Here is a 144,179-nt window from a genome sequence, read left to right on the forward strand (position 1 = left end):
TCGACCATTCTATAATATCTTATGAATTTATTAACGAAAATCAAATGTGTTTATTAAAAAATTGTTTTGGAGATTGTTTTTTGTAAAACTTTTTTTTGATAAAAAAATTATGTTTTTTTGTTGATAGAAAAAAAATTCGAGATTTTTCGACTATAAATATTTTTTAATGAATTTTCTATGGAAAAATGGAATTTTAATATTTAAAATTTTTGGTAATAAATTTTTGAAAATTTTAATTTTTTTCTAAACTAAAGGCTACATTTTTTATAATCAGACAAAATTTGCAAGATTTATAGGAGTCAAAATCTATTTTTTTATGGTTGAATTTCAAAAATACATGGTTCATCAAAAATATTTATTATGATTATAATGAAAATAATTTTTATCATGATCCGGATGATTTTGATAGACATTGATAAAAATTTTCAGGATTTTTTAAATTTTAAAAATAATTTTCAAATTATTTTTTAGCAAATATGAGGTTTATTAACTAAAAAATCTTTTATTTGTAAAATAATTGTTGTAAAAATATAGAATATTGGATCATTTATGCTTAACCCCTAGAAAGAATTAAATATTTTTTACCTATTTGATTTGTTTTATATTTTGTTTGTTTTTCCCCTAATCTTAATTCGGGTTGATACATATCAAAAAGGGGAAATTATAAGTTCCCTGGGATAGTTATGATATAATCAACCGAGTTAAGTTAGACTTTGTTTATTTGTTGTCTTGTGTCTAAGTGTGCAGGGACTTAGGAATACAAGAAGTCGAGTGAAAAACGCAACGAACGAGAAAGATGACACGGACAGTGAGTCGACGGGGTCAGTGCACCCAAGGGACGAGGAGATATGGAAGAGTATACCAGTGGAACGAGAAGGACACACACGATGCATCCGAGGGACGAGAAGCCGGGGAGGAAACTTACTTGAGGAGAAGAATGAAGTTAAGTTCAAGTAAGCTCTACTTCAGTCGACTCGAGAATCACTCAAGCGAGCAGGAGCTTGAAAATGGTCTAACTCGAAGGTTGACCTGAAGACCTGAGGCACCTCAATTGATTGGAGACAACTGGGATGCTCATTTGTTGAAGCTGTTGAGAAAGGAACTCGAGGCGCTTTAGTTCGATTGATGCGTCTCGGATGAATAATATCCGAGACGCCTTAGCTGTCTGAAGGTGCCTTGGATGAACTGTAGTCGATGCAACTCTAGCCGATCTGAGGCGCCTATAGTGAACAGTACCATTAGGTTGTCGTTGAGTTTTGGATAATATTTTATCTACTTTGAGGCACCTTGGATGACTTTAGATGTTCCTCCAAGCCATGTTAGCAAATAATAACTTTTTCCAAAACTCTATGAATAACACCCTAGAGTTAGGAGTTCAAGAACACACAATGTATTCATTTTCTATATTTCTTTTCTGAACTCTAAAATGCTATAAGGGGTTTCTCCACCTCCGACTTAGTCAAAAAAGGAGCTTTTGTTTAGTGTATTATTTTCACCTTGGATTAACAACCACATAGGTTGTAACCAAGTAAAAATTTGAGTCACTTATTTTTTTATGTTATTATTTTTTATTATCTAATTGTGTGTGCTTGTTAAAGATAAAAGCAAGAGAATTATGACTTTGCTTTGCATTCTATTCACCCCTCTCTAGTCAACCCACGACGATCCAACATCAGCCTCCATTTTATATGTACCTCTCCTGAATATTGGTAGTTTACGGCAAGCCAATTCATAATGTCACCCCCTTCCTATAGAATTTCTTCTCCACAACCATCATTCATACTCTCAGACAAATCAAGGAAGCTAAAATAGAAGTATCCAGAACCAATAAAGAATCAATAACACCATCAAAAATTCTAAAGTTAGGCAATGAAGCGAGTTTTGGTGTGTGTGACACCAACGAGCAAAGTAGTCGATGGATGAAGAGATACACCTTGCAAAGACATGGATCAATATTAATATCGATCCAATCATCGGTAATGATCAAAATGAGCAAACTTTTTGGAAATGAATCACAGATTTCTATAACAAGTATCAACCTGATGGATTTGTGAAGCGACCTTGGGTGAAGTTAAAATCACATTTATATAAGCTTCATCCAATGATGAATGAATTTACAACCATATATAACAACTTTTATACATATCATGAAAGCATGTGAAGCGATGAGGTGTGTTCATAAGAGCACATAAAATGTGGCAAAAAAAATCATGACAACAAGTCTTTCAACTATGAACATATTTGGCGAGTTCTCAGATATTGTAAAAAATATATACGCTCCACAAAAGTTGGTCATCATGCTAACAAATGGTCCAAGACCTCATAATCAAGGGGGCACACATCTTTATCCAATTTGAATGTCTCTATCGACGTGGATGATTGTAAAGTTCATACTAATTCGAATGACAAATCCAAAACTAGAGATATTGATGACATGAAATTTGATAATATGTGATACAAATTGAAAAAATTATAAAGAGAGTGAATTGAGATATAAAAGTATGAGATGATAATGAAAGAGTATGAAATCTTTATGAAGAATACTAGTGGAATAATAGAGGATCAACTTAATTTACATTCTAAATTTTGTAAAAGAATTAAAAAGAAAAAAAAAATGATAATCTCGAGGTGACCGGCTCGGTCCCACAGGAATTTCCCACCGGCCACCAGGGTAAATCGGGAAGCACGCGTGGCAGCCAACCCAGATGTTCAGCATCCTTTGATTGCGCTCCCCATTTGGAGGGAAATTTCTGCAAATACATCGTAGCTGGGGATTGAACTGTGGGTGTCTGTGTGACAATCTGGATGTCCTACCACGGTATCATGCCCCGAGGACGTAAAAGAATTAAACAGGGATAGGGTATATAGTGGATGTTTTTTTTAATGATCTTTATAAAATTTATTTATTTTTATTTCCTTTATTGAATTCAATTTTATCTATATTAATATTATTTGCATTAATTTGTTATATATAAAAAAATTAAATAATATATATTAAATATACATCTGCCTATATATTTTAAAAATATATAAATTATTGAGTGCGGGACATATAACAAGTTGTAGGAAGGTAATTATTACAGTTGAGAGAAAAATGAGTTTTTACTTTTTAGATGTGGTACATAAAAAAATATTTAAAAGCCCCACTTTTGTGAGTTCTTAATCCGAGATGCTCTTAATTTTTTATTTTAAAAGATGATTATGTCCGCTTTAAAATAAAAAAAAATCAAATAAAAAAATATTTAAGATTTGCATTTTTGCATTTTTTTTTTTAACTCTTGCATATGTTGATAAGACTCTTTGGGATATAAGGATAGATTATAGTATTAATTATAAAAAAATTCAAATAAAAAAAATATTTAAGATTTACCCCTAAAATTCTTAGGATAACATATATATATATATATATATATATAAAAGGATTTGTTATCCTGCGCGACGCCACGGTGCGCGACTGTGGGCGCCGCGCAGGATAACAACTGTTTTTATTTTTTTTTTTAATTTATGAATTAAAAAAAAAATAAAAAAAAATATTTTTTTAAGAGTTTATTTCTAGGGTTCAAGTTTTGGTTATAGTGTTAAAGCTATTTTTTTTTTTAGATTTTACCTCTGAGGTTTAGGCTTCCCAATTAGGTTATAGTGTTTGGTTTTAAAAAAAAATTAAAATAAAATTAATTTAAGCATTTATTGAGTATTGTAATAGGTTAAGGGGATATATTAAGGTATTAGAAATTTATATAAGGAAATGTGAAATTTTTTAATTTAAAAACTAATAGAAAAAATAAAAAAACGTCGATTGATACGCTGCGCGCGCACAGTCGCGCACTGTGCAGGCGCGCAGCGTATCAATCCTATATATATATATATATATATATGTCCCCAGGGCGTAGCACAGATGGGGAGTGCATGGTTCTGTGGCTGAAAGGTCCAGGAGTCGATCCCCGGGGTGTCATTGCCTGGGGTTAACGTCTCCGCCATGCACTTTTCACCTGTGTACCTGTATTTACCTCCCTCCATATCCGTGGGACCGGCTCTAGGGGGCCGCTGATGTGGCGGTTCCACATTATATATATATATATATATATATATATATATATATATATATATATATATATATATATATATAGTATTGATATTGTGCGCGACTGTGCGCGTCGCGCACAATATCAGTGTTTTTTTTTTTAATTTTTTTTTAGTTTTTTTGAATTTAAAAAATTCAACATTTCCTTATTTAAAAAATTTCTTTACGATTTTATTTATAGGGTTCAGGCTTTGGGTATAGTGTTAAAACTATTTTTTTTTTTTAGATTTTACCTATAGGGTTTAGGCTTTCTAATTAGGTTATAGTGTTTGGTTTAAAAAAAAATTAAAATAAAATTAATTTAAATATTTATTGAGTATTGTAATGTGTTTAGGGGATATATCTATATATTAAATTTTAAATAAGGAAATGTTGAATTTTTTAAATTCAAAAAAACTAAAAAAAAATTTAAAAAAAATAAAAAACACTGATATTGTGCGCGACGCGCACAGTCGCGCACTGTGCGCGTCGCGCACAATATCAATACTCTCTCTCTATATATATATATATATATATATATATATATACTAATCGATACTTTGTGCGCGACTATAAGTAAAATCCGACCTGGGCTATCTGGTGATGTAGCTGCTACAACGTTGTAGCAGCTACTACACAATAGTTGCTACACGTTGTAGCAACTTCTGTATAGTAACTGCTATAATGTGTAGCAGTGTTATTGCGCAGCTACTATGTTGTAACAGTTATTGTACCGTTGTAGCAGCTACTGTACCGTTGTAGCAGCTACTGCACCATTGTAGCAGATTCTGCACCGTTGTAGAAGTTACTATACCGTTGTAGCAGCTTCTATACCGTTGTAGCAACTTCTGCACCGTTGTAGCAGCTACTGCTCTGTTGTAGTAGCTACTGCACCGTTGTAGCAGCTCTGCACCGTTGTAGCAACTTCTGAACCGTTATAACAGCTTCTGCACCGTTGTAGCAGTTATTGCATAGTAACTGCTACAATTACTGCATAACAGCTGCTACAACGTTGTATCATCACTACTAAAATAATTTTTTTCATGTAATAATAGGAGAGAAGATAAAATATCATTTTAATTTAAAAAGAAAGAGAGAAAAGTTGTTACATGCAGATGAGAGAGAGATTAAAAAAATTATATTTTGAAAATCTTAGATTCTTGGAAATATATACAATAATCTGTTGTTCTTTTGAGGTATTTTAATATCCCCTTCACCGCTTTCCAGTGTCTCGATCCTAGGTTTAATTGGAAACGCCTAACCAAGCCAATAACATAACTTATGTCAGGACGAGTACACAACATAGTGTACATTAAACTACTAATAACACTAACATATGATTTTTTCTTTATTTCGGCTATTTCTTCAGGAATCTTGGGATACAATATTGTAATCCGACATATTGAAGTGTTGTAACATCTTAGTGATATAAGCCTCGTGAGACAAACCCAAAAGTCTTTTTGATCAATCTTTCATGATCTTCGCTCCTAAGATGTACTCAGCTTCTTTTCAAAAATAATACCATCTATTTAGGTATATCCTTTTACAACTAGTTGAACTTTGTATCGATTAATTGATTCATCCGTTTTCCTCTTGATTTTGAGATTTCATTTATTCCCAATAGCCCTTCGGCCCAGAGGAAGATCGACTAAATCTCAAACTTAATTTTTTTCTCATTGACTCCATTTTTCCATCCATTGCAACTTTCTATTTTTTTCTCTAACTGAGCTTCTTAATGCTTCCTCAATCATTCGAGGTTCATCGTGGTCAACTGAGAGTGTTATTAATATCTCATTCTCAATATCAAACCATTTTTAAGATTTAATCTTATGAACACTTCTTCATACATTGGGTTGTTGAGAAGTCAACTTATGACTTGGTAAATTACTACCACTAGGTTGACTAGATTCAGGCATCTCTCGTGATACCTGATTTGTTGATAAAGGAACATTATCCTTCTCTTCTATCACAAATATAGAAATTGTTTTATCAACTTCACCTCTTATTGGGAACTAAATTTCAAGAAAAGTAGCATCTCTTGACTTCATTTCATAGATGATTTCATCTTGTTGCTCACCAATGAAGATATAACCTTTAGAACTCTCAAAATATCTTATAAAGATATACTTCTTACCTCTGAGTCCTAATTTTCCATATTTGTGAGTCTTATCATGAATGTAGGCAATTGACTCCTAAGGTCTCAGATTACTCAAATCTAGTTTTCTATATGTCCAACGTTCATATAGAGTAAATGGAATAGATTTAGAAGACACTCGGTTAAGTATATAGGTTGCAGCTAATAATAAATTTCCCCAATAGGCAATTGACAAATTAGCTTGAGCCATCATAGACCTAACCATATCTAGAAGAGTTCAATTTCTTTTTTCAGCAACCCCATTTTGCTGTGGAGTTCTAGGGATAATTAGTTGTCTAATGACCTCTTTCTCATTACATATTGTCTTGAATTGATCAGACAAATACCCGCCTCCACGGTCAGTGTACAAATTATGTTTAATTATCATTTTCGTTCATATAACAAATGAAGCAATTCAATGTTTCAGATTCGTGAGAAATCAAATACACATGACCAAAATGTATAAAATCATCAATAAATGTAATAAAATAAGAACTTCAATTTCTAGCCTTATATTCATTGGACCACAAATATTTGAATAAATTAATTGCAATGGTGATTCAGCTCTAATAGTCGTATCAAATGGTTTTCTAGCTGCTTTCCCATTAAGACAATGCTCACATATAGACAAGTTACTTTAGCATGAGTATCGAGCATACCCTCTTTAGTTAATCTATTCATTCATTCTTATCCTATATATCATAATCTAGCATGCTAAACTTTAGTTACTTCAGAATCATTAGTAAGAGCAATGTTTGAAAAATAATCATTATTGTCGTAATCAATATCTAGTTCTATACCAAGAACCATGAAACCATTCGATACATAATCATACCCAATTAACATAGAGTTAATTCGAAGTTCCATACAATGACTATAAAAGTCTACACAATAACCCAAATCAAGGAGATTAGTAATGGAAATCAGATTCCATCGAATCTCAGGAGCATACAGGATATTATGTAGAAATAAGGTATGCCCACTACGAAGGTTGAGTTTGCAAGTGCCAATTCCTTTGGCTTCGATTCTTGTATTGTTTCCCACATATATCCATTTGTTGCCATCAGGTACGCGATAGTACTCCACGTATATAGCTCGATCACAATCTATATGATTCGTTATTCCTAAATCTATAATCCACAAATGATAAGAATCAATTAACAATACTGAACTTGCAACATAATGTTCATGGAAAGAAGATAAAAAATGGATCTATCTTTTTTGGCTCAGTAAAATTTTGAGCAAAATGGATCTTCTTGCCATAGTTATAACAAGTCATCTTACTCTTAGATTTTTGTTCATATTTATTTCCTTTCTTCTTAATTTGGTCTTGCCCAACAACAACACCTGTTTATTTTCCTTTTCCCTTTCCTCTCTTGAACTATCTTTTCTTATTCTTGGAACCAGAACCTTCAACTATAAAAGTTTGACAGTAATCATTGCGAATTTTATTCTCTCTGCCTCAAGTTCAATATGGCGTGAAACATTAGTAAAAGTCTTGAAACTTTTACTATGTCAGATTCTGTTTCATTGTTTCCCAAGAACCATGAAGGGAACGGATTATTCCTTGAACATATTTTTTATCAGTCAACTTATGACCAACAGTCTTTAGCTCTCGAATCATATTACCATTTCCCTCAAATATTGGGTCAAGTAATATTCGAGCGCTTTTTGTAGCTGTCAAACTTAATTGTCAACTGACAAAACTTACTTAGATTTATTCCACTGTACTTCTCTTTAAGGGCAACCCAGATTGCATGAGCAGATGGTAATGACTCATACTTAAATATCAAGTCATCTACCATTGAACTAATCAATATTCCCTTAGCAGTGGGCATTAAAGTCACATTCATGCTATGCTGTAGAACCGCCAGCAGGTTCTTCTATGAACTTATTTACAGCCTCTAGAATTTTTTTTCTTAAAAACATATTGTATCTTGAGGTGCTTGATTTTATAGTTATACTCATATACTCTTCTTTGTTATTGAGTTTAGCCATGAGACTCTTATTTTCCATGATTTATAAATAAACATATTATTTAGTTATTCAATGTAATTCATATGTATGCAATTAGCAATTGACTCAATGTAATTTGAGTTGACTTACAGAATCAAGTAATAACTATGTTTCTACTCATCATTTGTGTTAGTACCCCAAGGTAGTTTTGATATGATCAACCAAGTCAGGTTAGGTCTTGTTGTATTTAACCCCTGTGCCTAAGTGTGTAGAAACTTAGAAGTACAGGAAATCGAGCAAAAGACACAGCTAGCGAGAAGGATGACATGGAAGAGAGCCGACAGGATCGTTACATCTGAGGGATGAGGTGCTGTGAAAGAGTATGTGGATGGACGAGAAGGAGGCATGCTGCGTTTCCGAGGGACGAGAAACCGAAGCGAAAGATTGCTCGAAGGTCGAAAGTTGGGTTCAGGTGAGTCTTATTCCGGCTGGCCGAGATTACCCGAGTGAGCGGATCTAGAGTGGAAGATCCAGACCAATGTGAGCGGGACTAGAGCGGAAGACCCGGACCAAAAAGTCAACTAAAAGTTGTCTTTTTTGTCCGAGCGCTAGAAGCCCTTCTGGTCGCTCGGAACTAAAAATTATCTAAAACGTGACATGGAGCACCCTGTTGCGATGGGGATAAAAGTTTATCCCCTTCCAGGCGCCTGGACCCTTCCAGGCGCCTGGACCCTTCCAGGCGCCCAGACGAGGGCTATAAATATAGCCCTGGTCTCAGAAGCTTAGATAGAACACTTGTAAATAATTTTTTTTATTTAGCTTTCTAGTTTTGAGATCTAACTGCTATAAGAGACTTCTCCGCCTAGAGGAGAATTTTATTGAGCTTTACATCTTCTTTGGATTAACAACCTCCCCGGTTGTAATAAAAAAATTTCTTTGCGCCTCATCTTTTTTAGTCTTTAAATTATTTTATGCAAGTGTTGATATTTATTAAGCTATGAAGTTCGAGGAAGGTTCTTTTTCCTTGCAGGGCTATTCATCTTCCCTCTAGCCGGTCACTAAGGGTCCTACAAGTGGTATCAGAGCCAGAACACCTCAAAAGGACTAACCGCGGAATGAAGTACTAAGACAATGGTCGGACCGAGCATTTGCTCGTCGAAGTTCGAGGGAGAATTTGCTTTATGGAAAGAACGCATGAAGGTATTTTTTAAAACTGATTTTGAAATTCTTTTGATAAGTAAATATGATTTTATAGCTTCCAAAGTCTAATAAGGAAATGAAAAGGAAGAACACCAATGGAGCAAGAAAGAGCAAACAGACTTCGTAACGAATAGACGAGTCGAGTTCCACCTACTCAGCGTACTTCTACCTCGGGAAGTAAATTGGATTGGAAATTACGAATAAGCAAAGGAACTTTGGGAGAAGTTCCTAGAACTACACGAAGGGACTTCCGAAGCAAAGCTCACAAGACGAGATATGCTCCGGAACCAACTAACGAACCTCTGGAAGGAAGAAATCGAAACAGTCGCACATTTGCACTTGAGGATCAAAGAACTCATCACTGGACTCACGAATCTTGGAAAAAGGTAACGAACCGAGATTTATTAAGGCACGCTTTAAATGCATTTCCTAGGACACTTGAGTGGATCTCTACAGTCGACTCATTTTATATATCTAAAGACCTAGAAGTTAGTTCATTAGAAAATATTTTTTCCACCTTTGAACTTTACGAATCTAGATATATAGAGATGAAAGGGAGCCTAGTCAGAACACTATCGTGAAGGCAAGAACGGACAATCCAAACTCAGAAGCGTCAATAGACGAAGATGAAGCGGTGCTATTAGTAAGAAAATTTAATAAATTTCTTAAATCTTATAAATTTAAATCGCAGACGAGAAAGTATTATTGGAACAAAAGGAAGGTCTGATGTTACAACTGTAATGAAAAAGAGCACATCAAGGATAACTACCCAAAATTGAAGTACAAGGACAAGAAGAAGAAGAAGAAGTCAGCTCGTCCCAAGCATAATCTAAAGGCGACGTGAGATGACATGTCATCCGAATTCGAAATTGAAGCATACGCTAGACTATCCCTAATGGTAGACCATCAAAAAGAAGATGAAAGCAGCTCAGAGATGAGCATCGATGAAAAGGGAGGATCATCAGATGGAAGCTACGATGAAGGGAGAGCGTCAGAATATGAGGTAAGTCAGGTACGTGCCTTATCTCCTGAAAAGTCATTTCAATTTATTAATATTCTTTCCAAGGATTTATTAAAATTAGAAAATGAAAATATAGACTTGAAAAGACAATTAGTCAATGCATGCCCCTTAGATTTGTTTGATAATTTAAAAATAGAAAATGACAAATTGAAAATAGAAATAGAATATTTGAAAAATCATGCATGTTCAAATAATCAAAATATTAGGAGATATAATAATTTAAACTGATATTTTAAAAACCATAAGGGCCAAATTAGGAAAATATTACAAAAATACATTCCTAAGAAATTTTTTATTAATCCTGTAGGAAGGAACCTATTTTGGGTTTTAAAATCATATTTAGATTAATTACTTTCTTAGTGCTTTCAAAAAGAAAGTTAAATGTTTAAATTCTTTAAGAGATTTTATCTAAAAGTGATTGATGCTCCAATAACCAAGAAGACCTAGTGCCTTGCCACAGTCTGGAAGTCAATTACTGAATTGGATGTTTAATTGACTTACTGGGAAGCATTCAACTAATGCTTTAAAATTTTGCTAGAAAAATTTATTTAAAGGTCTAATCATTAAAATTTGTTTAAGTTAATCTAAATAATCTCTTGAAATGTTTTTTTTAGAAATTTTTATGAGCTAGTGATCAAAATGCAATTTTTTTTAAAATGTTGCCAAAAATTTAACTTTCTGCGAAATTTTTTCTATTCAACCCTTGCTAAAGTTTTTATTCTTAAAGGAGTTTTTTTTTTTAAATCAAAGTGTTTGAAACTTAACTTTTCATATTTTTTCCTTAGACTTTTTTAGACCTTCCAAGTAATATGTTTAATGTACCTCACTTTTAATGTGATTAAAAGGGGAGTAGAAAAGATTAAGTCTAAGGGAAGGTAGTACAATTTTAATCTTTTTTATTTTTATACTTAATTTCTGTACTTGTAATTTTTTTTTGCAAAAATTATAACTATTTATTTATGGTTTATCTTAACTTAACTTGGGTTTGATCACATCAAAAAGGGAGAGATTATTAGTACCCTAAGATAATTTTGATGTGATCAACCAAGTCAGGTTAGGTCCTGTTGATATTTAACCCCTTTGTCTAAGTGTGCAGGAACTTCGTAGCATAGAAAGTCGAGCGAAAGACGCAGCTAGCGAGAAGGACGACACGGAAGAGAGCCGACGGATTCGGTGGTCTGAGGGACGAGGTGCTGCGAAAGAGTATGCAGGCAGACAAGAAGGAGGCGGGTAGCGTTTCAGAGGGACGAGAAGCCAGAGCGGAAGATTGCTCGAAGGCCGGAAGTTGGGTTCGGATGAGCTCTATTATGGATGACTGAGATCACCTGAGCGAGTGAATCCGGAGCGGAAGATCTGGACTAATGTGAGCGGGACCAGAGAAGAAGACCCGAGCCAAAAAGTCAAATAGAAGTTGACTTTCTAGTTCGAGCGCTCGGAACCAAAAAATTATTCTGAACGTGACGTGGCGTGTCCTGTTGCGACGGGGATAAAAGTTTATCCCCTTCTAGGCGCCCCGACCAGGGCTATAAATATAGTCCTGGTCCCAGAAGCTTAGATAGAACACTTGCAAACGATTTCTTTTATTTAGGTTTCTAGTTGTGAGATTTAATTGTTGTAGGAGGCTTCTTCGCCCAGAGGAGAATTTTAGTGAGCTTTACATCTTTCTTGGATTAACAACCTCTCCGATTGTAACCAAGTAATTCTCTGTGCCTTGTCTTTTTTAGTCTTTTAATTATTTTATGCAAGTGTTGATATTTATTAAGCTATAAAGTTTGAGGAAGATTCTTTTTCCTTGCAGGGCTATCCCCCCCCCCTCTCCCCTCCTCTAGTCAGTCGTCAAAGGTCTTATAATTTGTATGATCCAATCTAATCAATATTGATTAATTCCATCACATACATCACATCAAATAAACTAATCATTAAATGAACTAATCATGAAATGAATATATCATTAAATGAAAAATATTCTGTTAAGACTATTAACACATAACCTTCTTTTTCCAAGTTTATTAACATATGACATAACTTTTCATAAAGTAGTATTGTTCATACATAACAACAGTTTCTACTACATGATTTTATTAAACTTAATGAGCTAATATTGTTCATATATAACGATAGTAACAACAACAACATTTTAATAAGCTAGATAAGCTAACACCACTGCCACTAGGACAAATACTAGTATAGCGATTAACACTATCTCTTTCATCTTAGACTCAATATAATTAGGACAATCTCAGGTAAACCAACTTCAAGATTCTCTATTGAATCTACATTCGGATCCTCTTATGGATCCTCCTCAGATTCTTCGGGATTCTCTTGATCCACATGGTAAAGTAATTCCACATATAACTGTGCATATGAGTTTCGCCCTTCGAAGAGCCCCCATAAATGGTGTGGTATTTCATTGAGGTGTATCGGTAACGATTGGACCAAAACCTAGACCTATAATTATCTAGGATTGGAAACTCTTCTTGCTCGAGCTTCCAGAATTGTCGATCGAGTCATCCAATATGTCCTTTGAGTCCGTAAATCGGGTCATACTCAATCTCTTCAATCTCCTCTCTCAGCTCATTGCATCGCATGTGGCGACGGGTCATTGTGTATATCATCCTCGACATCTAGAATTGAAAATAACAATGTCAGTACAAAACCGCTAAACCAGTAACAAAATTGGTTCATTTCAATTCACACATATGCATAGAACTAATACACAGAATAACTAAGCAAATAAGAAAAATAAATTTTCTTTATTTGAGGACCTCCAGTTGACTAACACACTGGACTAGTCAATTGGGTAATTAGATCCTAAGTCTCTTGTCCTCATTAGAACTAATCAAATTGAGATGTTTAGTTGTTATTATCTAACCTAAGCTTATTTAAATCTAAACCAGACTTATTTATCAAATCATTATTTATTTGATCAATCCTAGCTCATTGGACAATTTGACCCAATTTTAATCAAATCTAACCTATTAGAACAAATCTAGTCCACTTGATCAAATATAGAAAGGTCCAGTCCAATTAGATTCAATTCGATCTGATTGAATCAAACTGATCTGGTTAAACCAACCAATGGTTTGAACCAGATCGAGATCTAAAAGGGCTAATCTGATCTAGTTAAACTAATCAATGATTTAAACCAGACCTCGGTCTAACTAGACCAAATTTGTCTGGTTAAACTAACCAATGATTTGAATCAGACCGGAGTCTCAATAACCCAATTATTCAAGTTTATGCCTAATTAATTAAAATATTAAAAAATAAAATTCATTTTCCAATTTAATTGAATCATGAATTAATTAAATCATTTTTCTAATTAATTGCAATATGCATTAATTGAAAATTACACTAATGCTACTGGCGCTGCATTAATTTCAGCGTGCATGAGTTTCAAAAGTTGTTTTCATGCATTAATAAACCTTTGTTTAGTGCATTAATAATAAATTGAATGGTTGTCAAAAAAAAAAAAAAAAAAAAAAAAAAAAAAAAAAAAAAAAACTTTGTCAAAACATATCCACGAAACTTAATGCTTGGTACAAAACCTAATATTTAAGTTTTTGTTCGCTATCACCCACACCACTTTTCTCTTCTCCGTCGCCAGCACCCACGCCGCCATCACCTCCGACCCTTCGCCTATCAGTTATAATCGAAGGGCTGACCTCCTAATCGTCCACCGGTCTGAAATGGAGACAAACTCCTTGATTATCATCTGCTTCACTCGTGGTTTGAAGATGGCCGTAGATTGCGATTGTGCCCAGCACGAGCCCGGTGATGGCAGAATCCGATAGAGCAAACTCTATCGACGATTCCCCCGGGAATGAACAGGTGCATACCATTCGAACAAATCTACTGGCATATCTTGCATAGATCCTTTTATACTAACATGATCTACAAGCATAAGAGATCTTATGCTTTCACGACAACATGATCATATAGCTAGCAAAAAGATCTATCATGCATTCAACATTTGCTGTGATACTATTGTTGGTTCTAAAGCATGAAAAATACAGAAATACAAAATCTGTAAACCTCACAATAATCTCCCGTAGTAGATCTTGATCTTCGTTGTTCGTACAAAACGAAAATCTCACAGTGATGCTCGGAGAAGAAGATCGAAGAAGATATCGAAGAATAATTTGTTGTCGGAAGAACTATCACGAACGAATCGGAATGTTGTTCAAGATTCCATGAGTCAAATCCCTCTCTACTGGATGCTCTCCTTATTGATTACTTGCTCATCACCTCCTTCGCTTTCGATTCCTTAGATGCCTCATATATAAAGGCGAGGAAGATAAAGAGTCGCTCATAAAGGAGGAAGATGAAGGGAAAGAGACACTCTTTCATCTTCGTAACTCCTAGGATGCATTTTGTTTAAGTTATCATGTATAACCTTAGTTATGTGATTATTAGGTAATCATATAAACAAGGTTATGGGGAATAAAACATAATTAAATGTTGTTTGATTCAAGGTAGATAATGCAACAAAAACATGTTTGTTTGAAGGTTTTAATGAATAACCTAGTTTAATATTTTACTAGATTACCCTTAGTTACAAAACCAACTATACATAATAATAATATTATTATTATTATTATTATTATTATTATTATTATTATTTAAACTCTATTATATTTTACTATATTTTCATGTTTTTTTTTATTTTTATATATATTTTATTTTTTTTTATTTTGTTTTTTTAATTTTTTTAAAAATTTTTTAGGGTTTTTTTTTACATTTTCCTATTTTTAATTTTTTTTAATGTTTTTTTATTATTTTTTACTTTTTAAATTTTTTTTACGTTTTTTCTATTTTTTAAATTTTTTAATGTTTTTTTCTATTTTTTAAATTTTTTACAGTTTTTTTACCATTTTTATTTTTTAATGATTTTTTATTTTTTTAAATTTTTTACGTTTTTTTTAATTTAATTTAATTTTTTATATTTTCCATTTTTTCCTTTACATTTTACTTTTTTTGGCACATTTTTCTCTTATACGAGGATATTTTGGATAAAAGAAATTCGATAACCCCGGAATCAAGAAAAATCTCAGTTTTCTAAGGTTTTCCGATTCTTGGTTGCATGTCCCTTTTACTTACGTGTCGGGCATGGAACATTACTCGGGAATCATCGATTACCTAAACCAAATACGGTTTTTGTTGATAACCTTAGATGGGTAACCAAGGTTATTAAGAATAACCTCCAACTAAACGCACCCCTACAGTGATATAGCTGTAGAAATCCATATTACAACCAAGAGCGATATATCAAAATGTTCTCCTCGCTTTCGTCTCGTGACAAAGTCAAATCTACCAAGAATGACAAACATCAAATGGCTCACCAGTAGTTGCCCCAGCGAAACAACTCCGATGCCTAAATCTTCTTGGTGTTTCGATGAAAAGATATAAAGTAATAAGAGAGGTTGAGTTAGAAAGAGCTCCCTTCTCAAAGTATATACCTCGTTTTTTATATGCATGAGGTACCCCGAGAGATCATGAGAAGTGGAGAAGAAAATATAGGAGAGTGGAGATCATGCCCCATGTCTACTTGTGTCAGATTAAACTCAGTTAATAGAACTCAGACTAAGGGATTCGGTCCTGCCGACTCGGCAACTTCATAGCTTAGCAAATCGACTCGATAAGTTAAAAAATCGGCAAACCGAGAGATCGGCTCGATAAATTAGACTGCTGGGGAAGTCGGGATGTCGACGACTCAACTGGTCAAGTCGGCATGGTAGGTCAGACTTGGAACGCCATGTGGAGTTTATGTCAACCAAATTCTGAAGCAGATCACTCAGACTCCCTATTGACGAGTCAAAAATTCACCATATGGATGTTTACTTACCTCAGCATCATTATCATTTAAAATAAATGCGTGGCAGAATTAATTATATATTTACATTTAGAAGAGAAATTAATGTAAGAGTCGAAGGATATAGTTTGGTCATCAAGTGTTCATTGCCTACGTGCGGAATCACGGATTCATTGGAGCATATGACCACATAGAAAACTGCTGCGGTGTCTTGACTGGTTTAATCTCCTGAAACCGGTCGATGGTTTTGACTCATCCATAAACCGGACTGGACGCGGTTTTGAAAGCCTAACCAGAAGGCTTGTCGGTGTCTAGAAGCAATCCGCTAGATGCTTTTTTGACCGGGCCCTGCAAATTGACCGCAAACCGTGCGTGAACCAGAAGAATTAATTAGTGATGCTGATTTAATGATTGTTTTCTTATTCTATAATTTTATTTATTTATTTTTTAAATTATAAATATCTTCAGTTCGTTGCAATAAATTAATGCATTTTATCTTAAGTAAAAGTTTATAAATGTTATAAATTAATTATTAAATTATAAATAAGGCTGAAGGTGAACAAATCTCTCGAAAAATAAGAATCAATCAATTAAATAAATTTAAAAATATAAAAAAAATTTAGCAATCACGCAACGTCAAATCAAACTCAAATCGCACAACGTAGCTTAGTTAATTTTAAACTTAGTTTAGTTAATTTAGTTAAACTTTGACTCTATTTATTTTCTTTATAAATTTTAAATTACTTTGATTTGGCAAAAAGTCTAAATCATGAAACGGTCACTATATGAGAAGATATTTCGCTTGATTTTAAGATATTTCGCTTGATTTTATTCGGAATCAATTTTTACTTAATTTCCAAGGGCATAGAGGTATATTACATTGAAATACCGCACACGAGAGAGAGATCGAGTTGTGTCGATGCGTCTCCCTCTAAGTGCAATCTTTTCACCACGTTCACACAAAATTCTACTTGATTCCATTCGTGCATCATTAATGACATAATCGATCGACTAATATTATCCACAAGTTCACATGATTCACATACCCATTTTATACAATTTGCACTTTCCAATTGAACGATGACTTGGAATTCGAAAAAAAAAATACTACACTAGACAATCATCAAGTCAAACATGTCTTCAGCTCCACAAACAAATTTATATGTATTTTTTGGTCAGCCATGCATGCATGCAACTAATCAATATCCTTGCCTATAAATAATCCTACCTCGTGATCAGTTGGTTTCATTGAGCAAAATTTTTAACACCTTAATTCTTCGATCATCGATCGATCGGTGGAGTTGCATTGATTCCATAAAGCGAGCTAGAGAATATATATATATATAAAGTCTAATTAAGGCTAGCTGATCATCTATGGGTTCTTCGATTGAAGCTCTGGCCATGGCTGGCGTTGATTATTTGGAGAGTGGCATAGATTTGGATGACCAGGAGTCCAACAGTATTCCTCCTCCCCATCTGTTGGCTGTGGATCGAGAGAGTTGCAGAGAGATGGATGATGATGATGATGACAATGGCGACAAAGATGATAACGGGGAGGAAGATGATGAGGAGAAGAGGATGAAAGTATCGTTGGTATTGTGGGCAAAAATGGTGGGGTTCTGGGTTCGTAAAAGTTGTTAATAACTTGGACTTTTTCAGTTTGTTTGGCTAATTAATTAGATCTAGCTAGTCGAGTTAGTTAGAGGATTTGTGTGTGTGTATATATATATATATATATATATATATATATATATATAATGGATTTTATATGTACGTGTATGAAATTTTTCTTTGACAAAAAATATAATAAAAATTATTTCTTTACATAGTACTTAAGTTATCACAAATCTTTGTTTAATTATCTTGAGATCAATATCCATCATGGGGGACCTCTCCTTCCCATTCTTCTTCCTCTATGTCTTCTTACTTTGTCTCCATTTTACCTATCCAATGATATTTTTAGTGCTAATGGCGATCATGTCTAAGCTTTTGTAATAAAAAGTAATTATGGTTATTATATGCATCCCTCACAGTTCGTTCCCATATTATATTAAGGGAGATAAATTATGAGATCAATTTATAATTGACCATCAAATGACTATAGAATATGAAAAGTCTTTTAAAAAAAATTTAATTATTTTTAATTGTATGTGTTGTCTCCGAATTCCCCTTTGTTTTAGAACTAACCGATCTAATCTATCGGCTACGTCACCATCATCAACCTCACCACCTCCTACAATTTGTTCAGCCCCTCTTGCTCTCCTCACCTTCTTCCAATTTAGCCTTAATGCTTTACTTTGTCCAAGTTCATCCGTTTCTCCATCTTCTATTGCAAGCTCACATCTAGTGATTTCTTCTCCAAAAATATCTATTTGAAGTTCAATAATCATGAAATCATTGCAATATTCAATTTTTTTTCCAACATAAATTTTCACATGGTACCTTATAAGTTCTAATCTTTTAGAGTTTTCTTTATATTTTTAGTCGAAATGGTGTAGCATATATTACAAGTGGATCTTCTTCTTCTTTTCAACTTAAACGCCGTCGTCTTCATCATCATGCTCGATCTCACAACCTTATCTGTCACTAAGACCATCGATACAATTTGTTGATAATTAAAAAGGTATTATATATTATGAGAATCTATGTATCATCTTTAATGAAAAATAGACATCTTAAATGAAAAAAAAAATTGATCGAATTGTACTCGTAACTACTCTTTTTTACCTTTCGTACCATTCTCGCGGCCATGATATGTTGAGTTCTGTATCTTAATTTAAATTATTTTTCTTTGTTTTTGTTGTTGTTCTAGTAATGCATGTGTATGCATTTAGTCTCATATTGCTAAGCTAAGAAGGTTGAAAGACCTTATATATGGAGCCCTTCCATGCTTACTTAACAAAGTTAAGGAGATCCATATATATGCGCGAGCCAAGTTCAAATCAGATGATTTCGAAAGTTCGAATTAGAAATCCATAAACCAGGTGGCATGTCTACGAAAGATTTTATGAAATTTTTTCATCGATAATTAGTCATTAAAATATTATATTATAAAATAATGGATGCGGTAAAAGGGGGTGATAACTGAATATATTTTGGACAATAATTGAATATTATGATAATTTTGGGAAATGGGATAAAAACGCCAAAAGAGCGTCCTTTTCGGGCCGCACAATCTCCGCCTCCTCTCCGATCTTGCGCTAACCGGTCCGCAATCGGCGCAAGCGTCCGGGAATTCGGGGTTGGTTTGCCTTGCCGCCGTCGCTTCGTCCCTTGCATGGAACCCACCGCCTCAGAGGCTCCGCCGGCAAACCTGCCGGCAACAGCCTCCGGTCTGAGCCAAGAAAGATGATGTCGGTATCGGGGCTTGATTTCCTCTTCAACGTTTCTGCCGCTGGCAGCGGGCCGTTCTCTGGCCTTCACAAGGTTTCGAGGGACGCGTGGGAGGCTGGGCAGAAGCTGCTCAAGGAACTAAAAGCGGCGCCTTTTGCATAGCCTATGACCGCGAAGACGGAGAACCGGACGCAGAGAAGTGTCCGCACTCGATCATAATCTCTGGTGAGGAGTTCCTTCAACGGGGGAAGGTGATGTTGCTCCCCTGCGGCCTGACGTAGGGTTCTCACATTACCCTTGTTCGGAAGCCGTACCAAGCCCATGTTGAATTTTAATTCAAATTATTTCTTATTTTTTTTATAATGCATAGATGTATATATTTAGTTCCACATTACTAAATAAAAAAATATTAGAAGGTCTTATATATGGAGCTCTTCTATGTTTGCTTAGTAAAGTTAAGGGGACCTACATGCATATGCGGGTCGAGCCCAAATCAGGTGGTTTCGGGGGGTTCGAGTCGGAAATCCATAAACCGGACGCGACGCACGCGATCATCGCGAGTAGGATGGTGCAAATCTCAATCCATAAATCGGGCGCGACGCATGCGATCATCGCGCGTAGGGGGGTGCAAATTCCTAGCTCGTGGGCCTCGCGCTTGCAGGCGGCCTGATTTGTTTTTGCCAGTCTCTGGTTTGGTCTGGTTATTGGTTGAGGTTGGCCGGAGAGCCTCTGCATCGTGGGCGGCAATAAATTCTCTAAAGACAATGACAGTCGGCACGCCGACGCTTCAACCGGAGCAATTCTAATTTAGAAAAGTATATTGTGCCAAAATTCCTAAACTTCAAAATGGTTGAAAGCAAATCTCTGATTGAGCAGACACAAGAATTCCAAGTTCAAATTCATGGTCTTGCTGAATGAGATATGTCATTACCTGAAAAATTTCAGGTCTTGTCTATCATCGAAAAATTACCTCCGAGTTTGGAAGATTTTGACATAACTCTTAAACATAGGAGAGGTAAAATCTCTCTAGAAGATTTGATGATTGCCTTAAATATCGAAGAAGAACATCGGAAGCAACATAAAGATGATAAAAAAATGCATATGGATTTTATTCCAAAGGCAAACGTAGTAGTCTCATCTGACAAAAACAAATTCAAAAATCAGAAAATGAAGAATAAGATGAAACCCAAACCAAAGATTCAAAAGAAAAATGGAACCAACCTGTGCTGGGCATGTGGACAAGTTGGACATTATGCCAAATTATGTCCTAAGAAGAAAAACTAGAGCAATATGTCCAACACCAAGGCACAAGCAAATGTTGTGACTGCTAGTGACGGCACCAACAATAGGTTTGTTACCTTCAAACCCGAACTAAACTTGATCTATCAACCCAATGAATGGTTAGTTGATACAGGTGCTAATGTGCATTGTTGTGCTGATCGCTCTGCCTTCCTTACTTATCAGGTAATTGAAGGCACTTTTGTGACCATGGGGAACCATTCTGCAGCCAGGGTGTTTGGGATAGGACAAGTTGACCTGAGGTTCACCTCTGGAAAAGTCCTGTCATTGCATGAGGTGCATCATGTTCCAGTGGTCCGTCGGAATTTGATTAGCGGGTCAAAATTAGTCCACGATAGTTATGAGTTGAACTTTAAATGCAATAAAGTTGTAATATTACATTTAGGAACCTTTATTGGAAAAGGTTACCTTAATGAAGGTTTATTTAAACTCAATGTAGAAAATGCTACCTTAAATAAATCTACTGATATTGGTTGTTCATATAACATTGAGTCTTATGATATATGACATGACATATTAGGACATGTCAATTTTAATACCGTAAAAAGGATGATGAATTTAGACATGATTCCTAAGCATGCTATAAATGATAAGAAAAAAATATGAAGTTTGTGTGCAATATAAACAACCCCGTAAACCCTTCAAATCAGTTGATAGAAATTCTGATATTTTAGAATTGATTCATACTGACTGTTGTGAGTTTAACGGTGTAATAACGAGAGACCATAAACGGTATTTCATTACCTTCATTGATGATCACTCTCGTTATTGTTATGTTTATTTGCTGAAAACTAAGGATGAAGCTTTAGATAAATTTATGATTTTTAAATCTGAAGCTAAGAATCAAACAAATAAATCTATTAAGAGGTTAAGGTCTGATAGGGGTGGAGAGTTTACCTCGAACCTGTTTAAAAAATTTTGTCAAGATGCAGGTATAATTCACGAGGTAACTGCTCCATATAGTCCTCAATCCAACGGTATAGCAGAACGAAAAAATCAAACCCTTGAAGACATGATTAATTCCATGTTAGGCAGTTCTGGGTTACCCAACTTCATGTGGGGGGAGACTCTATACACTGCATGCCATGTGTTAAATAGAGTCCCCATGAGGTCAAGGGATAAAAGCCCATATGAGCTTTGGAAAGGTCGGAGGACATGTTTGAAATACCTTAAAGTGTGGGGGTGCCTTGCAAAGGTACTAGTACCTGAACACAGAAGGAAAAAACTTGGTCCAAAGATCGTAGATGGTATCTTCTTGGGTTATGCCCAAAATAGTATTGCATATAGATTTCTGATTATTAAATCTGAAATTTCTGGAATATATGCAAATACTATTGTAGAACTTCGTGATGCTACATTTTTGAGGATATATTTCCTATGAAGATGAGAACACCTCAGTCTATATCTGGTATTACTACTAGAGATATGTCTGCTTCCGTAGAGGCCCCATTATCCGTAGAAAGTACACCTTCCTCAAGTCACTCTAGACTAGATGAATCTAGTGAGCATACAGAACTGAGAAAGAGCAAGAGGCAATGTGTATCTACGGATTTAGGCGAGGATTTTATCACCTATAATATAGAAGGTGACCCTGTGACATATAGAGATGCTATGACTTCTCCTGAAGCTAAGCACTGGAAAGAGGTCATTAAAAGTGAAATGGACTCTATTATCTCTAATGGCACTTGGGAGTTGGTAGATTTACCTCCTGGGTGTACCACTATAGGATGTAAATGGGTGTTTAAGAGAAAACTAAAACCTGATGGGTCAGTAGATAAATTCAAAGCCCGCCTAGTTGCTAAGGGATTCAAACAGAAAGAAGGGATTGACTATTTTGACACTTATTCTCCTGTTACCAGAATTACTACAATCCGAGTGTTAATAGCATTGACATCCATATATCATCTTGAGGTCCATCAAATGGATGTTAAAACGGCATTCCTTAATGAAGATCTTGAAGAAGAGATATATATGGATCAGCCTGAGGGACATGTAGTCTCTGGAAATGAGAATAAAGTCTGTAGGTTAGTCAAATCTCTTTATGGTTTGAAGCAAGCCCCAAAGCAGTGGCACGAAAAATTTGATAGAGCTATGCTATCGTTTGGCTTTGAAATGAATGACTCTGATAAATGTGTGTATGTTAAAATGAAAGGTGATAATGGTATTATCTTATGTTTATATGTAGATAATATTCTACTTTTTGGTTCTAACCTTTCTATTATTAATAAGACTAAGGTTCTCTTAAGTGGTAAGTTCGATATGAAGGATATGAGTTATGCTGACATGATTTTAGGGCTGAAGTTGACTCGTTCAACTGAAGGAATAGCAATTTCTCAGTCACTCTATGTTGAGAGAGTATTAGAGAAATATGACTATAGCCAAGTTAAATCTGTCGTCACACCCTATGATCCTTCAAAAACTCTCCACAAGAATAAGAGTGGTGTGACAGTGTCTCAATTAAGATACTCACAAATAATAGGTAGTCTAATGTATTTAGTAAATTGTTCTAGACCTGATATTTCTTTTGCTATAACGAAATTGAGCAGGTTTACCAGCTGTCCAGACAGAACACATTGGGATACATTAGAAAGAGTACTCAGATACCTAAAAGGCACTATATCCTTGGGCTTGTGGTATGGGAGATTCCCTGCAGTCCTGGAGGGATATAGTGATGCTAGTTGGATAGCTGACACTGCTGAGTGTAAAGACGTTACTGGTTATGTCTTTACACTTGGAGGCGGTGCAGTTGTTTGGAGGTTTGTTAAACAGACGATTATAACCCGTTCTACATCTGAGGCAGAATTGTGTACTTTGGATACCACAATAACTGAAGCTGATTGATTTAAGGGTCTTCTTTCTGAAATTCCCTTGATGATGAAGTCAATACCTTCTATTTCAGTACACTGTGATAATTAAATAGCAATAGCTCAAATTAGAAGCTCCAAGTATAACCAGAAACAGAAGAGACATGTACGAATAAGATTAAAGTCTATTCGTGAGTTAGTATCTCTTGGAGTGGTGTCATTGGACTTTGTAAGTTCAAAAGATAATATTGCTGATCCAGTCACTAAAGGACTTGATTCTGAGAAAATCAAGAGATCCAGTAAGGGAATGAGACTGAGGCCTATCCTAGTTTCATCTATAGCGGCAACCTAACCTATCTGATTGGAGATCCCAAGAAGTAGGTTCAATGTGGTATAAACAAGCTATAAGGGTGAACCGTAAGCATCAAATTGATTGAGATGTAATCTCATAGTCTCTTCCCTGGATAGATGCTTGACTGCTAGTAAGGATGAGCTTAAGACCTCTTAATGAGTTCAAGGTCTTAATGACAGGATGCTCGCAGTACATCCTTGGAGAACTCACCTATGTAAGTGTAATTGTGGGGCCGCAGTGTGGGGGGTCTAGGCAACTCTCCTTAGCACTTATGAAACAAGATTCGGTGGCATGGCCGTAATGCACCAACCCAGAAGGATTCAACCGTCGCCCATGATGAGTTGTTATCAATTGATTTTCACATATAAAAGGTTTAAGATTAAGATTGAGTTCTCTTCAAACCTATATGAATAAGATTGGTGTACTTAGGTGAAAATTCAAACCGGAAGGTATTTTCACTAAAAGCTCATTGCAACCAAGCCTTAGAACATATCTGTGTTTTCGACCAAAATAATTTGAATTAGTGGGGGATTGTTGAGTTTTAATTCAAACTATTTCTTTTTTTTTTGTAATGCATAGATGTATGCATTTAGTCCCACATTGCTAAGCAAAGAAAGGTTGGAAGGCCTTATATATGGATCACTTCCATGCTTGCTTAGCAAAGTTAAGGGGATCTACACACATGCGCGGGCCGAGCCCAAATCAGGTGGTTTCGGGGGGTTCGAGCCGGAAATCCATAAACCGGGCGCGACGCACGCGATCATCGCGCGCAGGGGGGGGGGTGCAAATCCCCAGCTCGTGGGCCTCGCGCTTGCAGGCGGCCTGGTTTGTTTTTGCCCGTCTCTGATTTGGTCTGGTTCTTGGTTCTGTCCCCGAGCGTGAGGAAGCACACTTGGGTTTGGTCCTCGCGTGAGGAAGCGACGCACCTGCCCGGTTCGCTGGCAAAGCAATGCTTCAGCGTGAATAAATGCTGTGCTTCTGTTCATCGTTCCGCACACCAAGAAAAAACAAAGCAGTCTGCTTTCTCCTTCTCTATCTGTTTGTGTTTTCTCCTCCTCACTGAGAGTTTAGTTTTTCCCTGTTCTGAGGCTTGGTGTTCCGCGATCTGAGGTTGAATCCGAGTGCGATGTTCGTCTTGAAGTGCACCTATGGACGACGCGAGTTGTTGTCGGATATTGGGAGAATTTTGCCGGAGAGCCTCTACACCGTGGACGGCAATAAATTCTCTAAAAACAGTCGGCACGCCGACGCTTCAACCGGAGATACCAATTTCTTAACCTTACTCATCTATTTACCTGTTTATTGCATGTTTACTATTTTGGTGCAATTACTGTGTTAGTACTCTCCTATAAACAACAGCCCATGCCGAATGCGACCCCTGAAATTACGATCTTGAATGAAGGAGAGAAGTTGCTTGCACAAAAAAGATATCTATGGACTGGCCATATCCATTTGTGGAAGACAAGTTGTTCGTTCTTACTCTTAGTGCTAGGCTAGAAGGTTATCATGTCAATGTTGATGGTAGACATGTCACCTCTTTTCCCTATGGCACTGTTGTTTCAGTTGCAAGTGCCCTACTTGATGTTGTGATGGGAAGTTAATCTTGGTGTTGATGTTCTTTGTAGGCTTATGTTCTTGAGGATGCAACTGGTCTGTCAGTGAATGGGGATATTCATGTGCATAACATTTTTGCTGGTTCATCTCCAACATCAATCCTAGCTTAGATCCACAGAAGAACCTAGAAGTGTCCACAGAATGGCAAGCGCCACCATTTCCTGATGGACCAGTTGAATTATTCATTGGCATCCTTTATGCAGGTAAAATCACTTTGCAGAGCGGATGGCTGTTAGGAAATCTTGGATGCGTGCAGTGAAGAAGTCTTCTAATATGGTGGCTCGCTTTTTTGTTGCTCTGATAAAACTTGTAGCTACTGTGTCTTTCATTGTCCATTTCTTTCTTTTCAGATTTTGTTGACTTACAGAACCTTGGTCAAACATCCTGGAAGAAAGAGGCTGAGTTCTTTGGTGACATTGTAATTATGTCTTTTCTCGATCGTTATGATCTTGTCGTTCTCAAGACTGTTGCCATACGCGAATATGGGGTTTGTATTGACTATATTCTGTCATATTCTGGATTTGTTGCTCCACATCCTAGATGATTATAATTCCAATGTTTTTTTGGGTGTTCTCTCCTCTTCCTTTATGCTATAGCTTCGAACTTGTCTCTGCTCACTATATAATGAAATGTGATGATGATATCTTTGTTAGAATTCATTGGCATCCTTTCTGCAGTCAATTCTTGGCAGTGCGGATGGCTGTCAGGAAATCTTGATAGACTAGCAATACATCAATGAACAATCTAAAGGATGTATTTCTTCCCAAGTATCTAACTATCATTAGTTCCAAAGCATAAGAAAATGAAGCAACAACTCTTTAAACGATTGACATGATTTCATCGCAAAAGTTAGTGCTTCTTACTTGTCGCCGTAGTATCCCGCGAGCACAGCGGACGTCTTCCACAGGATTGAGCCGACAAGCACGTTCCTTCTCAAATGGGGAAGAAGAAGCAGAGGAAGAGCTAGGTTCAGCATGCCCTAAGGAACTCTATCTCTTCCCTTTTATACTTGGCCCAACCTATGGGGACTATCCACCATAAAATTCCATCCATCATTAACAGTCCATCAATGTTAATGAATCGGGTTATTAGATCTACACATTAAATCCACATCCATTTAATCCAAACTCTCTTTATATGCATGAAGCATTAGATCACTTAATTGGGTTTAGTTACTTTATTGGCAATTGGTTATGTATGTATTAATTAAGTGTGAGCCCAACTTTATGGAGATTAAGTCCATCCATGTGGACACAATTGGATCTAGTCCACCTATGTGGACTTAATCCTACAATCTTCCACTTGGGCTATATTTAATTCCTTATACACCACACAACCCCTAAGTTGAGCTCAACATACCAAATTTTATGGGTTAAATACCCTAAACAATCTGGTCCATTAAATCAATTAGTACAAGATTAAAGAAGTCATAACCACTATAACTGTAACAAGACCCAACAGTAATCACAGTACTAATATCATTAACGACATAGATCAAATGTGGATGTGTAGTACAAGAATGACATGAAATGTGATCTACAAGTGCCCGTTCTCAATAAGTACTCTTTATGACCCAAACGGATCCAAATCATATTTACCAAAACCTGATGCTAAACTGCAATGGTAAATCATGATTCGACTTTATAACTCCAAGCGGAGTTCATATCATATTTACAACAACCAAATGCAAAAACTGCAATAGTAAATATGACATTCACAAAATCATATACACATATAAGAAAAATTGTAGTATATACAATGAGCAAAGAATATGTGTTCATGAACATAGAGGAACACACAAAATACAGATTCCTACGCAATGGGTACTTCATCAAAAGGAAGAACCCCCATATCTAGTACATGCTGATGAAACACCTTGGATGGCAAACCCTTGGTGAGTGGATCCGCTAACATGGAATCTGTCCTTATATGCTCTATCATTATTTGACCACTCTGAACTCTTTCTTTAACCACCAAAACTTTATGTCAATGTATTTAGACTTCGACGAACTGCGGTTGTTCTTGGAATATAATTCTGTAGCTTTGTTATCACAGTTGATCCTTAATGGCCTGTCAATGCCCTAAGTGATCTGTAACCTTGTGATAAGGTTCCGCATCCATATCCCGTGGTTGGAAGCTGTAGGTGCAGCGGGGACCGACAAGAGGGGGTGAATTGCCTGCAAATAAAACTTACCCTCCTCAAAGCTTTTCAACTCTAAAATAAAGCAACACTAAATAGAAAGAGAACTGAAGACAGAATTTTAACCTGGTTACAACCAAGAGGGTTGTTAATCCAGGGCGATGGAAAGCGCAGTAAGAAACTCCTTCTTTGAAGGCGGAGAAGCCTTTTACACTTTGACAGCACAATAGTTGCTAAGAGAATGAGATTACAAGAGTTGAGTTTCGCTCGTGATCGTTGTTCTTTAAAGCTGCCCGAGACCCTCCTTTATATAGGGGTTCTAGAGCTTATCGGATGACCTGATCTTCGGGATCAGGTTTTGAATCGAGAGGGATCGGTCGACCGATCCCCAGGTTCGGTCGACCGAACCTGCTGTACCTGCCCAGCTTTCCGTCCAGGTGCAGTCTCTGTGGATCGAGCTCGACTCAGTCTCTGGATAAACTTGGGTTCGGTCGACCGATCATGAGGTTCGGTCGACCGATCACTTCACCGCTGGCAGATGTGTTGCTGATGTGTCACTAACGGCTGGCTTCGGTTAATGAAGGGTTCGGTCGACCGATCAATAGGTTCGGTCAACCGAATCGTTGACAAGTCAACTTCCAATTGACTTGCTCTGGTTCGGCTCCTTGGGTGATTACGACCTACCGGAATAGGGCTCACCCGAACCCAATTCCCTGCCTTCTCCTCGAGCAATCTTCCGTCTGGCTTCTCGTCCCTCAAACGCCGCGCACGTTCTTCTCGCTCCATCGGAGTACTCTTCCGCAGCTCTCTCGTCCTTCGGACGCACCGAGCCCGTCGACTCCCTTCCCGTGCCGCCCTTCTCGCTAGTTGCGTCTTCCGCTCGACTTCCTGCGCTCCTAAGTTCTTGCACACTTAGACACAGGGTTCAGACAAAACGCAGGACCTAACCAACTTGGTTGATCACATCAAAACTACCACGGGGTCTAACAATCTCCCCCTTTTTGATGTGCATCAACCCAAGTTCAAGTTAGGGTTAAAAATATACAAACATAATTTTAAGAAATTACTAAACTGACAAGTATAGCATAAATTTGCAATGAATAACATTGCAACATTGTTTAGAGAAAAAACAGATTAAAATTTTAATTTTCCTAACTCCCCCTAAACTTGTACTTTTCGCTCCCCCTTTGATCACAGCAAAAACGGGGAAGCAAGTTTTTAAGATAGAAAAAAAATTTCTAAGAAAAAAAATTTCTTAGAATTTTCAAAAGGAATTTCTAAGTAAAAATCTATTTTCTAAGTTAAAAATTTCCAAAAATCCAAAACTAAGAAAAGCCACAAAAAATGTTTGTACACTTTCAAAGCATTTTAATTCTTATTTTAATGCTTTTTCAGAAAGTTAATTAAACATTTTTGTTTCGATATTTCAGCTTCCAGGTCGTGGCGAGGCACTAGGTCTTCTTGGTTATTGGAGCAACAACCACTTCCTTAGACAAAGCATTCATAAAGAAAATGTTTAATTTTCTCTCTGTAAGTTTTTTTTTTTAAAAAAAAAATTCAAACCAGTAAAGATTTTGGAACCCAATAAAGGTTTCTACCTACAGGGTTGGTCAAAAACTTAGGGGGTACATAGTTTCTTGATATTTTCCTAAGTTGACCCTGATGCTTTCTTACGTACCAATTTAATTTTCCATATAACATTAATTTTGAATGTGGAAAAACATTTTTAAAACATGCATCAGTTTTCAATTTTTTAATTTCTAATTTTAAAACTTCATTTTCTGATTTCAAATATTCATTTTCCTTTTCTACTTTATCTAATTCTTTAGAAAGAGCTTTAATAAAACGAAAGGACTGTTTAGGGTTTAGGGCACGTACCTTACTTACCTCGTCCTGCGATGCTCCCCCTTCATCATAGCTTTCTTCTTCTTCTGATGTTCCTCCTCCTTCATCTATGCTCATTTCTGAGTTAGACATTTCTTCTAGCTGATGGTTGGCCATCAGTGCTAGTCCCGAGAATTCTTCGACTTCGGATTCGGAGGACGATGAATCATCCCACGTGGCCTTTAGGTTGTGTTTGGGTCGAGTTGGCTTTTTACTCTTTTCTTTACTTTTGCTCTTCAGTTTTGGGTAGTCATCTTTTATATGTCCTTCTTCGTTGCAATTGTAGCAACGCACCACCCTTTTCTTTTGCTGGAACTTTTTCGACTGCGATCTAAATTTATTAGATTTAAAAAATTTATTAAAGCGTCTTACCAGTAATGCCGCTTCGGATTCGTCGATCGAGGCTTCGGAGTCAAAACCGTTTATTCTTGCCTTTAAGGCAATGTTCTGACTAGACTTCTCTACTCCATTTGGCTCTGCAACTCGAGATTCGTGAAGTTCAAAAGTAGAAAACAAATGTTCTAGAGTACTTACCTCGAAGTCCTTAGAGATGTAGTACGCATCTACTAAGGAGGCCCACTCGGGAGTTCTCGGGAAGGCGTTGAGCACGTACCGGATCGAGTCCCGGTTCGTTACTTCTTCTCCAAGGTTGGTTAGTTGCGTGATCAGCTCTTGGATCCTTGCTTGGAGTTGCGCTACCTTTTCGCCTTGGTTCATCCGGAGGTTCGTCAACTGGGTCCGGAGGATGTCGCGCCTTGCTAGCTTCGCTTCGGAAGTACCTTCGTGAAGCTCCAGGAATTTTTCCCAGAGATCTTTCGCGGAGTCGTAGCTTCCGATCTGATTTACCTCTTGAGGTGGCAGAACGCTGAGCAGGTGGAAGTCAGCCTTTCCGTTGGCGACAAAGTCGGCTTGTTCCTTCTTGCTCCACGTGTTTTCTTCTTTATCTTTCGGCGCTGCATATCCATATTTCATTATTAAAAGTATATCAAATTCAGTTTTAAAGAATACCTCCATTTTTCGCTTCCATGTAGCGAAATCTCCGTCGAACTTTGGGGGATGAATGTTCGCGCCGGCCATTGTTATGATCTTTGTGTTTCAGATGGCGGTTAGTCCTTCTGAGACTGTTGGGCTCTGATACCACTTATAGGTGTAGCGGGGACCGACAAGAGGGGGTGAATTGCCTGCAAATAAAACTTACCCTCCTAAAAGCTTTTCAACTCTAAAATAAAGAAATACTAAATAGAAAGAGAACTGAAGACAGAATTTTAACCTGGTTACAACCAAGAGGGTTGTTAATCCAGGGCGATGGAAAGCGCAGTAAGAAACTCCTTCTTTGAAGGCGGAGAAGCCTTTTACACTTTGACAGCACAGTAGTTGCTAAGAGAATGAGATTACAAGAGTTGAGTTTCGCTCGTGATCGTTGTTCTTTAAAGCTGCCCGAGACCCTCCTTTATATAGGGGTTCTAGAGCTTATCGGATGACCTGATCTTCGGGATTAGGTTTTGAATCGAGAGGGATCGGTCGACCGATCCCCAGGTTCGGTCGACCGAACCTGTTGTACCTGCCCAGCTTTCCGTCCAGGTACAGTCTCTGTTGATCGAGCTCAGGTTCGGTCGACCGATCCTTGTGTTCGGTCGACCGATCCTTGTGTTCGGTCGACCGATCGGCCAACGGTCTTCCTCTGCGCTGGCCCGATGAAAACGCTCGACTCAGTCTCTGGATAATCTGACAAGTCAACTTCCAATTGACTTGCTCCGGTTCGGCTCCTTGGGTGATTGCGGCCTACCGGAATAGGGCTCACCCGAACCCAATTCCCGGCCTTCTCCTCGAGCAGTCTTCCGTCCGGCTTCTCGTCCCTCGAATGCCGCGCACGTTCTTCTCGCTCCACCGGAGTACTCTTCCGCAGCTCTCTCGTCCTTCGGACGCACCGAGCCCGTCGGCTCCCTTCCCGTGCCGCCCTTCTCACTAGCTGCGTCTTCCGCTCGACTTCCTGTGCTCCTAAGTTCCTGCACACTCAGACACAGGGTTCAGACAAAACGCAGGACCTAACCAACTTGGTTGATCACATCAAAACTACCATGGGGTCCAACAGAAGTTTCATAGCAGGCTATGAACTCTACCTCCATAGTGGAAGTAGCTATTAGTGTCTGTTTGACGCTTTTCCATGATATAGGCCCTGCCGCCAATATGAAGATATAATATGTAGTGGACCTCTTGTTATTCAAGCATTTAGCAAAATCGGAGTCTGAATATCCAATGATCTCCAGATGATTCGATCTCCGATAAGTGAGCATGTAATCCTTCGTTCTCTGCAGATACCGCATAACCCTCTTTACGACTTTCCAATGCAGGTTACTCAAATATCTACCCAACATCCCTACAATGTACACAAGATCCGGACGCGTACATATCTGAGTATACATCAAACTCCCTGCTGCTGATGCACAGGGGAATTGCTGCATTTCCTTGATCTCAAGTTCATTACGTGGACATCGTTGCAAGCTAAGTTTATCACCCTTTGCCATCGGAGTATCGCCGGGAGCACAACTCTACATACCATATCGAATGAGCACCTTTTCTATATAGGTCTTTGTGATAGTCCAAGTGTGTACCTTGAACTATCACGAATAATATGTATGCCTAAGACAAAAGATGCTTCACCAAGATCCCTCATTTCAAATTTACCGGATAGAAATGACTTGGTTTCTAGCAACAGACTCATATCATTACTTACAAGCAATATATCATCCACGTAAAGAACAAGTATTATAAACTTGCTCGCACTAGACTTGATATACAAACATTGATCAACTGGATTCTCCTTGAAACCATATGAAGAAACCACTTGATCAAACTTCTGATACCATTGACGAGATGCCTGCTTCAAACTATAAATGGACTTCCTTAGTTTACATACTAAGTGCTTTGAGTCATCCGACTCAAAATTCTTCGGTTGCACTATGTATAGTCTCTTAAATGTTTCCATTAAGAAATGCAGTCTTAACGTCCATTTAGTGTAGCTCTAGATTATAATGAACTACAAGTGTCATGATTACCCTAAGGGAGTATTTCGTCGAAATCGACAAAAAAGTCTCCTTGTAATCGATGTCCACCTTTTGAGTTAATCCCTTGGCGACTTAGCGTGCCTTATCCTTTTCGACATTGCCACGTGAATCCTGTTTGGTTTTAAATATCCATTTACAACCAACGGGTTTCACACCTTCAGGCAATTCTACAAGTTCCTAAACGTCGTTGTCTGCCATGGACTTTATCTCTTCCTTCATGTCATTGATCCATTTTTCCGGATGAGAGCATTGTTTGATTTCTTGGAATGATATGGGATCATCTTCCAACCCAATGTCAAATTCATGCTCTTGGAGATAAACATAATTACGAAACATCGTGGATCTCCTCTCTCTAATGGATCTTCTTGGTGGCACTTGATCTTGAGGTGGTTGGGAGACATTCTCAACCATAGGAGGAAATTCCTCTATTTGAGATAATGTATCTTTCAAATGAATTGGAGGTGACATAGGAATATCATGGCCAGCTACCCCTTTCGGTTGTGCAACTTCAACTATATGGAATGGTAACCATTTCACTATCAGTTGCATTAGTAGTCACCATATTAGGATCACTAATGTTCTCCTCAAATGATATTTCTCTAGCTTTATTACTCCTACCATCCTCAATGAATTTGGCATTACCTATCTCGAAAAAGGATCTACTCAAGGGGTTGTAGAACTTGAAACCTCTTGAGTTTTCAGAATATCCTACAAAATGACAACTAACAGTTCTTGAGTCTAATTTTCTTTCGTTAGGCCTATAGGGCTTAGCTTCAGTTGAACAACCTCAGACATGTAGATGCCTAAGACTAGGTGCTCTACCTATCCACAACTCTTATGGGGTTTTTGTTACCGGCTTACTAGGAACTCTGTTGAGTAGGTAAACCTCAGTCTTAAGTGCTACACCCCACAAGGACTTCGGTAGAGAGAAAAATGCAATCATACTTCTCATCATGTCCTTGAGAGTTCGGTTTCGTCGCTCTGCTACACCATTCTGCTGAGGTATCCCAGGCATAATGTATTGCACTACGATACCGCACTCAGCAAGGTAATTCGCAAAAGGCCCAGGACGTTGTTCACTTGATCCGTCAGACCTACCATAGTATTCACCGCCACGGTCTGATCTTACTGCCTTAATCTTCTTACCAAGTTGATTTTCAACTTCGGCTTTGAAGGTTTTGAACATGTCTAGGGATTGTGACTTCTCATGAATAAGATATAAATATCCATATCGAGAATAATCATCTATAAAACTTATAAATTATGATTGACCATTTCAAGAAGCCTTAGGGAATGATCCACATATATCCGTATGTGTAAGCTTTAAAACTCCATTACTCCGTATTGAGCCCTTATTACTTTTATTAGTTGTTTTCCCCTTGATACACTCTATGCAGATTTCAAAATCTGACATATCAAGCGAATTGAAAATTCCTAGTGACATTAACCTTTCTACATATTGTTTAGAGATATGCCCTAAACGCCTATGTCATAACATGGATGAATTCTCATTTGTCACACAACGCTTCACACCTATACTATACATCACAAGATTATCCGTATGAGTTTCAGTGTCTAATCTATATAGCTTGTCAATCAAGGAACTAGTACCACACAAAATAGAATTTCGAAAAATACCAAATTTTCCATTTCCAAATAAACAAGTGTATCCGGATTTGTCCAAACATGAAATAGAAATTAAGTTCCGTTTAAAAGACGACACTACAAATGTATTTTCCAAATTCAAAAGTACATTGTTCCCCAACCAAACTCTAAAGTCACATATTGTCTCAACTTTTGCCTTCTTGCCCGTTCCGATATAGATGAATCTTTCAGCATCAATTGACATTTGACTCGTGAGACAACCCTGCATAGTTACACTTATGTGAGTAGTTGCACCAGTATCTATCCACCAAGTGTCATTAGGTACTATAGCTAGGTTGACTTCTGAACTAACAAAGTTGAGAAGTATACCTTTCTTGACACACCAGTTGGCGTATCTAGGGCAATCCTTCTTCAGATGTCCTTTCTTTTTACAAAAGAAACAAGTTGGGTTGGGATCTTATTGCTTTTGCACCTTATGCCCTAAAGCCCCAGTCACTGCAAGTTGTTTACCCTTACCCTTACCATTACCCTTCTTCCTTTTCTTGTTCGAATACTGAGATGAAGATGCATAGTGAGCACTTTGAGATGTGTCACCCCTTAATCTCTCTTCTTCTTGTACACACTAAGCTATGAGCTCATTTAGTGTCCATTTCTCCTTTTGAGTATTATAGCTAATCTTAAGTGAACTGTGTAGGCAGAGAGATTAAGATGAGGTTCACACGGACACTTTCAGACATATCTAACTTTAGTGTCTTAAGCCTTGTAATCAAGTTAGATATCGTCATGATGTACTCTCTAATGTTACCCTTCCTTATGTACCGCATGGACACTAACTTCGTGAGAAGTGTTGGTGCAATCGACCTAGGTTTTGATGTGTGTGTCAAAGAGTTTAAGTTAGGCTTTCATATGTATTTGAAAAGTCTAGCTTTTGTAAACATTTATTTGTTGAAATAAAAGAATCACATTGGTCAATATCTGCATTTATTTGTTAAATGTAATTGTTCAATTAATTTATATAGTAGATAATATGGAGGGTGGTGTCACACTCAAAAGATCATGTTGTCGGTTCTCTATAAATTATAAATAGTTGCTCGCGACTAAGATAGAAAGGAACAAACTATCAGAATAGTCGTAGTGTAATTAAGTATTAGTTCATCTGGACTAATAAATTACACTGATACACTTTAAGTGTATTGAGTATGACCATTTAGGTATGTTCTTTTTATACTGACTTAGTAAAAGAACTAAACCTTAGTTATTATGGAAGTGTGTGCTCTTAATCCTAATATAATAACAAGCACATATATTTAATATTTATTTCTTTGACTTATCAAAGGGTGAGGTTTAGCTCGATAAATCAATATGCCCGATAAGTTGGGAAATGATATTACTTATAGTGTGTGGTGTTGATTATAGAAGGAATCTGTGTCCTAGTTATCTAGGTTGAGAATGTCCCCAAGAGAAGCTCATAAGGATTGTCATGCTAAACCCTGCAGGTGGACCTAGTCTGACATGACAATGAAGTTGAGTGGTAGTACTTTTGGAGCTAGATATTAATTAAGTGAGTTGTCAGTAACTTACTTAATTAGTGGACATTCGTAATCTTAAACACAGGGAGACTAACACACTCATGATAAGAAGGAGCCCATAATGTAATTTGGGATTGGTGCGGTAGTGCAGTAATAACTCTCTAGTGGAATGAGTTATTATCGATGAACTTGAGTTGTGTGTTCAGGGCGAGCACGGGATACTCAAGCTCATCGGAAGGTCGAAACCAATTTCTCCTCCAGGTCCCTGTCGTAGTCTCATTATAGCCTCAAGTCCATCCAAATGTAAGGCTCTTCTTGGTGTCCAAGAAGGGGGCCGGACCATTGCTTGGTGACCAAGCAATGGCCGGCCACATCCTCTTATAGGGGCCGGCCCTATTGCTTGGTGATCAAGCTTGTAGGGGCCGGCCAAGATTAATTCAAATAAGAGGGGTGTTTTTGAATTTTTAAAATCTTCTCTTTGTAGAAAACTATAAGTTTTAAAAGAGAGATTTTAATTTTTAAAACTTTCCTTATTTGAATTAGGCCACATGTTTTAATAGAGAGTTTTAAAAGTTTTAAAACTTTCCTTTTTAACCATCCTCATGGTTTAAGAAAAAAAGGGAGATAAGTTTTAAAATTAAAATTTTCTATCATCATGTTAAAAAAGGAAATTTTATAAGAGTGTTTTTAAATTTAAAACATGGTTTTAATTTTTAGAATCTTTCCTTTTTTAACTCCTACTTTAGGAAAGAGAGCTTGTAAAATTTTATAAGAGTTTTTTCTCTTGTAAAATTTTATAAAAAATTATTATTCCTTTCCTAAATATGGTGGCCGGCCACCTTACTTGGTGCCCAAGCAAGGGGCCGTCCAAACTTAATCCTAAACCATATAGGATTGATCACAACCATTGATTGGTGATTGATTCAATCAAGAGGAAAGAAAAGGAAAAAATAAAAAGGGAAAAGGAAAAACTCTTGGATGATTTTATTTTTTGTAAAAGGTTTTTCCTTATTTGCCTTGGGCAAGTAATATAAAAGAAGGGGTGAGGGGGGTTCATGAGAAACAATTCTTATTCTCTTGCTTGGAGAACTCTTGGTGGCCGACCCTCTCCTTTCTCCCTTTCCCTTTGCTCTCTTCTCCTTGGTGGTGGTGGTGGCCGAATTCTAGAAGAAGAGGAAGGACTCTTTTGGGTGGTGTTCATCTTAGAGGATCGTCGCCCACACGACGTCCAAGGTGAGGCGAGGAATACGGCAGAAGATCTCGAGGTCATTAGCTTACAAAGAGAAGGTATAACTAGTAGTTTTCTTCCGCATCATACTAGTTATTTTCTTTGTAAGAATTCTAAATACAAGAGACAATTAGATCTAGTTTATCGAATTTATTTTTCAAGTTTGTGTTTTCTTCTTTTTTGAATTTGTGATTCGATTATTCTTTTTGGTTAACCTAGAGTTATTTAAGGAAATAATATTAGCTTTCCTTAAAAGGCATTGCCTAGGCGGTGGTGGTTGCTCCCATATCCAAGAAGGTCATGTGCCTCGCCATGTAGTCCTGGAAGCCAATTTTGGAAATTCATATTTATGGAATTAATAACTTAGGTAGATTTGAATCAATAGTGTTAAGTTCCGCTTGCGATTCAAATCTAAACCATTAAGAACAGATAAGTTAAATTTGGAATCAATGATGTTAATTTCCGTCTGCGATTCCTAATTTAACTTCTAAAGAACACAATAGGTTATTTAAGGAAAGGTTCGACACTTGTATAAAATTTTTTGTACAGTTGAACCGGTACATTTTCCTAGGATTAACCAACAATTGGTATCAAAGCTAGGGTTTGCCTCTGTGTATTTTTAGAATTCAAATAGGTTATGCACATGTCATACATAATTTAGGCAGGAAAATAGTAGGATGTGCTAACTCTTTGGTTGCAGGCTCCAACTATTATGGCTTATTGATATTGTGTGTGATTGGACCCTTGGACATGTCAAGGGCATTATTTGTGTGCATGATTGTATGTATAAAATACAGCAGGAGCTGTATTATTTTTAGAATTTTATTTTTTCGATCTAGAATACATGTACATTCCCTCGTGGAATATAGGATCGATGTATGTAAAATTCTATTTTTATTGCGGATCGGATTCTTGCGAGGTGTGGTACTTTTGGAGCACCAGAGGCGCAGCGGAATAAGAAGCAAGATGGATGCGATAACTCGACCCGATGGTTGTGGCTAAAGATGACAGCAGCTAGGGTTGGAGCATACTGAAGACAGTGATGGAAAAAACCATAATAGTTGGAAAATTAATTTCCAAATTTATTGCTTTTATTTACTGTGATGTTTATATGCATGTGATGTATGCTAGGATAGTTTAAAATTCCTCATTTTAAATAACTAAGTGGGAGAGGGATTTATTTTAATAAATTCCACAGTCTCCATTACTGGTTTGTAAGTGATGCAAGCAAACTTGCGCGTTGGCTCTGAGTGCCTTCCTCCATATCGGATGAGTTTGTTTGCGGATCACTAGATCAAACTTCCATTTTGGATGACTATAGGAAATTAATTAAGAGCGTGTGATCTTCCCCATCGGAAGGGCACAATCTTATTAATGGACTTAGTGTCAAGTAATGGTATACACTTAGGCATATCTAATAGTATCCTCCCCATCGGAGTCACTGCTATTATTTGTGTGACCGAAGGAAACCAACTATTAATTTTATTGTCAAAAAGTTAGGTTGACAAGATAATAAAATTAATGGGTTACACCCTCCTTTTACAAATGATGAATTTGTATACGTCCATACTATCGTGACATACAAAATTCACGGTGTTTTGAGGTGTTGGTTAATTTAAAATAGTATTGTTTGATGAATCAATATTATTCTAAATTTAGAGTCCTGACCAAAGTTATTTTTGTGATTCTTAGGATGACTTTCAACCCACTGGCCATTATACTGAAAGAGAACAAACTTTCTGGTCCCAACTATATTGATTGGAAAAGATTGGAAAAGAAACCTGGACATTGTCCTTACTGCAGAAAGCTATAAGTTTGTACTGACTGAGGCTTGCCCTGATACACCTGACGATGACTCTACCCCAGAGGAGATTGAGTATCATAAGAAATGGGTAAAAGCTGATGAGATGGCGCGGTGTTACATTTTGGCATCTATGTCAAATGTATTGCAACATCAACATCAAGATTTATCAACAGCTTATGATATAATGAACAATCTCAAAGAACTCTTTGGGCACCAGAGTCGGACTGCTAGGTAAGAGGCAATGAGAAAGCTAATGACAGCCACCATGTCTGAGGGGACACCCGTAAGGGATCATATCCTCAAAATGACGGCTTATCTGAATGAAATACAAGTCCTTGGAGGAGAAATCGATGGGGAAACCTAGGTCGATATAATTCTCCAAACGCTACCCAGAAGTTTTGAGCAGTTCCGCCTGAACTATAACATGAACAAAAGAGAGTATACGTTGGCGGAACTTCTGACAGAACTACAGGCAGCAGAAGGTATATTTCGTCAAAGTTCTCAGATTCACTATGCTGAAAATGGTTCTACTTCTAAGCCGAAAGGCAAGAAGAAGAAGAAACAGGTCTTTTCAGCGAAGAGAGTGAATAAACCTCAAGGACAAAAAGCTGGAATGAAGAAGCTGAAAGGCAAGTGCTTCAATTGCAAGCAGACAGGGGATTGGAAGGTGGACTGTCCTCGTAGGAATTAGAACAATAAAGGTATATCTCAAACTCTAGTTGTTGAAACATGTTTAGCGGTGTTATCTACCAGCACCTGGTGTGTAGATACGGGAGCCACTGATCATGTTTATAATTCCTTGCAGGGGTTCCAGGAAACCCGACGACTAACTGAAGGAGAGATTATCGTCTACATGGGCAATGCTACTAAGGTGGCGGCTGTTGCAGTGGGAGACATCTACTTATCTTTTAATAGGAATAGAACTTTGGTTTTACGAAATTGTCTTTATGTACCCAGTTTTAGAAAGAATTTAATTTCAGTTTCTAAACTGTATTTGGATGGATATTCAGTTTCTTTTAGTAACAATGTGGTTATAAAAAGAAATAAGGTGATTATCTGTTCTGGTGCATTGGTTGACAATTTATATACTTTAAATCCAATTTCTCCCACAAAGTAAAATATGGAAATTAATAACACATCTTTTAACTCTAAAAAGAACCTTCAGAAATGAACCAAACGTATCTTTGGCATCTAAGGCTTGGTCATATTAACTTATGTAGGATTTAAAGGCTTATAGCCGATGGACTCTTAGGTCCATTAGAGTTGGAAAACTTTCCAACATGTGAATCCTACTTGGAGGGTAAAATGACCAAGAGACCTTTTAAGGCCAAGGGGTATAGAACCAAAGAAGCGTTAGAACTGGTTCATTCTGATTTGTGTGGTCCTATGTCTATCCAAGCTAGAGGTGGTTTTGAATATTTTGTCTCTTTTATAGAAGATTATTCAAGATATGGATACATTTACCTGATGCGCCGCAAGTCTGAGTGCTTTGATAAGTTCAAAGAGTACAAGGCTGATGTGGAAAAACGTCTAGGTAAAAGTATCAAGACACTACGGTCTGATCATGGTGGCGAATACCTCTTAGGAGAGTTTAGGAATTACTTATCAGAGGCTGGTATTCAATCCCAGTTGTCCACACCTGGTACACCCCAACAGAATGGTGTGGCAGAACGAAGGAATATAACTCTTATGGAGATGGTTAGATCGATGATGAGTTATTCAGAATTACCAAATTCATTTTGGGGATACGCTCTGGAAACGGCAGCACACATTCTGAACTTAGTACCTTCTAAATCAGTATCTTCTACTCCCACAGAATTGTGGAATGGGCGAAGGCCTAGTCTAAGACATATTCATATTTGGGGTAGTCCAGCACATGTGTTGAAACCAGATGCTGATAAGTTAGAATCTCGTACAGAAGTTCGAGTGTTTGTAGGTTATCCCAAAGGAACGAAGGGTGGTTTATTTTATAGTCCTAAAAATCAGAAGGTCATTGTTAGCACCAATGCCCAGTTTTTAGAAGAAGACTATATAATGGATCACAAGCCCAATAGCAAAGTTGTTCTAGAAGAACTTAGAGAGGACGCGTCTACTTCAGTACCAACAGTACAAAATGAAGTACCACAAGAGACTGCAACACGTGTCACACATGATACACAACCAAAGACGGTGCCTCGTCGTAGTGGGAGGGTTGTAAGGCAGCCTGAGAGATTCATGTTTTTGGGAGAGTCTTCGGACTTGATCCCAGGTAAACATGAACCTGATCCCCGGACATATGACGAAGCACTCCAAGATATAGATGCAGTATCTTGGCAAAAGGTAATGAATTTCGAAATAGAATCTATGTATTCTAATAAGGTCTGGGAGCTTGTAGAACCACTTGATGGTGTAAAAGCCATTGGATGCAAGTGGATCTACAAAAGAAAAAGAGGGATAGATGAGAAGGTAGAAACCTTCAAAGCAAGTCTTGTTGCGAAAGGGTATACTCAGAAAAAGGGAATCGATTATGAGGAGACTTTTTCACCGGTAGTCATGCTTAAGTCTATCCGAATACTCTTATCCATTGCCGCTCATATGGATTATGAGATTTAGCAAATGGATGTCAAGACAGCTTTCCTTAACGGAAGTCTTGAAGAAAACATCCATCTGAAGCAACTAGAAGGGTTCATTGAAAAGGGCAAAGAGCATCTAGTGTGTAAGCTCAATCGGTTCATTTATGAACTAATCATGCTTAAATATGTATGACATGTGCATAACCTATTTGAATTTAAATCACAGATGTAGTCTGATATTGTTGGTTAATCCTAGGAAAGCGTACTGATTCCACTATACAAAAATTTTTGTACAAGTGTCGAACCTTTCCTTAAATAACCTATTGTGTTCTTTAGAAGTTAAATTAGGAATCGCAGACGGAACTTAACATCATTGATTCCAAATTTAACTTATCTGTTCTTAATGGTTTAGATTTGAATCGCAAGCGGAACTTAAGACTATTGATTCAAATCTACCTAGATTATTAATTCCATAAATATTAATTTCCAAAATTGGCTTCTAGGACTGCATGGCGAGGCATATGACCTTCTTGGATATGGGAGCAATCACCACCGCCTAGGCAAAGCCTTTTAAGGAAAGCTAATATTTATTTCCTTAAATAACTCTAGGTTAACCGAAAAGAACAATCGAATCACAAATTCGAAAAAGAAGAAAACACAAAATCGAAAAATAAATTCAATAAACTAGATCTAATTGCCTCTTGTATTTAGAATTCATACAAAGAAAAATAACTAGTATGATGCGGAAGAAAAATATTAGTTATACCTTCTCTTTGTAAGCTAACGACCTCAAGATCTTCTGCCGTATTCCTCGCCTTGCCTTGGGCGTCGTGTGGGTGGCGATCCTCCAAGATGAACACCACCCAAAAGAATCCTTCCTCTTCCTATAAGATTCGGCCACCACCACCACCAAGGAGAAGAGAGCAAAGGGAAAGGGAGAAAGGAGAGGGCCGGCCACCAAGAGATCACCCAAGCAAAAGAATAAGAGTTGTGTCTCATGAAGCCCCCTCACCCCTTCTTTTATATTACTTGCCCAAGGCAAATAAGGAAAAACCTTTTACAAAAATAAAATCATCCAAGTTTTCCTTTTCCCTTTTTATTTTTCCTTTTCTTTCCTCTTGATTGAATCAATCATCAATCAATGGTTGAGATCAATCCTATTTGGTTTAGGATTAAGCTTGGCCAGCCCCTTGCTTGGGCACCAAGCAAGGTGGTCGGCCACCATGTTTTAGGAAAGAAATAATAATTTTTTATAAAATTTTACAACAGAAAAAACTCTTACAAAATTTAACAAGCTCTCTTTCCTAGAGTTAAAAAAGGAAAGTTTCTAAAAATTAAAACCATGTTTTAAAATTTAAAAACTCTCTTATAAAATTTACTTTTTTAACATGATGATAGAAAATTTTAATTTTAAAACTTATCTCCCTTTTTTTCTTAAACCATGAGAATGGTTAAAAAAGGAAAGTTTTAAAACTTTTAAAACTCTCTATTAAAACATGTGGCCTAGTTCAAAATAAGGAAAGTTTTAAAAAATTAAAATCTCTCTTTTAAAACTTATAGTTTTCTACAAAGAGAAGATTTTAAAAATTCAAAACACCCCTCCTATTTGAATTAATCTTGGTCGGCCCCTACAAGCTTGGTCACCAAGCTATAGGGCCGGCCCCTATAAGAGAATGTGGTCGCCCATTGCTTGGTCACCAAGCAATGATCCGGCCCCCTTCTTGGACACCAAGAAGAACCTTACATTTGGATGGACTTGAGGCTATAATGAGACTACGACAGCGACCTGGAGGAGAAATTGGTTTCTACCTTCCGATGAGCTTGAGTATCCCGTGCTCGTCCTGAACACACAACTCAAGTTCATCTATAATAACTCATTCCACTAGAGAGTTATTACTGCACTACCGCACCAATCCCAAATTACATTATGGGCTCCTTCTTATCATGAGTGTGTTAGTCTCCCTGTGTTTAAGATTACGAATGTCCACTAATTAAGTAAGTTACTGACAACTTAATTAATATCTAGCTCCAAGAGTAGTACCACTCAACTTTATTGTCATGTCGGACTAGGTCCACCTATAGGGTTTTGTTGGGATCTTAGATGGCTAGAGGGGGGTGAATAGCCTCTTTATAAACTTAAGCAAAGAGTTCTACACAGACACTAGTTAGCGCAGCGGAATAAACAAACTAAAACAAAACAAAAACAAACACACAAACACTGATACACAGATTTACGAGGTTCGGGGATAACTTGCCCCTACTCCTCGGCGTGTCCGTAAGGTGGACGACTCCTTGATCTTCGGTAGATCGCACCCCGGAAGAATTCCGGCTAAAGATCCTCCTTCTAGGTGGAGTAACCTTCCCACAAAGTCTCAAGAAATATCTAATTTAAAGCACGAGACTTACAGAAACTCGGTGGCAAAGGAGAATGGAAATGCTTACAACCACGCGAGAATTAGTAGCAGAAAACAGAGATCGCAGTTCACCCGAGAGCTCAAGAACTTCGCACAACAGCACACACTTTTCTTTCAAGCTTTCTTTCGTGTGTTGTTCTTGTTCCCCTCTCGCTGTTTTTACTGCTTCTCAAAACCTGATCTCTGCTGTCACAAATCTGGTCCAAACTGCGCAAATCAGCGCTGCAAATCTGGTCCAAACTGCGCAAATCAGCGCTGCAGCCAATCCCTTTTCCTCCTTCTGATTCTCTGAACTCACACCAATGATATCACAGTCAACACTGGCGTCTTCTGAGCTCGAACCAATCCCCAGGAGTTAAGCAGATCGCAGCCAGATCACAGCAGTATCCGTTGATGCCTGAAATGCACCATGCGCCGCTGAAACCAACAGAAAGACCATTTGTCGCATTCCTCTTACGAACTTAATTTGAAATTAGGCTTGGAATGATACCTGTTAACCTGCAAACTCAAAAGCTAACAGCACAGAGGATTACATCACATAAATGAAAGAGATATATCAAAAGCAGTGAAGGAATCGTTGATACAACGAACAAATCAGAGTGTGTGGATCGGTCACGGGACCGATCACATTTTGGACCGATCGGGCAAAAGCTTGATCGTCGAGATCATCGATCGGTCGTAGTGACCGATCAGATTGAGTGTGGATCGGTCCGCGACCGATCCACCTCTTTCTTTCTTTGCGGTCTCTTCTCGATCGGTCTCACGGCCGATCAGATTGCACTAATGTGCTCGCGGGTGTTCTCGATCGGTCGGTAGACCGATCAGATTGAGTGGATCGGTCCACGGACCGATCCACCTCTTCTTTCTTCTGCGAGCTCTTCTCCTGATCGGCTCCACGGCCGGTCAGGACATTACCAGTGTGCTGCGAGTCGATCGTGCAGGATCGATCGATTTCACCGGTGTGCATGCGAGTGTCATCGTCGGTCATCGGACCGATCCGTGGAACTTACATCGATCGGTCTGCCAACCGATCCAGATTCTTCAGTGTCGATCGGTCTACCGACCGATCCAATGTACCATTGAAAGTCCACTTAACTCTCTCCGGACTTAATCCGGAGAACGAGAGAGCCCTCTCCGACTTCGGTCCAGAACGAGCAGAGCCCCTCTCTCGGCCTAGTCAGGAGAACGAGCTACTGAGCCCTCTCCGACTCTCGGCCCAGGAAGGCAGCTACAGAGCCTCTCGACCTAGTCCGGAGAACGAGCTACCGAGCCCTCCGACTTCGTCCGGTCCGGTGAGCGAGCTCGAGCCCTCTCGACCATTCCGTGCCAAGTCACCATACTTGGACTTTTCCGTGCCAAGCTCCTGCTGACTTTTCACCGGATGTCTTGACCCATCTGATTTCCTCAGCTTTACTCACGGGACTTTCTCTCAACCGATCAACCTCGATCAGTGGTCATTCTTAGTTTAATCACTATCCGATACAAACTTAAATCGGTGTCAACATCAAAACAACAGCGGCTGTATCAACAATCTCCCCTTTTGTTGTTTGACAACACGATTTAAGTTTAGATCATTGTTCAAATTTTCATAATTTTAGGGGAATCAAGATCCTCCCCCTAAGACGGATACAACACTATGTGAGGGTCTTCACATTTGCATTCATCTAAACTTAGTTATCTTCTCCCCCTTTGTCAAACACCGAAAGAACTCCCCCTTTACCCTTACTGTCTGGTTCTTAAATCACTGAGAATTCCCTCTAAGTGTATTATAAGACAGTAATAAGGAAATAAAAGACAAACAAGACATGCAAGTGAACAGCATATTAATAACGGATAGAAAATGAAATATAATAAAGAGCAAGTAAATATAAAACTGAGTACCATAAATACATGAGTAGCATCAGAAGTGCAAACATCCAGGTCAGTCATAAAGACTAACAAATAACATCCAAAATACAGACAGTCAACAAACAAACTGTATCAATCAACATCCTCACACTGAGGAACATCACCATCATCGGCAGGAGGGGTGAAATCCTGAGGCGGCACGCTGGAGGATGGATAGCCTGGGTAAGACTGCGGAGGCGGGTAGCGTGCCATCCATCCGAGTAGCAACTCCTGTGTCACCACCTGATGACTGCGCATATCATCAAAACGCTGGTCAATATGCCCGCGCAGGTCATCATAGCGCTGGTCTATCCGAATACGCAAGCCATCCAGCTCAGCAGATATCATCTCATCATGCCGATCAAAATGGCTCTCCAGCTCGGCGATCTGCCAGCGCAGATCAGGATCGTCCTCTCCATCGTCAGCAGCAGCAGGAGGAGCAGCAACAGGAGCAACCTGTCGTGGAGGTCCCCGTGGTAACTCACCCAAAACTCTCCCATCCTTCCACTAAACACCCCCATTTTGTCCAATGATGCCAGACTTGGAAAATGCCCGTTTCCCAAGTCGGCAATCCTGCCTGACCATTTTGACTACCCTACTCTTAGACACATCAACCTGAAGGGTCTCGAGCCAATCAATAATTATATGCCCATAAGGCATATAAACAGTGGAGCCGCTGGGCCGAGAATATGAAATGATCGAAGAGTAGATGCTGGACATAATGTCAAAGTCGAGACGCCGACGTAACCCATAAAGCATCAAACAATGATAGGGTCGGATCTCAGCAAGAGGTTTGGATGTGATTGGAAGAATACAGTTTGTGACTATCTTAAAAAGAATATAGTCAGGGGCAGATAGTCGTAGGGCAGTAAAAGTGGGAAAGTTAACATCCAACTCATCCAGGTCATCTGGTCTAGGATGACCGAAGAAGTACTCATAGATGGAGTCAGGTGAGACATCAAGTGGAGGACGTAATGATTCTGGTAAATCAGGATAAATTGAAAAAAGATCCCCCGAACACATCCGGCAGCCTAGATACCCAAAAAATTCTCTGATGGAGAAATCGATAGGTCTTTTAGCGACTCGGGTTTTATAAACACCATCACTGTTCTGATGAAGATTGTTATAGAACTCAGAAACTAGGTCAAGGTTGATGTCCCTTTATAAGTAGACTACCGAGTCAAGTTTAAAATAGGCTAGGGTTTCGGACACAGAAGGACAAAATTCATCCATATACTTGCGATCCACAGATCGACATGGAAGCAGCTTGAATGTCCTCTGTTGAAATGCTTGCTCAAAATGGCGGTTTGGGAATCTACTAGAACCAGCTGGTTGGGGTCGAGAGGGAGCAGGAGACTTGGTTTTCTCAGCTGGGGACTTAGAAGAACTCTCACCGGCTGCTTTCTTCCTAAGGGTCAACAATGTGGTAAAATGGGGCAATGAGTGAGCACCGGAGCCACCAGCACAAAAAAAAAAACATATACGGTGAGGAATGAAACCGAAACGCCAAAGGTCTAGAGAGGTAGAGAGTTACCTTGGTGCCATTTAGCTTTAGGCTAGGGCTTCCGAGGGTTAGAGCTTCGTCTAGGGTTCGGCGTGCAACGAGAAGAGAGTGAGGTTAGGGAAGGAGTCGGCTAGGGTTCCGCGTGAAAGAAGATCAGGAAGAGGGTGGGTCGGGAGGTGTTAATGAGGGGATAGTGCACAGTGTGATCTGATCGGACGGCTGTCCGAACAGAGAAATCCTGACCGATCAGGAAACATCCTGATCGGTCGTGGAGACCGATCAGATGTGGATCAGTGGGCTGCGATCTGTGCCGGTGTCTCCTGATCGATCCCTGGATCGATCAGTGAACCTTCTGTGTGAATTTCCTGTCCTGATCGGTCGTGGAGACCGATCAGGTATCGTCAAATTTCCTGATCGGTCGTGGAGACCGATCAGGCATCATCCTGATCGGTCCCTGGACCGATCAGTGTCTGATATAATTTTCAGTAACTGAAAATATGAGCCGTTATCTATCGGGAATTTTGAAAATTTCAGAATTCAAGAATTCAGAATCTCCCAAATTCATAACCTAGAATCAACACCCACAAGTATATTAAAAAAAATGAGCTCTTATGGTCTTAGCTTGTGTAGAGCCCGAAAGTTCTTTAACTCCAAAAACTCAGATATTTGGAATCGTAGAATTCCAATCTCAGAAAACCTTATAAAACCATATAGTGAAACAAGGTATTAATTAAGACTTAAAATTGCTATGATCAGTTTCAAGTTTGTCAAAATATATCCAAGTTAATATTATTTCCTTTAACAACCTATCGTATTGACAATCAAAGTCATGAAATGAATCAAACAACCATATCAATCAACACATCAACCACCAACCATAAATAGATAATTTCTAGGCAAAAGTCCAACCAAGATTCCTTGATTGGAATATATGAGTAAGATCTAGGAGCCAAATACACATGAATTATGTAATGGCCTTCCCCATACTCAATTTATGTCTCTTCAACCCAATTATTCAAGGGATGCATGATACATTTTGAATAATTTGATTGATCCTAGCATCTCACCCCATTTCTAGCAAACAAAAATATTTTGTTAAACCTTATAGTTTGTGTGAGATGTTCCCAAGTTGCCCAAATTATTGTCCCAATTACTCTTGTCATTTTAATAGTCCTTATTGATCATGATGAAATCCTAAGGACCTAAGGAGCCAAACACATTCCCAACTCCCTCCTTAAATGACTAAATTCATTCTCCGGAAGGGGTTTGGTGAAAATATCAGCTAGGTTTGATTTTGACTCAACATATGTGAGTGCAATGTCTCCCCTAGCTACGTGATCTCTTATGAAGTGATGACGCACTTCTATGTGTTTGGTCCTCGAATGATGGACTGGATTTTTAGTTAGGTTGATCGTGCTAATGTTGTCACATAGCACTTGTACACCCTTATAATAAAGTCCATAATCCTCTAGGGTGTGTATCATCCACAACAACTGTGATACACTCTCTCCCATGGCAATATATTCGGCCTCGGTCGTGGAGAGAGCAACACAATGTTGCTTCCGACTCGACCAACTAACTAGAGATGAACCTAAAAATTGGCAACCCCCACTAGTACTTTTCCGATCCAATTTGCATCCAGCATAATCGGAATCGGTATAGCCTATCAAATCAAAAGACTCCGTACGAGGGTACCACAGTCCTACTCTCATTGTGCCTTTGAGATATCTCAGAATTCTCTTAACTGCAATTAAGTGAGATTCCTTGGCACAGACTTGATACCTAGCGCACATGCCCACAGCAAAGAGTATGTCCGGTCGACTAGCTGTGAGATATAGAAGACTACCAATCATGCTTCTATATTGCGTTAGATCAATTGGTTTTCCACTCTCATCATTGTCAAGGCGAGTGTTTGTCGCCATTGGAGTGGACACTTCCTTAGAGTCACTCATATTGAATTTTCTAAGCATCTCTTGAGTGTATTTTGTCTGATGGACATAAATTCCATCTCGAGTTTGTTTGATTTCAAGTCCAAGGAAGAATGTCAATTCTCCTACTAGACTCATCTCAAACTCACTTTCCATGTGAGAAATGAATTCATTCAAATAGCCCTTGTTATTTGAGCCACAAATTATGTCATCGACATATACTTGGGCTACAAATATGTTTTCACCATCTCTTCGTAGAAATAGTGTTGGGTCTATTTGTCCTCTTACAAAACCCTTCTCTAGTAAATATGTTGACAACCTTTCGTACCAAGCTCGTGGTGCTTGTTTAAGCCCATAAAGTGCTTTCTTGAGCTTGTACACGTGGTTTGGAGCTTCGATATTCACAAACCCCGGTGGTTGTTCAACATAGACTTCTTCTTTAATAAAACCATTTAAGAAGGCAGATTTAACATCCATTTGATAGAGTTTGAAACCTCTATGTGCAGCAAAAGCTAGCATCAAACGAATGGACTCTAATCGTGCCACGGGAGCATAAGTCTCATCATAATCGAGACCTTCGACTTGACTATAGCCCTTGGCTACAAGTCTTGCCTTGTTTCTTACAACTTCTCCCTTCTGATTTAACTTGTTTTTGAAGACCCATTTAGTTCCAATAATGGTGGTCTTCTTAGGTCTAGGAACTAAGTCCCACACTTGGCTCCTTTCAAATTGACCTAACTCATCTTGCATAGCTAAGATCCAATCAGGATCGTGCAATACCTCATCAACTATTTTTGGTTCAATCTCTGAAATCAATGCGACTTCATTAGATTCATTTCTAAAGAATGACCTAGTCCTAACCCCTTGTTGGATGTCTCCCATAATTTGATCTTGGGGATGACTAGTGGCTAACCTAGACTGCCTTGGTGTTGGCGGTGCCTCATGAGTGGTCTCACTCGGCACAGGCAAGGACTCAATATCAGGCAAAGGATCAGATTGAGTTCTTTGTTGCCTTTGCTCATCAACATCAGAGTCAACTTCGACTCGTTCTTCATTTTGATCATTCAAACTTAGATTTCTAAGTTCAAATTGAATTTCTCCTATATCCCTTGGTTGATCATTTAAGTTAGGGATCTCTTCAAAAGCTACATCAGAGGACTCTTCAATCAATTTAGTCCTATTGTTGTAGACTCGATAGGCTTTGCTGGTAAGAGAGTACCCGACCAATATCCCTTGATCAGCCTTAGCCGTGAACTTCCCAAGATGATCCTTGGTGTTCAAGATAAACACCTTACAACCAAACACCCTAAGATGTTTAATTGTAGGCGGTTTCCCAAACCAAAGTTCATGGGGAGCCTATGTATCAAGACTCGGTTTTGCACATAGCAAGCGGTATTTACCGCTTTAGCCCATAAGTAGCTCGGTAATGAGTACTCATTGAGCATGCTTCGTGCAGCCTCTTGCAAGACTCGGTTCTTTCTCTCCATAACCCCATTTTGTTGTAGGGTCCTTGGAGTAGAGAACTCATGTCTATATCCTTTTTCTTGACAAAATTCTACAAATCTATGGTTTTGAAATTCTCCACCATGATCACTTCTAATTGTTTTAATTGTTGTCGATTTTTCATTTTCAGTTCTTTACAAAAAGAAACAAAAACATCTATGGTTTGGTCCTTATGTTTCAAAAAGAAGGTCCATGTGTATCTAGTAAAATCATCAACGATTACCAAGCAATATCTACTTCCATTCAATGATATTACACTACTGCAATCAAATAGGTCCATGTGCAATAAATCTAAAGCAGTAGATGTACGTACAGTGCTTTTACCTTTATGAACACCTTTTGTTTGCTTACCCTTTTGACATGCATCACATAGTTTGGTCTTGTGGTACTTGATGCTGGGTAAGTCTCGCACTAATCCTTGGTTGGCCAACTTCCGGATGTTCTTCATGTTTACATGTGCCAACCTTCTATGCCATAGCCAAGACTCTTCTTCTTTCGACATGAAACACTTAATCAAAGCATTAGTAGCACTTTTAAACGATACTTGATAAATATTATCAACCCTTGTGCCTACTAGTACCGTGTCAAGTGTGTCAATGTGTTTAACCAAACATTGACTTGAATGAAATTCAATTGTGTAACCCGTATCACACAATTGACCGACACTTAGGAGATTAAAAGTCATCCCCTTGACTAGAAGGACATTCTTGATATGGAGACATTCGGATATATGAATGTCTCCAACTCCTACAACCTTAAGGCTACCATTGTTACCAAATGACACATTACCTCTATTTTTGTTTTGAATGGTAGAAAACAGTGATCTGTCCCCGGTCATGTGCTTGGAGCATCCACTATCAACAAACCAAGTTGATAGATGCTCCCCCTCGACCAATGCCTACAAGACACGGAAGATAGAGGTTTTAGGTACCCAAATCTTGGGACCTAATGCTTCTACAACGAAAGACCTAGGAACCCATGCCTTGGTCATACCTTTCCTAGTTCCATGAGCCCTAGAAACATGTGATCTACTATGTTGAGTTCTAGACATTAGAGAAATGAAACTCGACTCCTTGGGTTGATACCCTAGCCCGGCCTTGTTGTAGACTGCCCTTTGGGCATTTAGAATCATGTCTAGAGTCTTAGAGCTAGTTGAGAATTTCTCAAACATTTTCTTGAGTTTCTCAACCTCACCCTTTAACGCCTTGTTCTCATCCTCAAGGACTTCTAGATGTAGGTCATCGACCTCATCTTCCCTAAGGGTCCTTAAGGTTTTTACTTCTTCTTTTAACAATTTATTTTCTGTTTTTGACTTTTTAAGCAATGTAGATAAATGAGTGATAGTCTTATAACACTTTTCTATATGAGAAGAGGTTACCTCTTCATCATCCGACGATGATGAAGCCGCGGTTGAGGCGTCGCTCGAATCTTCCTCACTTCCGGAGTCCGAAACTTCCCTTGCCATAAGTGCTAATTGTCGTGTGCTCTTTTCCATCTTCTCTTCTTCCTCCGATGAGCTTGATGAGGACTCATCCCAAGTGGCCTTGAGAGCCTTCTTCTTCTTGGCTCTTTCCTCCTTCTTTTTGGCTCGTTCCTCCTTCTTCTTAAGTTTTGGACACTCACTTCGATAGTGTCCCTTTTTGCTGCACTCATAACACGTAACATTAGTTTTGTCAATATTTTGTTCACTAGGTTTACCTTTTCCTTTGTATCTCCTGCTCCTTCTCATGATTCTTCTTACAAAATTCGCCATCTCACTTGATGATGATCCACTTTCATCATCGGATTCTGAGGAAGAGGTGGATGAGGAAATCTCCTTTTCTTTCTTCTTTTCCTTCTTCCTTCTTCCATCCTTGCTCTTTGGTCCTGCAAACAAAGTAATACCCTTCTCTTTTTGACCTTTGTTAGCAAGCTCATGAAGTTCCATCTCACAGAAAAATTCATCTAATTTAACAATGGAAAGATCCTTGGATACCTTGTAGGCATCTACCATAGATGACCACAAGGCATTCCTAGGAAAAGCTTTTAGAGCATACCTTACGAGATCGCGATTCTCCACTCGTTCGTCCACCGAGTGTAGACCGTTGATGATCTCCTTGAATCTCCCATGAAGCTCACTTACCGTTTCATTGTCCTTCATATTTAGATTTTGGAGTTGATTCAAGAATAGGTCCCTCTTGGCAATCCGAGAATCTCGAGTTCCCTCTTGGAGCTCGATGAGTTTGTTCCATAGGTCTCTTGCACTCGAGAACGGACCTACCTTGACGAGTTGGTCCTTGGCGATTCCACATTGCAAGGTGACCATGGCCTTGGCATCGGCTTGTGCTTTGCGTAGTTGTTCGGTAGACCACCTAGACGAATCAAGTTCCTTACCTTCTTCATCTTTTGGTGGTGTAAAACCCTCCTTGACGGAAAACCACATGGCAATGTCGGTCTTGAGGTAATACTCCATGAGGCCCTTCCAATATTGAAAATCTGCTCCTTCGAAGTAGGGTGGTCGATTTGTGCTGAAGCCTTCCTTCATAGCCATCCTTGTTTGCTCTTTGGGTTGTTAAGCCGAAATGAAGAGCACCAGGCTCTGATACCACTTGTTGGGATCTTAGATGGCTAGAGGGGGTGAATAGCCTCTTTAAAAACTTAAGCAAAGAGTTCTACACAGACACTAGTTAGCGCAGCGGAATAAACAAACTAAAACAAAACAAAAACAAACACACAAACACTGATACACAGATTTACGAGGTTCGGGGATAACTTGCCCCTACTCCTCGGCGTGTCCGTAAGGTGGACGACTCCTTGATCTTCGGTAGATCGCACCCCGGAAGAATTCCGGCTAAAGATCCTCCTTCTAGGTGGAGTAACCTTCCCACAAAGTCTCAAGAAATATCTAATTTAAAGCACGAGACTTACAGAAATTCGGTGGCAAAGGAGAATGGAAATGCTTACAACCATGCGAGAATTAGTAGCAGAACAGTTTCTCACCCGAGAGCTCAAGAACTTCGCACAACACACACTTTTCTTTCAAGCTTTCTTTAGTGTTCTCTTATTCCCTCTCGTTGTTTTACCGCTTCTCAAAACCTGATATCTCTGCGTCACAAATCTGGTCAATGCGTAAATCAGCAACAAATGCGGTCCAAATCAAGAATCGGTAGCTGCGATAATCCCTTTTCCTCCTTCTCGATTCTCGAACTCACACCAATGATATCACAGTCAACACCGGGCGTCTTCGAGCTCGAACCAATCCCGGAGTCAGCGGATCGCGGCGGATCACAGCGATGTCCGTTGATGCACGAAATGCACCATCTTGGCACTGAAACCAACAGAAAGACCATTTGTCGCATTCCTCTTACGAACTTAATTTGAAATTAGGCTTGGAATGATACATGTTAACTGCAAACTCAAAAGCTAACCGGAGGATTACATCACATAAATGAATGAGATATATCAAAAGCGGTGAAGGAATCGTTGATACAACGAACAAATCGAGTGTGGATCGGTCACCGCGACCGATCACGATTACTGGACCGATCGGGCAAAAGCTTGATCGATCGAGACCATCGATCGGTCGTAGTGAGATCAGATTAGTGTGGATCGGTCCGCGGCCGATCCACCTCTTTCTTTCTTTGCGTCTCTCTTCTCGATGGTCTCACGGCCGTCGAGTTGCACCTCGATGTGCATCGAGTGTTCTCTCGATCGGTCGGCAGCCGATCAGTTAGTGGATCGGTCCGGCACCGATCCACCTCTTCTTTCTCCAGCTCTTCTCGATCGGTCTCACGACCGATCGATTGCACCTCGCATGTGCTCGGGTGAAGCGTCGATCGGTCTGCGATCGATCGTCACTCGCACCGTCTATCGAGTCATCCGTCGGTCATCGGACCGATCCGTGGAACTCAGTTTCCTTTGGATCGGTGCACGCCGATCCACCGATTCTTGTGTCCGGATTGGTCTATCGACCGATCCAATGTACCATTGAAAGTCCACTCTCTCTCGACTTAATCCGGAGGCAGCTCACGAGCCTCTCTCGACTTCGTCCGGTCCGGAGAATGAGCTACCAGAGCCCTCTTTGACCTGGTCCGGAGAGCGAGCTACCGAGCCCTCTCCGACCGTCGGTCCAGAGAACGAGCTACCGAGCCCTCTCTGACCTAGTCCAGAGAACGAGCTACCGAGCCCTCTCCGACTTCGTCCGGTCCAGTGAACGAGCTACCGAGCCCTCTCTGACCATTCCGTGCCAAGTCACCATACTTGGACTTTTCCCGTGCCAAGCTCCCTGCTTGGACTTTTCACCAGATGTCTTGACCCATCTGGATTTCCCTTGCCTGGCTTTACTCACCAGGACTTTCCCTCCCAACTGATCAACCTCGATCAGTAGTCATTCTTAGTTTAATCACTATCTGATACAAACTTAAATCAGTGTCAACATCAAAACAACAGCCAGGTCAGACTGTATCAACAGGTTTAACATGACAATCCTTATGAACTCCTCTTGGGGACATTCTCAACCTAGATAACTAGGACACAGATTCCTTCTATAATCAACAATACACACTATAAGTAATATCATTTCCCAACTTATCGGACATATTGATTTATCGAGCTAAACCTCACCCTTTGATAAGTCAAAGAAATAAATATTAAATATATGTGCTTGTTATTATATTAGGATTAAGAGCACACACTTCCATAATAATTAAGGTCTAGTTCTTTTACTAAGTCAGTACAAAAAGAACATACCTAAATGATCCTACTCAATACACTTAAAGTGTATAAATGTAATTTATTAGTCAACATGAACTAATACTTAATTATACTACGACTATTCTGATGGTTTGTTCCTTTCCATCTTAGTCGCGAGCAACTGTTTATAATTTATAGAGAACTAACAACATGATCTTCTGAGTGTGACACCACACTCCATGTTATCTACTATATAAATTAATTGAACAAATACATTTAACAAATAAATACAAATATTGACCAATGTGATTCTTTTATTTCAACAAATAAATGTTTACAAAAGCTAGGCTTTTAGTATACACTCTAACAGTGTATACAAGAAGTGTAACGAAAACGTTGTGGTATTTCTTGTACTATACGTAGATGATATTTTGTTAATTGGCAATAATGTCAAGGTATTATCGGACGTAAGGGTATGGTTGTCCAAACAATTTGATATGAAGGACTTAGGAGAATGTGCACACATTCTTGGGATCAAAGTTATAAGGGATCGCAAAAAAAGAATGTTGTGTCTATCCCAAGCTTTATATATAGATACAATCCTTGCTCGTTTTAGCATGCAAAACTCCAAGAAAGGTTTTTTACCTTTTAGGCATGGAGTAGCCTTATCTAAAGAGATGTCCCCGAAGACATCAAAGGAGATTGAGGACATGAAGGCAGTTCCTTATGCTTTGGCTGTAGGAAACCTTATGTATGCAATGCTGTGTATGAAACCTGATATCTGTTTTACCGTGGGCATGGTTAGCAGATATCAGAGTAATCCTGGACAAGGGCATTGGACTGCGGTAAAGCATATATTAAAGTACCTGAGAAGGACTAGAGATTATATGATAGTTTACCAAGCAAATGATTTGCTCCCTGGGTCACAGATTCGGACTTCCAATGAGATAGGGACAATAGTAAGTTAACATCGCTATGTGTTTACTCTAGGAGGTGGAGCTATTGCATGGAGGTGTTAAGCAATGCGTCTCGGACTCAACCATGGAAGGAGTACGGCTAGGCAGCCAAAGAAGCTGTATGGCTCAGGAACTTTCTAATAGACTTAGATGTGATTCCTGGTTTGCCCAAGATCATCACAATTTATTGTGATAATAGCGGCGCAGTTGCAAACTCGAAGGAACCACGAGCTCATAAGGCAAGTAAACATATAGAGCGCAAGTACCACCTAATACGAGACATCGTCAAACGAGGAGAAGTTGTCGTCGCCAAGATTGCATCAGAAGATAACCTAGCAGATCCTTTCACAAAGGCCCTTCCGGCGAAAGCTTTTGATCGGCATGTGGAGGGGATGGGAATCAGATGTAAGGCAATAGATATGACAGCTTAGTCTTTTAGTATAAGTGGGAGATTGTTAGAGTGTATACTAAAAGACTAGCTTTTGTAAACATTTATTTGTTGAAATAAAAGAATCACATTGGTCAATATCTGCATTTATTTGTTAAATGTAATTATTCAATTAATTTATATAGTAGATAACATGGAGTGTGGTGTTACACTCAGAAGATCATGTTGTCGATTCTCTATAAATTATAAACAGTTGCTCGCGACTAAGATAGAAAGGAACAAACTATTAGAATAGTCGTAGTGTAATTAAGTATTAGTTCATGTTGACTAATAAATTACACTGATACACTTTAAGTGTATTGAGTAGGATCATTTAGGTATGTTCTTTTTGTACTGACTTAGTAAAAGAACTAAACCTTAGTTATTATGGAAGTGTGTGCTCTTAATCCTAATATAATAACAAGCACATATATTTAATATTTATTTCTTTGACTTATCAAAGGGTGAGGTTTAGCTCGATAAATCAATATGCCCGATAAGTTGGGAAATGATATTACTTATAGTGTGTGGTGTTGATTATAGAAGGAATCTGTGTCCTAGTTATCTAGGTTGAGAATGTCCCCAAGAGAAGCTCATAAGGATTGTCATGTTAAACCCTGCAGGTGGACCTAGTCCGACATGACAATGAAGTTGAGTGATACTACTTTTGGAGCTAGCTATTAATTAAGTGAGTTGTCAGTAACTTACTTAATTAGTGGACATTCGTAATCTTAAACACAGGGAGACTAACACACTCATGATAAGAAGGAGCCCATAATGTAATTTGAGATTGGTGCGGTAGTGCGATAATAACTCTCTAGTGGAATGAGTTATTATCGATGAACTTGAGTTGTGTGTTCGGGGCGAGCACGAGATACTCAAGCTCATCGGAAGGCCAAAATCAATTTCTCCTCTAGGTCCCTATCGTAGCCTCAAGTCCATCCAAATGTAAGGCTCTTCTTGGTGTCCAAGAAGGGGGCTGGACCATTGCTTGGTGACCAAGCAATGACCGGCCACATCCTCTTATAGGGGCCGACCCTATTGCTTGGTGATCAAGCTTATAGGGGCCGACCAAGATTAATTCAAATAGGAGGGGTATTTTTGAATTTTTAAAATCTTCTCTTTGTAGAAAACTATAAGTTTTAAAAGAGAGATTTTAATTTTTAAAACTTTCCTTATTTGAATTAGGCCACATGTTTTTATAGAGAGTTTTAAAAGTTTTAAAACTTTCCTTTTTTAACCATCCTCATGGTTTAAGAAAAAAAGGGAGATAAGTTTTAAAATTAAAATTTTCTATCATCATGTTAAAAAAGGAAATTTTATAAGAGTGTTTTTAAATTTAAAACATGGTTTTAATTTTTAGAAACTTTCCTTTTTTAACTCCTACTTTAGGAAAGAGAGCTTGTAAAATTTTATAAGAGTTTTTTCTCTTGTAAAATTTTATAAAAAATTATTATTCCTTTCCTAAATATGGTGGCCGGCCACCTTGCTTGGTGCCCAAGAAAGGGGCCGGCCAAACTTAATCCTAAACCATATAGGATTGATCACAACCATTGATTGGTGATTGATTCAATCAAGAGGAAAGAAAAGGAAAAATAAAAAGGGAAAAGGAAAAACTCTTGGATGATTTTATTTTTTGTAAAAGGTTTTTCCTTATTTGCCTTGGGCAAGTAATATAAAAGAAGGGGTGAGGGAGCTTCATGAGAAACAATTCTTATTCTCTTGCTTGGAGACCTCCTGGTGGTCGACCCTCACCTTTCTCCCTTTCCCTTTGCTCTCTTCTCCTTGGTGGTGGTGGTGGCCGAATTCTAGAAGAAGAGGAAGGACTCTTTTGGGTGGTGTTCATCTTGGAGAATCGTCGCCCACACGACGTCCAAGGCGAGGCGAGGAATACGACAGAAGATCTCGAGGTCATTAGCTTACAAAGAGAAGGTATAACTAGTAGTTTTCTTCCGCATCATACTAGTTATTTTCTTTGTAAGAATTCTAAATACAAGAGGCAATTAGATCTAATTTATCGAATTTATTTTTCGAGTTTGTGTTTTCTTCTTTTTCGAATTTGTGATTCGATTGTTCTTTTGGTTAACCTAGAGTTATTTAAGGAAATAAATATTAGCTTTCCTTAAAAGGCTTTGTCTAGGCGGTGGTGGTTGCTCCCATATCCAAGAAGGCCATGTACCTCGCCATACAGTCCTGAAAGTCAATTTTGGAAATTAATATTTATGGAATTAATAATTTAGGTAAATTTGAATCAATAGTGTTAAGTTCCGCTTGCAATTCAAATCTAAACCATTAAGAACAGATAAGTTAAATTTGGAATTAATGATGTTAAGTTCCGTCTGCGATTTCTAATTTAACTTCTAAAGAACATAATAGGTTATTTAAGGAAAGGTTCGACACTTGTACAAAATTTTTTGTACAGTAGAACTGGTACGTTTTCCTAGGATTAACCAACAGTTTTGATGTGTGTGTCACAAAGTTTAAGTTAGGCTTTCATATGTATTTGATATGTGTTTGAGTCTTGCCGGACTTGGTGGAACACATGAGAACTTGGTGCGGCCAAGTGTGGAAAACTCATCCAAGGGCGCGGATCCTTGAGTCGGTGAAGGATGGTGTGGAAGACATCCGAGGGACCGCCGGACGAGGAGCAATGGGGTGGAGCCGAGGGAAGTGGACTTCAAGGCAGCGTGAAGGATGACACGGAGAGGAGCCGCGGGCTCGGGTGCATCTGAGGGACGAAGGCCGAGGAAGAGGACTTTAAAGGTGACTCCGGAAAGGATGAGAGGAGTGAATGTATTGGGACCAGTCGACTGGTAATGGGACCAGTCGACTGATCCAAATTTACAAAATGCATAGAATGGTTCTGTGCTTGTCGACTGCGAACACCAGTCGACTGGTCATGGGACCAGTCGACTGATATATGGTAGTTGGGCAGAAAAGACTTCTGTAGAGAGCCGTTGGCTGTGTCCAACGGCTACATCAGTCGACTGGTGCATGGATTAGTCGACTAGTGTCGGGGTTTGAGTTGATTTGTGATCAACTCTCTCCTCTTATTTAAGGAATGCTTTGGGGCTTGAAGAAGGTTATTGGTGCTAATTGTAAACCTTCTTAGTCTTGCCCAAAGCTTCCAAGTTCAATTCTCTTCCTCCCAATCTAAACTCCATCTTGTAAAGAGGAAGAGATCATTTTGTGAGAGGTTTGCTCTACCGAGAAAGAGAAGCTTTAGCCGGAGATTGCCGGGGACTGATCCACCGAAAGATCTAGGGCTCGTCCACCTCAAGGACATGTCGTGGAGTAGGAGCATCATCTCCGAACCACGTTACTGTTGGAGTGTATACTGAAAGCCTAAGCTTTGTAAACATTCATTATGAATAAAGAATCACATTTGGTCTAATTATCTACATTTGTTTGTAGTTGTTCATTTAATTTATATTGTAGATAACATAGTATGTGGTGTCACATACAGAAGATGATGTTATATTATAAACAGTAGCTCACAACCAGAATGGAAAGGAACAAACCATTAGAAGGTCGTAGTGTAATTAGGTATTAGTTTATCTTGACTATATAATTACACTAGTACACTCAGAGTGTATTGAGTAGGATCATTTGAGGTCGTTCCTTTTATACTGACTTTATAAAGGAACAAAGACCTCAGTTATTATGGAAGTGTGTGCTCTTAATCCTAATATAATAACAAGCACATATGTTTGATATTTATTTCTTTAATTTATCAATGGGTGAGATTTAGTTCGATGAATCAATAAACCCGATAAATTGGGAAATGGTATCACTCATAGTGTGTGTTGTTGATTATAGAAGGAAACTGTGTCCTAGTGATACTAGGTTGATAATGTCCTCAAGAGGAGCTCATAAAGATTGTCATGTTAAACCCTGCAGGTGGACTTAGTCCGACATGATAATAAGGTTGAGTGGTACTACTCTTGGACTTAGATATTAATTAAATGAGTTGTCAGTAACTCACTTAATTAGTGGACATTCGATATCTTAAACACAGGGAGACTAACACACTCATAATAAGAAGGAGCCCAAAAATGTAATTTGGGATTGGTGCGGTAGTTCAATGATAGTTCTCTAGTGGAATGAATTATCATTGATAAAATTAAGTTGTGTGTTCGAGGCGAACATGGGAATTTTATCGGGAGACCAAAACCAATTCCTCCTCTCGGTCCCTATCGTAGCCTCTTATTTATAGAGTACTATACCCACCTTTCTACCCACCTTTAGGTGGCCGACCAAGCTTAAAGGATGAGCCATTGCTAAGCTTGGGTTTAAGGTGGCCGGCCCTAGCTTGAACCCAAGCTAGTAGGGCCGGCCATAATTAATTAAAAAGAAAATTTAATTTTAATGTTTATTATTATGTGGAAGATTTAATTTAAAAGAGAATTAAAATTAAAATATCTCTCTTGTAAAAATTTACAAAAGATTAAAGAAAGAGATTAGATCTCTTTCCTTATTTGTAGATTGGAGAGATGTTTTATTTTCTCTTTAAAATTATTCACATGTTAATAAAATTAAAATTATAGATATTTCCTTTTATTAACCATGAAGAGATTTTAAAGAGAAATTTTATTTTTTAAAATTTCCGGAAACAAATAAGGAAAGTTTTAATTGTTGATTGAAACTTGTCCAAATTTGCTTCCTATTGTTTTGGCCGGCCATCATTGTTTAATTGGGGAAATATTATTTTATTTTTCTCAATTAAATCATGTCAAGGAAATTAAGGAAAATTTATTGTAATTAAATTTCCTAATTTACCTAGGCCAAGGAATATAAAAGAAGGGGTGAGGGTGCCTTCATGTAAAACAACCTCTATTGTTTTCTCTCCCTTTCTCCTTGGTGTTGTGGCCGGCCATTACCCTCTCCCTCTCTTCCTCTTGTGGTGGCCGAATACTTCATCTCTCTTGGAGTTCTTGTGGTGGCCGGATACTACTTGGAGAAGAAGAAGAAGAAGGAGAAAAAGCTAGCATCTCTTGGAGCTTGGTTAGTATTTTGATTTTCTTCTTTGGTAAAGTTCTTCCTTTGTGGCCGAACCTTGCTTGGAGAAGAAGAAGGTGGTTGGTGGTATCTCATCTTGGTAGATCGTTGTCCACACAACGTCCGAGGTTAGAAGAGGAATACGGTAGAAGATCAAGAGGTTTTTCTACAAGGTATAACTAGTAATTTCTATTTCCGCATCATGCTAGTTATTTATGGAAATAATACCAAATACAAGAGGCTTACGTTCTAGTATTTCGAATATGTTTTTTCGAAGTTGTGTTCTTTTGTTTCTTTCTTTTCCTTGTGATTTGATTGTTCTCTTTGGTTAACCTAAAGTTATTTTAGGAAATTAAATATTAGCTTTCTATTAAAGGTTTTGTCTAGTCGGTGGTGGTTGCTCCCATATCCAAGAAGGCCATGTGCCTCGCCACGTCGATCCTGGGACCTTTTATGGAAATTAATATTTAATGGAATTAATAACTTAAGGAGACTTGGGTCGAGCGTGTTAAGTTCCGCAGGAGATCCAAGTCAAAACCTACAAGAACAAATAGATTAAGTTTTGGCTCAAACGTGTTAAGTTCCGCACGAGATCACAAATTTAATTTAAAAGAACACATGGTAGCTAGGAAAGGTTCAGATCTTTGTACAAAATTTTTATACAGTGGAACCTATAGGCTTTCCGAGTAGCAACCAACAATTGGTATCAGAGCTAGGGTTTTGCCTCTGTGTATTTGGTATTAGTGTAATTATGCACATGTCATACATAATTTAGGCAGGATAATAGTAGGATGTGCTAACTTTGTGGATGCAGGATCCAACTATTATGGCTTTTAGTTATTATGTGTGATTGGACCCTTGGACATGTCAAGGGCAATTTATATGTGTGTGCATGATTGTATTAAAATACTGCAGGAGCTGTATTTAGTTTTATTAGGATTTTATTTTGATCTAGATACATGTACATTCCTTTTATGGAATATAGGATCAAAAATGTAAAATTCTATTTATGTCGCGGATCGAATCTTGCAAAGCGTGGAACCTTCTATGGACCAGAGGCGCAGCGGAACTAGGAGCAAGATGGATGCGACAGCTAGACCCAGTGGCGGTGGCCAAATATGGCAGCAGCTTGGGATGACACACGGAGGACAATTAAAGATAAAAGCCATAATAGTTGAAAATTAGATTTTCTATTTATTGCTTTTATATTGTGCTGTGTGTGCATGTTAGTTTACAAGTTTAGTAGGCTAGCATAGTTAAAATTCCTCATTTATAAATAACTAAGTGGGAGAGGGATTTTTAAGTAAATCCCATGGTCTCCATTACTGGTTTGTAAGTGATGCAAACAAGCTTGCGCGTTGGCTCTGAGTGCCTTCCTCCATAACGGATGAGCTTGTTTGCGGATCACTAGAACAGACTTCCAATTTTGGATGACTATAGGAAGTTAATTAAGAGTGTGTGATCTTCCCCAACGGAAGGGGCATAATCTTATTAATGGACTTAGTGTCAAGTAATGGTGTACACTTAGACACATCTAATAGTATCCTCCCCAACGGAGTCACTGCTATTATTTGTGTGACCAAATAATACCAACTATTAATTTTATTTGTCAAAAAGTTAGGTTGACAAGATAATAAAATTAATGGGTTAAAACCCTCCTTTTACAAATGTTGAATTTGTATACGTCCACACTAACGTGGCATGCAAAATTCACGGTGATTTAAGGTGTTGGTTAATTTAAAATAGTATTGTTTGAGGAATCAATATTATTCTAAATTTAGAGTTCTGACCAAAAGTTATTTGTGATTCTTAGGATGACTTTCAACCCACTGTCCATCATACTTCAACAAAATAGACTTACTGGACCAAATTACATAGATTGGAAAAGAAACCTGGATATTGTTCTTACTGCTGAAAGCTATAAATTTGTACTGACTGAGCATTGCCCTGATGCACCCACTGGTGAATCTACCCAAGAGGAGATTGAATATCATAGGAAATGGGTAAAAGCAGATGAGATGGCGCGGTGTTACATTTTGGCTTCAATGTCAAATGTATTGCAACATCAGCATCAAGATTTACCAACAGCTTATGATATTATGAACAATCTCAAGGAACTCTTTGGTCATCAGGATCGGGCTTCTAGACAAGAAGCTATGCTAAAGATAATGATAGCCACCATGCAACAGGGTACTCCTGTGAGGGATCATATCCTAAAGATGATGGCTTATCTGAATGAGATACAGATCCTTGGAGGAGTAATTGATGGGGAAACCCAGATCGATATGATCCTCAAACCCTACCTAGAAGTTTTGAGCAATTCCGCTGAACTATAATATGAATAAAAGGATTTATTCATTAGGGAAACTACTGACAGAAGCAGAAGGGTTATTTCGTCACAATGCTTAAATTCACTATCAAAATGGTTCTACTTCTAAACGAAGGTAAGAAGAAGAAGAAACAATGGTTCAGCAAAGAAAGTGAATAAATCTCGAATCTGGGTTTAAAGCTGGAATGAAGAAGGAAGGGCAAGTGCTTCATCTGCAAGCGGGCATTAGAAGCGGATGTCCTCGTAAGAACCAAAACAAAGGTATATCTCATACTCTAGTTGTTGAAACATGTTTAGCGGTGTTATCTACCAGCACCTGGTGTAGATACGGGAGCCATGATCATGTCTGCAATTCCTTGCAGGGTTCCAGGAAACCCGACTATCTGAAGGAGAGATTACCATCTACATGGGCAATGCTACTAAGGTGGCAATGTTGCGGTGGGAGGCGTCTACTTATCTTTTAGTAGAAATAGAAATTTGGTTTTAAGAAATTGTCTTTATGTACCCAGTTTTAGAAAGAATTTAATTTCAGTTTCTAAACTGTTTTTAGATGGATATTCAGTTTCTTTCAGTAACGATGTAGTTATTAAAAGAAATAAAGTGATTATCTGTTCTGGTGCATTAGTTGGCAATTTGTATATTTTAAATCCAAATTCTTCCACAAAGCAAAACATGAAAATTTATAATTCATCTTCTAATTCTAATAAGAGAAAAGAACCTTCAGAAATGAACCAAGCATATCTTTGGCATCTAAGGCTTGGTCATATTAACTTAAGTAGGATTCAGAGGCTTATAGCCGATGGACTTTTAAGTTCATTAGAGTTGGAAAATTTTCCAACTTGTGAATCTTGCTTAGAAGGTAAAATGACCAAGAGGCGTTCAAGGCCAAGGGGTATAGAGCCAAAGAAGTGTTAGAGTTGGTTCACTCGATTTGTGTGGTCCTATGTCCGTCCCGGCAAGAGGAGGTTTTGAATATTTTGTCTCTTTCATGGGCGATTATTCAAGATATGGATACATTTACCTAATGCGCCACAAGTCCGAATGCTTTGATAAGTTCAAAGAATACAAGGCGATGTGGAGAAGCGACTAGGTAAAAGTATCAAGACACTCTGATCGGATCGTGGTGGCGAATACCTCTTAGGAGAGTTTAGGAATTACTTATCGGAGGCGGGATTCAAATTGACTGCACTGGAACACCCCAGCAGAATGGTGTAGCGAGCGAAGGAATAGGACTCTTATGGAGATGGTTAGATCAATGATGAGTTATTGAATTACCAAATTCGTTTGGGGATATGCTCTGAAACAGCATATTTTGAACTTAGTACCTTCTAAATCAGTTTCTTCTACTCCCATAGAATTGTGGAATGGGCGAAAACCCGTCTAAAACATATTCGGATATGGGGTAGTCCGGCACATGTCTTGAAAACGGATCTTGATAAGTTAGAATCTCGTATGAAGTTCGCGTGTTTGTAGGATATCCCAAAGGCGAAAGGTGGTTTATTTATAGTCCTAAAGACGGAAGGTCATTGTTAGCACCAATGCCCGATTTTAGAAGAAGACTATATAATGGATCACAAGCCCGATAGTAAAGTTGTTTTAGAAGAACTTAGAGGACATGTCTACTTGAGTACCAACGATACAAGATGAAGTACCACAAGATCCTGCAACACGTGTCACACATGATACACAACCACGACGGTGCCTCGTCGTAGTGGGAGGGTTGTATGTCTCTGAAGATTCATGTTTTGGGAGAGTCTTGGACTTGATCCGGGTAAACATGAACTGATCCCATCATATAATGAAGCACTCCAAGATATAGATGCGGCATCTTGGCAAAAGGCAATGAATTCGAAATAGAGTCCATGTACTCTAATAAGGTCCAGGAGCTTGTAGAACAACCTGATGGTGTAAAAGCGTTGGATGCAAGTGGATCTACAAAAGGAAAAGAGGGACGGGAAGGTAGAAACCTTCAAAGCTAGGCTTGTTGCGAAAGGGTACACTCGGAAAGAAGGAATCGATTATGAAACCTTTTCACCGGTAGCCATGCTTAAGTCTATCCGGATACTCTTATCCATTGTTGCTCATATGGATTATGAGATTTGGCAAATGGATGTCAAGATGACTTTCCTTAATGGAAGTCTTGAAGAGAACATCCATATGAAGCAACGGAAAGGATTTATTAAAAAGGCAAAGAGCATCTAGTATGCAAGCTCAACGGTCCATTTATGGACTAAAGCAAGCTTCAGTCTTGGAACATCCGGTTTAATGAAGTAATCCAATCATATGGATTTATTCAAAGTCCGGATGAGTCTTGTGTATATAAGAAGTGTAACGGAAATGTGGTGGTATTTCTTGTACTATACGTAGATGATATTTTGTTAATTGGCAACAATGTCAAGGTATTATCAGACGTAAGGGTATGGTTGTCCAAACAATTTGATATGAAGGACTTAGGAGAATGTGCACACATTCTTGGGATCAAAGTTATAAGGGATCGCAAGAAAAGAATGTTGTGTCTATCTCAAGCTTCATATATAGATACAATCCTTGCTCGTTTTAGCATGCAAGACTCCAAGAAAGGTTTCTTACCTTTTAGACATGGAGTAGCTCTATCTAAAGAGATGTCTCCAAAGACATCAAAAGAGATAGAGGACATGAAAGCAGTTCCTTATGCTTCGGCTGTAGGAAGCCTAATGTATGCAATGCTATGTACGAGACCTGATATCTATTTTGCCGTAGGCATGGTCAGCAGATATCAGAGTAACCCTGGACAAGGACATTGGACTGCAGTAAAGCATATATTAAAGTACCCGAGAAGGACTAGGGATTATATGCTAGTTTACCAAGCAGATGATTTGCTCCCTGTGGGTTACAGATTCGATTTTCAATCAGATAGGGACAATAGTAAGTCTACATCGGGCTATGTGTTTACTTTAGGAGGTGGAGCCATTTCATAGAGGAGTGTTAAGCGAAGCGTTTGGACTCAACCATGGAAGTCGAGTATGTGATAGAGGCAGCTAAAGAAGCGGTATGGCTCGGGAACTTTCTAATGGACTTAGATGTGATTCTGGTTTGCCCAAGATCATCACAATTTATTGTGATAATAGCGTGCAGATTGCAAACTCGAAGGAACCACGAGCTCATAAGGCAAGTAAACATATAGGCGAAGTACCACCGATACGAGATATCGTGAGCGAGGAGAAGTTGTCATCGCCAAGATTGCATCAGCGGATAACTGGCGAGATCCTTTCACTAAGGCCCTTCCCGAAAACTTTCGATCGGCATGTGGAGGAATGGAATCGGATGTATGGTAGAAGATATGGCGACTTAGTCATTAGTATAAGTGGGAGATTGTTGGAGTGTATCTGAAAGCCTAAGCTTTGTAAACATTCATTATGAATAAAGAATCACATTTGGTCTAATTATCTACATTTGTTTGTAGTTGTTCATTTAATTTATATTGTAGATAACATAGTATGTGGTGTCACATACAGAAGATCATATTATCAGTTTCTTATAAATTATAAACAGTAGCTCACGACCGAGATGGAAAGGAACAAACCATCGGAACGATCGTAGTATAATTAGGTATTAGTTTATCTTAACTATATAATTACACTAGTACACTTAGAGTGTATTGAGCAGGACCATTTGAGGTAGTTCTTTTTATACTGACTGAATAAAAGAACAAGACCTCGGTTATTATGGAAGTGTGTGCTCTTAATCCTAATATAATAGCAAAATCATATATTTAGTATATATTTTTTTGACTTATCAATGGGTGAGATTTAGTTCGATGAATCAATAAACCCGATAAATTGGGAAATGGTATCACTCATAGTGTGTGTTGTTGATTATAGAAGGAAACTGTGTCCTAGTGATACTAGGTTGATAATGTCCTCAAGAGGAGCTCATAAAGATTGTCATGTTAAACCCTGCAGGTGGACTTAGTCCGACATGATAATAAGGTTGAGTGGTACTACTCTTGGACTTAGATATTAATTAAATGAGTTGTCAGTAACTCACTTAATTAGTGGACATTCGATATCTTAAACACAGGGAGACTAACACACTCATAATAAGAAGGAGCCCAAAAATGTAATTTGGGATTGGTGCGGTAGTTCAATGATAGTTCTCTAGTGGAATGAATTATCATTGATAAAATTAAGTTGTGTGTTCGGGGCGAACATGGGATGCTTAATTTTATCAGGAGACCAAAACCAATTCCTCCTCTCGGTCCCTATCATAGCCTCTTATTTATAGAGTACTATACCCACATATACCCACCTTTTATACCCACCTAAAGGGGGCCGACCAAGCTAGCTTGGGAACCAAGCTAGGGTTTAAGGTGGCCGGCCCTAGCTTGAACCCAAGCTAGTAGGGCCGGCCATAATTAATTAAAAAGAAAATTTAATTTTAATGTTTATTATTATGTGGAAGATTTAATTTAAAAGAGAATTAAAATTTAAATATCTCTCTTGTAAAAATTTACAAAAGATTAAAGAAAGAGATTAGATTTCTTTCCTTATTTGTAGATTGGAGAGTTGTTTTATTTTCTCTTTAAAATTATTCACATGTTAATAAAATTAAAATTATAGATATTACCTTTATTAACCATGAAGAGATTTTAAAGAAATTTTATTTTTTAAAATTTCCGGAAACAAATAAGGAAAGTTTTAATTGTTGATTGAAACTTGTCCAATTTGCTTCCTATTGTTTTGGCCGGCCATCATTGTTTAATTGGGGAAATATTATTTTATTTTTCTCAATTAAATCATGTCAAGGAAATTAAGGAAAATTTATTGTAATTAAATTTCCTAATTTACCTAGGCCAAGGAATATAAAAGAAGGGGTGAGGGTGCCTTCATGTAAAACAACCTCTATTGTTTTCTCTCCCTTTCTCCTTGGTGTTGTGGCCGGCCATTACCCTCTCCCTCTCTTCCTCTTGTGGTGGCCGAATACTTCATCTCTCTTGGAGTTCTTGTGGTGGCCGGATACTACTTGGAGAAGAAGAAGAAGAAGGAGAAAAAGCTAGCATCTCTTGGAGCTTGGTTAGTATTTTGATTTTCTTCTTTGGTAAAGTTCTTCCTTTGTGGCCGAACCTTGCTTGGAGAAGAAGAAGGTGGTTGGTGGTATCTCATCTTGGTAGATCGTTGTCCACACAACGTCCGAGGTTAGAAGAGGAATACGGTAGAAGATCAAGAGGTTTTTCTACAAGGTATAACTAGTAATTTCTATTTCCGCATCATGCTAGTTATTTATGGAAATAATACCAAATACAAGAGGCTTACGTTCTAGTATTTGAATATGTTTTTTCAAGTTGTGTTCTTTTGTTTCTTTCTTTTCCTTGTGATTTGATTGTTCTCTTTGGTTAACCTAAAGTTATTTTAGGAAATTAAATATTAGCTTTCTATTAAAGGTTTTGTCTAGTCGGTGGTGGTTGCTCCTATATCCAAGAAGGCCATGTGCCTCGCCACGTCAGTACTGGGAACCTTTTATGGAAATTAATATTTAATGGAATTAATAACTTAAGGAGACTTGGGTCGAACGTGTTAAGTTCCGCAGGAGATCCAAGTCAAAACCTAAAAGAACAAATAGATTAAGTTTTGGATCAAACGTGTTAAGTTCCGCAGGAGATCCAAAATTTAATTTAAAAGAACACATGGTAGCTAGGAAAAGGTTCAGATCTTTGTACAAAATTTTTGTACAGTGGAACCTATAGGCTTTCCGAGTAGCAACCAACAGTTACATCAAGCGTGTTAGCGTTTGTATTCTTATTTGTTTCTAATTGCTTTAGTTTTTGTATTTCCGCTACGCACTAACCTTTTGTAGAGAAGAAATCGATTTAGGGGTGGCCTAGCTATCTAACTCCCCTTCAAGCCGGTCACCGATCCTCCTACAGTTGGTATCAGAGCGAGGTTGCTCTTCAACAAACTAATCGCCAAGAAGAACAACATCATCAAATGGCCGGCTCAAACATTCATCCACCCAAATTCGAATGGGACTTCTCTTGGTGGAAGAAGAGAATGGAGGTATTCTTCGAAACCAATTTTGATATTATGCTAATCATGGAAAATGATTTCGAAGTGCCTAGGGATCAAGACAATAAGATACTTGAGAAAACAAGGTAGAGCAAGAAGCAAAGGGAAGAACATTTAGCGAATTCGAAAGTCATCCATCATCTACTAAGTGTTCTTCCCCAACAAGAAGTAACAAGGGTGGGAACCTACTCAAGCGCTAAGGAGTTATAGGAAAAGCTAGTAGAGCTTCATGAAGGCACATCGGAGGCTAAATTGGCAAGAAGAGATCTTCTCCGAACTTAACTCAACAATGTAAAACTTGAGAAGGGAGATAAGGTATCTACACTTCATGCTAAAATTAAAGAAATTTTAAGTGGACTAACAAGTGTAGGTGAGAAACTCTCCAATCGAGACATTATAATGAAAGCCATCAATGCTTTCCCAAGAACCTCAACATGGAGCTCCATTGTAGATTCATTCTACATTTCAAAGGATCTAGAGAAGAGCTCTCTAGATGAATTCTTCTCAACAATGGAGCTTCACGAAACAAGGGTTGAAGGATTAGAAGGAGAAGCAAATAGATCAAGAGGAGTAGCTCTTGTGGCAAACAAGGGAAAGGGTAGGAAGAAGAAGTCTTCATCCCCACCATCGTCCGACTCCGAAGAATCAAGCGCCTCAATGGATAGTGATCAAGAGACTTATATGGTAAGAAAAATGAGAAGGGCATTTAAAAGGTTTTCTACTAACAAATCTCATGCTAGGAAAAGCTCAAGAAGCAAAAGTAGAACAAGGAGGGTAATTTGCTACAATTGCCAAGGAGAGGGACACATAAGAGATGATTGTCCTCTCTTGAAGAAGAAGGAAGGGAAGAAAAAGAAGGAAAAGAAGACAAAAGAAAAAGGGAAGAAGGTCCAAAACCTAAAAGCAACATGGGATGATCTTTCATCGTCATCGGAGGAAGAAGAGCATCATGTGGTAAATTTTGCTCTAATGGGAATTGATGATGTAGCCTCCACCTCATCCGAACAAGAAGAAGGAAGGAGCTCAAGTGAAGGGGGAGGTCAAACTTCGAATTCGGACTTCTCGGTAAGTGAGGTACATAATCTTCCTCCTTATATTTTAATTAAAATTATTTCAAGCACAAATGATGACTTGTTCATGGCAAAAAGGAAAAATAAGTCTTTGAAACATGATATTAGCATGCTTGAAGAAAAATTAGAATCCATGTGTTCTAAGGACAACAATATGCATGGCTCTTTTAATTCTTCAAATGATTCATGTTTAGAAGAAGAAAATAGGAAATTAAGGGAAAAGATAGAATACCTTACCAATGCCCTTAGAAAATTTGAAATTGGCTCTAAAACTCTAAATATGATCATTGGGAGCCAAAGGGCAAGTTTTAAGAAAAATGGGATAGGATACAATGAACCAAACAATGAAAAGACCTATCATTGTCTACTTGCTAGGGGGCAATCCAAGACAAAGACCATAGATAGAAAATGGATCCTCAAGGAATATTTGGTTAACCCAATTAGAAAGAATTTTTATTGGGTGCCAAAATCAATCCTCAAGGGTTAGAGGACTTTAGGTCAAGTCAACTATGGAAGTTATAATTCCAATTTTTCCTATATGGTTGACTTAAGACCTTAATTAAGGGGGAGCACTTAGCCTTGATAGAGATTCATGATCAAGAGGGCTAAGTAGATATTACCTTTATCTCACAATAACTTGTCTTCTTTTCTAACCATAAATGTGAGATATTAGATGATACAAATAATTCACATATGCTTATGGCATTTTGATGAGTTATGTGATATATCAAATTTTTAGTGATCATAGACCAACTATGGGGAAAGCAAATGTTTAATTAATGGACATCTTGCCCATAGATCATAGTTGGACATTTCAAATATTTTTGAAAACAATTCTATGTTTTATTTACTATGATATAGCTATATTAAAATATATGATTGCAAACTGTGTTTCAATTTAATACAAAACTTGCATGTTTTAGATACTTTTGAGATTTGGTCAAAATTTTAAAAATAGTTTGATTTTTCATGAAAACATATTTTTCCTAGTTAAAGGACATTTCAAGGAATATGTGCTCAAAATTTCATGATTTTTCGAATTTTCTGGAATTTTTTTATGCATTTCTGAAGTTGGCCTCAAAAGGCTGAAATTCGAGTTCAGCATGTATCGGTCGACTGTGACAGGTACCAGTCGACTGGTACCAGCCTTCCAGCACTCTGAGGATTTCTGAAATCAATTTTTGCATCCAAATTTGGTTGAAACTGATACCATAGTATGTGTACGTGTTTGGTACAATATTTTTGATGGTGTCTAAGGGGGAGAAATGGATAGGTTTAAGTTAGAAACCTACTTGTGTGCAAATCTTTGAAAATTAAGGTTGAGAGCATGTGTTAAGGGGGAGCTTGGGTTTAATGCTTCATATTTTACATATTTCTAGTAATTTTCAGAGTTATTATTTGTGCCTAACTTAAACATATTGCCACACATCAAAAGGGGGAGATTGTTGGTGCAATCGACCTAGGTTTTGATGTGTGTGTTAAAGAGTTTAAGTTAGACTTTCATATGTATTTAATATGTGTTTGAGTCATGTAGGACTTGGTGGAACACATGAGAACTTGGTGCAGCCAAGTGTGAAAAACTCATCCAAGGGCTCGGATCCTTGAGTCGGTGAAGGATGGTGTGGAAGACATCCGAGGGACTGCCGGACGAGGAGCAATGGGGTGGAGCCGAGGGAAGTGGACTTCAAGGCAACGTGAAGGATGGCACGGAGAGGAGCCGTTGGCTCGGGTGCATCTGAGGGACGAAGGCCGAGGAAGAGGACTTCAAAGGCGACTCTGGAAAGGATGAGAGAAGTGAATGTACTAGGACCAGTCGACTGGTCATGGGACCAGTTGACTGATCCAAATTCACAGAATGCACAGAATGGTTCTGTGCTTGTCGGCTGCGAACACCAGTCGACTGGTCATGGGACCAGTCGACTGGTATATGGTAGTTGGGCAGAAAAGACTTCTGCAGAGAGCCGTTGGCTGTGTCCAACGACTACATCAATCGACTGGTGCATGGACCAGTCGACTGGTGTCGGGGTTTGAGTTGATTTGTGATCAACTCTCTCCTCTTATTTAAGGAATGCTTTGGGGCTTGAAGAAGGTTATTGGTGCTAATTGTAAACCTTCTTAGTCTTGCCCAAAGCTTCCAAGTTCAATTCTCTTCCTCTCAATCTAAACTCTATCTTGTAAAGAGGAAGAGATCATTTTGTGAGAGGTTTGCTCCACCGAGAAGGAGAAGCTTTAGCCGGAGATTGCCGGGGACTGATCCACCGAAAGATCAAGGGCTTGTCCACCTCAAGGACACGTCGTGGAGTAGGAGCATCATCTCCGAACCACGTTACATCGAGTGTGTTAGCGTTTGTATTCTTATTTGTTTCTAATTGCTTTAGTTTTTGTATTTCCGCTACGCACTAACCTTTTGTAGAGAAGAAATCGATTTGGGGGTGGCCTAGCTATCCAACTCCCCTTCAAGCCGGCCACCGATCCTCCTACAAGAAGTGTAGTAGTCTCGACCTTTTCGTTTGAGGCGAATCGGTCCTCTAATTCCTTAAGGAAGATTTTAGCATCCTCCTTCTCAGTTATCGAACCCCTTAGAGATTCCGGAATTGACATTCTCATGATCATTAGACTCGCTCCCACTTGCCAAAGTTCACCTTTTGATCTGCAGTTGAATCATCAGTCAAAGGTACAGGGCGATCATATCTAAAGGCATAGTCCAGATCCATGTAACCCAATAAAATCGTAATATGTTCTTTCCATGGTCCAAAATTTGTGCCAATAAGCACGGTAATGTTGTTCAGATTAGCAGACATTGAGAACACTACATAAGCAAATGCAAAGAACATAGCTCAATTTAGTAAACATGTATCTAGTGCAATAACAAAAGCAACAAATAAAATATGCATTTGTATGGGCATACATAGAGATATCTAGTGCAACATTACATTAAGTTTTTGGACTAAATTATAACTTGCTATTGGTACTCTCTAAATAACTAATGATCACCTTCATTTGCCACATAACTCGCCTTCCTTTGGATCGATGCATCATGTGCATGATTCTTTATTCATGAGCTTCTTTATTTAGCTTATGTTTTCTAGCCACTTACAATACTTCCAATTGGTCACACAATGCCCATTCCTTTGGGCCGACACATCATGCGCATGATCAAGAAGTTTAACTTCATTTGTGAGCTTCCATAAACATATATCCGGCATAAGAATGATTTTCCTTTGGGCCAATCACCATTAGCATGGACATACATCCCTCTACACCAATACTCCTAGCCTCCTCAATAATTCTCGCTTTGGCGATATTATTGATTCGTCTAGGTAGCAAGAGCGAAAAAGAATCCAAGAAGAAATTGCTAAAAACTGAGCTAAATTCAGTTATCAATTGATTGGTATTAGATATTAATTGATGGGCATCCTTTTAATCGATCAAGAATGGATGTGAATCGATTCACACTGTGCCAATCGATTGATCAATCGATTGAACATACATGAATCGATCCACTAATTGATTCAGAAAACTTTTGTTTGCTTGTTCATCCACCCCAATCGATCAACTGATCCATTGACTAACGCTAATCAATTAGCTGATCAATCCAGAGACCTTCTGTAGATAACCCAGCGAACTCCAATCGATTGGTTGATCGATTGGTGAATTCCAATCGATTAGCTGATCAATCCAGAAGCTTTCTGTTGACTTCTCCCAATTTCGATCAATTCGCCGATCGATTAATAACCCCAATCGATCAGTCGATCAATCCAGGAGCTTTCTATTCGATTCCTTCAACTTTCAATCGATTGATTGATCGATTGGTGACCTCAATCGATCAGCCGATCGATCCAGAAGGATTCAGAGCCGTTCTATTCGCGAACTTTAGCATCCCAATCGATTCAACCTTACACCAATTGATTGGTAAGGACCAATCGATCAAGCGATCAATTCAGGTTACTTCTGTTCGCGAATTCGCAACTCTCAATCGATTGGGAACCTTCCCAATCGATTGATATTAGAAAACGTCCATTTCTAAAACGTGATTTTCTGCCCTAAAAATGCGCCGCCAATCTCGTTCTTCGCGGATAATGCGAAAAACTCGATTCAAGGGTTAAATCCTAATCTATCCATGCTACATTCCACGAATATACATCAATTTCGCTCATCAAATACAGAAATTGATGTATTTGTGCAAAATAAACACTGAAAACCAATCCTTACGCCTTAAAAACTGACAATAAGCAATCCTGAAGCTCTGATACCAATTGATAGACTTGCAATATATCAATGAACAACCTAAAGGATGTATTTCTTCCCAAGGATCTAGCTATCATCAGTTCCAAAGTATAAGACAATGAAGCAACAACTCTTTAAACGACTGACCTGATTCCATCGCAAAGGTTAGTGCTTCTTACTTGTCGTTGTAGTATCCCGCGAGCGCAGCAAACACCTTCTACAGGATTGAGCCGACAAGCACGTTCCTTCTCAAATGGGGGAGAAGAAGCCAGAAGAGGAAGAGCTAGGTTCAGCATGCCCTAATGAACCTTATCTCTTCCCTTTTATACTTGACCCAACCTATGGGGACTATCCACCATAAAAGTCCATCCATCATTAACAACCCATCAATATTAATGAATCGGGTTATTAGATCTACACATTAAATCCACATCCATTTAATCCAAACCTTCTTTATATGCATGAAGCATTAAATCACTAACTTTATTGACAATTAGTTATGTATGTATTAATCAAGTGTGAGCCCAACTTTATAGAGATTAAGTCCATCCATGTGGACTCAATTGGATCTAGTCCACCCATGTGGACTTAATCCTACCCATCTTGGATGCGTGCAGTGAAGAAGTCTTCTAATATGGTGGCTCGCTGATTTGTTGCTCTGGTAAAACTTCTAGCCACTGTGTCTTTCATTGTCCATTTCTTTCTTTTCAGATTTTGTTGACTTACAGAACTTGGTCAAACAGCATGGAAGGAAGGAAGTAAACATCGAGTTGAAGAAAGAGACTGAGTTCTTTGGTGACATTGTAATTATGCCTTTTCTCGATAGTTATGATCTTGTCGTTCTCAAGACTGTTGCCATATGCGAATTTGGGTTTGTATTGACTATATTCTGTCATATTCTGAATTTGTTGCTCCACATCCTAGATGATTATAATTCCAATGTTTTTTAGGTGTTCTCTCCGCTTCCTTTATGCTATAGCTTCGAATTGTCTCTGCTCACTATATAATGAAATGCAATGATGATACCTTTGTTAGAATTGACTCGGTGATGAACAAGTCAAGAAAGTTCCCAGTGAGAAAAGCTTGTATATTGGTAACATAAGCTACCACCACAAGCCTTTACGAGAAGGGAAATGGGCAGTTACATATGAGGTAAATTCAAATTACAGACATGTTGGATGTTTTAATAATCTTTAGCATTTCCCAATCTATTGGATCGGAGAAACTTCATTGTTATACTGATTGTATGAGCATAAATTGGCTGAGCAGATGAGATCCATTGGGTCGTGAAATGTCCTACACCTCTCTTGTATTCACATTCTATTCTTATTTTCTCCACCTATCGCTTCCAAGAATTTGACTTTGCTTTTAACTTCTGTTTAGTGGTTTTGAGTCTTATTGTGAATTTCCAGATCAGATTAACAGGATTAAGAAAGTATTTTCTCCTTTGGTCATTCAAGCATCCACTAATGATAGAATGAATGGTTTAATATATATGGACAACAGGAAGAAAAACACTTATTTTTGATCAATCAAAGATACTATCTAACTAGTTGAAATGTCAATATCAAGTGAACAGACTTTTATGAGTATGATCCTTCCATTGCAGGAATGGCCTGAAGAGGACTATCCACCATATGCTAATGGTCCTGGATACGTTGCTCTTTTTATCATATCTAATTTTGAGAAACATAAACTGAGGGTAAGCATATTATATTTCTTATTAAGGTAACATTTATATTGCTTATGATCCTTCAGTGACCAGGATGGTTACCTTTGTTGCTCTTTTCTCCCTTGAAGATTTTTTTTTTTTGCCTTCCCATTTATACTATTAAAGTAAGCATAACAGATGAAGGACAAATGGTTTTTCAATATGATGCTTGGTTTCTTATTTGGTGCAGTTGAAGTTTTGCCAGTTTGGATGCATCAATGATTACTACACTGCGCATTACCAGTCCCCGAGACAAATGACCTGCTTGTGGGACAAATTGCAAGCAGGAAAGCCTCAATGCTGTAACATGAGATGAGATCGAGATGCATTGATACAAAATAGTTTGTCAGTGGTTTGATTCAACTTCAACAAGCCCACCGGCTGTTTTGATACTGCTTAAGCATTCATTCATTGTTTCTTTTGTTTTTGTGTTGGCAATTAAAGGCTAGTCATATGGTAGAATCAACACTGCATCATCTACATTACAATACCTGATGAAGTTGCTGCGTCTTTAGAAACCGATAAGGTCAAGATCCTATGACTTCTTCCCTCAGTTTTTGTAGTTTAATCTTGGAGTTACCGGATAGAATGCCACGACATAGAATCAACATCTTGTTCTATATGGTTGAACTTGCATCATGTTTTGATTACCTTTGGTAATTGCCACCTTGTACCTATAGTTGCTAATGTAATCCTTAACATCTTGCTGAAGATCCTAATACTGTGAATAACTAACCACTTTGGATTTGTTCGACCGAGAGGCTAGTTTAATTTCTCATAGTCGTAAGTTGTTGATTGTTAACTAAAGTTTTCCGCATATTCGCCTTATGGTTGGCCATAAATTACAATACTTGCTGCAAGTTGGACCAGTGTTGGATGGTCATATGTTAAGAATATTTATCTTCGAATTTTTAGTTCCAACATGTTGTCAAACTTGGTCAATCTAGTTGATGCTTGATGAACCTGCGGACTACGAATCAATATGATTCACTTGTTCTTCTCATGACATCTTTTATGTATTGTATTTAGATTTGAGATGTTTGTATCAAACTCATCTTGTGGTTTCAGAATGTAATAGATATCTATGTGATCAAGTGGTTGTAGATTTCAGATAGCATATCGACAGTTGATTATTTCATAGATATAATCTTTTGATTATGAAGTAATCGATGATGAGGTATTGCCATGAAAATTCCTTGACATTTGTGATGATATTGTGGACATGTTATTATAAATGCTATAATTACTTAACCTCCATGTTAGTTATTTAAATGCTAAAAACACATTATAATGGATATTTTGTTTAATAATGTGGATAAACAGTATTCCTCTCCATCCTTAAAATCAAACTCACGCATAGATAGATCAAAAATTCAAATGCAGAAAAAAATGAAAATTGTTCTGAAACTCAAGGTGCCTGTTGTTCCTTTACTTACTATAATAAATCAGGTATTAATTATGCAATTAAATTAATAACTTTGTGCTGTAATAGTTAGGTATGGGCACGTCAAAAAGGGTGTTTTATTAGCCTCTTCAAGAATCATCATCAATGTTTGTTGGTTCATGCGTATTTGAGATCTGAAGTTTCTTGAGCACGGATTATACTTTGAGCAAGATCAAGGAGGTCAGATCTCTCTACCTGCCTCGTAGGCCCCTAACAAAATCATCAGCCATTACCATTTTTGAAAAGTGATCACCGCCAGGAATTACAATAATCTTCTTCCTTCATCTTGGAACTCATAAACTCTACCTTAAGATAGTTTCTGCAGGAATCAAGGTTTGGTCGCTTGATAAATGCGCCTGCCATCCTTTCGAGGAAGGAGGCGAGGCCTCTTTTACTGACGACGCGACCTGTGCGGCCCCGACAGAATTCTGCGCCACGAACGTGATTCCTGCAAATCCCATTTCTGGTGCACCTCCACGTCAAGGATCCGATGCGGTCCTGCTTCTCGCCTCCAATCACGCCGCGTGCGCGGTTGTCGTGTAGTGAACGCCTGTGGAGTTAGAGTTGTTCTTGAGGTGCACTTGAAGCTTGATTTCTGCAATAAATGAGGCTCTACGTCGTCGCACTTTGTTTGAGCTGGCGAAGATGGGTGGTGGTGTTCGGCTCTGGTTGGCTCTGTGTCTTGTTGTTTTGTGCTTGAGCGATCTTGCGGGAGCTGGAGATGTCGATGGTGATTGATTGATGAGTTTTGAGTTGTTTTTGAAGTGTATTTGTTGTTAAAAATCGTTAAGTTGGGCCGGTTGTGAATGATTTGCAGGGTTGCTTGCCAATGGCAACTTCGAGATCAGTCCGAGGAAGGAGAAGCTCAACAAGACGCTCATCGTCGGGAAGCACTCGCTGCCGAGCTGGACGATTCACGGGCTGGTGGAGTACGTCTCCGGCGGGCCGCAGCCTGGGGGAATGTACTTCGCGGTGGCGCACGGCGTCCACGCCGTCCGCCTCGGCAACGACGCTTCGATTTCGCAGAACGTGACGGTGACGCCCGGCTCTCTGTACGCGCTCACGTTCAGCGCGACGAGGACGTGCGCGCAGGACGAGGTGCTGCGGGTCCGCGTGCCACCGCTCTCCGGCGACCTCCCGATCCAGACGCTGTACAGCAGCACCGGAGCCGATACCTACGCGTGGGGGTTCCGGCCCACGACCGCGGTGGTGCTGGTCATCTTCCACAACACCGGCGTGCAGGAAGACCCGGCGTGCGGCCCGCTGCTGGACGCGGTGGCGATCAAGGAGCTGTTCCCTCCCATGCCGACGAGAGGTTAAAGATCAACTTTTTCTTCTCTTTTTTACTGAATCAAAATGCGCTTTTGATTGTAAACAATGGATCAAATCTTGTTTAATTCGCAGACAATCTCGTCAAGAACGGAGGCTACGAAGAAGGGCCTCACGTCTTCAAGAACTCCACCTCCGGCGTCCTCCTCCCTCCCAAGCAGCAAGACGCCACCTCCCCTCTCCCCGGCTGGATCATCGAATCACTGAAGGCCGTCCGCTTCATCGACGCCGTCCACTACTCCGTCCCTGCCGGCAACTTCGCCGTTGAGCTGGTCGCCGGGAGAGAAAGCGCGATCGCGCAGGTGATCAGGACCGTGGCCGGCCGCTCATACAACCTCAGCTTCGCGGTGGGCGACGCCAAGAACGGGTGCCACGGGTCGATGATGGTGGAGGCCTTCGCCGGCAACGCGACGGCGAAGGTGCTGTTCCAGTCACAGGCGAAGGGCGGGTTTACGACGGCGAACTTAAAGTTCACGGCGAGGGAGAACCGGACAAGGATAACATTCTACAGCTCGTATTACCACACGAGTGTCAGCGATCCGGGGGCACTCTGCGGGCCGGTTCTGGATCTGATCAGAGTTATTCCGGTGAAAGCTTGAGGCTTGGGGATATCTGAAGGATCAAAGTTTAGATTTTGATATGATCGTGTTTGATTCCGGTAGATTTGTTTGTACGATCAAGTTTAAGAGTAGTTGTACTAAGAACGAGTAGTTGGTAGAAATGCAAAGCGTGTGCCTTTTTGCTCAGTCTTCAAAGACAACAAATAGATGATTAAAGGCGGGATATTTAGTATCTGTAGAACCCAATCAACAATTTAACACCCAGAGAAAGCAACAACTGAAAATTTACATACAAAGAAGATATCTTTAAGTTGGAAGCGTAAACCTCAACCATTCTTGTCTCTTTCTTACAAAATATACTTGCTTGTTGATTAATGGAAGGATTCAAAGCTGCTATTGAGCACCCACTGGAAGTTCAAGCCTTGTGCTGCCCTTTCGTCTCCTTTGCATCAGAATCTTTCTCAGCAAACTTGCTCCTGCGTCTTGTTTCTTGGCCACTATCATAAGCTTTCTTTCATCAGGATCCCCTTTGTGTTTGTCAGAAAGATTCTCTGGTGACATATGAACTTCATCGCTCACTGATGGATCGCAGGACTCTGAATGACCCTCTTTGCTCATATGGTCGATTAACTGCAGGCGATGATTGTTGGACTTGGGAGTAGTAGTTGATACATTGCTGAACAAAGGGCCATCTTCTGCTGATGCCAGTGCTTTCAACTGCTTCCCAAGATTTAGGATGGTTTCCTGGCAAGCAGCAAGTTTTTCTGTAGCTGCAATTATATCACATTCCTGCAAGATTGAAGATTTAAACGGCCTTAAGATGTGGGGGGTTGAAGTTAAACTAAGATGTCTGATACGCCATGATCAAGTTTGCATGGTGAATTAACAATTTTACTAGTAAAATTAGGTTGTGATTTTTCGATTTCAACAAGTAATGTAACAGAGCTTACCGTCGGAATTTGCTGCTTATCTTCGGGGCGCATGATATACTTCGGAGTTTCTTCAGATGAAGCTCTGTGTCACACATAAATACTGATATCATAGGAACTTCTAAGATTAAAGGTGAAACACAACATGAAAACTGTAATTTGCACCTTTCTAACTCTAGCTGTAGTTCAAGACAAGTTTCCTCCAGTTCTTCACAGCAGTTGCTTCTCTGTGCAAGTTGGATTTCAAGGGATGTAAACTTTTGAAGAGCTTGATTCAATTCAGCCCTTGCAAGTGTTAACTGAGTCGCAAGGTCTTCATTAATCGATATTTGATTTGCAATCTGTTCTTCAATCTGCTCCTTGGCTTCCTTAAAATTTTCAATTTCTTTCTGTAGATTGGAAATGCTTGCTTCTGATTCCTGGAGTTGAGCTTTCAATGCTTCATTATTGGCGCCGGATGTTTTTAGCATGTCCTCTAAATCTTCCCTTTTAGACTTGATGCTAACAATCTCGGAGTTTAGTCGAACATTTTCATCCTTCAGCTTGGATTCCATATCTTCCATTCTGAACAAGATGTGTAGAGCATTTGATACCGATACAGATTTAAGCACATGTTCACTGCCTAGTTCATCTGCAACCATATGTTTCCTAATAGTCGCTTTCATGTCTGAAACATCTTGAATTGAAAAAGAATGACTTATGATCACGTCCAGTGTTGAGGAAACCTCATCTATCAACTTTTGAAGATCAATCTTATCAGTCAACAGATCCTTGCATGCTGCTATCAAATTCTGCAAAACAGTAGTGAGATCAGAGATTTCCCACAGAAATGTTCGAGCTAAATATTCATTTCCTGATGATAAGCTTTGACCAGTTTTGCTCTCCCTACATTTCTGAATCATCCCTTCAACTAGTTCAACAAGCTTGCAAACTGGTTTCTCCAAGTCAGACCGTGAGTCTGTGGTGATGCCTTCATCGAAGAAATCTGACAAAGTGCATTTGGTTTGCATAACTTTCTCGCTGTAGGATTTCGCGACAATGGAGGAATCCCAATTGCCGAGAGCACTTTGAACATCTTCAAGTATGGAGCAGAAGCTTTTTTGCATGATATGATGCTTTTGTATGATAACCCTCAGAATGTCCTGAAGCCAAATAGGATAGTTCTCGAGTGACAAGTACTTGAACTGTTTCCCCTCATTTGCCTCATTGCAACTCGATACTACTTCCATGAGTGGAACAAGATCCCGGCAATTTGCTTCTGATTCTTTAATGGTGACACATGAATTGCTATCAGCAATGGCACTGAGTGAAGTATCAAAATGTTTATCCACAGTAATGATTGCCAATTTCTCCATCTCAACAAAATCATCCATCAAGCTTAAATCTGATACCGCAACACTTTTGCATGATGGCGCAGTTGGTTTCCCACTCTTGAAGTGCTCAAGCTCAGAGATCAGAGCAGAAGCCCATGACTCTGCGCGACTAAGATTATCTTCGTTTCCGCCTGCTTTTCCTTTAGATAAATCCTCAAGTTGGGTCTCCACTTGAGAGAGCTTGGATGCGGTACGTGCCAACATGATGCGTGATGCTTGAAGTTCATTGGTTTTCTTGGTCAGTGATTCTGTGAGAACCTTGTTTTCGTTTTCGATTGCATGGAGTCTCTTAGCAATGGAAGATCCATCCTTGGTCGATGAATCATAACCCAACACCTCGACTTCGTTTCTCATTTTAGCTAATGCTCCTGGGCCTGGCAAACGCTTGCGAACCATCACCCGCAACCGCTGGCACTCAGCTTCAAGCTTTGCAATCTTCTTGATGCTCTCTAGGTGCTGCCTGTGAGCAGCATCAGTTGATCGCCGATTGAAGTCCCGTTCCTCATTTCGAATCTCAAGCTCCTTCTGAAGAATACAGACCTCGTACTGAAGAGACGCATTGAGTTTCTCTGAAGCATCGAGTCTGGACATCACGTCGGTGAAGTTTTCTTCTAGCTTTGATTTAGCTTCATTCAATTCTGCGAGCGACTGTACTTTGGCCTCGAGAATCCTTTTCAGGTTTCCATTTTCAGCGACCAATTCAGAGAGCTTCTTGTCTGTCTCGACCAGCCTTTGTTCCAGCATGCGAGTCTTCTCCTGCTCTCTCGCTATTCTCAAGGAAGCGTTGTTAACTACGAGCTTCTGCTCTTCCTTAACACCACGCAGCTGTTGCATGCATTCTTGCAATTCTGTATCCCTTGCAACTAATCTTTCTTCTGCAGTTTTCTTCTGAAGCAAAACACCATCCAATTGTTGCTTTAAAGAAAGTGCTTGAGCTTCTGTTTTCTCCCATCCTGACAAGTAGACCGAGCACGGTTTATTCTCATGATACTGTAGTTTCAGTGTCCTGGGGGGAAAAAAAAAATCTGACCTGCAATTGCTTCCTCGGCTACTTTTGCTTGCTTTGCCAAAAGGTCATCTTTAGCAGTCGACTCGATGCGAGCCGATGTTACTTGTTCATTCAAGCTTTCTACAGATTTCTCCAACTCCAGGTTCTTCTCTTTCTGAGAGAAATCATAGACATTTACAGATTGACTCCTAACATAAGAAGGAAACATATGTTTCTATTCATAAGAGCTGAAAATTGTTTGACATGATCTGAAGTATATTTTAAAGAGAACGATCCAAATTTTTACAGTAAAAGAAGATAACAATCTCCTGAGTCTGATCAGTAATTCTTCATGTTAAAGAAAAATTGCAAATCATTACAAAAAAAGACAACAACAATCTATGAGTATGAACATTGCTTCTACCGATCATTAGTTGGGTTAAATGTGTAATAAGCAATCAAAAATAAAATTTTATTACTGATAACCTCAATGTTCTTCTCTGCAGACTTCCTCTTCCACAACCACGTCTTGTTCTCCATGATTCCTACAAATTCCTGAAACATAGATAGAGTTTTAGATCAAAAAAACGAGGCCACTGATAAACAGTGAAATTGAGGTATCCTTTTGTCTCTCCTGCAGTAATATTCCAAACAACTTCATCTAGACTACTTCATATCTAATTTATTTCAAAGTTCAACTCTTCAGAATAAATTTCCGCTTTCCTGAAGAAAAAAAAAGTAACATGCCCGAGCGAACTATCGAATGTACCTCGAGAAAAAGCTCTGTACTGAAGGAAGAAAACCTCAGTTCAAGCCAGAAACTCCATCCTCAGCACAATTTTTTTTTATGAGAGACAAGCGCAAAGACAAAAACGCCAACAGGAAGGAAGGAACAGGTAGAAGAGAGAGGAATTGAGATGATATGTGGCGATGAGATCACTAAATCTGCTCTTTTTATGGCTTCCAATTATTGTTTATGATGGGTTTTGCTTGTAGTATTGGGAGTGGGAGCTGGCGCTTGTACGCGAGCGTTGGTGCTTGGTGGGCGCGAGGAGAAAGAGCCAAAGCACGCGAATAGGAGAGCGTGGAAAGAAAAGAAAGGTGGGCGACGAAAGGAAAAGGTCGAAAAGGCGCGATTGAAAGCTTCCCCTCCGTCGGAAATGATCGCTTTTATGGCTTTCAGTGGAACTCGAGAAGAAGAGTAAAACAGGATCCAAGAACAAGTGTCGGCGGCCGCGGCCGCTGTCGGGTTCTCGATCCGCCGTCTCGGACAAGACACCAGACAGGCAACGAATACCTCTGCGTGCGCAATCAATCGATTCTCTCGCTGTCTTCTGTCCGCACGAGACGGCTGATGGAAATTATACAATAAATTTTCGTTGTTTAAATGTGGGACCGACGGTTTCCTCCAACTGCAGGGCAGGTATGTCTACGTATACGACAAAAAATGGGTGGCTACATTTTTTTTAAGCCGTATATATATATATATATATACGATTCTGACGGTTGCCTGCGGACGCCGTCCGCGACCTCACCGTTTCGATTTTATTTTATTGAATTTTATTTTTAACTTTCGGTTATTTTTACTTAGGGTTTGAAAATTGAGTTATAGTATTAAATATATTAAAAAAATATATATTTAAGGTCTGTATGATGCTAAGGACCTATTGTCAATCCTTTAGTTAAAATTTTATTGACAAAGTTAAAAAAAATTAAAAATAAAAAGTAAAAACTATACCAGTACGGATGGTGTCCGCATGTCACGTCCACAACATAAATATTTCGATATATATCTATAGTCCTAAAGATTTTACCATGTCCACCTCGTGCAAACCTCAAATATTTTTTTAGTTTTAAAATTTTTATGCTTAATATTATAACTCAACTCTTAATTCTAAAAAAAATTTCTTATTAACATAACCAAGCACTTAAAAAAAAATAATTTATTTTTTAAAAAAATACGCTTGGCACGGATGAGTTCGCAATATATCATTAGTGTGTATATATATATAGGGTTTTGTTATCCTAAGGACTTTATATCATATACCCCATGGAAACTTGAAAAAAAAATTATATAATTTTTTTTTACGCTTAATATTATAACTCAACCCTTAAATCCTAAAGGTAAAATCTTATCGGCATAACTGAAAGCTTAAAAAAAATAAAACAAAAAAAAAAGGAAATTGACTTAGTTGTGAATGAGTCGGTAGCAAACTTATCCGTAGGCCGTAGCAAACTTGTCCGCATCAATTGTTGGAGTTAGTCTTTAAAGAAACAGACACCAAATTGAAGCTGGTTTGTAAAAGTCAACACTAGCACGTTGGTGTTGGTCTTTAAAGACTAGCACGTTGGAGCTGGTACAAACCAGCACTACATTGAAGTTAGTTTTTGTTGGTCTTGTACAGTCGGCAAGAGAGAGTGATTTATCTGAAATTATAAAAATACCTTTTTAAAAAAAATTTGACTTAAGTTAGACAAGCACTTAATTAAATTAGAATGAAATAAAAAGAAAGTACGAGACGATCGGGTTTACATAAAGTATAGTGTGGAAATAAAAATACATAAAGTGTTGTCGAGTCTTGTTTTGGATGAAGAAGATCGGGACTTTATTTATAATTCACTGGTCGAAAAATAGTCCTTTCCTGATGTGGCAACTCTTGGTGCCTGGACTCAGTCCAAGTGCCCCTAGTGGTGCATCTCATCTGCTTACAACGGCTATGCAATAGTCCAAGGATGCAACTTTATCTTCGCCCAAGCGCTTGGACCCAGTCTGGGCGCCTGGAATGTTGTGGAAGTGGACATATGATGTCATCCGTAGCAACGACTCGTCGAGGTGCCCTTGCGGTGCAAGGGGTCCGAGCGCCCGGACCCACTCCGGGCACTTAGACTTGGTTCAGGCCCTAAACTAGGTCAACTTAGCGTTAACTTTGTCCGAATTGGACTCCAGTTACTTCGGTGATCCTCTAGCCATCCAGAGCTGAGCTCACCTGAGCCCAACTCCGGCCTTATCCTCGAGCAGCCTTCCACTCTTGCTTCTCGTCCATCGAAAGCGCCATGCACGTCCTTCTCGCTCCACTGGTGTACTCTTCCGCAGCTTCTCGTTCCTCGGATTCACAGAGCCCGTCGACTCAATTCCCGTGTCATCCTTTTTGTTTGCCGTATCTTCCACTCGACTTCTTGTGTTCCTAAGTTCTTGCACACTTAGATACAAACATCAAAACACAATAGGACTTAACTTGACTTGGTTGACCACATCAAAACCAACCCGAGGTACTTATAATTTCTACTAGAAACCAGCTCCAATGTGTGTTGGTGTTAGTGCTAGTCTTTAAAGCACGTTGGAGCGGGTCTTTAAAGACTGACTCCAACATTTGGTGCTAGTGAAAACCAGTATCATGTTGGAGTTGGTTTGTAGAAACTAGCTCTAACGTACTGATGCTGGTCTTTAAAGACTAGCATGTTAGAGCTGGTTTTTAAAGAACAACTCCACCTTGGTGCTGGTTTGTAAAAATCAGCACCACCTTACATGCATGAGAGAGAAGAGAGTTGCATGCAAATGAGAGAGAAATTTAAAAAAAATAATTTTGGTCGCATCAAATCGCACATGTCGAATGTCGCTCACATAAAGGTGTGCAGGGTATCATTCTTGTATAACTCAACCCCTAAACCCAAAGGTAAAATCTGATTGGAATAATTGAGAGCTTAAAATAATAAAAAGTAAAAAAAATCAATTACACTAGGTGCTTACGGGGTGTGTGAGGCGTAGGGCACGCAACAATCAAAACGGGGTCTGCAGCGTGTATATATATATATATATATATATATATATATATATATATATATATATATATATATATATAAAAGAATGATAGCCTACACACCTTTATGTAAGTAGTTATGGACGACATCCAATGTGGCCGATCTGACACGGGCAATTTTTTTTTAATTTCTCTCATTTACATGCAATAACTCTCTTTTCTCTTCTTAAAAAAAATGATTAATCGGGCTGGGTAACGTCAAGCCTGGGTGACCAGCCCGACTCCACTGAAGTATCCCATCAACCATCAGGGTAAATCGGAAAGCACTTCCGGCGGGCTACCCAGAAGCCCAGCATCCCTTAGTTGCAAGTCTCATTTGAAGGAAAAATCCTTGTAAATACGTCATAACTGGGAATCGAATCATGAGTACCTGGAGATAACTGAGAGCCCTTACTATTGCACCATAGCCTAGGGAGCAAAAATGTCCATGGAAGTTTTACACTGGTCACTAGGATAAATTGGGAAGCGCTCGCGGTGAGCAGTCCAGAAGCCAAACAATCTTTGGTTGCGTGCCCCATTTGAAGGAAAAATTATTGTAAATTCACCATAGTTGGGGATTGAGCCGCAGGTACCTGAGTGACAACTTAGATGCCCTACCGATGCACCATAGCTCCGTGGGCAATTGATGTTCTCTCTTCTTTGGTGGTAAAAAAAAAGGTGAATACGCTCGCCCCCAGCGCCCCCGCCAACTCATCCTAAGGCCAACACGAAGGAGGATCTTCTCTCTTCTTTGTGCAAAAAGGCGGTCCCGCCGCCCAGCGGCCCCCTAGGCCTGGCCCCACAGGGATCCTAGGAGGAAGTAAATCAACGGTGAATGCTGGCCCGGGTAAAGCGTGGTGTCTCCGGAATTTAACACAGCCGGCCCAGATTATTCATCCAGTGCGCGTCCGTGGACCTTCGACCCTACAACTCATTGTGCAAGGATGCCACGCCTTAACCGATTGATCCAGCCCGCGGGGGCAGGATCTTCTCTCTTCTTTGATTGCATGTAAGGTGGTGTTGATTTCTAAAAATCAGCACCAAGGTGGTGTCGATGGTGTTGCCACCATCAAACCAACATCATCCACCTTAGTATTAGTTTTTACAAATTAGCACCAAGATGATGCTAGCGATGTTGTCACCACCAAACCAGCACCATGTTGTGTTGGTTTTTACAAACCAGTACTAAAGTGGATGGTGCTGGCACCATCCACCTAGTGCTGGTTTGTAGAAATTAGCATTTGGTTCGTAAACTAGCATCAAGGTGGATAATACTGGTTTGGTGGTGCTAGCACCGCCTTAGTGCTAGTTTTTACAGACCAACATTAAGATGGATGGTGTTGGTTTGGTGATGCTAGCACCACCTTAGTACTGGTTTTTACAAATCAGTACATCTTGGTACTAGTTTATAGAAACAGTACTATCTTACATGCAATCAAAGGAGAGAGAAAAGAATTGTTGCATGTAGATGGGAGAGGGGGAAAAAAATGGATTTTGGTCACATCAGATCACCCACATCAGATGTCGCCTACAGTGGCTCACTTAAAGATGTGTAAAGTATCATCTCTCTCTCTCTCTCTCTCTCTCTCTCTATATATATATATATATATATATATATATATATACACACACACACCCTACACACCTTACCATGCACACCTCGTGCACACCTAATTTTTTTTTTTCAATTTGAAAGTATTTTGTGCTTAATACTATAACTCAACTCCTAACCCTAAAAGCAAAAGCTTATTGGTATAACTAGGAGCTTAAAAAAAATCACTGTTTCGGTAGCTGTATTTATATGCACACACAATGATTTTAGCTTGTACATCCACCATGGGCACCCCTCACTCGGGAGGCCCCTCGGATCAAGTGAGGGGCGTCCATAGTGGGTGTGAAGGCTATCTCCCCTCTCTATATATAAACTTGATAATATCTAAAATTGTCTTCTTGGCTATATATATAAAATATGATACCCTACCTACCTTAGGATGTACATCCCCTGGACATCTATTTTTTTTATGCTTAATACTTTAATCTAACTCCTAAACCTTAAAGACAAAATCCTAAATGATATACCCATAAGAAAAACAATAATCAATAAAATAAAATAAATAAGGCTGAAATGCACGGTCACGGACGATAGTCTGCAACATGTGATTTGCATCGCACGGTGGTCACTCACCGTGGGTGCCCAGGGCATTATATATATATATACACACACACACCTGGGCACCCGCGGTGATCACTCACCGTGGGCGCCTCTCACATCATGTAAATCGGTGTTTTATTTATTTATTTTTTAAATTATCGGTTATGCCAATAAGTTTTTGCGCTTATGATTTAGGGGTTGAGTTATAGTATTAAGCATAAAAAAAATTAAATAAAAAAATTTGGGTGCTCATGGGGTGCATATATATATATATAGCAATTTTATGGTGTGGACTTGTAGACTTACACTGTGTGACTGAGATGCACAAATTTTTGTTAGCTGTTATGCCATTTAGGATTTTACGTTTAAGATTTAGAAGTTGTGTTATAGTATTAAATATAAAAAAATTTTAAATCAAAAAAATATTTTAGTTGTGCAGGAGGTGTGTAACTGAGCAATATATTAAAACTATATATATAAAGGAATTGATATACTCTCCGACAACTTGTACGCATTGTTCATCGACAATTGAATGGTCGGGGTGCTCGGAAGTGATTCAGGCACTTCGACTGAATGCGCTTTAGGCATCGATCAGATCAATTCCAAGTGACCCGACCACTATATATATATGAATATGATACCTTGGACGATGCGTGTGAGCGCCTCTCTACATGGGAGGCGCTTCCAATGCAAAGAGGTGAGGCGCTCACGTGCATTGCCCAAGATATATAAAGAGATATAAAAGGGTGGTAGTGATTTTAAAACTAGATATCAAAGTGTCATAAAATAATGAAACATGAAAGCGTGTGAATTAATTTGGAAGTCGGACATGGTAGGTCTTACATTCTTATCAAGTGAATGATAGCGATATAGCAACCTAGTTAGGGATATCCTTTAATTATGGTCTACTCCTAATGCGAATAGTCCATCTTACCTATAATTAGACATCCAGTGGTTCGAATCAATAAAAGATTTAGAAGATGACGGTCCAATTAAGGAAAGTGAGTCCGTGAGAAATGAATTCTTTTCATTCAATCTCGAATCTTAAATCTTAAATCCTATAAACAATAAATAAATTCTTTATGACAACTCATTTCTAATGAGAATTGTATTTATTTTTTCCATGCATATCCGCTTGTGAATATAAAAAACTACAATGAAAACCACATTTTTGAGTTGAAAAGTCACTAAACAATCAATTGTAGAAGGATTCATTTTGCAAAAGAGTAAGAAAATGATTGAAGTCCTTACAGCTAGTGAAAGGCTACCAACAATGAATGATACTTCTTTTGTCTTTTTCTCCAGGGGGTTCACAATTAAGAAGGTGCACAGATTAGAAAATTAAAAAAAAAACGAGGGCATAAATAAATGTATATTTTCTTCATTAAGAGATTTAACAGATGACTCCTCACCTTGTGTTTGACTCTGAGATGACAATATATATAGTTTTTTTTTCAGACAGAATTGTGATAAAAAGACAGGGGAACATTGGATTCCAGTGGAACATTGGATACTTCTGTAGCTTCTGTTCTTTCACCTTTTCCCAGAACTGTTCAAGTTTTGAATTTGATGACATTGTTTGTAACTTTTTTCTTGTTTTTTTCTTTAGATTTGAGTACATTTCTACCTGTGATAAAAGGTTTATTGTTTTTTTTTTTTATAAAAAGTTAATTCGTTATTTAGTTAAAAAAATTCATTGATGGTATCACAAAAAAAAAAAAAGGAGGGACAAATTTAGAGATGTAATTATGTAAAGTGGGCCTCAAAGATTTTGCCAATCAGGAAGCTCCCATTTTAGGCCCAATTTAGAAGAACGGTTGCGGATCCGACCAAATGTTTTTCGGTGCGGGTTTCGGATGACATTGCAGAGAATCGGACCCGATACTGAGTCATACTTTCTGACTTTCTGCGGTCTCCGCTGTCGCTTCCTCGTCGCTTCCGCTACGAAAAAAAACCGTGTGGAGGCCAAGCGCCCGACCAAATACGCCGCTCTGCAGCCGCCACCTATCGGCCCTGCTTTGACCACTCCGGCGAGATATGGCCTCCTCGTCGTGGTGTCTTTCATCGGGCGCGTCGCTTTCTCGGCCTCCGCAACAGGCGCAGGCGGTGGCTCTGGGCCTGGGCGGACGATGCGGGCGCGCCCTTTTGCCGACAAGGAAAATCCGAGGAAGGATTCACGGTGTTGTCTGCATGTCCCCACAAGAAGAGAGGAAAACCCGTCGCTCGCCTCTCGATTTCCCAATCGTATGCCTGCCGCTCGTTCCTTTGTCCTTTGTTTTGGTTTATTAGAGAGTATGATGGTTCAATTTGATGTTTTAGTTCACTTTTGAGGCTAAATTTGATACCCTTCTTTGAATTCTCACTAATTTATGGGTTTTATTCGGAATAAAATCAGCAAGAGTGGAGAGATTATTATGTGGTTTAGGTTAAGTGAATGGAGTGTTCGTTGTGGAAATGATTTCCATTTTGATTCAAAATATAATTCACTGTGGCACATAGGTGAGAGTCAAAATTTTTTTTGTGGGAATTAAGGTCCAGAGTTGCTATGGAGTTTTGGGATTTCTTTCTACTTTGAAACTAAGAAATGTAGGAAATTTCCATCAGTGAGGAGGTAAATGGCAATAATGTACAAAAATGCAAACATAGTGGCTGAGCCAAACATGAAAATTTGGTAATGCAACATGTTATTATCTAAGTTTTAAGTTTTCAGAGCATAGCATTAGTGCTTAGATTTTTGGAACACTAATGATGGAGTAGGAGGTAGATTGCAAGGAGACAATCATATTTCATTCTTTCCAAATGTAATAATTCCATCCAAGGACAGGTGTATCCATGTATAGAAGACATCCAAGGAGATTCTAGTGGAAATGGATGGATCATTAGGTTAGAGATAAGACCAGCCTACAGAGGCAAAATCACATTTAATTAATCGTGAAATACTTTTCACATACACTTCATAGATGTCCTATCAATCTTCAACAGTAATATTTATGTCAGAAAACAAACTACCTATACACAGTTTTACTTTGTGGATGAGTTATCCAACAGTTTGTATTTAGCTGTGTGGCTAGGTACCAAGGTAAGATGACCGACATACATGAGTGGAGTCACTAACGCAGAGACTGCAACCATGGGACGCCTCCAATGATCTATCCATTGCTCTGTGCCACTTTATATAATCAGAAACCATGTAGAAGAGGACATAATGTGGTTCAATAAGGCTGATAAAGGCAGTGCATGATATTCAGGAATTCTCCTCACATACTATAAGAATCCAATGCATGATCAGTTTGAAACAAGTTTCTTTACCATAACTCTGTTTGGAAGACATTGTAGAGGTTGCAGGCTTCTTATTTTACTTAAAACATCCACTTTAAGAAATTCTGAAGAGAAATGAGAAAGCATCATATATCCTGAATATTGCTACTGATTGTAGAACTGAAATGTGGATAAGTTAGGAAAACAAATTCTGCAAAGAGTTATAGTTTGATTCTATGTGTTGAGTTGAACTTTTTGTTTGGAACAGAATTAATATATTTTAGGCTTCTCCCAACAAACCTATTGCGTCCAAGACAGGCTTATTTTGAGATCATCATAATAACAATGTGTGAAACTTGGAGCTCAGATGCTTCTACAAAGTGGGATAAAGGACGGAGTGGACTGTAAGAAAACAGAATTGCTTGTACAATTTTGTAAGGTGTAAGGATAGATGTGTTCTACCATCTGATTTACAAACGTGTGTTTGGAGAAAACACCAGGAAGCACATCTTGTTTCTTCTTCTTCGTTTTGTGTTCTCTTTTCTTGTTGGGCCATACATCTGTATATTGGCTGGAATTTTTGAGAACCTCCTGCTTTTCTCATGTAACTTGCAAATATGCTTTGGTGTATAGCTCACCCACTTGAAGGTCTATTGATTTCATGGTTAATAGAATTGTCTTGGTTTACTTGGGTGAAAAATAGGAAAGTATGGAAGGGAGCGGAAATAAAGTCATGGAGACAATCTTCATGCGAGTAGACTTGTAGGAAAAGAGATCAGATGATATTAAGCATGCTTCATGCACAGTGCATCGGCCAATGCCCATTTATAAAGGATTAGTTCTTCCAACAGAATGTCTACTTTTAGTAACTACTAATGAGTATATAATATGAAGATGGCAATGAGTCGATGGCATACATTGTGTCATAGTACATGGAATTAGTATGTTGGAGTAATATATGTTTTCCTTTAGCACAGTCAGAAGTAATATATCCATCTGTTTTGATGTAGGAGTGGGAGAGGCCCAAGGCTCCCAGGAGACCAGATATATTTCCACAATTCAGCCCAATGAAGACTCCATTGCCACATCCACTGCCAGAAGACCCTCCTGAAGAGGATGAGGAAGAGGAGGAAGAACAGCAGCAAGAAGGAGAAGAAAATCCAGAAGAGGAGGATGCAGAAAACCCAGATCAGTCTGGAATGCAACATTAGTGATGTTCTTGGGCACTGGTATCCATATTGATGAATGTTTGATTTGTTTCTTTGGGGAGGGAAATTCTAACTGATACAAGACAGTTGGATGCGTCGACTCGACAATGGCTAGGAGAATGCAGTTGTAGTTTTGGCCTCTGGTATTATACAAAATTTAGTAGCTGTTATTCAATCCTATGGTTATTAATAACATGTATTTTCGCATCAACATATTGAGCTGACAATTTATTTATCCTGATACTAGAAATTACAAACACATACAGATTGTGGAATTATGTTGCCTCAACCATTCTTCAAAGCAGAAAACTTTGCAACCAACTGATCATAATCTCACAGTCTTGGGTGGGCTCGACTGCGGTTAGGCCTTGATGGATCCAACTGCAATGATTTCCCTCGAACATGTGTTTGTTTAGCTTCAGCTGTACTAACTGATTCTGATGGCAACAAGAAAGCTCTTTGAGGAGTAACTTTAGCTTTTGCTGGCTTGTTAATGCTAACGGCATCATCCTTGGTATCAGTGATTGGCTCCTTACTATTTCTCCTAACAATAAGGGGCATTGGCTTCTCAATTTGAGAAACTCCAACCTTGTTTGTAGTATCACTGGTTTTTGGGTGACCAAGGTAAGGTGGATTCACATATCTTCCACTCGTATTCTTGTTCAGTTGGTCTTCTACCTTTCCTCTTGTTCTATCAATTGCCTCTGCTTTGGTGTATGGAGTAGCCCTTCCATTCACTCGTTTTGCATTCAAAATTTCCACTGAAACGACACCTTTCTCCACTGCACTACAATCCAGCTCATGTTGATCCTCTGCCATGCTCTGTGCAAGCTCACATTTCTCATCAAATTTTCGACTTCGGTGAGCTTCGATGTTGTCTGGATTAAAGGAGTCCTGGTATGTTTCTGAACAACGTCATTAATCTCCTCATGCTGTGGTAATACAATTTCCTTTGGTCGATCAAATTCATCAGCAATATTTTTCATCAGCTCAAGCTTCTTCTCCCTTGAAAAAGCTTTGTTCCTTGTTTTCTCAGCAAACTGCCAGGAAAGTATGATTCTTAGAGAGAGAGAGAGAGTGTGTGTGTGAAAGACTGGAAACAAAGAAAGAGATGAATACCTCAGAATTCACAGATGACTCCATGCATTTCCATTCTCGTTTTACAAATAGAGACCTCAGATCACGTAATTCTGGCAAACCGTGAAATCTTGCTGCGGCGAAAATTAGTGTCTGATGCTGCTTCCATGGCTTCTTCAGGGCAATCTCTGTTCATCAAAGCAAACAAGAGCTCGTAAATTGAGGCAGATGAAGCAAACAAGGAGATCTTCTTATACTTTGTTTTTTGCAGGGTTGGAAGCTGATCCACAATGCAATCGCAGAACGTTTTGATCATTTCGTCGCAAGCAAGATACGAGGTTCATCTCATGGATGAGCGCGTCCATCTGTTTCAACAACATCTTTGTTCATGGAACAAACCAAGGTGACAAAAGAGAGTAGAAACTCAAGAATTCTACCCTTTCGAAGACGTTGGCTTGCCAGCAGCCAGCGACGAGGCCTGCGACGTCCTTCTTGTCGATGCACACCACCGCCTGCTTCTTCTTCTTCTTGATCTGCTCGATCCTCACCTTTGTGATCCTCACGGCCTGCTTACTGCCATGCATTATCCAATATTGGAGCTCGATATAACTCGATAAGAGAACTTGCTTAAGTCAATTTACTATCACTTCAAGGCGATTTTATGTTACAGTTATCCATAAGCAACTTGATCAACTACGCATTTGATCCTTGTTAAAAAGATAAAAGAGTAGAAATATAAACACAATGTAGGAAGCGTGTGGGCACCAAGTGCTTCTTCATGGCGTGGCAGCTGAGCTGGATGATTTACAAGTTGCTTGCCAGTCCAAGCCTTCGCCATGAAGCAATACAGCTCGACTGTATTGTGAAGAGCCCTATTGACGTCATCACCTCACTACTCGACAAATCAAAAAATCGCCATAACCATCGTCATCACTACTCGACAAATCAAAAAATCGCCATAACCATCGTCATCGCGTGACTGAACTATACACAACCTTTAAACATGTCGAGTCGACTCTTTTGACCATGAAAAGTTGTGAACAAAAAACGTATCTCTAATAGGTAAAATAGAAGATATCTTTGAAAATAAGAATAAGCCAATAAACTTTGGCCAAAAATTGAAAAGAGCATTTAAAAAAAAAAGTAAAAAGCGTTCTATCATGTTTTTTCAGAGAATTATCTTATTCCAATATTAGTGTAGCAATTAAGAATAATTGCTATAAGTTGTGGTAGTACCGGACTTGTTACAACGTTTAATAGCTGCATCATAATTACTATATAATGCATAATGATACTAATGCATAATGAGTATCAGTGATATTGTAGTTAGTTTGATTGGGTATATATATATATATATATATAATATTGATATCTTGCGCGACGTGTACAGTTGCGCAGGATATCCCGCACTTCTTTTTTCTTTTTTATTATTTTTTAAATTTTGAATTAAAAAAATAATTAAAATATTTTTTAAATTTTATTTCTAGGATTCATGCTTCCCAATTGGATTATAATTTGTAAGCTATTTTTATTCTAAAGATTTTACCTCTAGAGTTCAGATTTTCCAATTGGGTTATAATATTTAGTAAAAAGAAAAATTAAAAATAAAATAAATTTAAGTATTTATGGAGTATTGTAATATGTTTAGAGGATATATTCATGATTAAAGATTTATATATAAGGAAATATTGATTTTTTAAAATTCAAAATCGAAATAATAGATATCGTATGTTATTATTTATTATTATTATATTTTTAAAATTTTGAATTAAAAAAATTAATTAAAATAATTTTTAAGATTTTATTTTAAGGTTCATGCATCCCAATTGGGTTATAATTTTCAATCTATTTTTTTTTAAGATTTTACCTCTAGGGTTCAATCTAATATATATATATATATGCACTTTCAAATTATTTTTTTTATTAAGTTAATTATTTTTTTTAAAAAAACTTTATCAAAATCACTACAACAATATTAAAATTATTATAAAATTATTTATATGTAACAGTTAGGAGTGTAAATAAATTGAATCAAGCTGAATAACATAAAAATATTGATATTTGAGTTCAAGTTTGAAAAATATATATGATATTCAAAGTTTGATTTAAATTTAAAAATATAAATAATTTTGGTAGTTTTTGAAAAAAAATATTCAATCCGAATCCGACCTAAACCCGACTCTAATCCGAAACCTATGAACCTGAATCTGTTCCAACCCAACAACCCGCCAACCCGTTCCAACCCAGCAACCCGCCAACCTGATTTGATTTTTTGAAATTATTCTTTTATTTTTTTAATAAAATAATTAAATATAGATTCAAAGCACATAATAATATTTTAATTTAAAGTTTTAAACCCATAATAACAAACCACTGAATATGATAATTATATTTCATGATTTCATATATTTAAATATTTAAATATAAGAGTTTAAATGTTTAATTGTGTAAACCCTTGTGACTTTGCTGTTAAAGATCTATCATATAATGTGTTATGTGTAGGAATGCAAGTATGCAACTCTCAAGATATGCATCCTCTAAAAAACAAAAACAAAAAACTACAGAGAAGATGAGAAGTCCGACATATCAACTTAGATTCTTGAATCTATTTTGTTCCAAATTTTATGGGAATCTCTAATCAAAGGCAACCTAAGGGGAGGCTCTTACCATTATAATACTAAATGGTATTACATCCCAAATAAGAATCTTGTTGATCCAGCCATGAACCCCTATTGAATTGTCAAGGGAAAAGAATTTGACAAAGATGATAGGACCAGTACAGAAATTGCATATTCAAAGAAGTGCAGTAGTTGAGATGCATCTAAAGCATCTAAAAAAACTACAAATTCAAAAAACTGTAGTTTTTGTACTGGCCCTATCATCTTTGAATCTCCAGATTCAAAAAAGTGCAAAAGTTGAGATACATCTCAAGCATCTCAACAAACTGTAGATACAAAAAACTACATTTTTTTGTCCTGGCCCTATCTCAAAAAGTGCAGAAAAGCGACAGAATGGTACAAGTAAAAGTAATGCTAGGGAAATTGACAATTATTTAGAAAATTCAAATCCTTCGCAAAATAAATATTACACAGTGAAAATTTATGATATCAATACAAAATAAAAAAAAAAAATTCAACCTTCACAAAATAACTTTTAAGTTTTAAGCTCCACTTCTCCATCGTTTTACTTTTTTTTTTACCGAGTCTTGAAATAATGTATGAAATAAAAAAATTATTACTAAAATTCCCTTCTGAACATCATATTTCTAAATTAAAATATTTAATTAAATTAGCAAAAAATTATTATTTGTATCCATACGGTAAAAACTAAAAAGTACTCTCTTTTTTAACCCATAAATTTTATATCCAAATTATTCTTTTTCTCCAATGTAGACGTCTTTATATAAGTAACACTATAATAGTGTAACTCACCTTTGAACTTTTATAAATATTAAAAGATTGGTTAATTTGAGTGGATTCGGATTGATGAGTGACCTTATTCTTAATTCAGGTCATAACCTGAGTTGACCTAAACCCAACCCATCCCAATCAAAAAAAAAAAATTTGGATCAGATTTCGAGTCCAACCCGATCTGACCTTAATCCTAAAATTTCCAACCTAATCCAATATTTTTCATGTCGACTCGGGTCGAATTATCGGGTCAAGTTTATTTTTGACACTCCTAATAGGCCATCATTTGGTGAAAAAAGTGGCATGCAATTTTATTATTAGCCCAAGTGTTCATTTATTTTTACCTTTCATAGACTTGAAGGTGCCCAGCTTGGCTTCGTTGAGGTTTTCTATTTATCATCAGATAAATTTAGGAACCATAGATGGGCCATGAACGAGGACCCACCATTCACTACTAAAAAAAGACCTTTTAACAATAGGAAATCCCATCGTTAAAGGGGCAATTCCCATCATTAAAGCTCATCAACGATGGAATTAAATACCATAAGGTGTAGCTAAAAGTATCCATCGGGAATTGATTAGTGACGGGAAACAAAATATCATCGTTAATAGCTCTTGACAACGGTATTCACTGCCATCGTTAGTGATAATAATGATGGGTTTAGATACCGTCGTTAATGGCAAAAATGACAGTCATAGGTACCGTCGTCAATAACAACAACGACGGTTATATGTACCGTCGTCAATGAAAATGACGACGGTTAACGATTGTTGAAGCTATAACGACGGTAAAAAATACTGTCATTATAGGTGTTTGTTTCATTGTTATATAAGTGTTTGTTTCATTATTATTACTAATCTTGTCTGAAAGCGTTGAAGACAACTGGCTGGGGATGTAGATCTACGGTTGAATATGTGAAGACTCCGCTCCGCTCTACAAAACCAAGAAATCAGTGTCGGGCCAAGGAAGGGGTCTCTGGCGTTGGCCTTTCGACGCTCAAGTCAGTCACCGACAATAGTGAAGAACAAAGAGAATTGTAGCAGTAACAAGAGTGTAATCACTAATAATGTAGACCTTGGTTGGTGTATGGATCCCCCTTTATATAGTAGCCCTATAGCGTATGTGCACACTTCTCAAAGCGCGCGCATGCTTCCCAATTGTCTTATGAAAGGACAAGTCAAGAAAGTGTCCCTGACACCTTTCCTTAACATGGCGTGCAAATCCCTGATATGACAGTGGAAGCTTCCACCGTACGATTTGTCTACAGACCATGCCCTATTGTCAGCAACACTAACTCCTAGAAGGATACAATGAACTTAGCAAGGAGTCCCACTATTTGGCCGAGCAAGGGAGCCGCTCGGTCGAGATTCCTCGCCCGGTCGCTCGAGACTGTTCTTCTCCACGGTCGCTCGACTCGATAAGTTGTTCCTCGTACGGCTGGGCAGGCGGTTCGGTCGAATTAGCCCTTATAGGGTCGTCACAGTTGCGAATATCTGTTCTCCTCTCTTCACTCATCCGGCTATCGGGGCACTTCCTATCGCTCAACCGGAAGAGCAATTTGGTAGGACGAGCCTCCAGGTGGCACCCTGATCCTGGGCCCTCCTTTTGCTGAGTGGACGACCATGCTTGATCGAACCCTTCAGGACCGATCAGCCCGTTGCCACCTGCTCGACCAACTTTGGTGACCTGGTGATTCCATGCCTTTGACAACCTTGACTTTGACCTCCATGTCGGCTGTTTTTCCCACCTTTGACTCATCCTTGGCGGGCTCCTTTTACCACCGCATCATAATCCTTCCCCTCAAGTCTAGTCAAAGGAGACTGTAAGTCCGACTGATTGAGCAAGTAGTGTCTTCAGCAACCTTTCCGCCAGATCCGACATTCTTGGTTCTAGAGCCGCCGCTTGGCTCACATCTTCGCTAATCAAGAGCTTATGACTGTCGCTCGACTTTGAGTTCCACCGATTAAGGGCTTATAGTCGTCGCTCGACTTTACTCGGATTTAGAGCCGTCGCTCGGTTGTGGTAAATACTGTAGTTGCTTTCTTCCATGGGTTTAGAGTCGTCGCTCGGCTATGAAACGGAATGATTAATCTCCGATGAGCCACTTTATGACTATGTCTTTGCTCGACCACTTCTCAACCGACACAGTTCGCTCGGGATGTTCATGGGCAACACTTAGCAATTTTTCAACTTCTCGTCGCTTCCTTTGGTGAGTGAGTGCCTTATAATGGTCGTTAACGTCATCCCGATTTCTTGAAGACTGTGCAAATCTCTATCCATTAATGCCGAGCATGCCACCCATGTCCTTAAATTAAGTCTCATTAATGCTCCCCGTTACAGAGCACCACTTGTCCAACTTTCTATCGCTGCATGTTTGATGTGATAGGTAGAGATATCTGTGATTGATGTGACGGTCGCCTTTTCGAATTCAACAGCCAGATTGAGGCTTTGTTTTCCGAAGCCCTAGATCGGACGACCCCGAGCAGTCGTCCATAGGGTTTTTAAACCCTTACTCCTCTTCATTTTCGATACTTCGTAGCATCTTCGTCCTCGTGCCCTATCTTCTGCCAATTCTCTCTTCTTTTGCCCCTCGCCGACGATCCTCATCTTTATTAAGATCTTTTTTATTTTATTGTCTCCATTTCTGCTTTTCATCAGTTTTCCATGGCATGTTCTCCTCCTCCACCCGTCGTTGGACTATGGTACACTTCCATAGAATCTGATTTTAACGGTGATAAGGTCACCCAAATGCAGATGACGTATGGTATCCCCAAGGATTACCAAATTGTCATCCTCATTGCGTATGCACACCCACAAAAGCCTCCGGACGGCTTACCTTTTTCAAAGACCAATTTTCGGTCGATCTGTGATTCCTGATCCACCCCTTCTTTTCTAAAGTTTGTAGATATTTCCATATTCCTTTGGCCCAATTAGTGCCGAACTCCTTTAGGCTTTTATGCAGGATGGTAATCTTGTTTCGCTTGTATGGCATCCCACTCGTCCCCCACATTTTTCATTACTTTTACTATCCCAAGCTCCCTGAGGCAGGAACCTTTTTTATACAAGCCTGAGTGGGCTCTGTATTCTTTGATAAAATGTCTTCTTCCAACAAGCATTGGAAGGAACATTACTTTTTTGTTCACCTTCTTGAGCAACCATCATTCCGGAAAAGCTGGCAAATGGAACTGATGAAGACTCCCACATTATGCAAGTATTGTTAGGAGTCGACCTATCTCCAAGCGACCGCTCATCTGATTGGTCAAAAGTACCACATACATAAGCTACTGCACAAAGGCATTTTGTATATTTTTGGACTAAAGTCCCGTCTGCTCATGGCTGCTCGGCTCATTAGGTAAACTTTTTCTTCCTATATCGCCTTAGAATCTAAATGATTTCACTTTCGTTTTTACAGCCGAAGTCATGTTGAAGTCCTTGCTGAGCGGCAAGAGCAAGCTCTTTGACATCGAGATCAATGCTCGCGATGCGACCAAGCTAGAAGGACACAGACCTCCGTTGGTCGGCAGCTCGACTGACTAGACTGGCGAGGCGAGTAACAGGGAGCAGTGTCGCCGCTACCACTAGGGAGCTTCCTCCTATGTGGCCTACCATGGTCCCAGTGGGCGTACCGTCTGAGTCGGTGTCATCCGAGTTCGCAGGCTTTGACGAGCTGCTACTTTAGTGCCAGCGGATAAAGAGACTCCGTTCCGAGGGTACCTCCCGCTCGGGAGCCTCAACACCAGCACCTATGGAAGTGCCTACTTTCTGACTCTCGTCCGAGCGAGGTGAGAGCTCGTCTTCTATCGTCCCAGAGAGGATGGTTACTTTGCCAATGTCGCCTTTGTCTGACCAGACTCCATTAGTGCTCGAGCCGTCAACCAACAAAGATTCCTGCGCAGCCAATTTCTTTTCTCCAACCACTGACCGATTTGGTGGCTTCAATTTCCACTATCTGCTCCTCTAAGTCCAAATCCAAGGGTCAGGCGACTTTAGAGCCCTCCGATCTGATCGGCCACAGACATCCATCGGCTCTAAGCCACCTACCTATTGACGCCTGGCGCTCTCCAGACGATGATATACCCTGATCGCCCGAGCACACGATCCACATCCAGGGTCCTCTGGCCCAAACTTAGGTGGATGCCAAGTACAGGGCGATGACCATTCCGTCCGGGGAGTTGTCTGATAGCTTCACTCAGAGATCCACTATGGTACATTACGTTATGATTCTTTTTTACAGCTTCCTCAAAAGTTTTTATTCACTTTTGCTATGCCGTTCGGATTCTTTCTTCTTACAATTGTGGGTGGAGAGTTTGACAATGTGCAGAGGTTGGCCTTCCTCGAGCACGAAAATAAGCAATTGCGGGCCCCGATAGGAGCGGCAAGTGTGTCTCGAGCTGCTATTGAAGTACTCACCGATGTGGTCGCTTAACTGAAGGAGGATTTAGAAAAGTCTTCCAAACAACTGGTGGGCTCCAAGCGAGCACTGTTGGTAGAAAAGAATAAGAGCCAGGTGTAGGCTTAGCAGCTCGAGTGGCTAAACAAGCATGCCCAGGATTGACTCCAAGGTCAAATCGGCGAACACTCGAAAACTCCGCACCATAGAGGACCTGGAAAAGAAAAACCTAGAGGCTCGGGCCTTGAACAAGAAACTTAAGGAGACTAAGACAGCTTTGGCTTAAGAACAATCGAGCCGATTGGTAGAGCAACAGAAAATCATCGATCAAGATGCCGAGCTGAAAGGATGGCGGCCACCTTTCTGTCGATGCCCCCGATACATCCATTTGGAAGGATGAGTTTGTGGCCTCGCTCCCTGAGGACGTCATTGCCGATCTAGTGTAGTTTTTCTCTTCTAGCATTTTGTAACAGGGAACAACCTTTGTAAATTTTTCGAAGCACTAATCCTTGCGCCCCCATTTGACGCTTTAGAATTTGCCTGCTTTGTATCCTCTTTATTCTTTCTATATAACTTAGTCACCCCGTGTAATATTTTGAATCTCCTATGAACCATGGCCGAGCGACATCTCATTGTAGAAAATTAGAACGGGCGCTTGGCTCGATCGGGTCGATTATCTACCACTCTTGATGTTTTCATATGGAGATTCCTCTTTGCTCACTTATGATTCGCCTGGTCGGTTTAGGAGTGTTTCACACTTGCGTTTTTATTCGAAAGTCTCGATAGCGTATGCTCAGTTTTATAGCCGCCGCTCGGCTTTAAATACTTTCTTCAAACTTAGAGTTTAGAGTTTATAGCCACCGCTCGGCTGTTGCCAACTAACAAATAAAGGTTTATAGCGGCAACTCGGCAGTTGAATCGGAGTTTATAGTCGTCGCTCGACTATTGATTATTTGCAACCCCAGAGTTTATAATCGCCGCTTGACTATTGATTCCCCATTGTGCTTGAATTTATAGTCGCTGCTCAATTGTTCACAGTTTTACGGCTCAGGGATTTATAGTCATCACTCAACTGTTAACTCCTTTTTCAAACGATGACTGCAGGGCTTATAGCAGACGTTTGGCTGTTTCATTATCAATGCTCAAGGGTTTATAGCCGCCGCTCAGCATATGAAACTTTCTCCTTTAATCCAGGGTCTATAGTCGCTGCTTGACTGACAATTTTCGTTGTGCTCGGGTTTAAAGTCATCGCTCGACAATCGACCTTTCTCGGGTGATGTTGCTAGGGTTTATAGCCGCCGCTCGGTTGTCAACCTTTTTAGATGATGACGCTAGGATTTATAGTCGATGCTCGACTATCGAGCTTTCTTGAATGATGGCGCTAGGGTTTATAGTCGTTGCTCGGTTGTTATTACCTTCTCGGATGATGATACTATGGTTTATCGCCGCCGCTTGGCTATTATTCTTGCATGCAAGGGTTTACAGCCGTCGCTCGGCTTTATAGTCCTTAACAAGAGTTTATAGTCGCCGCTCAACTTATGCTTTTTGTAGTGGGAGTTTATATCCGTCTTTCGGCTTATGCTTTTCGTCACCTCTCGGGTTTATAGTTGCCATTGGTAGTTGATTTTTAACAGGCTAGAGTTTATAGTCATTGCTCGGTTGTTGATTTCTCGTTGGTCCTAGGTTTATAGTCGCTGCTCAACTTTTGTTAATTTTGTAACGAGAGTTTATAGCGGCTACTTGGCTTTAATCATCACCGCTCGAGGGTTTATAGTTGTCGCTCGACTATCGATTTCCATGTTTGACGCAAAAACTCTACTTGCTTTATAACTTAGCTGGATGGCTCAAAATTCTAGGACACTTGGTGGATTTTCATTTAGATTCTCTTCCACTCATGGAACAAACATTTCTACGAATGCATCCGAATTTAATTACAAACATCTCACCCAACCCTATAGAGCTGAAAATGGTTTGCACTCCCGGGTCTCTCAAGATTTCTCCTATTTTCATCTTGTAAATAGTAAACCTCTTGAATGATGCTTCTGAATGACTTTATATGGTCCTCTGGATCGATTGCCCCATTGTACTTCCCGATTGTCAATGACGCGTAATGTCGTGGTAGTTGGTCGTCCAAGATATGTAGGATCGAGACGTGCTAGAGGGGGGGTGAATAACACTCATGGATTTTTCATAATTCTCGAAAAACACAGAATAAAACACAACGGAAAATAAGTAAAAGAATACACAGGAACACAAGTAATTTTACATGGTCTGGATCTTGTGACGACTCCTACTCCAAGACGCACACTCATTGAGTGTTTACTTTGGGCAATTCACTATCAATTTGAAATAGTACAAATATGAGTACAATAGATTTATAAGTTAATTATTACAATTGAAAATATACCAACAACGTTTAAGAATCTGGAAGGTCGTGCTTTCCATCGTCAGAGCAAAGTTTGAGCATCGTAGAGGTTATCAGAGCAGCGTACAGAAGCTAAAGATGCTTGGAATGATTGCTGTCGAAACCGTTGGTCGAACCCCTTTTTATAGCCGAGTTGAACCTAATCCAGATCCACTAATCTCGAGATCAGTGCTTGACTCGAGGCTAATCGATCGACGAATCCCCATGATCGGTTGACTGATCCTGCCTGAATCGGCCTGGCTTTTCATCCAGATTCTGTCGCTTCGAATGAGTTTTCATTCGGTCGACCAATCTTGCCGTTCGGTTGACCGATCCCGCTATTCTCGCTGGCTTATCTGGTATGATCAACTCGATGTTTATCCACTATTTAGTTGATGAACTTCCCTATTCGGTCAACTAATCCCTCGGTCAAAATTTCATTGTGAGCTAAAATATGATCTTTTTGCTTGGGAGTTCGGTCGACTGATTCGGACGCTCGGTCGACCGAATAAGGCAAAATCCAAACCTACAACTTTGTTAGTTTCCTACAAAATAGCTTGGGTCCCCCTTAATTTAGTCCTCAAAAAAAAATATTAAGTTATGTTTGACTTAACTTTTAACTTATCTCTCTCCTTTGATATAAATTAAAAATAATATTAAGTAGAGAGAAAATTAATTTGTGAAGATAGTAAAAAACTAACTTTCAATTTCTTTCAAAAATTTAACTTTATGCCCCCTAAATTCATCACTTTAAACAAAATTAGTTTAATAGGAGTTACTTAGTTTTGAAAAGGATTAAAAAAACTTAGTTAAGTATTTATCTGAAAAAGATACCAAACAAACTTAGCCAGATAAAAAAAATATTTAAATTTACTTTTTCAAAAATATTTAAGCTTGTCTTTAAAAAAATGATTTAAACTTTCTTTTTAAAAATAGTTAAACCTTAAAAAAAATTAACTTTCTTTTTTAAAAATACTTTGACCTTTTGAAAGAAATTACTTTTTTTATAAAAAATATTTAACTTTAAAATTTTTAAAAAATACTTTAACTTAAAAGGATATTTAATTTTGAGATTAAAAAAAAACTTTAACTTTGAGAAAATATTTAATTTTTTTTAAAAAAAATTAACTTAACTTAACTCCTTTCTCTCCCCTTTGATTAATGCCTTAAAAAAATTAACTAAATTATTTAACCTTGAGTGGTCTAGGGCATAGAAAAAAAAATATAAAAACTATTATCTATTTTTTTTGAATTTTGATTTTCCATCTCACTCTTTTTAAATTATCAAATATGTTCATCTTATAAATTTATGTGAAATGAAGTTAAGTTAATTTTTAAGCCAATTTTAAATTTTAAAAATTATTAAGTCTGAATTTGAAAATTTTAAAATATTTAAGTTTGAATTTATTAAAAGTATTTTAAGTTTGAGTTTCAAAATAATTAAGTTTGAATTTCAAAATATTTCGTAATATTTACATTTGAATAATTAAATTTTAATTAATATTTAAAAGTAATTAATATTTTAAAAATTAATTAACATTTAAAAATAGTTAATATTTTAAAATTAATTAACATTTGAAAATTAATAAGATTTTAAAATTAATTATGATTTAAAATTAATTTCTTATTTGAAAATTAATTAACATACGAAAATAATTAAATTTGAATAATTAAATTTAAAGAATAATTGAAATTAATTAAAGCTTTGAAATTAAATAAAGTTTTATTGGTTTGAATTAGATTAAACAAATTCTCAAGTTAAACCTAAATTCATCTCACCCTTTCTAGATTTTCATTTAAGGAACCATATAGGTTTTGTGAGATGATTAGTTTAATATTCAATTTAGATTTAAATTTAAGGATTGATTTACATTTGAGTTATATAAAGGTTTAACATTTAGTTAATTAAACATTCATTTCAATAATTGACTTTCAAGCTGTGGCGAGACACTAGACCTTTTTAAATATTGGAACAACAACCACTTATAGACATTTTAAAGAAATTAAATATTTAATTTTCTTTCTGAGAATTTTTGGTCTAATTAAATAAGTGTTGATCAAGCCTAAGTCCTTATCTATTCTAATCTAAGCATGCATAAGAAAAAAACAGTAAATCAAGCATCAATTGAGTTTATCTAATGAAAATGATATTTCTATTGGCTCCCTCTGAATCATAGCCTCGATAAGGTCTATCAAGATAGTAGATTTAATCCTTGGGGATCCAATATTGATTAAGTCCAACTTGATTAGTTAAGTTAAACTTGGGAACCCATGCTTAGATTATGTTCTTAGTTGATTGATTCACTAACGGCAAGTGATTTGAATCGATGTCTAGCCTTGTAACCAAGTCTAGTTCGGTTGTATAATACCCTTTATTTTCAAAGAACCAGATCAAGATTCTTGGAATTCAAGGTGAACCATTCCAACATGTACTTGAGTTCTTTAACTTGAATTTTTAAATTGGAATTCTCTTTCTTAAGTTGTTGGACTTGAGTTGAGGTTCCATCTTGAGCTTGCTCAGTCAAAGAACTCAGGTTAATCACTTTCTTAAGGGTAGTTACCTCCTTTTGGAGTGACTTGACCTGGATATTGGATTTGGTCAATTCCTTGATAAATATGAAACTAAATTCTATAGATTATCTACTTGAGCACCAGCAACTAGAGAACTTATAGTAATATTTGGCCCTTCATAAATGGATACAAGTTCGTAGCTTCTTTTGGACTCACTTTCTGATTTAGCTCCAGTTTCAGACTCGGACTCGATTTTGGCAATGTAAGCTTGTACCGGTAGAGTAAGGAAGCTCATTTATTAGTGTTCTTCGTCGAAGTCTTTCGAGGATTCAGACCACGTTGCTTTCAATGCATTCCTTGTCCTATAAAATACGACACCTAAATATAATCTTAACGGAATTTTCTGGAATTTTTAAAAAATTTTTGGGAATTTTTCGGAGGCCATATGTTGTAGGTTACGGGGATAAATATTGGGTCACGGGAAAACTTGAGGAAATGTTTGATTTTTATATTTTCTCTTTTCTTTTTCATTTCTTTTTCTCTCTTTTCATGCGTTTCTGCCCGTGCCCTAAGCCCGACGCCAACCCTTTGCCGTGTTCCCCTTCTCTTCTTCTCCTCTTCGCCTTCCCGAACCGACGCAGCCTCACGCCGTTTCCCCTTCCCCGAGTAGAAAACCCATCGGCCAATGGAATACACGAAGACTCGTCTCCTTCCTCTCAGCTCTGCCCCGACTCTTTCTTCTTCCGCTCTCCCTTTTTCCCTCTGTGCTGCCACCGGCCACCACAACCGACGCTGAGTTCCTTGCCCAAGTGTCGGCGACGCTCGAGCCACCGCCGGCTGAGCCCTTCTCCCGATCGCCTTCAGTCACTCTTTCTCCTGATCTCCTCCCTTGCATGAGTGATCTTCGGCCGAAAGAGGGAGAACCCAAGCTGCTATTCTACCCGTGCCCTAGCCCTAGATCGTCGGTGTGGAGGGTGTTCCGGACTCGGAGGGTAAGTTAACTTCGACCTATTCTTCTTATTTTGCTTCTCTCCGACTCACACTATTGCCGATTCTTCTCTTCGCCACACCACTACCTCACGACAAATCACCGATGAAGCCTCAGCCACATACTCGAGGCGCTGTTCCACTGATCGAATCCACTACCGCCTACCGCAGTCACCTCCCGATGCCCTTGTGCCCTCTGCTCTAGTTCACCACCACAGCCGCATCCAGATTTCATCTTAGGGAAATTGGTGGATCCAGTTTAGGGCTTTTGGTGGGCAGATTTGAGGGATAGTTGGATGGTGGTTTTCTCCAGTAGTGGTTCAGTAGTTGAGACATCAGATTTGGTCCAGCCAAGCTGCCTCCTTTCTGTGTGCCGGGCAACAATTCAAATCCCTTTCACCGAGTCCCTTTGTTCCATCTTCGGCCATCGCAACCACCATATCCAGGTAGATTGGGTAATAACTAAGATTTAGTTCTACTTCTGTTATGGGATTAATAGGCTGAATTTATTATGAGTTGAGGTAATTAACAGATGAGTTAATTGATGATTAGTTTGTATTGGATTGATAAATGAGTAAGTTGGATCCAATTTGGGTTAGTTAATTTGGTTGGATTGTTTAGGACAATCCAAATGGAGGTTCCTAATGAAATTATGAATTTAGTTTAGCTTGTTACATATAGAGTTAGCTAAAATTATATGTTTGATATTACAAGACTTTGATTCAAGACGACGTCTTGACGTGAGATTTGTTTTGATACGAACTACTATTAAAGGCGGGTACCTTGACTTATCTCTTGTGATATGTCATGTTGATATGCGTAGTAGGTTATAACCTTTAATAATAATTGTGTTTATCATTGCTTAGGTATGTCACTACATGATACCTGTTGCATGCTTTCATTAGTTCTTCATTTATGATTTATTATTGCCATGATTATTTATGCTCATAGAGGTAGTGACATATCATGCCCTGTGATACACCAGACTAGACATTTACCATGTTTGACCCGTGTACCTAGATCCGATTATTTGATCCATTTATTTTTGGTACATATTTTATGGAGGTAGATGTGGTCAGGATTTGCATGCTTAGTGTCATGCACTATCTTGCATGATTGCATACTGTGCGATTAATAGATCTATTATTATTGAGCACATCGCAATTACATGGATCTATACACACAACCACTCGTGGGTTAGTGGTTTTTATTTAGGCAGGGTGTGTTGCAGTAGGTTGCTCTGTCAGTGCTCCGCTGGTCTGCTCATGGGTAGTGTGACTTCAGCGTGGTAGCACGTCAGGGATCCCTTCTCTGGATTGGCTCAGGGAGATGAGAGCATTAAGCTCCCCACTTATGATTTGGAGTAGGAGGATAGGTGTACTCCGACAACATCCTGTCCACTCGGTCACTCATCAGGAGCAGTGATGGCAAAGTACACATTTGTCATAGCCCTACCCACTCGGTCTCACCATCGTGTGTGAGATGGCTGATTGGCGTCAGGGGTGACCAGAACATGTCATTGGCATCATATGCAAGACTGCATTTATTGCTTGTGTTTGCTGCATTTTATTTATTGCATATTGGATGGATGCATATGTTTGACATGCATACAGGGATATGCTACTTTTGGTCTGACGATCTTATTATTCTGATAGGAGGTCCTGGTGAGTACAACTTCTCCCTTTTCTTTCAGTTATGTATTTTCCATTACTCAAGGAGATTGTACACATATTTATTTCTATTGGTTATTTTGTATTATGCATGTCAGCCCGATACCCGTTGAGGATGTGACTGTCCCCGTTAATATTACCATTTCAGATTGATGCTGTCAGGAGGTTCCAGTCGCTAGTCCCCCACCACTTTGCTTCGCTACGGTTTTCTACTCTTTGGACTTTTGGTTCCTTGTTATGTATTTATATATATACTTGTGATGCAGGATTGTACTCAAGGATCTTTTATCGAGTTTTGGTCTACTACTTGTGTTTTCCGCTGTGTTGTTTACTCTGTTGTGGTTTTATGTTTTCCGTCGATGTAGTGGAGTAGGTGGTTTTCAAATATAAACTGCATAGTTGTGTCAGCCAGAGGCTGAAATATATATAAACTGCGTGGTTGTTCAGTTATATTTTATTATTATTGTTCCGGCTATGTTGGTCGAGGTATATGTGGCCCAGAAGGCTTTGTAGTAAAGTCTCATATTGTCACCCGTATAGGGGAGATGTTGTCGAAATTTCTTCTGGCAGGGACTCTCCCGGGGTGTGACATGTCTTTTGCTTCTTTAGCAATTTTTGAACTTGGCTGACTAGTTCGGAGGTGATCTTCTAGTTGTCTTCTAATTTGAATTCGGGTTCGGATCAGAATTTGAGTTTTGATTTCTTAGTCTTGCTTGTGCCTGTAACTAAAGCAATATCTTTCTCGGTCGGGCATGCATTAATCTATTTGTGTAATTCAAAATCGAAAAATAATTCATCTAATTTAATAATTGAAAGATCCTTAGAAACCTTGTAGGCATCTACTATGGATGCCCATAAGGTATTCCTAGGAAAGACTTGTAGTGTGTATCTTATAATATCACGATTCTTTACTTTTTGGCCGATCGCGTGTAGTCTGTTAAGCAGGTCTTGGATCCGAGCATATAGTTGACTTGCTAATTTTCCATTCTGTAATTTGATGTTATATAATTTATTTAACAACAAATTTTTTTTACATACCTTAGCGGCGAAGGTTCCTTCGTGAAGTTTGATCAACTTTTGCCAAAGATCCTTTGCGCTGTTGAATGGTTCAATTCGATTCACTTCATCTTTGGTTAGTCCACATTGTAGGGCTCGAGTCGCCTTGGCATCAGCCTCGATCTTTTTCATCAAGTATGTGTCCGAGTTTTCGCATGACACAAGTGTTCTGGTGTCATCGACTAGTAGGGAGAAGCTCGTTTGGATGATGATCCACATTTCCACCTCAATCTTCAGATAGTACTTCATTCAGCTCTTTTAGTAGTCAGTAGCCGAAATCTTCACCGAAGAAGAGGGTGGACATACGGTACTATAGCCTTCTTAATGGGACATGTTAGTGAAGATCTTGCAATGACAAAAACAATGAAACGTGTTCCAAGACTTAGTCTTGCATTAGTAGTGTGGTATGAAAAGAGATAGTAAAACGTGTGCATGTTTCCCAATTGTCCTATGAAAGGACAAATCAGGAAAGTATCCATGACACCTTTTTTTAACAGAGCGTGAAAATCCCTAACATGATAGTGGAAGTTTTCATCGTATGATTTACATGCTAATCATGCCCTGTTGTCAGCGACAACAACTCCCAGAAGGATATGATGAGCTAAGCAAGGAGTCCCATTGTTTGGCCGAGCGAGGGAGCCGCTTGGCCGAGATTCCCCGCCCGGTCGCTCAAGGTTGTTCTCCACGATCTCTCGACTCGATAAGTTGTTCCTCGTATGGTCGAGCAGGCGGCCCGGTCGGATTAGCCCTTATAGGGTCGTCACAGTTGTGAACATCTGTTCTCCTCTTTTTAGTTGTCTGGCTATCATGGCGCTTTCTATCGCTCGGTCGAACGAGCAATCTAGTAGGACGAGCCTCCGGGTGGCACCCTAATCCTGGGCTCTCCTTTTGTTGAGTGGATGGCCAATCGCATTTATTAAGGCAGATATATATATATATATATATATATATATATATATATATATATATATATATATATATATATATATATATATATATATATATATATATATATATATATAAAGGCTAACAAAAATCAAAATAGAAGATATTAAAAATAAAAACACCATATATATATTAAAATATCATCTATTAGTTCATGCTAATTGTATGTACATCATTAAATTTGTAAAATTTACATCCATTTATTTCAAAAGTATTTATTTCTCTAAAGTCTTAATATGCAACAATATTGACATTCTTAAAAGCTCCAAAAAAGTCTATTTCACATCAAATCTCCAATACCTATAATAAATATACAAAAAAAAAATAGTATCACAATAAGATTTTTAAAATAATAAAGAAATTTTGATATACAAAATATTAAACCTATAATTTAATTTCAATAAATAAGAGAGATAATAATAAGAATAAGAGATAAATAATAATATTAAACAACATTTAGTACAAACATTTCTAGGCTAGTATAAATGTTTGCAAAATAAAGGTCCCTGTATATCAAGCCATTCAATAAAAGCTTTAGTTTAAAACAAAATGCCGCTAGTATTGTAGACCAAAGATCCACTACAGTAGATAAAGGTTTACATGTCTGTTAAAGTCTTCTCCAGGTAAAACTATCTACATTCCATATTTGTACTGTGTGATCGGATGCAGCAGTAGCAAGATACTTAAAAGAAATCCTAGATTGGTAAATTAAATGACAAAGAATGATATCAACTAATGAAACAAACAAAACTTGATACCTAAGTTCCTTTTAGTAAGCGCCAGACATAAGATGTTCCATGATATGTGCAGCAACAATCATGCTTCCATCCCACATCACAATCAAACTGAACTTGTAACCATGTAATATGGGTGAGTGAATTTGGGTCATATCCTTTTTAATTTATTACTAAATAATAGCATTTTATGTCAACATTTGAATATTTTTTTTAATCAAATCTCATAACAAAACAAATGTACTTACTAACTCACAGCTACATGAATTTGCAATGAGATCCCATACTCTAATGTTACCATTTTGATCACCAAATATTAGTTACATTCCTTCTGTAAGATAGTTAATTTGATCGGAAATAGTGTCCCAAAATTGGTAGGAGGATCCGTTACAAACTAATCGAACCTTCAATTGAACAACAAGCATTGGCAATTCTAAGCATTTGACTTTCAAGAATAATGAATAATGAATAATCGAACCTTGTTAAATTTTAAAATGCATATATACTAAATTTAACACTCATAAATAAAGAATTGTGTCACAAGTGAAATTCAAGTATAATTACGAACTGTAGGCTACAAATTCAAGTATAAAAATGCAATCTACTATTTCAATAAATATGTGAATCCACAAAGAAAGTATACTTTCCAAAACTTCTAGTAAAGCGGCTACCTTAGCTTCATGCCTGAAGATGGTAATCTGTGTTATTCTATGAATATTTATGTTCATATTACCAATTTCAACTAATAAATAGTAGTAAATAAGTGCATAGTAGAAACAAAATGAGTGAGAACTACATTTGAGAGAAAGCAGCAAGTAAAAGCGAGACCTTTAAAGAAGACCACGAAAGGTAACAAGAAGAGTGAGAACTACCAATTCCGTTTTGCCATGATTCACTTCCTATTACTTAATTAATCTTGTCCAAGAATTAAGCAAGACCTTTAAAGAATAAAATGAAAGGTGACAAGGAAAAAACCTTTGAAGCATCAGGGGCTGCTCTTTTTGTAAAAAATAAGATTTATATTAGATGGATGTTTCAGAAATTCCATCTCAATGATGTACCTAAGACACAAGAAAGAGAGAACAAATGCAATCTACTATTTCAATAAATATGTGAATCCACAAAGAAAGTATATTTTCCAAAAATTCTACTAAAGCTGCTACCTTAGCTTCATGCTCGAAGATGGTAATATGTGTTATTCTATGAACATTTATGTTCAAAATACCAATTTCAACCAATAAATTAATAGTAGTTAATAAGTACATAGTAGAAACAAAAAAAGTGAGAACTACATTTGAGAGAAAGCAGTAGGAAAAAGCAAGACCTTTAAAGAAGAAAATGAAAGGTAACAAAAAGTGTGAGAAGTACCAATTCTGTTTTGCCATGATTCACTTACTATAACCTAATTAATCTTGTGTAAGAATTAAGCAAGACCCTTGAAGAAGAAAACGAAAGGTAACAACGAAAGATCTTTAAAGCTTCAGGGAGTGGTGTTGAGGAATCGTGGTGGAGACGCACGATGGAGGTCGGCAGCTAGCAAGGGCGACGACAAGGACAATGATGCGTGAGCGTGTGTGAGAGGAGCGGCGACTGCAAGAGCAGGTTAGGGAGGAGAAAGGGAGAGTAGAATCGACAAGAATGTGAGCGTGCGACGACAAGAGCAGAATCGGTGTGAGTTGAAAGAATCGGCGACGTGTGTTAGCTTCGGAAATCGGTGTGTACGGGAAAAAAATAAGGATCGACACTTAGGTTAGGATATGTTATAATACGATAATTTACCAAAAGGCATGCCTTGAATATTGTATTTACTAAAAGGCGTATAGTAGTTCTGTATTTACCAAAGAGCGTAGTTAAGTCATGTGGGATTCCCATTTTAACCCTCCCGCCAACCTCCCCTCATTCGTTGTGATTTTCCAGGCATCCGAACCACATTTTGAATTATTTTGATTTAAAAATAATAGTGCGATCATTTTTCTCCCTCCATCTGTCAACTCATGCATGCCTGGGTGTTCTTCGTAAGTCTCCGATTGCAGCTCTAATATTGTGGCGAAATCATCCCCCTAGTGAAACCCTACTTAATGTCTTCGTACCTTGATCAAGCGACATCTAGCATTTAGACCTAAACATCCAGTGTTTGCGAGGCTTAGGTGTAGGGTTTTAGAGTTTTCGTCAATAATATTCTTTCATAATAGCGCAAAGAAGGGGATTGGGTGTATCATCCTCTCCACTTCAATTATCTGTAAAGGTATCACCTTTCTAAACTATGTGAATCTAAAACTCTGTGATTTTGAAAAGCTCAACGAGAATGATTTTAAAATTTTTAAAATTTAGGGTTCAGTGGAAGTTAGACAGAAACTGCATTGGAACTGTATCTTAGGTCACTTTAAAAGTTTTTTTCAAGCATCCACAAAGAAAGGAAGGCATCATGGATCTATGATTTTACATGACTGACACATAGCAGTGATCAAACAGTCACCCTTTAGTATTTTTTTGGATATACAAGGTATGCAGCATATCCGTGGTATTTTGGCTAATATATTTCAAAATTGAGATTCAAGTACTCAAACCTTCAGATTCTCAGGTACAATGTAATTTTATTACGAAGTAGTTGTATAGTAAAATCCAATATTTTGTAAAGGTGAATATTTTTGTCAGCTAATGACACTGATAGTGGGTTCTTATTGCAAATGAGGGCCTTTAGGCCTGATACAATATGGTATCATGTCTAACGTGGGTCTGATACGATATCATATCAGGCCCACTGTGTGGCGAATACTTATGTATATGTTGGTAGATGTCAACTAATCATTTAACTTGGTTAGACGTTCCGGTTGTCTTCACAAGAAGAGACGTTTCATTACTGCTTGGTATTGTAGACCAAGGAGCTTCGATTCCGATCAATTCAAATAAAGCATGCGGTGACCTCTTTCTAACATACTTTTCAAACAAAAAAGAAGCTACTAGATCAAGAATTGAGGAGTTACTTAGATTTTATGCCAATCGCGTTGAAGGAGAAGATGATGTTTTATTATTTTGCAAATTATATATTTTGTATATATTTGTTTGTATTTTATTTTCTTCTAGTACATATAAGGTTCCGTTATGTCTTATAGATATAGTAGATGATTTTGAGAATCTGGCTAGATTTAACTTGGTTGAAGCTATCCATGAATTTATGGCTCCACAATTACCTAAGATTGGGAACATATTTTCTTCAACTCGGACAACACATTCTAACATCAACCTCCCTTACCTAAAGGGTTTTGCTGGTCTTTTGGCAGTAAGTTTAAAAATGATGGTAAATTTAACAATAATTTACGGACATGTATGAATAGTTAACACTTGTGATGGTGAATCAAGCATGATTTTTGGAGCTTGTTCCAATCCAAAAATCATACAAAATAGAAGGAGCAAAAATAAATAAGTGGATGAATATTCCTTCACATATTAGTAAGGTGAGGGATTTGTTCGATCGAGTCTCATCTGAAGATGTAAATTTTAATTACTGTGACCTTAGTTTGGTTAAAAGAAATTTTTTAAACATATGTTTTAATATTTTGACAAGTTCTGATTGACCTAATACCTACCCAATATGAGAAATCATTAGTTGAGAACCTTATTGGCGTTGATGACATTACACGTGGAATGGTCACATCACAGTTTGAAGTAAAGGAAGAAGGAAGGCAAAGTAATAAGGAATGTTGTAATTGCATTATTCAATCAAATAGAATTAAGGAGCTAACAATGGAGAACATGCATTTGAATGATAGGGTGAAAGACTTACTTAAAATATTAGAAAATAAAGGTATACAATCTCAATATAACAAGTCTGTAGACGATCCTCAATGCGAACTAGTAGCTTTTGCAACTAGAAGTAGGAGAGGATGTGACAGAAGTCGCCCTGATTACAGGGATACTCCAATTGATAGTCCATTGTGGCTCCAAATTTTATCTCAGAGGCAGCGGAGAAATATACAAATATGTGAGCCTGCGGAGAACGTTTCAAGACAAGGAGAGGGGAAAAAAGTTTAAAGGAGCATGATGTGCTAGAGAAGGGGAAAGGAAAAATTAATGTGGATGATATGGAAGAAGAAAGAGAGATTGTAGAATTGAAGGAAGATGAATATGAAGAAGAGGCAGAGAATGATGCAGATAGGATTGCTTCACATAACCAAATGAGGAAACAAGCCATTGATATAAGTAGATATTTGCAAAATTTATAGTAATTTGTTTGATTTAATTCACTATTTAAAATTCTTTTATGTTGATGGACATAGTTTGTGAAGAAGCAATTTAAGACTTTGAAGAAAAAAAACAAGATCAAGATGTGGCATACTTGTTAAAAGTGTTGGAGAAACTAAAGTATGTGAATTACATAATTGATGTAATTAATTAATAAGTCAAGACAATTATATGCTTTGCTAATTTAGATGATTATATGGTTCTCTAATTAAATTCTGTGAATTATAATCATTGCTTTATTTTGTAGGTTTACAAATGAATTCGTTTGGGAGGAGTCACCCTTTGCTTTAAATGTGTATTCCCTCTTATCTGGTGTGAATGGAGAGATGTTGACAAATGGGGAGTTATTGACATATATTGTAAGATTCTATTTAGGGGGGGGGTATCCTTGTCTGGTAGGACATACAACAAGTCTATTTATTGTTCAACCTTCTTCACAGTAAGGAATTTATTTGAGAATAGTTAAAATTTGAATACAATATATTATGGTTAAGTATGCATGAATTTGCATTTTTGTAGTCATTAATAAAATTCTCAAGCAAGGTTGCCTTCCAACAACTTATAAAGACAGATATAGAAGATGAAGAGGTTAGGTATATTTTTATACCATTATGCAGTGATAATGCACACTTCCACTTGTTGCTAGTCGACACCTATTCATTGACATTTAATCATTACAATTTTCTAGCAAGTGGAAGAAAATACAACTATGAATTTGATGCAGCGGTGAGCATCCAATATTCATGTGTATGTTTGTATTATAGTATAAATGCTAGTTAATGTCAAATTTAAATTTCCTCCTCAATCTTACAGGTATTAGATTTAAAACTCTATAGTCGTGAGCATCTTGCTGCTATTGATCCAAAATTTGAAAGACATCATCCCTTCGGTCAATGAATGTCTCGTACAATAGAATGTCCACAATAAGAAGCCAGGTAAGTCGAGCAAATAGTGTGAATAGAAAATATTGATTAAAAATATTGAACATTAAATTGGTGATGTTATATTACAACCTTGACAGTGGCTTTTTTGTGATCCAATACATTCGATATCTTCTGTATGAAATGAAGATGGACTTCAAGCAATGAGACATGAAAAAAAATTAGAATTAATGTAATTATAACAATTTTGAGGGATAAGTTTTGTAAAACATTGGATTAAATAGTCATAGTGTTGTAAGCCAAAAAGTTGGTGGGCAATGTAAAGGTAAAATTACTTAGTGTTTGTAGTTTTATATCTGTGTATGTAGTCTATGTGGTTTAATACAGTGGTATGTATGATATAAGAAGGGTATACTAAACTGTCACAAGAATAATAATACTATTGCATAGTGATTAGTGAACTAAAAATTACAGTATCCAAATCGTCATGCCAGTGCTTATCAGTTAAAACAGACATAATTTATATAAATTATATTGAACACCATATCTATCTTCTGAAAACTAAAAAATTGGTAACGGTTGTGATTTTTCAGAAATCCCAGTAGGATAGGTACAACACTCGGTTTCAAGTGTACAATGTTTGCATCGAAATTTAAATTAGCCATGTAAATCTGCAAATCCAAAGTAAATATAGTTTGAGTTACATTTTTTTTTGTTATCCTGGTAACTCCAAGCTTTACATGTTCTGTGCCAACTGGCACGGAGCAAGAACTTCTAATATAGGGTGTATAAATAAGTTTTGAGACCATATATAGCTCCTCCCCTCTCAAACCTTCACAGGGAATGTGATTTCAAGTAAATCGAAGTAGGGTAGGGTCATCAGTGGGGTTTGGTCAAAATCTACTGATGGACCTAGACACCTCTGATTGAACCCATTTCAATTCGAGTGGGATTCTGGAGTTTCAAAGACTCCAACGGTGCTAGCAAAACCTGATTTATAGCTCTCTAGGGGTGGTAGCAAGTTTTGAAAAAAAATCAGCCTCTGTTGGGCCTGATATGATACCATATCAGGCTCAACATTGGCCTGATATGAGACCATATCAGGCCCAACGTGGCCCTGATATACAACCCTATCAGACCCAACTTGGGCCTGATAGGTTTCATTTAAAAAAAATTGATTTTATCTCTCCCTTCTATAAACTCAAAACGTGCTACCATGGGGTTTAAGTCTACAGCATGGGGAGTGAAATACAACTAATAGTATCGTAACATACCTTTACTATCTGCCTCATATTTGACTTAAAAAATAAAATGGTGGTTGTTGGTTCTCCTAACTTAAAAGATGTTGTTTAAAATTTATAACTACTCCCCTCTCAAACCTTCTTATTGAACGAGAATTTGAGGAAATCAAATATCTTAAAAAAAAGGAGTAATATATAGAATAAAATAAATCGATACATTATGAGCGAAAAATTTCAATTTTTGAATAACTAGAATAATTTCAGATAAGATATAAGTACTAATATATATATATATATATATATATATATATATATATATTTAGGCACGGAATAAGAACTTCTAATCCATGGTGTATTTTTTTTAATGTCTTATATTAGGCCCATGGTTGCACCTTTTTATTTTATTTTATTATTTTTTGGATATGGACCATGGTAGCACATTTTGAGTTTATAGAAGGGGGAAATAGAATCAAGTTTTTTGAAACGAAACCTATCAGGCCTACGTTGGGCCTGATATGGTCTTATATCAGACCCAAAATAGGCTGCTTTTTTTTTTCAAAACATGTTACCACCCCTAGAGAGCTGTAAATTAGATTTGCTAGCACCGTTGGAGTCCTTGAAACTCCAGAATCCCACTCGAACTGAAATAGGTCCAATCAGAGGTGTCTAGGTCCATCAGTGGATTTTAGTCAAAATCCACTGATGGCCCTACCCTACTTGGATTTACTTGAAATCACGTTCATTGTGAAGAATTGAGAGGGGAGGAGCTATATATGGTGTCAAAACTTATTTATACACCCCGGATTAGAAGTTATTGCTCTGTGTCATTTGCTATGGAATGGTGAACCTATTTTTTTCAATATATATATATATATATATATATATATATATATATATATATATATATATATATATATATATATATATATATATATATATATATATATTGAAAAAATTGAAATTATTCTAGTTATTCAAAAATTGAAATTTTTTCGCTCATAGTGTATCGATTAATTTTATTCTATATATTACTCTTTTGTTAGGGTATTTGATTTCCTCATATTCTCGTTCAATATGAAGGTTTGAGAGGGGAGGAGCTATAAATTCTAAACAACACCTTTTAAGTTAGGAGAACCATCTACCATCATTTTATTTTTAAGTCAACTACTAAGTAGAGATTGATTTTTTTTCCAAAACTTGCTACCACCCCTAGAGAGCTGTAAATCAGGTTTTGCTAGCACCGTTGGAGTCCTTAAAACTCTAGAATCCAACTCGAACTGAAATGGATTCAATCAGAGGTGTTTAGGTCCATTAATGAGTTTTGACCAAAACCCACTGATGACCCTACCCTACTTGGATTTACTTAAAATCACGTTCCCTGTGAAGGTTTGAGATGGTATGAGCTATATATGGTGTTAAAACTTATTTATACACCTTGTATTAGAAGTTCTTGCTCTGTGCCATTTGGCATGGAACAGTGAACCTGTTTAGTACTCATATTTTATCTTAATTTATTCTAGTGATTCAAAAACTTTAATGCAATTATTAAGTCAAATAGTAAGGAGAGAGTCACGCTAGATTACAACACTATTAGCTGTATTTCACTCCCCATGCTTTTGACTTATACCCCATTGTAGCACATTTTGAGTTTATAGAAGGGAGAGATAGAATCAACTTTAATATATAACTTTACATATATATATTAGTACTCATATCTTATCTGAAAGGTATGTTATGATACTATTAGCTGTATTTCACTGCCCATACTGTAGACTTAAACCCCATGGTAGCACGTTTTGAGTTTACAGAAGGGGGAGATAGAATCAAGTTTTTTTAAACGAAACCTATCAGGCCCACGTTAGGCCTGATAGGGTCTCATATCAGGCCCACGTTGGGCCTGATATGGTATCATATCAGGCCCAACGGAGGTTGATTTTTTTTTTTTTTTCAAAACTTGCTACCACCCCTAGAGGAGCTATAAATCAAGTTTTGCTAGCATCGTTGGAGTCCTTGAAACTCCAGAATCTCACTCGAATTGAAATGAGTCCAATCAGAGGTGTCTAGGTCCATCAGTGGATTTTGACCAAAATCCACTTATGACCCTAACCTACTTGGATTTACTTGAAATTACGTTCCCTGTGAAGGTTTGAGAAGGGAGGAGTTATATATGGTCTCAAAACTTATTTATACACCCTGGATTAGATGTTCTTGCTCCATGCCATTTGGCATGGAACGGTGCACCTCTTTTTTTCAATGATATATATATATACATATACTCATATCTTATATGAAATTATTCTAGTTATTCAAAAATTGAAAATTTTCGCTCATAGTGTATCGATTTATTTTATTCTATATATTACTCCTTTTGTTAGGGTATTTGATTTCCTCAAATTCTCGTTCAATAAGAAGGTTTGAGAGGGGAGGAGCTATAAATTTTAAACAACACCAGGAGAACCAACAACCACCATTTTATTTTTAAGACAAATACTAAGTAGAGATACAGGATCACGTTGGGCCTGATATGGTATCATATCAGGCTCAACAGAGGCTGAATTTTTTTCCAGACCACGCTACCACCAACAAAGAGTTATACATCAAGTTTTGACAGCACCGTTGGAGGCTTACAAAATATAACAGTAACATCACTTTCCACAACTATTTTTCTTACAATTCTATGTATGTACTGCATACACAACATATGGATCAACTCCTCCAATTTACAAGTAAGTCAAGACCCAGGGGCTGGCGGCATTCTACACGTCCTCCGATTATGACCCAATTGTTTGCGCCTGCTGCATTTTATTTTTACCTTCCCATTATGTTTTGACTCGATCCTTGCCTTCTTTCGCCTACCCGGCTGCACAAGGCTACGGGGACATAGAACTATAATGTTGTTTACTCCCCTAGGCCAAAATTCCTTGCTTCGATAGGGGTAAATACGATCCATGTATGTCGCATTCCAATTCTATGAATGAAAATAATGTTCACAATATGGGAGTGCATCCATGTTCCGGTGAATGATGACAGCAATTGCATGTGAGCAAGTCAATCTTAAAATTTGAAACTCCCCACAGTTACAATATTTTCTCTCCAAATCAACAATGTATGAAGCACCCCGTGTCTCTACTTCCATTTCAGATTGAGAGTAGGGGTGGACTTTATATCATCTAACTTTCTCCCTCCTTGATTCCATTTCTTTGGTAGCATGAGGTGTCAACGCAACATACCATTTTGAGACTTCCTCCCTACGGTTAAAGAACCATTGAGCTACCTTTCTTCTTGTGTTATCAATTAACCTGTTTATGGGAAGTTCACGTGTCTCCTTGAACAAAGCATTTAAACTCTCTACACAATTGGTGGTTAGCATTGTGTACCTTCTGCCACTAAAGTGTGCATTATATTATCTTTTAGGGTCAATGTTCTGAAGCCACTGATGAGCATCCGGATGTTTTCAAGCATGGACTGCATTGTAAGATTATATTGAGTGTTGTGTTTGCTCAAGTTGCTGCCCAAAACAGGCCTAAACCTGACCTACTACCAGTATCTGTTACCATATTGCAAGACATGTGGTGGCAACAGAAAGCATGATGGGTGGTAGGGTAGACTTTCCTAACTGTTGATATAATGTCGCGATGTCTATTTGATACTATGCTCATTGATTCTGGATCAACATCAAAGAATCTCTTCGTATGATCCAAAAACCACTCCCATGCAGACCCACATTCAAGTTCGGCGATTCCAAAGGCTACTGGGAGGACATTGTCATTAGCATCAATTGTTGTAGCCATCAACAACACACCCGGATATTTACCTCTTAGACGTGTGACATCAATTCCAATCAATTTGCGAAGATAAGACCTGAATACTCTTTTACAAGCTCCAAAATCCCAAAAACAGCATTGGAACTGATTATCCCCATTCCTTTGTAGTGCCACATAGGTTTCAGGATCCCTGACTCTTAACTCACGCAGATATAGTGGAAGATCTCTATATGCTTGATCATAATCTCCAACGACTTTCTTCATCGTTTTCTCTCGAGCTATGCATGCTTTTCTGTATGATATGGTCACTCCAAACCTAGCTTTTAAATCAGCTATAATCATACTTGGCTTGTATTGCTCATTAGCAAGAAATTTCTTTTCAACAAAAGAAGCTACATAGGAGGAAGAGCATGCTTGATGATTAGCAGTTTCCCTAATGGTGCCACATTGGTGTTCCTTTATATATTTCGTAACAATGAAGTCTACATTCCCTTGGGCAACTACTCTCCATGTACACGGTTGATTGAAGCAGATGACTTTTACTCTATATTTTCAAGTGTCAACTGGGTTATATCTCATATGTTTAATCATGATATATTTCACAAGTGCATTCTTGAACTCTTGTCGAGACAGAAAAATATGTCCAACAAAAAATTCATGCTCATCTGTTACCTCTTCAATTAGCCTTTGGAGCAATTGAGAATTTAGAATATATGGATCATCAACTATTGAGAACTCCTCTAAGTCACTGTACTCCTCTGTATCTATTTCATTTTGTTTAATCTGCATATCATCAGCTAAGGATTTTTGTACATCTGTATTACATTATAAATCCTCTCCAATTCGGTTATAATTGTTAGGATAATTTCCCTTGGTCAAGTTTGACCAGTTTGACTAAGCTTGAGTTGAGTCAAGCTTGAGTCGGAGTTTGAGTTTTGATATTTGACAATATATTGAGATTGCTAGGGCAATCGTCCGGTTGTGGAGATGGTCAAAGGGCTGATCAGGTTGATGAGAATACAAGTCAAGTAGGTCAAGGTTGACATGAGACTTGACTGGGAAAGTCCTAACTGGAGGTTAGGCGTATGGAAGTCTTAACTGGAGGTTAGGCGTATGGAAGTCCTAACTGGAGTTTAGGCAGTGGTGGAAGTCCTAACTGGAGGTTAGGAAAATTGGAAGTCCTAACTGGAGTTTAAGCAGTGGTGGAAGTCTTAACTGGAGGTTAGGCAAATTGGAAAGTCCAAGTGTGATCTTGGCAAAGGAGAAAGTCCTGGTGAGGAGCCAGACATTTGGGAAGTCCTGGTGAGGAGCCAGGCAACTGAAAGTCCAAGTGCGATATTGGCAAAGGAGGAAGTCCTGGTAAGGAGCCAGGGATTTGGGAAGTCTTGGTGAGGAGCCAGGCAACTGAAAGTCCAAGTGTGATCTTGGCAAAGGAGGAAGTCCTGGTGAGGAGCCAGGCAACGGAAAGTCCAAGTGTGATCTTGGCACAAGTTGTAAGTCTAAGCATGTGGTCTTAGCAAGCTAAGTCCTAGTGTGACTTGGCAAGGAGAATTTGACAAATAGGATGAGGCCGAAGGAAGCTCTTGAAGGCAAGACGTGAAAGATGGGAGATATCCGAGAGACGCAAAGCTGTTGGAAGAGGCTAGAAGGCTAGTTCGAGGTTGGTCGGGTATGGCCAAATACTAGTCACGGAGACCCAACAGGTCATGGTTGACCGGGAGTTGGGTTGGAGGCTTTGGACTTGAGTTTAAGTGAAGTTTAGGCTGGTCAATCAATCGGGCGATCGATTGAACCAGGGTCCAATCGATCAGTCGATCGATTGGTGTGTGCTACGATTGTGGGAAGGCCCAATCGATCGGTCGATCGATTGGGATGTGAAATCACGAGCACAGAAGCTTTCCCAATCGATCGAGCGATCGATTGGGAGCTGCCCAATCGATTAGTCAATCGATTGGGCAGGGGAGTTCTCGCGCGATCGCGAGAGCACAAAACGCTTCTGAATTGATCCACCGATCGATTCAGATGTTCCCAATCGATCGGTCGATCGATTGGGATTCACCCATTACACAGGAAACGAGCGATGGACGGCTACGATGAAGCGGTGCTGATGTGACAATCGATTGGGGATGAATTGGATCGATTGGGAGCACTGTTTAAAGCTAGGCGGAGCGTTTTCTTCGAAGTTCTTTACGAGCTTTCTTCCTGCGATTCTGCTGTGATCTTCAGTGATTTTCACAGGTTCTCCACAGCTCTCCCCACCAATCTTGAAGGTTCTTGGAGGCACGTCCAAGTCAAGAGGCGAGTTACAACAAGAAGAAGAAGCTAGGGTTAGGGTTTATTGTACAAATCTTGTAAGATTTCCCTTATATTTGCTTCTCTTTATATTCTTGTTGTATTGTGAGCTTGTAAGTCTTCTCCGCCTTCGGTAGTTACCGTAAAGGAGGGTTTTTATAGTGGAGGGTGTGTAAATGTATGGATCCTTGGACTAGTCACCTCTTCTTGAGGTGGATACCAAGTAAATCTACGTGTTAGCCTTGTAGTGTGTTGTTTCTTGTATTTCTCGCTGCACATCATCACAAGATGCAATTATCAACAAGACGAAGCAAACGACACAAGGAGCACGACGAAACGCTATTCACCCCCTCTAGCGGGCACAAAGGTCCTAACAATTGGTATTAGAGCGAGACCGCTCTTCTACGGACTAATCACCAAGAGAGCAAGAAGCTAGAGGAAGAAGAAGATGAATTTGGAAGGACCACTCGAATGAGACATCCGGATTCCACCTCCATACGACAAAGAAGATTTTAATTCATGGAGGAATCGGTTGGAGACTTGGTTCCAAATGGATTAGAACCAATGGGTGGTCTTGGAAGACCCGTTTGAAGCTCCTGCGGACAAGAAGGGTAAACGCCTCCGACCTCGGTATTGGACTGAAGAGCAACGAGAGCAATCAGAGGCGGACAAGGAGGTAATGCGAATTTTGCATAATTTACTACCTTCTAATATTTTGTTGAGTGTAGGTGAAACCACAAATGCAAGTGATCTTTGGAAAAAGATCATTGCCCATCATGAAGACCCTACACAAGTCCAAGGAGTGGAAGAGCCCAAGGAGAAGGGCTCATTGGTCCAAGAAGAGAAGGACCAATCCGATGTTGACACAAGGTCAACATCCGAAGAAGAGGAGGAAGAAAAAATGTAATCCGATGTTGACGAGAGGTTAACATTCAAGGAGGAAAAGGAAGAGGAGGAAGAGATAGAGAAGGAAGAGGTGGAAGAGGAGAGATCTTCCACATCCTCAAGAGATGAAGAAGTGGAAGAGTCCACATCCTCAAGTGAAGAGGAAGAAATAGAAGATGATGCCATCTCTACATTGCAAGAAAAATCAAATGGAGGATCAAGCATCAACCCTACAAGCAAAGGTATAAAGATTTCAATTATTAAAGATAAAAATCATATCATTTGCTTTGAGTATAGGGAGCATGGGCACTACAAGAGCAAATGCCCCAAATTGGCCAAGAAGAAGGGCCAAGTAGCAACAAAGGGCAAAGAAAAGCTCAAGGAGACCACCCCCACAATAAAGAGAAGCAAGGAGCACATTGTGTGCTTCTCTTGCAATCAGAGAGAACATTACCGAAGTCAATGTCCTAAAGGGAAGAAGCCAACCAAGGTGATTAGAGGAAGCACAAATCTAGGGGGAGTTTGTAAGAGCAAATCCAAGGTAAATTTTATTAATGCAAATTCTCTTAGAAATGATAAAAAACATGCTAGTTCAAATTTAAATCATTATAATGCTATTTATCATGAAAATAGAATGCATGATAAACCTAAGGATAAATATATACCTCCTCATGCTAGATCTACCATATCTAAGGTTAGGAAGATAGATAACTACTTAGACAACAATTCTAAGGACTTTAGATATAAGCCTAAGGCTAGCAATGCTCATAGGAATCAACAAAAATCCAAATCTATGGATTTAGTAAGGGAAAACCAAGTCTTAAGGTCAAGACTTGATAACTTAGAGAGAACCTTAGCAAGAATGGAAAACTTGCTTAAGGGGCAAAGTGAGCACAACCTTGGAAAAGCTAGACAAGAGTCATTCAATGGCTATAGAGGTTTGGGATACAAACCCAAAGTCAAGAAGGATGTGACTTCCTTTCATAGAGTTCCATATAGCTATGGGACCAACCCTAGGTTTAGAGGTCAAGTCAAAGATACTAGGGAAGGAATCCCTAAAGATTCTTTTGGCAAGACCAATGTGACTAAGACTTCTAAGAAGTCTAACATAGTCACAAAGAAGGTCACAAGGGAGGTCATCCCTAAAGTTGATCTAGTAAAGGTGATGAAGGCTCTAAAAAGGCCAAACAAAATCACAAATAAGGTTACAAGGAGAGTTAGCCCTAGAAGTGACCTAGTAGAAGTGACCAAGGCTTCTAAGAAGCCTAGAAAGGTCCTTAGGAAGGTATCTAGGGAAGTCATTCCTAGTGAGTACTTAGAGCATCCAAGGAGCACCAATAGGTTTTGGGTTCATAGGAGCATATTCTCTACACCCTAGATGGGTTTAGGGAGTGTCAACTCCAATTGGAAGGGTAGTTAACCCAATCTTGTTAAAGTTGACACTTGAGAGCATTTTCAAGGTTATTGTTAACCTTTGAAAATGAAAAGAATTGTAGGGTTACTCTTTAAAAGAGTGATATATGTGCCAAAATTTGAAGAGTTGAACTTAATCTAAATTGACATACTTAAGAAAAGTATAAGAAAATTTGAGTTAGAATTTTGATACTTAAGGAATTAAGAGAAAATCCATGCTTTAATCAAATGTGATTAAGCCTTGAAGGGTAAAAATGTGCCAAATCTTAAGGAATTATGGTTGAATTAAATTGGCACAATTGGGAAAACATAAAAAAAAAATACCAAATTGGGGTTTTGGTATTTTATTAGGGTAATTAAAGGAAAATCTAGGTCCTAATGTAAGATGTTTACTCTGTGGAAGAGTAAAATGTGTCAAACTTTGAGGATTTGAGCTTAAGTTAAATGGACACATTTAGAAAAGGATAAGAAATGTCAAGTTGGGGGTTTGACATTTTCTTAGAAGGTTAAAGGCGAATCTAAGCCTTAATTTGATTTCATTTACTCTTTGAAAGAGTAAAATGTGCCAAGTCTTGAGGAGTTGGACTTAAATTTAAATTGGAAAAAATGCAAAAAGAAATACCAAGCTAGAAATTTGGTATTCTATTGAGGGGTTAAGGGAAAATTTAAACCTTAATCAAATTAATTACTCTTTGGCAGAGTAAGTTGTGCCAAACCTTGAGGAATCACATCAAAGGTAAGTTGGCACACTTGGAGAAAGGATAAGAAACGTCTAGTTGAGATATTAGTATGTTCTTAAGGGATTAAGAGAAAATCAAGTCTCAATCTAAATGTTTGATCCTTAAAGAGAGTAATGTGTGCCAAACAAATATTTGAAGATTGAATTCTTAATTTCAATTGGCACAAATAGAAAAGGGGTAAAAGGAAATGCCAAGTTGGGTTTTGGCATTCCTTCAAGAGATAAGCAATCTAGGCTTAATTTTTAAGGGCTTAGCTAAGGGATTAAGGATACTTAGATAGTCTATCTAGGTATATTTTATCTATGCTAAAGTGTCATGATTGATTGTCTATCATATGTCATGATATCATGTGTTGCATTCATTTTATTATGAAAAACACAAAAATACCATGTCATGTCATACATACATCATGTAGCTATGCATGCTTTTCTTTTGAAAATTATTTATTTTGATGTATGTCATGTAACATCATGCATTATGTTAATTTCCTTGTAATTAAGGACAAAAGGTATTTATTAAAAATAGTAAATATCCCAACAAGTGGGATTATACAAAATGACATCCTAAGTGGATGATCATAAGTCTCTTAATGCCTAGATAGATATGCATGATCCCTTAGTTTAGGGCAAAACCAAATATACATCTCACAAAGAATCATAAGGTGACTTGTTTATGTTTTAGCACACATTAGATACAAGTGAGATGTTAGGATGGTGAAAAAAACTCAAGATATTGATTTAGTGCATCTTGTTGAGTTTTAGGTTCATCAAAGCACATAGTCATGTGACTTCCAATCATTGGGGAAGCCAATGTACAAGTCATGTGCATTGAGCCCAAAGAACATGGTTGGATATTGGTTTTGAAAATGATTTTAAAATGCTTTTGGAAAACTTTGGTGAAGACTATCTTTTGATAGTTGATCCGGTAGTGAGGAGGGGGGACCCCCCCCTTTAAGCAGAGTCAACGCCACGTGGAGGTTGAAAGGTAAAAGGTCAATCAGGGGTTTGGCCGAGCGGATAAAGATAGGGGCGACCGACCGAATGTTCCGAGCGAAGCAAAGACACCCCGACGGGGAGTCGGGGTTCCGACGCTCATATTGAACAGGGTCGTATGGCAGAGCGGGTAGCCCGCTCGGCCGAAGGCATAAAGTAGTAATACTGCGAACAGTCCACAGAGCACACGATCGAGAATCTCCCGAGCGGACCAACACATACGATCGACCGGACGTGAGGGGACGGCCGATCGGCCGGACGCTCGGCATGTGGTAAGAAGAGACAAAAGGACAAGGGAACATCTTCTGACAGCGGGTATGTTCGACGACCAGGCCATACGCAGGATCTTACGACAGAGGGTTCCGCTGTCTCATCAGAGATGTGCTCGGACTGTAGCAGTGTGGTGTCAGGTAAGCTCTTCTGACAAGCTCATACTGAGGTATGGTTAGAGGACACGTATTTGCCTCGGTATGTGTGCGTGAGCCTCTTCACAGCTCTATATAAGGGGTCTCACACTTTGCTGAAGGTACGCATTCTCCTGTATTCGAAGTCACTTTCTCGTCTTCCTCTTGCCTGACTTGAGCGTCGGAGGGTCGTCGCCGGGAACCCCTTCCTGGCCCGACTTCCTTGCAAGTTCGCCGGAGGTCCATACGATCGGTCGGAGATCTACATCAGCAATTTGGAGAGCGCCACGTGCCCAGCTTCCGTTGATTCATCGTTCGGACAAGATCAATAGTGATCATCATTGAATAGTTAGACACAAACTTGAAGAAAACACTAAAATTTTTACAAGTTTTCAAATTTATGTCAATCTTTGAAAATAAGAAGTATTTTCATAGAAAATTATTTTTCCTTGATAAAGTATACCCTAAATAATGTCTACATGAATTTTCATGATTTTTAGAATTTTATAGAATTTTTGGAGAGTTTCTGAATTTCGCTGAAATTGAATTTCAGGAAATCAGGTACCCAATCGATCAGTTGATCGATTGGGATGAGTTCGATCGATCAGTCGATCGATTGGGAAGCCAATTTCCACGAACAGAAGGGTAGTGAATCAATTAGTTGATTGATTGACTCAGGCTGGATCGATCAGTCGATCGATTCAGAGGGAATTTCTGCGAGCAGTAGCTTGCGGAATCGATCAATGGATCGATTGAAGTGATTTCAATCGATTGAGTCCCATCTTCAATCGATTGGGAAGTCTGATTTTGGTCTGAAAAGCCTGATTTCAGCACTTCAAGTCACTCTGAGTCCCGTTAACCACTCCAAACCCCTTGGAATACATTTGTATATGTTTAGGAGGAGTTTTTCATGATGAAAACAAGTATGGATTGGTTAAGAGAAACCAAAGTGAAGTTTAGGATAAGGTTTAGCTTCAATTCTGAATTTTGAAACCTTAAAATTTCAAGTTTTGATTTTCAAGGGTTATTAACCATTTCTAACCCTTTGGAATACATTTGTATACACTTAGGGGGAGTTTTCATGATGAAATCAAACATGGATTGGTTAAGGTAGACTTACGTGAAGTTTAGGTTGGGGGTTTAGTTTCATTATTGAATGTTGAACCTCAAAACTTTGAGTTTTGATTTTGCTAATTATTTAGGAACCCCAAGTTTGTTGGTGCAATGATAGAAGTTTGACCATGTTTTAGGGGGAGTTACTCTTTGAAAACATAAAAGTCTTTTCAAAGACCTTGGAAGGGGGTTAAACCTTCGTGATGAATTAATACTCAGGGTCGAGTATTGGGGAGCAATGGAAGATTGGTTATCTTCATTGCTAAGATGATAAATGCTCACGGATGAATATTGTGGAGTAGATTACTGTTCAAAGGGGGGCATTGGGTTAATGAAGGGGATCAGACCTTTATTGGTTAAGTGGAAAATGCTCTCGGATGAGCATTGTGAAGAAGATTACTGCTCAAGGGGGAGCATTGGGTTAATGAAGGGGATCATACCTTCATTGGCTAAGTGGAAAATGCTCTCGGATGAGTATTGTGCAGACGATTATTGCTCAAGGGGGAGCATTGAATACAATGAATGGGAGTTTCATTGGGAAGTTGATGCATGCTCTAGGATGAGCATTATGAAGTGAAGTAGAGCTCAAGGGGGGAGCTTTGGAGACAATGAAGAATATGAGATCTTCATTGTGGAGTTGTTAACAACATATAAGGTTGTAAACAATGGAGAGTTAACTCTTATGGAGAAGAGTTTGTTTTCAGTGTTTGATGTGTGACAAAGGGGGGGGGGGAATGGAAGGTTAAGTTAGGCCTTCATCCCAAGTAGGGGGAGTTTGCCCTCTAGGAAAGGGAGAGAAGGAAGGAAACCTTCATTCATGCCTTGTCATGAAGAGGTTAAGGCTATGAGATTTAGCCTTAGTATAAAGAAGAGGTTAAGGCTATGAGATTTAGCCTTGTGATAAAAAAGAGGTTAATGCTATGATATTTAGCCTTGGTATAAAGAAGATATTAAGGCTATGGGATTTAGCCTTGTGATAAAGAAGATGTTAAGGCTATGAGATTTAGCCTTGTGATAATGAAGAAGTTAATGCTATGATATTTAGCCTAACTTAGAGGTATTAACTTAGAGGTATTGTCAAACATCAAAAAGGGGGAGATTGTTGGGACAATTTCCCATGGTCAAGTTTGACCAGTTTGACTAAGCTTGAGTCGGGGTTTGAGTTTTAATGTTTGACAATATATGGAGATTGCTAGGGCAATCGTCCGATTATGGAGATGGTCAAAGGGTTGATCAGGTTGATTAGAATACAAGTCAAGTAGGTCAAGGTTGACAGGAGACTTGACTGGGAAAGTCCTAACTGGAGGTTAGGCGTATGGAAGTCCTAACTAGAGGTTAGGCGTATGGAAGTCTTAATTAGAGGTTAGGCGTATGGAAGTCCTAACTGGAGTTTAGGCAGTGGTGGAAGTCCTAACTGGAAGTTAGGTAAATTGGAAGTCCTAATTGGAGTTTAAGCAGTGGTGGAAGTCTTAACTGGAGGTTAGGAAAATTGGAAAATCTAAGTGTGATCTTGGCAAAGGAGAAAGTCCTGGTGAGGAGCCAGGCATTTGGGAAGTCCTGGTGAGGAGCCAGACAACTGAAAGTCCAAGTGTAATCTTGGCAAAGGAGAAAGTCCTGGTGAGGAGCCAGGCATTTGGGAAGTCCTGGTGAGGAGCCAGGCAACTGAAAGTCCAAGTGTGATCTTGGCAAAGGAGGAAGTCCTGGTGAGGAGCTAGGCAATTAGGAAGTCCTTGTGAGGAGCCAGGCAACGGAAAGTCCAAGTGTGATCTTGGCACAGGTTGTAAGTCCATGCATGTGGTCTTGGCAAGGTAAGTCCTAGTGTGACTTGGCAAGGAGAATCTGACAACTAGGATGAGGCCGAAGGAAGCTCTTGAAGGCAAGGCGTGAAGGATGGGAGATATCCGAGGGACGCAAGGCTGGTGGAAGAAGCTAGAAGGCTAGTTCGAGGTTGGTCGGGTGTGGCCAAATACTAGGCACGGAGACCCAACAGGTCATGGTTGACCGGGAGTTAGGTTGGAGGCTTTGGACTTGAGTTTAAGTGAAGTCCAGGCTGGTCAATCAATCGGGCGATCGATTAAACCAGGGTCCAATCGATCAGTTGATCAATTGGTGTGTGCTACGATTGTGGGAAGACCCAATCGATCGATCGATTGATTGGGATGTGAAATCGCGAGCACAGAAGCTTTCCCAATCGATCGAGCAATCGATTGGGAGCTGCCCAATCGATTGGTCGATCGATTGGGCAGGGGAGTTCTCGCACGATCGCGAGAACATAGAACACTTCTGAATTGATCCACCGATCGATTCAGATGTTCCCAATCGATCGGTCAATCGATTGAGATTCGACCGTTATGCAGGAAACGAGCGATGGACGACTACGATGAAGTGGTGCTGACGTGACAATCGATTGGGGATGAATTGGATCGATTGGGAGCACTATTTAAAGCTTGGGCGGAGCGTTTTCTTCGAAGTTCTTTGCGAGCTTTCTTCCTACGATTCTACTGCGATCTTCAGCGATTTTCACAGGTTCTCCATAGCTCTCCCCACCAGTCTTGAAGGTTCTTGGAGGCACGTCCAAGTCAAGAGGTGAGTTACAACAAGAAGAAGAAGCTAGGGTTAGGGTTTATTGTACAAATCTGGTAAGATTTCCCTTGTATTGACTTCTCTTTATATTCTTGTTGTATTGTGAGCTTGGAAGGCTTCTCCGTCTTCGGTAGTTACCGTAAAGGAGGGTTTTCATAGTGGAGAGTGTGTGAGTATGTGGATCCTTGGACTAGTGATCTCTTCTTGAGGTGGATACCAAGTAAATCTATGTGTTAGCATTGTAGTGTGTTGTTTCTTGTATTTCCCGCTGCACATCATCACAAGAAGCAATCATCAACAAGACGAAGCAAATAACGCAAGGAGCGCGACAAACACTATTCCCCCCCCCCCCCCCACCCTCTAGCGGGCACAAAGGTCCTAACAATAATACCCTTCCTCCTCACTCCAAGTAGGCTCAAAGTAATCACCAAGTGTTGTACAAGGATTCAGAACTTGATCTTCTTGAATACTAGCTTCTTCATTTAGATCAAATGTGAAATTACTGCTTACATTTCTATTTGTGTTAGGCACACAACTATACTACGAAGATGATAGAATATTTGTTCTGGATAATTCTCCTACATTAGCTCCATGTCCAATGCTAGAATTTGTATCAAGTATATTCTATATCTTAGAGAGAATTTCTTTAGTTATATGATCGTCCCTGATAAATAAATTACAAACTAATTTAGTAATTTTTCAACTACATAATCAGGTGTTGTTGTTAATTTGTAATTTTGCATAATTCAAACCAGTAAGAAGGGTTGAGCGAGGAAAAGATCTATATGATGTAAAAGCAAAGTTTTAACCATAGATCACGTTGGGCATGATATCATCGATATCAGGCTCCTATTGAAGCAGACAATTCTTGTAAACTAGGACCACCATTGACAGAATGTGAGGCTTAAATAAAAAATAGTTAGCCCAATTTAACTATCAACCTCAGAAACTAACAACACATTAAATGGGTGTAATCAAATAAGTTTAGGTCCATAAACATGATTTTTTTCATCACCCTTTGCAACAATACTGAAATTTTTTTTTACCATCACTACCCTATTTTACAATAATAAATCTATACATACATGTCTAAATCTTTAAATGTATTATTCTACTAATTTCACTCTTTCTAAAAGTTTGTCCTTCTCGGTTGACGTTCTTAACTGCAGTTGTCCTTTGGACTTCTCTTGAAACTCTTACGGCAATATCCCAAAACTCTACCTGGTCTTTTGCACTCCCGCCAACTAGAATGAGCAGGAATGGCAAGCGCAGGAGGTTGATATTTCTTTAATGTTTATAACACCACGCAGAGGGATGGAGGGAGAGAGACGGTGAGAGGACGTGCATCCGAACCATAAAATAATTTTCAAATATATTTTTGGCTTGGATGCTTGGAAAATGGTGATTGAAAAAGGTGGTTGGCAGGTAGCCACAGGGGTAATCTGGGAATTGAATTTCATAATCTGCGCAGTTTGGTTTGGTATAAACCAAACTACGCTACGCCTTTTGGTAAATATAATATCCAAGGCACACCTTTTGGTAAATTACCGGTTATAATATGGCGACATTAATTAAGTTTGTCATTGTAAATTATCTAATATAATATTTTAATATTTAAAATAATTTCTCTTATAAATATCCTTAAAAAAATATTTATAATGACATTTAAAATTAAATATCATTTAGAAAATATCGTAATAGCTAGAGTAGTCAATTTAGGTTGGGTTCGTCAGGTTGATCCCATCCCATCAAATAATTGAAGCGGGTTGGGTTGACATTTTATCAACCTAAGTCCGCCGTGGACAAACCCGCCTAGACCTGTGACCCGTGCAAGTCAGTCCACGACGAGATTGGGTTGGCATGCGAGTTGAGAAACATATGTAAATTAAGTTTTATGTCAATTTATTATTTTTTTTATAATTTTGAAATAAAAATAATACTTTTCATTAAATATAAGTACTCGTTTGTATCTATTTAAATTTAAAATATCTATTTCTAGATAAATTTAATAGATAAAACCTTTCCGAAGTAAAATGTTGAAGATATGAAACTTTTTTAAAATTTTGATGGGCCCACAAGTTGGTCCGCCTAATCTGCAACCCGTCTTGGATTAGGTTGGATTGGAGATTTCTCAATCCGCCAAGATGACAGGTCAGTCCGCCCCACCCCGCCAAATGACTAGCTCGCCATTGGCCGACTCGCCCCACCACAAGCTGACCCATCCCGCTATAGACCCCCGTCCTGCCACAGTTGACCCGTCTGACGACTCTAATAATAGATCATATTTATAGTAGTGGAAGAAATAAAAATTAACTAGGGCTACTTTTGAGCTCCTTACTAGCTACCAAGAGGGAAGGAATTTTGTTGTTGTGAAGAGGAAAGAAAGAAGGTGGGTTTATGGAGAGGGAATAACCTTGGAGCTGCGGGGAGGGAAGGAAAGGATACGGTGGGAAAGAAAAGTTTAAGTTATAAAGGAAATAATTTGATTGATAATATACGGCAATTTACCAAAGGCTATATGTAAATTTCTAAATTTATCAAAAGACACATACTACTTTGATATTTATCCAAAAACAAACATTTTTAAATGTATTTCTCATTTTATCCTTCTGACAAATCTGACTTTTTCCTTTTCTCTGTCGTTTCTCACTCTCTCTTCTATTTCCTTTTTCCTATACATGCAAACAATTTTATTTTCTCTCTCCTCTCTTATCTTTCTTTTTTTTTACATGTGTGTATGCATAACATAGGTCTGATATACAAATCATATCATGCTCACGACGTTTAGAGTTTAATTGATTTTTTGATAATATTTAAATAAATTTGAAGAAGTTAAAATAACTAATAAATTGCATATTTGAGCTCTTTACAGCCCCAAAAATTGACAGAAACTAATCCATTATTTATTTCGGCCTCTACGCAGGTGTAAAATTATAATAATGATGAATCGGCAAAAATCCTCATGTGTGGCTATGATATGATTCATATTAGGCCCAACATGGAAATTTTTTTTTGTTGATTCTTTCTTATTATATTTTAACATTTTCTAGAAGTCAAAATAAATAATAGATAGTATATTTGAACTCATTGCAACATCAGAAATCTACAGGAACTGAAATAGGTGCAATCAGAGCTCTTTAAGTTATTTAAACTCCTTGCAATATCAGAAATCCACAGGAACTAAAATGGGTGCAATCGAAGCTCTTTAGGTCCTTTAGTATGTTTTGATCAAAACACACTAATGGACCTAGAAAGCTCCGATTGCACCCATTTTAGTTCTTATAGATTTATGATATTGCAAGGAGTTTAAATATGTTATCCATTGTTTATTTTGACTTCTAGAAAATGTTAAAAATATAATAAGAAAGAATTAACAATAAATCCCCATACATTAGGCCTGATATGACCATATCAGACCCATGTTGGGTCTGATATAATTCCATATCGGGCCCAATGTGGACCTGGTAAATTTCAAAAGTGATAATCCAAGAAAACTTGTGATTAAACGGTTTAGTTTTGAATATGATAGACTTATGCATGAAAATTGGGCAAAGGAACCCATGGCTGATACCATTCTTCTGTTCTTCAGGATCCTTGCATTGTGTCACAATGCAATTCCTGAACCAGATAAGAAAAATGGTGGTTTTATTTATGAAGAAGAATCACTAAATGAAGCTACATTTCTTGTTGCTACCAAGGAATTTTGTTTTGAGTTTTGTAAGAGGACTCAATCTAGTGTATTCATTAGGGAGAAATATTCATCTCCTGAAGATCTTATTGAAAAGTAACAATTCGGTCTACATGTTTTAATCAACGAGTTTTCTTTTATCAAGTCCAACGTATGAGAATTTTTATTGATTATTTCTTATTATATTTTAGCACATTCTAAAAGTCAAAATAAATACTGGATAGTATATTTGAACTTCTTATAATATCATAAATTCACAAAAACTGAAATAGATTCAATTGGAACTTTCTAGGTCTATTAGTGGATTTCAACCAAAATTCACTGATGAACCTAAAGAGCTCCGATTACATCCATTTCAGTTACTGTGGATTTTTGATATTGTAAGGAGTTCAAATATGCTATTTGTTATTTATTTTGACTTTTAAAAGATGTTAAAATATAATAAAAAATAATCGATAAAAAAAAACCTCTACGTTGGGTCTGACATGATTCATATTAGGCCCACACATGGTGATTTAGATTATGTGTTAAGGAGATTAATGGAATTCTAATGTTAAGGGGTTATTTTAATTTAATTAATCTAACTGATGTAATTAATATAATTAACCAAACTACCCTAACTAATCTAAGTATTCTAATTAATTCAATTTAATTAATCTAAATAATCTAACTAATCTAATTTAACTCATTAATTTAATGTAACTAATCTAATTAATTCAATTTATTTAATCGAATTAAACTAACTAATCTAATCCATGTAATTACCTTAACTAACCTAATTAATCTAATTAATTCAATATAATTAATCTAATTAACCAACTTAACATAACTAATCTAATTAGCCTAATCAATCTAACTATTTTAATTAATCTAATTCAATTATTCTAATGAACCAAATTAAACTTAGAATATTAACCTATCTAATTAAACAAATTAACCTAACTAATCTAATTAACTTAATTAAACTAACTAATCTAATAATCTAATTAATTCTATTTATTTAATCTAATTATTATATTAGTTGAATTAAATTAATTAGTTGGCTTAGATAAGTTAAATTGAATTAATTAGATTAATTAAATTGAACCCTAAACCTATACTCTATGCCTTATATACTTTATTTCATATCATGCCTACGTTTGGCCTCATATCATGCTCAACGTAGAAGTTTTTATCTATTCTTCCTTATTATATTTTAATACCTTCGGGTAGCCGAAATAAATAATGGATAATATCTTTAAACTCCTTGCAACCTCAGAAATCCATAGGAATGAAATGGGTACAATCGGAGCTCTCTAGGTCTATCAGTGGATTTTGATTGAATCCCACCGATGAACCTTAAGAACTCTGGTTGCATCCACTTCAGTTCATGTGGATGTCTGATGTTGCAAGAAGTTCAAATATGCTATCTATTATTTATTTTAGCTTTCAGAAGGTGTTATACTATAATATGAAATAATCAGTAAAAATTCCCATACATTAGGCCTGATATGAATCATATCAGACCCATGTTGGGCATGATATGATTCCATATCAGGCTTACGTTGGGTCTGATATGATTCCATATCAGGCTTACGTTATGTCTGATATGATTCCATATTAGGCTTACGTTAGGTCTGATATGATTCATATTAGGCCCATGCATGAGAATTTTTATCAATTCTTCCTGATTAAATTTTAAGACCTTCCAGAAGTTAAAATATGATGTCGCTCAACAAAAATATATATATTTTTAAAAAAATCAAATATCAGTAACAATTCAATTCGTATTTATCACTTACATCAGTGATTTCAAATCTGACTAAAGACATAATTCACACAAACTACATCTCTAGTCACAAAAAAAAATCCTTTGTATAAAAGTTAAAATATCTATCAATACTGATTCTGTCCAAAAGTCGAGGAGACAGTTGTTGGGGACATGGCGCTCTCGCTAACGTCCGATGGACTTCACTCCCGCCTGCAACACAAGCAGCGTCTGTGTCGAGCCAGGGAAGGGGTCCCCGGCGATGGCCCTCGCCCTCTGACGCTCAAGTCAGTCTCCGGCGAGGCAAGAAGAAGCAACGAAAACTGTAGCGCAACTATAGAGATCGCCAAAAAAGCATACCTCCACCAATGCCTGGACCCCCCCTTATATAGGGCTCCTGTAGCGTGTGCGCATGCTTCTTAAAGCGGGCACGCAATCCTAAGCTTTCCTTGAAGAGACATGTCAGTAAAGTGTCCCTGACATAGTACCTTAATGGGCCGAGCATATCTATGAAATGACAGTGGAAGCTTTCGCCATACGATCTTCTGTCTGACCATGCCGTCCATCGGTAGCACTGATAACGAAGCCTGTCACACTCGTAAATCAAATTAACAAATGTATATCCATTGAACCCCTTAATTTCACAATAACGTTGTAGTAACGAGCCCAAGATCGATCTCTCGAGGAACAAACGGTAGGATGTAATCTTAGGATTGTATTTTATTTCTATTTTTGGGATTTTAAATATGAAAATGGGGGGTTGATGCTTGAATCTAAATCTAACAAAAGTAAAGCACAACGAATAAGAAATAAATATAATGCAAGAGTGAAACCTAACTATGTGGCAATGAACAAATCATTACGCATTGTCACACTACGTTGTGATAAATCCATCAACACACATCAAACTAAGAATGAAAGAACAAGACTCAAATTAAGTCTAATCTAAAGCATTTAATTAAATCAAGTATGAAATAATAAGAAGCAATTAAATCTGATCTAAACAGAAATTAAGCCCTAGCTTAAAACTTAAATACTAAACAATTAACCAAATATCAAATAAACACAAATTAAGCTTCAACTATGAAATGAAATGCTAGATTACTTGCTAAACCATAACAAACATAAAGGAATATGTTCTAAGCTGTAAAAACAATAACAAAATGAAATAAACCCTAACCGATCCAACTCACAACCAATCTACCAAGCTACACACTCTTGCCGTCACACAAGAGTGCCAAAGTCGAGACCACCCAACTCTGGACCTCAGTGGAGAATCTCGTCTGCGTCTCAGTTCAAGTATGTTCAGCTACACCGACGGACCACCCCCGACGAGCTAAGAACATCCCGGAACCCATAAATGCCGAAAATCTAGAAATCTGGTCTCGGAATCTGAATGGAGGCTGTGGATTGCAGATTATGGTTGGATGAAGCTCAGCAACGCCGGAGGACCACCGCCGAACGTTTCTGATGGGAATCAGAGCTCAAATTTGGAAGAACACCTCCAAATCTGAGGTGAACAGAGAGATGCCGAGATGAGAATTCTGCGGGAGAGAACACCCGCCGATGGGTCCAGATGATCGGGATGACGCCGCCGAGAGGCTCTGCACCAAGGTTGAAGTTCGAGAGGTTGGTTGGAGAAGAAATCGGGGTTGAAATCCGCTGCTAGACACGCGCCGGGACGCTGTGCGCCGAGGAGGAATCGACGAAGCCTGGAAGCTACCGTAGCTTCTGTTTTGAATCTGTTCCAGATCTGAACGGACGGCTGTGATCGATTTTGCTCTTGATCAACAGTGAAAAGCCATCCAAAATCTGATCCGGAGGTACTGATCTTCATCTAGAGTCTGGATCTATTCTCCCTTAGGTCAGATCGACCAGATCTTCACTGGATGGTTCCGATCTATCCAATCTTCGATGAACAGTCCAGATTAATTCGGGCTGGATCAATGGCTATATGAACTCAGATATGTATCAAAATCTCTGGATCTTCATCTATGGCTGAGATCTCCTCCTCATTAGGTTGGATGGGCTAGATCTTCACTGGATGGTTCAGATCTGTCCTATTCTTGATGAATGACCCCTAATGCTCCAAAGCTTGATCTTCTCGTTTAAACTCCGATTCGAGCCCAATTTTAGTTCAAATAGATCCACATCCACGATCCTTTGATGCCTACAAAATAAGAATCAAATATTAGCATCAAATAACATAAAAATAAAATAATTTACAATTAAGTCCAAGAATAAGATAATGCACAAAAATGTGATGTAACCATGATTTAAACCTATGAAATCAACATCAAACCATGCATATATGAATCAAAATAATACAATAAAATCATGGTTATCAAGCACTAACTCCCAAAAGGATGTCGAAGGATATCATGAAGTGTATGTTGCTCAACCGAACGGGATGGCTGCTCGGCTGAGAGTTCCTTATCCCAGTGTCGTCCGTTGCTGGGCCGAGCGAGATGTTGCTGGGTCGAGTGGGATGGTCACTCGACTGGAGTCTCCATTGTCTGGCTGATAAATCCACTACTTGGCCGAACAAGAAAGCCGTTCGACCGATACTTCCACTGTCTGGTTGATGCACGTGTACCTTGACTGAGCGGGATAACCGCTCAGCTGTATTAGAGTTGTTCATGTGTGGTCTGTTCGCCTATGACTCTACTCTATGTTGGACCCCATGGTTGTTTTGATGTGATAAACCAAGTTAAGTTAGGTCCTGTTTGGTTTTTGATCCCCGTGTCTAAGTGTGTAGGAGCTTAGGAGCGCAGGAAGTTGAGTAGAATACGCAACTAGCGAGAAGGACGACACGGGAAGGGAGCTGACGGACTCGGTGCGTCTGAAGGATGAAAGAGTTGCGGAAGAGTACTCCGGTGGACGAGAAGAATGTCCGCGACGTTCGAGGGATGAGAAGCCGGGACGGAAGCCTGCTCGAGGAGAAGACCGAAAATTGGGTTCGGGTCAGCCCTATTTCGGTTAGCCGAAATCACCCAAGCGATCGGAGCTTCGGAAGAAGAAGGAAAAGAGAAGTTGGAAGCTATTTATACCATGCAGGTTGAAGGCACCCTCAACAGCAATGAGGGCACCCTCATCATTGAAGGCGCCCTCAATGCCATTGAAGGTGCCTTCAACCCAGTCTACTTGACCATTTCGACTTTGGATAAAGTTTTATCCAAAGCCTTGGATAGAGGTGCCCTCAACTCCTTTGGAGGCGCCCTCAAGACTCGAGATAATGTTTTCAAGAGCTATATAAAGGCTCCTGGACCTAGGAATTAAGCAATAAACTCTGTAATCAATTCCTAGCAACTTGTGTGCTTTCTTAGTGCATAAAGAGGCTTCTTCGCCTACAGTGAAGGAGATTCGTAGTGCATTTTTTCAACCACCTTGAATTAACAACCTTCTTGGTTGTAACCAAGTCAACTCACTGTGTCTTCCTGCTTTTCTTTATTTTATTTTTTTATTATTATTGTTGCTATTATTCTTGAGTTGAAAGTTTCGAGGAGGGTTTTGTTTTATTTTGCAGGCAATTCACCCCTCCCCTCTTGTCGACCCAGTTGCACCAACAAGTGGTATTAGAGCCAGACTTGCTCAAAAGGGCTAACCACCGTCTGAAGCAACAAAGATCAAGACGATGGTCGGAACAAGTATTCATCCCCCGAAATTCGACGGAGACTTCGCAACATGGAAGCGCCGAATGGAGGTATTCTTCAAAACGGATTTCGATATTTTATTAACTATGAAATATGATTTTTCAGTCCCAAAAGATAAGGAAGAATTCCAGTGGACGAAGAAGGAGCAAGCCGATTTCGTGGCTAACGGAAAAGCAGAATTCCATCTGCTCAACGTCATGCCGCCCCAAGAGGCAAGTCAGATTGGAAGCTACGACTCTGCCAAAGACCTCTCGGAAAAATTCTTGGAGCTCCACGAAGGCACCTTAGAAGCAAAATTAGCAAGGCGCGACATCCTCTAGACTCAGCTGACAAATCTCTGGATGAACAATGGCAAAAAGGTGGCGCAACTCCAAGCGAGAATCAAGGAGTTGATAACTCAACTGACCAATCTCGGAGAATCGGTAACGAACCAAGATTCTATCTGGTATGCGCTCAACGCCTTCTCAAGAACTCCAGAGTGGACACCCTTAGTAGATGCTTACTACATCTCTAAGGACTTTGAGGTAAGTACGCTAGAAAACTTGCTTTCTACTTTCGAACTTCACGAGTCTCGAATTGCAGAACCGAAACAAATAGAGAAGTCAAACCTCAATGTTGCCCTACAAGGTGAGATGGACGATCCCGACTCCGAAGCGTCAATCGACAAAACTAAAGCGGTGCTGTTGGTAAGAAAATTAAACAAATTTATTAAGACTAATAAATTTAGACCGCAGTCAAGAATGCATCAATGCAATAAAAAGACGGCCAGATGCTACAACTGCAATGAGGAAGGGCACATTAAGGATGACTGCCCAAAGTTGAAGAAAAAAGACAAGGAGCAGTTCCAAACACCGACGACCACTAAACGCAAGAGTTTGAAGGCTACATGGGATGAATCATCATCCTCCGAATCTGAAGTCGAAGCCTTCTCGGGATTAGCACTGATGGCCAACCATCAAGTAGAAGAAGATGAGACCAGCTCAGAAATGAGCATAGATGAAGGGGGAGGATCATCAGAAGAAGAAAGTTGTGATGAAGGAGGAGCATCAGAAATAGAGGTAAGTCAGGTACGTGCGCTAACCCCTAAACAGTATTTTCGCTTTATCAAAGTACTTACTAAAGATTTAGTCAAATCAGAAAAAGAAATTGCTGATTTAAAAATACTATTAGATAATATGAACACAGAAAATGAAAAATTAAAATTGAAAAATTGAAAAATAGTTATGCATGCTTAAATAAATTTCAAAAATTAAAAGTTAG

The 144,179-nt window shown here is 38.5% G+C and overlaps 4 protein-coding genes, 1 long non-coding RNA gene and 1 pseudogene across 8 annotated transcripts; 4 read left to right on the forward strand and 2 right to left on the reverse strand.

The window, feature by feature from the left end:
* Positions 1 to 20,806: 20,806 nt before the first annotated feature.
* On the forward strand, positions 20,807 to 77,510 carry LOC121978451 (annotated as a pseudogene).
* A 1,572-nt stretch (positions 77,511 to 79,082) lies between these two features.
* On the forward strand, positions 79,083 to 80,577 carry LOC121975704. Its single transcript, XM_042527522.1, has 3 exons — positions 79,083 to 79,232; positions 79,320 to 79,817; positions 79,907 to 80,577. The coding sequence occupies exons 1-3, from the start codon at positions 79,148 to 79,150 to the stop codon at positions 80,428 to 80,430; spliced, it is 1,107 nt and encodes a 368-aa protein (XP_042383456.1). The 5' UTR covers positions 79,083 to 79,147; the 3' UTR covers positions 80,431 to 80,577.
* A 92-nt stretch (positions 80,578 to 80,669) lies between these two features.
* On the reverse strand, positions 80,670 to 84,840 carry LOC121975703 (filament-like plant protein 7). Of its 2 annotated transcripts, XM_042527520.1 has the most exons (6): positions 84,451 to 84,840; positions 84,168 to 84,236; positions 83,724 to 83,856; positions 81,486 to 83,646; positions 81,342 to 81,405; positions 80,670 to 81,180 (listed from the first exon to the last, which is right to left on the reverse strand). In XM_042527520.1, exons 2-6 carry the CDS (start codon positions 84,219 to 84,221, stop codon positions 80,785 to 80,787), a joined length of 2,808 nt encoding a protein of 935 aa, XP_042383454.1. In that variant the 5' UTR covers positions 84,222 to 84,236; positions 84,451 to 84,840; the 3' UTR covers positions 80,670 to 80,784. The 2 variants fall into 2 exon arrangements, with proteins under 2 accessions (XP_042383454.1, XP_042383455.1); XM_042527521.1 differs by lacking the exon at positions 84,451 to 84,840 and having other exon boundaries at positions 83,724 to 83,890.
* A 6,691-nt stretch (positions 84,841 to 91,531) lies between these two features.
* LOC121975707 lies at positions 91,532 to 94,371 on the forward strand. The gene is made up of 2 exons (XM_042527525.1): positions 91,532 to 91,874; positions 93,899 to 94,371. The coding sequence occupies exons 1-2, from the start codon at positions 91,668 to 91,670 to the stop codon at positions 94,097 to 94,099; spliced, it is 408 nt and encodes a 135-aa protein (XP_042383459.1). The 5' UTR covers positions 91,532 to 91,667; the 3' UTR covers positions 94,100 to 94,371.
* A 19-nt stretch (positions 94,372 to 94,390) lies between these two features.
* On the reverse strand, positions 94,391 to 95,877 carry LOC121975706. Of its 3 annotated transcripts, XR_006110403.1 has the most exons (4): positions 95,611 to 95,877; positions 95,431 to 95,538; positions 95,216 to 95,361; positions 94,553 to 95,136 (listed from the first exon to the last, which is right to left on the reverse strand). XR_006110403.1 is itself a non-coding variant. In XM_042527524.1 (3 exons), the coding sequence occupies exons 1-3, from the start codon at positions 95,755 to 95,757 to the stop codon at positions 95,350 to 95,352; spliced, it is 267 nt and encodes an 88-aa protein (XP_042383458.1). In that variant the 5' UTR covers positions 95,758 to 95,877; the 3' UTR covers positions 94,553 to 95,349. The 3 variants fall into 3 exon arrangements, 2 of the variants coding, with proteins under 2 accessions (XP_042383457.1, XP_042383458.1); XM_042527524.1 differs by having other exon boundaries at positions 94,553 to 95,361; XM_042527523.1 differs by lacking the exons at positions 95,431 to 95,538; positions 95,611 to 95,877 and having other exon boundaries at positions 94,391 to 95,136; positions 95,216 to 95,397.
* A 14,489-nt stretch (positions 95,878 to 110,366) lies between these two features.
* Positions 110,367 to 110,863, forward strand: LOC121977771. The gene is made up of 2 exons (XR_006111040.1): positions 110,367 to 110,540; positions 110,645 to 110,863. It is a non-coding gene; the product is annotated as an uncharacterized LOC121977771 (long non-coding RNA).
* Positions 110,864 to 144,179: the final 33,316 nt, after the last annotated feature.

Source organism: Zingiber officinale, chromosome 4B, assembly GCF_018446385.1.
Source record: "Zingiber officinale cultivar Zhangliang chromosome 4B, Zo_v1.1, whole genome shotgun sequence".
Taxonomy (NCBI): Eukaryota; Viridiplantae; Streptophyta; class Magnoliopsida; order Zingiberales; family Zingiberaceae; genus Zingiber; species Zingiber officinale.

What these genes read in the sequence shown, in the direction of transcription:
- LOC121975704 (XM_042527522.1), top strand. Translation starts at nt 79,148, where the DNA reads ATGGGTGGTGGTGTTCGGCTCTGGTTGGCTCTGTGTCTTGTTGTTTTG. An exon ending in GGGAGCTGGAGATGTCGATG is followed by an intron (nt 79,233 to 79,319) that starts GTGATTGATTGA and finishes AATGATTTGCAG; the next exon opens with GGTTGCTTGCCAATGGCAAC. An exon ending in CCCTCCCATGCCGACGAGAG is followed by an intron (nt 79,818 to 79,906) that starts GTTAAAGATCAA and finishes TTTAATTCGCAG; the next exon opens with ACAATCTCGTCAAGAACGGA.
- LOC121975703 (XM_042527520.1), bottom strand. Translation starts at nt 84,221, where the DNA reads ATGGAGAACAAGACGTGGTTGTGGAAGAGGAAGTCTGCAGAGAAGAAC. An exon ending in CTACAGCTAGAGTTAGAAAG is followed by an intron (nt 81,406 to 81,485) that starts GTGCAAATTACA and finishes TGTGTGACACAG; the next exon opens with AGCTTCATCTGAAGAAACTC. An exon ending in ATAAGCAGCAAATTCCGACG is followed by an intron (nt 81,181 to 81,341) that starts GTAAGCTCTGTT and finishes TCAATCTTGCAG; the next exon opens with GAATGTGATATAATTGCAGC.
- LOC121975707 (XM_042527525.1), top strand. Translation starts at nt 91,668, where the DNA reads ATGGCCTCCTCGTCGTGGTGTCTTTCATCGGGCGCGTCGCTTTCTCGG. An exon ending in CGCCTCTCGATTTCCCAATC is followed by an intron (nt 91,875 to 93,898) that starts GTATGCCTGCCG and finishes GTTTTGATGTAG; the next exon opens with GAGTGGGAGAGGCCCAAGGC.
- LOC121975706 (XM_042527523.1), bottom strand. Translation starts at nt 94,915, where the DNA reads ATGGCAGAGGATCAACATGAGCTGGATTGTAGTGCAGTGGAGAAAGGT.